This window comes from Rattus rattus, chromosome X, assembly GCF_011064425.1.
Source record: "Rattus rattus isolate New Zealand chromosome X, Rrattus_CSIRO_v1, whole genome shotgun sequence".
NCBI classification, from domain to species: Eukaryota; Metazoa; Chordata; class Mammalia; order Rodentia; family Muridae; genus Rattus; species Rattus rattus.
Genome location: NC_046172.1, coordinates 5057829 through 5202007, shown reverse-complemented (window position 1 = coordinate 5202007; position 144179 = coordinate 5057829). Strand labels below are relative to the sequence as shown.

At 38.1% G+C, this 144179-nt stretch overlaps 1 protein-coding gene across 1 annotated transcript; it reads left to right on the top strand.

Annotated features, from left to right (window-relative positions):
• The first annotated feature begins 34187 nt into the window (after positions 1-34187).
• Maob (monoamine oxidase B) lies at positions 34188-138888 on the top strand. The gene is given in 16 exon segments (XM_032890243.1): positions 34188-34349; positions 78683-78777; positions 80072-80209; position 80403; positions 107263-107366; positions 108370-108461; positions 111374-111515; positions 112637-112786; positions 113748-113907; positions 124064-124160; positions 125621-125674; positions 128810-128867; positions 131008-131105; positions 135798-135909; positions 136858-136920; positions 137964-138888. Coding segments are annotated over 16 exon segments (1563 nt in total). The 5' UTR covers positions 34188-34303; the 3' UTR covers positions 138117-138888.
• Positions 138889-144179: the final 5291 nt, after the last annotated feature.

Here is a 144179-nt window from a genome sequence, read left to right as displayed (position 1 = left end):
CTGTTGAAGGGCATCTGGGTTCTTTCCAGCTTCTGGCTATTATAAATAAAGCTGCGATGAACATAGTGGAGCACGTGTCTTTTTTATATGTTGGGGCATCTTTTGGGTATATGCCCAAGAGAGGTATAGCTGGGTCCTCAGGTAGTTCAATGTCCAATTTTCTGAGGAACCTCCAGACTGATTTCCAGAATGGTGTACATATACTCTTGTTGAGTGCTCGACTCCATTAGTTACATATATCCTCTACATTGCTTTTACTATCTCTTTCTTTCTCTCATTTTCTTTATTCAACTCACTAACATCATTCTCTCAACTTTATCTACTTTTCACTTTTTCTTTCACTTTTCAAGCTCTTTCTTCTCCCCTTTTAACTTTGTTATATCCTTGACTCCTGAAATTGTGGAAAAGTTATTATTAGACAATCACACATATGTCGAATTTAGAGAGTGATGGGCAAAATATAGTTAAGTTGACTTTCGGTCTGTGGAGACACATGAGAAAAATTCCATTTCTGACAAGTTTCTTTACTTTTGCTCCCTGAGTCCTCCATCATCAGCATCCTGCATATTCCGAAGCTTCATTGGATTGAATGTTGGAATAAATGAAGCTATGGTAGATGAGTCTAGAGAAATAGCAAAGTTCTTCCTATTGAGGTGTTTGAAATAAACTATTGAACTTAATACATCCTAAAGCTTAGCCTTTACGACAATAAATGGACAAAATATTTTAGGGGCATTACAAGGAAAGGAATATAAATGTTCAAGTATGATCTCCCAGCAATATTGTGATTAGAAAAATTAGGTAAAGGAGGAAATGGTCATAACTTTTAAGGATATATAGAGGTGACAATCACATGAAAATTAGAACAGTACACCTTTCAACCATAACAAGATGAAACTACCAACTTATCAGAATGGTTAGATTAAGAAAGAGCCATAACACAAATTCTGGGAAGAGATTAGATTTTGGGTCCAAGGTTGCCCTCTTGGGTAAATATCCCAAAGAAATGAAAATTGCTGTTGGTATAGTAACCTACACACTGCTGTTCACATCAGCTTCATTTGTCATAGCCAGAAGTGAAAGCTACCCGAATCATAGTATTGCATTTATGTGACTTTCTTAAAATAATAGAGCAGTGGTGTTTGGGAAGATTAATGTCTGTTATTTTTTAAGAATATGAGACAAAAATGTGAATGACTCTAAAGAGATCACAGGAAGAAGCTTTGTTGTGATGGAATTGTTGGATATGTGTACTCTGATAGTGGTTATAGGAATTTACACATGACAAAGTCTGTTACACATACAAATACTTCATTCGCATATACACAAAAATGTGTATAAGTTTGGAGAAATCTGGTTTGGAATATATGTAGCTCAGTAGCAGAGTTCTTACTTTCTATAAATGAAGACCTGGTGATCTAATCCCTTGCATAGCAGAACAAAGATACAAAATATAGACATCAGAGTAAATGCTATAAATTTCACCAAAGTGATGTAATATTATGTGTATATATAATATATATATACATGTGTATGCATATGTGTTTTCGTATATGTGTGAGATGTTGCATTTAGAACCTAGGGCCTTATGAATATGGGAAATGCTCTATTACTGATATACTTTTAACTTGATACTGTATTCTGTTTGTGCAAGATATCACTACTGGCCAAAACAAAAGATTTGCTTGTGAACTAAAGAAAAATACTTCCTGTAAAGATATAATTAACCTTAAAAAGTTATTTTAAAATGTATTATTTTAGATTACGTATATTGTAGAGGTATGCACCCATGATTTTAGGTTCTTCAGTGGTAAGAAACAAGTTCTCCCTGAAAATAGAGTTACAGGTGGTTGTGAATCACCAAAACCTGGGAACAAACTGGAACACAGGTCTTCTGAAAGAGCAGTACACACTCATCAGATGGGCCATCTCTCTAGGCACAAAGGGTTAAATTTGCCTCCTCATCCTCATCCTCCCCTTCTCCCTTCCCCTTCCTCCTATTCCTCCTCCTCACCTTCTTCCTCCTCCTTTTTCTCTTCTTCCTCTCCTCCACTTCTTCCCTTTAGAAAAACCAGAGTGTTACTGTATAGTACTGACTGGCTTGGAGCTTGTTATCTCGAGTAAGGTGTAGTTGCCTCCCCTTCTCTGTCTCCCAAATGTTGAAATTAAATGTGTGTACCACAAAAACAGGTTAAAACTTTTTAAATCTATAATATAGTGTCTTATTTAAGTATATGACAAAGCTGTCCAATGAAATCATGAGACATAATTTTAAGAATTCATATAATTCCTAGTATCCATATAAAAACATAAAAAGAAGTAGGTACAATTCATGATACATTTGACATATTGATGCACTCAAGTCATTGTTTTAATATATGATAAACATGAACTGTTTTCAGTAATAAATTCTATGATCTTTTTCCATAACAATTCTTCAAACTCTAGTTTGTATTTTATGCATATAGTATATCTTAGATATAGCTAGCTACATTTCAAGGGTTTAATAGCTACATGTAACTAGTGGTTAATATACATGACAAAGTAAATCTGAAGAATGATGAGAAATTGTTAACCAAATCTTAAAAATCAGGAGTCACAAAGCACAATGTAAATGTTCTGAGTGTATTTGGGAGAAAACAGTAACATAAGCAATATTTAACAAGTAAAATTTAAAATCGATGAATATATGTAACAAAATGGTAAACAGAGAATCAATATTTAGTACAAAATACTGCTACAACTGAACAAGCAGAGTGATCAAAGGGCATAAATAAATAATTGACTAAAAGGTCGAATATATATATTCACCTGAGAGTTAAAATACATATTAATGTAATTTCATTTGAAGGTTTCTATACTTCACAGCAATACTTTAAAGAGTCTTTGGAATTTGATACTGATGCTCACAGATGTCTTTTGTTTTGAGAGATTCAAACTAAATAAAGAAAGTATTATTCTCCTCTAGAAAGGATTTCAGGATCATGTAGTTCATAACTTCTGATCTTATTGCCAAAAAATATCAGAAATGGAATATATGAAATCCACTCCTTGTTTCATGCATACCCTCTCTTGCTTTGTCTCAGACAGACATCTGACCAATGTAGGAAATATTTGTTGTGGTGGTAGTCAGAATTAGATATTCTATGCTTGTTACCGAGACAAATGGGAGATAATGTGATGAAATTTGTCTAACATAATTTTCTGTTGCAATTACCTTGAAAACTCCAAATAAACAAGCTTTGTATTCCAATGAGAATTAAAATACTCTGCTTTTGCTTTTCTCACTGGAGTAACCAACCAATATCTGATTTGACTTAAGGCCAACGCCACAAGATAGAACCAATACCTGATATTGCTTGATACTGTTTGGGTGCCCAAGAACCAGAGACTATATAGACCAGAGATCCAAGGTAAAACCAAACATGACTGGTAGTTATAAAATGACTGATAAATGAATTCTAATGATATTTGTTCTACTCATGTATTAGTTTCCTCGGGCAGCATATAGGAACAAATAGAGAGACCCACAGCCAGACATCATGCAGAGAGAGAAGGTGGGGTTTGGGAGACCTTGGAACACAGAGATATAAATGGTATGTGTTCATCAAATACATCCCTTCAGGGTTCAGAGAATCCCATGGAAGAAAAGGGAGAAACAGTGTAATAGCCAGAGAAGATGAAAGAATCAAAAAAAAATAAGGCACTATAAATCAACATGAGCAAGTTCATAAGAACTAACAAAGTCACCGAGGAAAATTTCCTGAACAGAACAAAAATGACTTATACTCTAAGATCAAGATCGACAAATGGGACCTCATAAAACTACAAAGCTTCTGTAAGCCAAAGGACACTGTCATTAAGACAAAATGGCAACCAACAGATTGGGAAAATTTCTTTATCAATACTACATCTGATGAAGGGCTAATATCTAATATATACAAGGAAATCAAGATGTTAAACTCCAGAGAACCAAATAACCCTATTAAAAATGGGTACAGAGATAAACAAAGAATTCTCAGCTGAGGAATGTCAGATGTCTGAGAAGCACCTAAAGAAATGTTCAACATCCTTAGTCATCAGGGAAATGCAAATCAAAACAACCCTGAGATTTCACCTCACACCAGTGAGAATGACTAAGATCAAAAACTCAGGTGACAACAAATGCTGGTGAGGATGTGGAGAAAGAGGAACACTCCTTCATTGTTGGTGGGATTGCAAGCTGGTACAACCACTCTGGAAATCAATCTGGAGGTTCCTCAGAAAATTGGACATTGCACTACCTGAGGACCCAGCTATACCTCTCTTGGGCACATACCCAAAAGATGCCCCAACATATAGCAAAGACACATGCTCCACTATGTTCATAGCAGCCTTATTTATAATAGCCAGAAGCTGGAAAGAACCCAGATGCCCTTCAACAGAGGAATGAATAAAGAAAATGTGGTACATCTACACAATGGAATATTACTCAGCTGTCCAAAACAATGACTTTATGAAATTCATAGGCAAACGGATGGAACTGGAAAATATCACCCTGAATGAGGTAACCCAATCACAGAAAAACACACTCACTGTTAAGTGGATATTAGCCCCAAAGCTCAAATTACCCAAGATACAATCCACAGATCACATGAAGCTCAAGAAGGACCACCAAAATGCAGATGCTTCACTCCTTAAAAGGGGGAACAAAAATATTCATAGGAGGGAATATGGAGGAAAAGTTTGGAGCAGAGGCTGAAAGAACGGCCATTCAGAGCCTGTCCCACATGTGGTCACCAAAACGAGATAAGATTGATGAAGCTAAGAAGTACATGCTGACAGGAACCAGATATAGATGTCTCCTGAGAGACACAGCCAGAGCAAGACAAATAGGCAAATGCTAGCAGCCAAACATTGTTCTTTGAATGGGACCCCTGTTGGAGTAGTCGGAGAAAGGATTGAAAGAGCTGAAGGAGCTTGCAACCCCATAAGAAAAACAATGCCAACCAACCAGAGTTCCCAGGGTCTAAACCACCATTCAAAGAGTACACATGGACAGACCTATGTCTCCAGCTGCATATGTAGCAGAGAATGGTTTTGTTGGGCACGGATGGGAGTAGAAGCCCTTGTTCTTGCCAAGGCTGGAACCCCCAGTGTAGGGGAATGCCAGGGTGGGGAGGCAGGAAGGGGAGTGGTTTGGGAGGGAGCACACCCTATAGAAGAAGCGGGGGGAATTGATTAGGGAGCTTATGCACTGGAAACCAGGAAAGGGAATAACATTTGAAATGAAAATAAAAAATTATCCAATAAAAAATATTAAACTGGAAGGCTATAATACAAGCAGAGAAGACCTGGTGCAGATCTGTGTAGGCCTCAAACATGTGGCTTCAGTCTCTGGGAAGGTTTTTTTTTTTAATGTTTTCTTCTTTTTTATTGGATTTTTAAAAATTTATTTACATTTCAAATGTTACCCCTCTATCCCAGTTTCCAGTCCATAAACCCCCAACCCCATCCCCTCTCCCTTCTTCTATGTGGATGTTCCCCCACCTAACCATCCACCCCTTCCTGCCTCCTTGCCCTGACATTTCCCCTACACTGCAGGGTCCAGTCTTGGCAGACCAAGGGCTTCTCTTCCCATTGGTGCCCAATGAGGCCATCCTCTGCTACATATGCAGCTGGAGCCATGAGTTTAAATGATGGTTTCGTCCCTGGGAGCACTGGTTGGTTGGTATTGTTGTTCTTATGGGATTGTAAAACCCTTCAGCTCCTTCAATCCTTTAACTCCTCCAGTGAGGACCCTGTTCTCAGTTCAATTGTTGGCTGCGAGAGTCGACCTCTGTATTTGGCCCGCTCTGGCAGAGCCTCTCAGGAGACAGTTATATCAGGCTCCTATCAGTATGCACTTCTTGGGATCCCCAGTAGTGAATGGGTTTGGTGGCTGTATGTATATGGGCTGGATCCCCAGTTGGGGCAGGTTCTGAATGGCCATTCCTTCAGTCTCTGCTCCAAACTTTGTCTCCATATCTTCTCCTATGTTAATTGAGAGTTTTGCTGGCTATAATAGCCTGGGCTGGCATTTGTGTTCTCTTAGTGTCTGTGTGATATCTGCCTGGGGTTTTCTGGCTTTCATAGTCTCTGGTGAGAAGTCTGTTGTAATTCTGATAGGTCTGCCTTTATATGTTACTTGACCCTTTTCCCTTTCTGCTTTTAATAATCTTTCTTGTTTTGTGAGTTTGGTGTTTTGACTATTATATGACGGGAGGAGTTTCTTTTCTGTTCCCATCTGTTTGGAGTTCTGTAGGCTTCTTGTATGTTTATGGGCATCTCTTTCTTTAAGCTAGGAAGTTTTCTTCTATAATTTTGTTGAAGATACTTACTGAACCTTTAATTTGGGAGTCTTCGCCCTCTTCTATACCTATTATCCTTAGGTTTGATTTTCTCATTGTGTCCTGGATTTTCTGGATGTTTTGGGTTAGGTGTTTTTGTGTTTTACATTTTCTTTGACAGTTGTGTCAATGTTTTTTATGGTATCTTCTGCCCCTGAGATTCTCTCTCCCATCTCCTGTATTCTGTTGGCAATGTTTGCGTCTATGACACCTGTTCTCTTCCCTTGGTTTTTTATCTTCAGTGTTGTCTCCCTTTGTGCTTTCTTAATTGTTTCTATTTCCATTTTTAAATCCTGGATGGCTTTGTTCATTTCCTTTATCTGTTTGGTTGTGTTTTCCTGTAACTCTTTAAGGGATTTTTGTGTTTCCTCCTTAAGGGCTCCTACTTGTTTACCTGTGTTGTCCTGTATTTCTTTAAAGGGAGTTATTTTGTCCTTCTTAAAGTCCTTTATCATCATCATGAGATGTGATTTAAAATCCAAATCTTGCTTTTCCTGTGTGTTTGTATATCCAGTATTTGCTTTGGTGGAAAAACTGGGCTCTGGTGATGCCAAGTAGTCTTGGTTTCTGTTGCTTAGGTTCCTGTGCTTGCCTCTCACCATCAGATTGTCTCTGGTTTTAGCTTGTCTTGCTGTCTCTGACAAAGCCTTGACCCCTCCTGTAAGACTGTATTTCAGCACTCCTGTAGACCTGTTTTCTTTCAGCTGGATCTGGGTACAGTGAACTGTGGGACCAGGTCAGCTCCTGGAGCAGGCAGAAAGTGAAAGGGGCCTATCCCAGACTGTTCCTGCCTTTGTGTGCTCTGAGACCTCCATGCAGGTTGCTTGGAGCAAAAGAGTTTGTCTTATCTCTACTCTTAGGGGTGTAGGTGCTCCTAGTGACTGTCTTTCAGCTCTGGGAGCAGGCAGAAACCAGAAGAGTCCTGCCCCTGATTGCTCCTAGGTTCCTGTATCCAAAGGGCACAGAAGTCACTAATCAGGTTCCTTTTGGGCTAGGAATGTGAGCAGAAATTGCCATCTCCCCTGAGCTCTCAGGATTGTCCACACTTCTGAGTATCTGGCTCTTTCCCCAACGTGATTTAGGTACAGAGAACTGTGGGACTGGTTCAGCTCTGGGCATGGGCAAAAGCCACTATTTCAGTATTTTTAAGGTACTCCTGAATATGTGAACAAGTGGGTCTCTGATTCTTATGACTTCTCCTTGGGCTCTTTTCTTTCTGCTGGTTTGCCTTGTCCAACTTGTTCTTGAGATGTAATGGTTTTGTTTTATCTAGTTATATTCTATTTTGCTAATAAAAAGAACTTGCTTTTTCTCAGAATACTCGCAAAGCTCTATCATAGTCTATTTGTCATTCAGAGGTCCCAGATACCTAGGACCTGGACACTGCACAATTCTTGCCAACACAAGCACAGCTCTTGCCAAATGAGAGGTAGTATCATGAATAAACAGATCGTTTAAATAGTCAGAAACATACAGATCTATTTATACCAAAGCATACACAAGAAAGTGTGTGTAGAAGTTGGTCTTACTCTGCAAACTCAAGTGAGTAGAGAAATAAAATCAAGCCTTCAGGAAAACCAAGACTCTTTGAAGTGGTTATGAACTAGAAGTACTATGTCATTATTTTCTTATGAAAAATGAGAGAAAAATGTGAGCAATAATGACTCATGCATAATTTAGGTACAATTTTTCACGATGACGGAAATACATTGCTCTTTGAAGTTGACACTCATCATTTGAATTTCAGCAGTAGTAGCTTCATCTACCACTCAGATTGGTAAGGTGACAAGGCAGCCATGCCTGCGTGCATCAAGGCAGTATGAAGGAACTCTCCATGCCTTCTGCTTAATTTTGCTGTGAACCCAATACTCACCTACAAAAATTAATTTCTACAAAACCTCCCTCTCACTTATTAGACTTATTAGGTAGCTAATCAATGTGACCACATCTGCCTTGGTTCAGAGTCCTTCTGCCCCTCACCAAGAAGACAGAAATCTTCTACCCCCCATTCTCTGATAGGCAGTTTGCTAAGCTGCATACTTTTTATTTATTGGTGAGTCTTAAATAGCATTTACCCAACTTTCACAGTCTAGAATTCCCCAGATCCCACTGGATTCCTGTTTACCACAGTCAGTCTGAAATACAAATTCCTTCTCTACCTTAAAGTTACTTCATCTAATTACTGTCGAATACTTAAATTATTCTTCTGATTCTATATTTATTACTGTGCTTATTTTAAAATGATTTAAATGTTCTTTGATAAATGTGTACATATATCCAATAAGCTCTGATCACATTCACTCCTTGTTACCCTCCTCTACCCCTCCCTCTAATTCTGAACCCCCGTTTTCCAACAAGTCTCTTCTACTTTCATATGTTTTGTTTTGTAGTTTTGGTGAACTATTGAGTGTCACTAGGGTTGCTTCCATGAACATGAGTGTCAAGTTATTTACTGAAGCATGGCCAACTTACCAGTCATAATACTACTGAAGAGAATGGTTTCCCCACTGTCAATATGCATTTATACTAATATTACAATGATTCCCTGATGTTCAGGATACATTTTAAATATGTTACCGTCAATGTCTATGATTCAACATGACTGTTTCTCTTGTGCGTTGCCACCCATCACACTCCTCAGGCTTCTTTCCTATTGAAGCCATTGAGACATCCTGGATGTTGAATTGTGTTGAAACATTGTACCACTCTCATACAAGGCTATGTCTGCTGCAAATGCACTTTCTTCATGTAGCAAACACCTACATATTTAATAAAAAGAAGTTTTAACTGGAAAATCTTTTGAATTATGATACACATTTGGTCATTGGGAGTCCTGGGTTGGTTGTTGGCAGTCCTGGGGATTGAACCCAGAGTTTTGTGAATGCTAGGTAAGCAGTGTATGACTTAGTTATATATCAGCCCTTAATATTTTTTTTCTCAAGGAACCATCTTGCTGGTCATGGCAGTACATGTGTGTAATGTTAGCATTTGGGATGTGACCTTTGGGGTTCCTGCTTCAGCTTCTTGACTAGCTGGTATGACAGGAAAATAACAGATGCATGATACTATGCTCAGACCCAAGGACTTGATTTGTAGATAGCCGATACCATTTAAAACTAGATTAAGTGAGAAGTTTTAAAAAGTAAATGTAGAGAAAGAGTCTGAAATTAGGAACTATAATAACTACTGAGGCTTCTATAACTCCTGATAGCTCCTTGCTTCTTATTGTCTAATTCCCCTCTTTCCTTTTTGCCATTATTCTTCCTAGTTATTTTTATCACCATAAACATAAAATGCATGTAATTTTTATCACCATAAACATAAAATACATGTAATTCTAAACACTTATTTATCCAGGGATAAATGAGATAAAAACATTAAGCAGGTCAATGTAACTTTGTAAAACTTAAATGAAATGATGCTTGTAAAAAAAATCTATCACATTCATTGGTATACTGTAAAGGCTGGATATTCAATGATTAGGCAAATGTGTAATTGAGCACCAAGGCTCTGAATATATTCCAGTCAAGTCCAAAAACACTAGAGGAATTCCATATAGAATTAACCAAACCACAAAAGTCAATAGAGAAAGAAATTTCTATGAAATACCCCTTGAAGAAATTCTAAAACTGAATGAACCTAATTTGGATTTGGAAAAAATGTTCTCACTTTATAAAATGGAAGGAAGATGATTTGTGAAAAATCAAAGAAGAAAGTGCTTTCTGAAAATGGTCAACCAAACTCTAATGTATATAAACAGCTGTGGTCTGAGACGTGGCTAAAGACATCATAGGCACTGAGAGACACCAAAAACAGAGTAAGCTTTGTTTCTTTTCTTGGTAATCTTAATGACTCAGGAGCAAGGTGTTTCACAAGGCATTTCATTATATCTTTACAACAAAACTGTTAAATCGATAAAAAAAAATGTTCTTTGCTCTTTCTTATTATGGTCTGAAGTTTAGTTTACTTTTTAATGAAACAATTTAGTTTGCACATAAAGTAGGCTTAATTATGACATTTTCATGCATAAATACTGTATACTGCTCCTTAGACAAGGTTTACATTAAATTATAAACAAAATTTAATACTACTCTGCAATTTTACAGGTTATAAATATCATAATATGGATGGAGAGGTGGTTCAGCAGTTAAGAATACTGACTGCTCTTTCAAAGTGTCTGAGTTCAATTCCCAGCAACCACATGGTGGCTCACCCACCATCTGTAATGGGATCAATGCCCCTCTTCTGGTGTGGAACAGCTACAGTGTACTCACATAAATAAAATAAATCTTAAAAAAGAAAATTAAAAAATAAATATTATAATACTTCTGTCTACCCCTTTAAAATGAAAATATAGGCGTTGTAGTGGATCTCTGTGAATTCAAGTCCAGCTTGGTCTACATAGTAAGTTCCAGGCCATCCAGAACTACAAAGTGAAACCTGACCTATTAGAAAAAAAAAACAGAGGGCATTGTATACCTTTAAAATTGTGAGATAAGTATAATGTAAGATGATAACCCTGTGTTATTATAGGGCAATCAAATACTTTGTAGATTATAAGTAAGGATAACACACACTAAATAGCTGAGAAGGAGATTAAGTAAAATGGATATTGGAAACTAAGTGAGAATTGGCCAGTAAAGAACTCCAGACCTAAAACCCTTGATATATGATCCACTTTACTCTGGGTAAGAGTAATGACCCGTATGCTTGTGGTTTCTGAGATCCTAGAAAAATCCAACCAGGGCTGAACACAAACACAGCAAAGAGAATGCATATAAATTCCAATGCTTCGGAAGGAAGCCCTTTGAGGGGTAGAGTTCATGAAACACCAATGCCTGGTCCCAGGACAAAGTTCTTGAGATCTCACTGGACCTCTGCTATTGACAGTAATAAAACTGCCATAATTTGAGGTGAATAGCATGATCAGGACTGGCTGGCAAAACACTATCTTATTCACCTTATTTTTACTTTAAGGACGTGCAGTCATAAGGCCTATGGGGTTGTATGGAAATGAACAGGTAAAAATCAACCTCTCTTTATTTCCTGGTTGGGCAGGTCTGTATTAAAAGAGCATATTTATCCTTATCTTCTTAACATAGTAGAAACTAAAAAACAAATGGAATGTTTGCTTATTCAATTTTGGGGGGAGGCATAATTTAAAGGAAACATTCATATTTATGCAGGAAAAACTAAACTGTATAAAAGTGTTTATTTTAGTTTTCATCTGTAAATGAGTATATCTAGCCTCTAATTTAATATTTTTTCTTTTTTCCTTTCTTTCTTTTTTCTTTTTTCTTTTATGTTAGGGGTTCTTTTCATCCTTTTCATTGAAGGAACACTTTAACAGAATAAAGGCCTGAGATAAGATGAGAAAAAAAACAAGGATTTTCTTTTCAAGATCCTGAGAATTCTGTGGTAAACACTTGAATAGAGTTTCCACTGACTCTGGCATCTTTCCTGGGAGCTTTCTGTAAACAACTGCAAGGGTTCTGTGCTCCTCAGATCAAGGGACCTTTAGTCCTTGGTTACACATCAGTTCAACAGCACTGGGAAACTCAACCACTCCAGCTCTGAATTTTATTGTAAAGTAGCAGCTCTGAGCAAGCAAAGGGACTCGCTCACAAAGATGGATGTTAAGAAAATGAGTTCAGAAAATATCATCCTGAGTGAGGTAACCCAATCACAGAAAAACACATATGGTATGCACTCATTGATAAGTGGATATTAGCCCAAATGCTTGAATTACCCTAGATGCCTAGAACACATGAAACTCAAGAAGGATGATCAAAACGTGAATGCTTCACTCCTTCTTTAAAAGGGGAACAAGAATACCCTTGGCAGGGAAGAGAGAGGCAAAGATTAAAACAGAGACAGAAGGAACACCCATTCAGAGCCTGCCCCACATGTGGCCCATACATATACAGCCATCAATTAGACAAGATGGATGGAAGCAAAAGAAGGGCAGGCAGACAGGGCGGATGTAGATCTCTCCTGGGGAGACACAGCCAGAATACAGCAAATACAGGCATATGCCAGCAAACCACTGAACTGAGAATGGGACCCCCGTTGAAGGAATCAGAGAAAGAACTGGAAGAGCTTGAAGGGGCTCAAGACCCCATTTGTACAACAATGCCAAGCAACCAGAGCTTCCAGGGACTAAAGCCACTACCTAAAAGACTATACATGGACTGACCCTGGACTCTGACTCATAGGTAGCAATGAATATCTAGTAAGAGCACCAGTGGAAGGAAGCCCTGGGTCCTGCTAAAGACTGAACCCCCAGTGAACTAGATTGTTAGGGAGGGGCAGCAAATGGGGGAGGATGGGAGGAACACCATCAGAAGGGAGGAGGAGGGATTAAGGGATGTTTGCCTGGAAAACAGGAAAGGGAATAACACTCGAAATGTAAATAAGAAATACTCAAGTTAATAAAAAAAAAAAAAGAAAAGAAAATGAGTTCAGTTCTTGCTAGTCTGTTTAATGGCTTGCAATGGTGTTTTTCTCTCCAAAGCACTGACTATTGCACATTTTATCATTGTTTCCACAGCACTACAAGATTGAGCAATCCACCCCCCTCCTAAAATCACACAGCAAGCCTATCTTTACACCCAAAGGTCAAACTTCTCCGTTTTGAACTTTGATGCCTTGTGGAGAAGACAACCTGATTTCATAAAGCTCTTTACAACTGCCCTGTGCACTCAGTCATTGCCAGCACAGCAGGTAAGCCCAGTTCTTAGTCTTTTCACTTATTATCTGTGAAAAAAGAAAGGGTGTTGACAAATTTGCTCTTGGGTTGGTAGTTTTGTCACTTAACTGGCTACATATATAGTTGTCCTTCAGGGACCATGGCAAACTTCTTTGAAGATCTCTTTGAACATCCAAACCCCCCATGTTCAATCTCCTATGGTATTTCAATACCATAGTTAGATATACCCCCACAATATACATTAAATCTTTTCTAGATTCCTTATTGTATCCACTGAAAGGTAAACAATATACAAATGGTTGTTATATTGCCATTATGTGAGGAATAATGAAGAAAAAATCTGCATGTACTAGGTTCAGACACATTGTTTTCTCAAATATTTTTGGTCCACAGTTGATTGCATCCACAGATATGGGAGTTAGGACTAGGCAGAGGTAGGGCTGACTGTATACTCCTAGAGACCATAATTCAGGTCAGCTAATATTTACCAGACTTTGTACTGGAAATACAAAGGTCATTCTCATCAGGCTGTAGAGAAACATAGAGGTTAATGGTGCTCAATAGTGTCTCTAAAGATAATTTCACAGAATCATACCATACATAAAAACAGGGGTGATAAGCAGAGGGCATTCAGGCCAACATAGGACTTTCTGGGAGGCTTTATAAAGAGTGATACATTCTAGTAAAGAGGTTGTCATAAGCTCTTTTTATTTGCTATTCAAAACATACAGGACTAGTAATTTATAAAGAATATGTGGGCAGTAGACCAAGTCTAGAGGCTGGCAGGCCCCAGAGCATAGGTCAAACAGCTATTAAGCATCTGATGAGCGTCTCATTACTGCATTATAACATGGTCAAGGTACCACACAGTGAGACAAAACAAACATGTTGTGTTCCTTCTTCTTCTTATAAAGCATCCATTCTGATTATAGGAGTTCTACCTTGAAGAACTTATCTAATCCCAATAACCGCCCCCATTTGCAATCAACAGATGAATTTTGGGATCATGTTTGCAACATATGATTTTGGCCAAACACATGAAAACTATAGCCAGTGGTTAAGTGCAGAACGCATGCAAACCATAGGAGGTGGTTAGGTGCAGGGCATAGTGTAGACAAGTTTGAATGTCTGTGAACACAAGTCCTTGGTATTACATAAAACATACTTAACACACACACACACATACACACACACACACACACACACACACACACACGTACCCATTGCTTCCCTAAAATTAAAATATAATTGGAAATCTTGTCTTTTTTGCTACATCTGATAACCCTAATTATATTTTGGTATGTATATTCGTGTGTGTTTTTTCATCAAGTGGAAAGTCAATGTCCAGTCTCTTTCACAATCACACTCAACCATATTTTCTTTGAGACAGGGTATCTTATTGGACCTGGGGCTTACTGATTCAGCTAGACTGGCTATTTAGAAAGCCCTAGGTAGTCTTCTGTATCTACATCCTCACACTGTAATTACAAGTTCAGGTGTAAACGTATGAAAAAGCACTTCTTCCACTGAGCCATTTCTCTAGCACCATGGACAATTTTAATTCTAGATAAAGGACCTGTGCTTATTAAAAAAGCACATAAACAACCAGGTATGTGGCATCACAAAAGAGTCAGATATAAGGTAGAGAAGTAGCTTGGATCTCAGTAGGGAGAGAAGTGTTAATAGGTATGCTCTGCTAAGAGCTGTATAGTTGATTCTACCCAGCAAACTTGTAAGACTAGAAGGTTGGAAGAAAATTATTTACTTTGCAGATCCACAATGTGTGGACATTTGTAACAAGAGCCTATGTTTTCTGGATGCTTCTATGCCAATTGCTTCTGATTAGGTAATTCCTGGCTCTGATTTCTTTTTCTTGCAGCAACTACACAACAGTATATTTAAGAAACAATATTCTAGTAGTAGATGTTCTGCAAAACTCAATTAACCTTCTCCTGAGTGCATATCAAGTTCCCACCTTATGAATCTGTTACCCTCGTTCAGTCTGGCTACATACTCAGTGTCTCTGCTCTTTCCTGCAAGACCTGATCAAGATCATTCACTTCCATTTTATAGATTCTGCTGTATCTTGTCTTTTAAGATTTGAATATTGGACTGAAAGGGGTAAGTTAGTGATGGAGCACTTGCATAGCACACCATCATTTTCTAGAAAAAAATGAAAGTGGCAGAACAGAGAAAGAGACCTAGGATTCCTCCCTGAAACTGAAACACACTACTCTTGTTCTAGTTAGTGTGACTCTTGCTAGGCTGAACTGGCCTTGAACAACACCCATATGAGCTTTCTGATCCTCCTACATACTGTCGTTTAGAAATCTTTACCCCTTTTGAGAGATATGACAATCTACTTATGCTTCTTCATGTGTCTCCTAGTCTGAGAGGATTCCAACTGGGGATGAATTGTCCCAATGAGTAACTTGTTTGTCACACAAACATGAAAACTGGATTTGGATTCCTAGCATTCCTATAAAAATCCAGGCAAGGGAGACTTCACCTATAATCCCAGTATTTGGAGGCAGGAGAATGACTCTTGCTTGCTGGCTAGCCAGGTTAGCTGAATCAGTGAACTTTGAGTTCAGAGAGATACTCCGTCTCAAATGAAAACCACCAACTTTAGTGTGACCAAAGATGACATCTGACATGGGCCTCTGCCTCCCACATGCTCACAAGCATACCTGTACACATATGCAATACATTTCCATTGTCTGGGCTCCCCAATCCATAAGACAAAAGTTCATGGCCAGCATGCCAGGAAGCCCTCTCTGATTCGGCCCCCATCTCAATTCCCAGTCTCAAATTTCAAACATCCCTTGATGTTGCTTTATTGCTTAGCTTTGCTAGGGCACATACTTGTCAGCTTAGCCATGCCATAGCTTCTTCTTACAATGGACAGACATTCCTGAATGATGTGCTCTACTACCATTAAAGTGACTTAGTATTTTCTACAAACACACCCCTTAGCATTAATCTCCTCATGCTTTTACTCTACCACAGTGATTTCACCTCTTCTCCGTTAGAACACATGAATCATGTCTTACTCAAGGTTAGATTGTCAGGTGCTTGGATGCAGACCAGATCTCAGTTTCCCTTAACCGCATAATCATATATGTATAAATGAAGAGCTGAAAAAAATGAAGAACTGAATGAATAGCTGTGCAACACTAGCTTCTCTACTACATAAGGATTGATTTATACAATTTAAGGTAAGACCTCACTGCTTGGGTACATTCATGTGACCCAAGTTCAGACAGTGCTTATGCATGAGTTTAAATTCATGAATTTGAGAGTGTAACAAGTTCAGACTTCATTTTGGCAATGCAAGTGGTGACTGATAATGTTCAGTGGTGACACCCTAAGAGAAAGTTTCTTATGTGTGATTGTATTAATCTTGTTTTGATACAGGGTTTTGCCCTGTAACCAGGCTAGCCTCCATCCTGTGACAGATCTACTGCTTTATTCTCCAAATGCTGGGATTACAGGCATGAATCATCATGCCTGATTTTGATTGTGATATGTTTTAGTGCTATGAAATTGTATTTACTTCCTATCTATGTGTAGGGTCACACAAGCAGTTATGGCTATTACGTCAGGCTGGAAATAAGGCATCTACTTCATGCATAAGAATCAAATTGACAGAAGAGACCTTCCAGAGCTTTTTCCGTGCTCTGGCAGTGTTTGAGACAGTACATTCTTTATCAGCCAAGAGCCCTGCATTACATCATGCAGCAGAGTCCTCTCCTATTCCAAAGCAGACATGCAGCTTGAGCAAGACATCAGTCTTTATAATTTAAATGATAATGGTAATGTGCCTAGTGCTGTAACTTTGGTCCTTGTTTGCTCACTAGCCTGGAAGACTAAAGTCTTCTCCTGACTGTCAGACAACTCACATCTTTGCCATGTGATCTTGCAACAGAGAGAGGTGACATCATTCCTTCATCCCCTGAGTATTACATGCTCCACCAGTGACAGGAGGTGCTCACGATTGATGGTCTCACTTCATCTATAGGAGCGTCATTTTGACCTCAAAGGTGTTTTCAGATTATTAGTTCATGAGGAGAAAGCACGTTCAGAGATCTCAATGTTTTGTCTTGGTCTCTAGGTGACCTCTGGAATATAGCTGTCATTTTCAGCACTGGAAGCCTATTCCTGTAAAGTTGGTGTGAGAGTTAAGTGAGAAATGTCATGTGAAAATGTTCTGGAACTTTAATAAAATTGGGCCAATGTGGCACTTCAGATTTGTCCTAGGCTGGAGCTGAGCTAGTCCAGATCATGGGGAATTGAAGGAGAAACATTACAATAGCATGTGAGTCCAAATTAAGTGATTAGGTAGAGCAAGTCACAGCAGCCACTAAGTAAATTTGAGAGGACATTAATCACTTTGGAAAGCAAGAAGCTCTGAGTTCAGCTATACTGTCAATGGCATTTAGGCCCATAGCACATTAAAAGTTTACCTCCCTATCCTAGATGTCGTTGGCATATGGCCAGGATTTATAGCAGTGCCTGACAAAAAAATTACTAGATAAGCCACAGATGAATGGCCTCACATCTTCCTGGCCCATATCTCATCACTGAAGTGTCAACCAATAAGGTGATGGTTCTTTGCACTGCATCTCGACTTCCCATTCTCTGCTCCAGAGTCCCTGACACCTCTGCTTGGGACCCGAGGAAACTCTCTTGGCAGTCATGGATTGTCAGCTGGAAGAGTAGGAGAGTAAGCAAACATGTAGCCGTTGGAACCAGGAGTCAGTGGATGAGTGATTCTCTTTCTGCATCATGACTGGGTAATATGAGATGTGTGCCACACAGTTCCCCAAGAAGTCTCCAGTGATATTTAGCTCTCCCTCTATGATTTCCTGTTCCATCTCCACTACTGTTCCCTTGAAGCACTTTCTAAAATAAACCAGTTTCTATGAACACCCCCTTTCAAGGCTTTGCTTTCTCAGAGCAACCTAAGCTAACAACTTGCTATAATATATACAGAACTGAAGTAACACTTTGCCTTGATGTTTCCCAGCTTCATCCTTTCATTCTATCTATCCTCCACTTAACTCCCTGCCTTATTTCTACAGCGCTTCTTTAATACTCTCATATTCTGTACTAGCCTCCCTGTTTATGTTTTTCTTGTATGTTTGTATTTTCTCTTATGCACAATTTACACACATAGGCATGCACGCATACATGCACACACACACACACACACACACACACACACACACATGCACACACAGAGAAACATACACACGGTGGCCAATGCTCTCCTATTTAGCATTGCTTTTTTGTGCCATACACAATGGCAGACTTTTCAGACTTTTCCATTTTGCAGGCTGAGAGCATTTCCCTAGAAATAACAACTGTAATCAGTTGACTAATTTACAGTTGTCAAAGATCATCTACTTTTTCCACTGCTTTATAAAATAAAGGACAAATTAAGCCCTCCCTTTGCCCCCAACCACCAAAAAAGAGGCTATAATACCATCCCGGGGAATGGTTTCCAAATTAGGGCGATAGTGTTCTGAATCTTCATGGGCATGTGTTTGTTCTCATCCCAACACCTGGAGGGTTGGATTCCCCAGATGAAGCAAAGGGACTTTCCTGTGAGGACTGCATTCAAGTCCTGCTCCCTTTACTAGCAGGAATAGGGTTTGCATTTGTCTTATCCCATTTTTTCTAAGAGGACATAACATTTCTGAGATTACAAAGCTGAGAAAATAAATGGCCTTTTTAAAAAATTTATTACATCTAAATAGATACAAAGAAAGTGACTTTTAGAATGTCTGAAGGAAAATAAAGATGTCTGCATGGGTAACAACTGAAACTCTGGTAGCAGATACTTGAGGAACAAAGATGAGAAATAATCTGTAGTATCTTTGTATTTAACAGATTTAAAAAGCATAAGAATGACAAACAAGAGAACTAAGGCAAGGAAGAGAAACAGAATTAGATCATCATACAAACCATCAGGATGATTTCAAGTTAAAAGTATACCCCTTGTACAATTCCATGAAAATCAAAAAAAAAAAAAAAAGGCTAAAAGGTAGCATTTGGTTGGTGGACTGGTATGTCACTAATACCTTGCAAAAAAAGGTTCCCCTGTAGTATATTATTGCGTGTGCAGGTAATTCTAGCCCCTCACAGTGTTGCCTTAAGGATTGGAGCCCAGAGACCTGACATAGAGCCCTGCTTGGGTAGCTGTTTTTAAAAGCCTAGAGGCCTTTTCAACTGTTTTGTTAAATATGCTCATTCAAAGGAATGATACAACTTCCTTTTCTTGGAGCCAGAACTATGGAGGTGAAGCAATAACTCTGTCATTTATCAGCCAAATGGAATCAGAGAAACTTCCAGCACTAAATTCCAGTCTACCTGTGTGTTTGCACTGGGAGAAGTGGGGTAGAGAGTCTGGCCTTCAAGTAATCTGCTAAATAAGCAAAGGGTAGGATTTTTTTCCCTCTGGAATTTGGACTCTTCTCTAGGTCCCAATAGGTGTTTGTCACATTGTCTGTCACTATAAGTTAGAAATTCTCCCTCTGCTGTTAGTCATGGGTTATTTTTACTGCTTTGTGTAGATATAAATTTATCTGTTTGAAAATTATTTGTAGCTTGGGAACTCTGTGTTGATTATGTATGCTTTTAAATACCCTTTCAGGTTAACTTATTTTTCTATGAATTAGAACCCTATATTCTATTGTTTTATTACATAATTACATGAATGGGCTGCAATGTGATACTCTTTACTTGTGAATACAATATGTTTTGATCTAACCCAGCCTTTCTCATTTACCCTCCCCCATTTTTCTGTTCTTAAATTCCTGCCTTTTACTTAATCACTTAACATAAATTTTAGCTTTTAAAATCATGTATAAAGATATTATTTCTTTTTCTTTTTGCTTCCAAATCAAAACCCTTTGGATCTCAGGTTCTTCTGTTTTTACCACTGATTTGATTATACTTAATAAGGAACACAATGGGGGAAATATTTACCCTTTTTAACTGCTGACATTCTTCTTCTTCATCCCTGTCCTTCATTGCAACCTGATCTCTCTCTCTCTCTCTTTCTCTCTCTCTCTCTCTCTCTCTCTCTCTCCCTCTCTCTCCCCCTCTTTCTCTCTCTCTCTCTTTCTCAAAACACACACACACACACACACACACACACACACACACACACACACACACACACACACACACACACCACTGTTAACTAGCTTCCACATCCCTGAAAAACAGATGTTTCTTTGCTCATTACTTCAGGCTGGTGGACTGTGTCCAATGAGCACTTTTTCTCCCTGAGAACTTTTTCTTTCCTTCTTTCTTTTCTTTTTTCTTTTCTTTCTTTCTTTTCTTTCTTTCTTTCTTTCTTTCTTTCTTTCTTTCTTTCTTTCTTTCTTTCTTTCTTTCTTTTTTTTCAAAGTCTCACTAAGTTGCCCAAGCTGGTTTTGGACTCACTCTGTATTTCAGGAAGGCCTTCCACTTGCTGTCCTCTTGCCTCAGCTGCCCAAGGAGTTAGAATACAGTCGTGTACTATACACACATAAGCAAAGATTATGTAAGGTAATGAGGTTTCACATATGATAAAATATTAACCTCTTGGGATATGCAACTGGGTAGTATTTTGTTCATCGCCCTGAATGGAAAAACCCGTATCCATTGGAAGATGAAACATTCATCCTCCCTACCTTCTGGGCTTCTGTAAAACCTCATTTTGGTTTCTGTTTTCATAGATTCGCCTACTTTGGATATTATAATTATTATAGAAGCCATATGTTTTTGTATCTTTTTTATAGCTGGTTATTTTTACATAATATGATGTAAAAATATGATGTTTCTCATATTTTTTCTAGATTTTGTCCACAAGGGCAATATTTTATTGGGAGAAGTTTCAAGACTTGTTTTGGTAGTATGTGATGCCCTTGAAAATAAAAACTATATTTGATGATCACAGCACTATCCTGAGTAGAGAATTATGATATTTTACTGAAAATCATTTTTGATTGAACCTCATCATTTAGACATCTGAAAATTTCAACTTCCATTTGGAGCTTTAATTTTTTAATTTAAGCATTGCACAGTTTCACCTAATATTTGTTCAGTGATTCCCATAAAACAGAACATTCATATTTAGGCTGAGAGTATAGGTCAGTGGTAGAATGCTTCTTAGAATACATGGGATCCTGAGTTCAATCTCTAGTACTCGAAAAATATCTATCTGTCTGTCTGTCATCTACCTCTGTATCTATATGAAAATTTGGCTTATTTATGTTTTTAACTCTATAACTAATTTCACTCAAACTATTATAATGTATGTTTCTAATTTTTTAAGATTAATTAATTTATTTTATGTATGTGAGGGTATCAGATCCCATTACAGATGATTGTGAGCCACCATGTGGTTCCTGGGAATTGAACTCAGGACCTCTGGCAAAACAGTCAGTGCTCTTAACTTCTGAGCCATCTCTTCAACCACCAAGGGATAAATTTTATAAAAAATATTTAACTTTGTCATCGGAAAAATCAGTTGCTTGAAAAAGGAAATACACAGACTGTTTATTGCATGAAAATTATATTGCTTATCTTTACCAGGGGCATTAATTGTTCATAGTTTGTGAGTATTGGTAGAAAGTGGTTAAGTGTTTTTTTCTAGAGCTGAGGACTGAACCCAGGGCCTTGCACTTGCTAGGCAAGCGCTCTACCACCGAGCTAAATGCCTAGCCCGAAAGTGTTCTTTGGAATGGTGAGATGATGTCTTTAAGTAAAAGTCAAATAGTCAAACAATGTTTGGAAAGAATGACGCCAAACTTGCAAAATTTTCAGATGGCATTTGAGTCCTAGTATATAACATTCACCTGTTGAAGAGAATTGCATCTAGAAAGCGTCCTCAGATTTCAAAAGGTTTTTCTCTTTTTATCAAGGAGTAATTTTTCTTTGGCCTGCCGCTGTACATGAAGAAGTATCTATTGAAAGTAATCATACCTTCAATTATCTAGTAACTGTTTGCTTTTCATGGCTATGTGCACTTACTTCAATAAGCTTGACCCAGAACCACCGAAGTCTGGTCGTTTGAAATAAATGCATGTGATCATAATGCACCATTATTTTCTTTTTCATCATCTAGAATTCACCTTTGGCAACAATTTTATTCATCTCTGAGACTTTCCTCTTTTCAAATGTAGAGGCTTTATTTGGTCAAATTACCCCTTATTTGCCTGAGCCAGATAGGGAAAAATTATAGTAGAGACTCAGACATGTAATTGAACCTTTGCAGAATGCTTTCATCTAGATCAGTGATTCCAAACATGCGAAGATTTTGCTTCCAGTGGACATTTCTCAGTATTTAAGAACGTTTTGCTCATTGCAAATACAGAAGGGGCTTCTGCTAGCACCTAGTAATGTCTTACACCGTTGTATCACTAGAGCAAATTGCCACACATGGGCTGTTTACTTATTGTATTTCTTAATTATTTATTTTGACAGTCAGTCAGTGCTCCACCACTTAATTTTACTCCAAGTCCTAGTAAGTGGGTAATCTATAAAGAACAGAAGTCAATTTCTCACATTCTAGAGCTTGCAAAGTCAGGAAGTAAGCAAAGCACTGACAGTTCAATGTTTGCTAAGGACCTGTTTGCAGTATTGTCATTGGCAAGAGTGGTAAAAGCTGTGCTCTTGCTTAATGGAAAGGAATACACAAAAAAAGGATCTCAGTCTGGGAAATTTCTTTTTACAAGGCTCTAAGTTCATTCATATGCAGAAAGCCCTTATGACTCAATCATATCTTAATACTTCAATGTATTAAAGATTACATTGCAAGATGGATTTGACGGATGCCACACCAAAGGGTAGATGTCCAAGATACTGATAAATAGTCTATAATGTGATTAGATGTCCCATAAGAAAGAATTACCATGCCCAAATGACAGTTGTGCATAGGTTAAGAAATTCTAACCTACTTGTAGCAATTTATAATTTAAGTCTCAGTCTTTCTTAGCCCCAGATGGCAATGAATGACTTAAACTTTTCCCTTTAAGGCTTTTCAAGTCAGGTATGCTCTTGATATCAGTATTTTCATTTCAAAGGCCTAGTTCTAAGGCCTAGACTATGAACTCTTTTTTCTATCTCAGGAAATTAGCATCTGTATATTAGTTGGATGTTTCTCAAAATACTATTCTTTGGCTCTCTACTGTAACAACCTGAGTTCTTTTTCAGAGACCTCCAGTGAGTTACAGCTGAAATTCTTGACTGTAGTGTAGAAAAGAATCTCTGGATAAGTCAGTATGAAGCAGCATTGAAGTTTACTAAGAATAGATTACAACATGGATTTAAGCATAGATAGTATGGTAGAAGAACTGAAGAGAGTAGACACCCATGTGTCGACTTTCTAAGAGCTGAATTTAAGTGTCTTAACAAAATGCTATGTGCCATCTTGGTTGCCTCTGAAGCGACATCTCAAATAAATTTTGAGGACGTCAACTGAATCACAGGGTCATCTCTAGGTGCACCGGATAGGATTACAACTGATAAGATTAAAACCTCTGTCCACATAGATTGCACAAGGGAGTTAAGACTTGTTTTTGCTTTAGACAAAGTTTAGGGTCTTGTTTGTGAAATTCCCAGAAAACTGCATGTGTTTTGGATAAAAGAGCAAGGCCACTCTCAAAGGTCACAAGCCTCAGGCTTAAGCATTCTCTCACATTCTAACAGGCTTGTTTGAAATCTCTGTGAACGGAATCTCCTCTCTGTGTCAGCACTTCTCACAACAAACATTGGTAATGTGACTCAATTGGTGAGAGACTTTAACCCGAATTTGGAGTTAAAGGGTATTTTCTCCTTCATGTTTTTTTTTTTTAATTACTCCCATAATATCCTGCTTTGAGGTCACTGAAAGCTACAACAACTTCTCATAAAGAGATAAAAATGGACATTAAAATGTGAATCTTCACATCAGTTTTCTAAGAGTGTCACATTGACTTATTTAATTTGATTCAATTAGTTTCTTGAGAAAACCACATCTGTATTGAAGAATATGTAGACTGGTTGATTAGAACTTCATGGTTTGTGGAGACATGGAATGTAGCAGACCAAGAACCAAAATTATCTTGGGCTGTCTTTTGTCTCCTTAATAGTCATTTATCACCCACCTCTGTATCTGACCTAACATCTCACATACTGAATCCTGACTATCTTTTATTCTAGATTATATAGTATGAAATATAATCACTTTCACAGTAGATCATTTTACTCAGGGCAACCTGAGTCTTTGTTCCAAGGCCACAGCCACTCCCTTTGGCTCAGAACAAAGAATCTCTTATTCCCTTTGAAATTAGGGATGCCCTTTGCATCTTTTTGTTGTTGTTGTTAAAGTGCAAGACATAAGGTCACCTGTGTAGAATCTTCGGCTATGTCTGTACTTGTTAGTCTGAAGGACCTGCCATTTGTAAAGATTCCTCCTGTCCAGCTTCCTGCCCAATTAGTACATCTGTGCTTCTGTGTTCTTCACTTTCCCTGCAGAGCTTCATCTTCCCTCCATCCTGTGATGGTTCATGTTCAATGTCAACTTGGCAGGATCTGAGATCACCACAACACAAACATCCATTGCCATCCTGGGTGGAATTCTATAGTCCCTGAACATGCCTATGAGGGACTGCATTGATTAGGTTATGAGCAGGAGAAAGACTCACACTAAGACTGGGCACACCCACTGCCTCAGTTTGAGGAATAGAGTGTCTAGAGAGGAGCAAGGCAGCAGCATCTATGACTCTGTTATGTGCCTGTGGGCACAGTGCGAACAGCTGTTTCTAGGTTCTGCTACCAGGACTTCTGTGCCATAATGAATGGCCCCTTTCAACTAGGAGTCACAGTATAACCCCGTTCGTTTAAGGTGCTGGAATTGGGATACTTTTTCACAGCAGCAGTAAAGTAAATTATGTCAAAGACTTGCCACAATTTCTACCACACTAATTTATATTATTCATTCACTTGTATATTTGCTCAGCACATTTATAAACTACTAAACACTCCTACCCCAATAAAGACAGAGCTCTTTGTGTAGCACATTATCTATAGAATATATATATATATATATATTTATGTATTTATCATGGGAGCAGGGTGCATACATGCAGAGGTCAGAGTACAACCTGCAAGAATTAGTTTTCTTATTTCACCTTGTGGGTTCTGGTAATTGAACTGAGGGCAACAGGCTGCGTAGCAAAAACTTTTGTGTGCTGAACTATTTTACTAACTCTAGTAAAGGAATTCTGACTTTAGCTAACACTTCTTCTTGTCTGCATATTCTGTTATTTATTACTGTCAGTTTGAATTCTATGTGTTGATTTCTTCTATTAAACCATGACAAATATCTTTTCAGGCTAGAGTGACCAAATCAAACACAGAACATGAGGTTAAATTTGCATTTGAGATCAATGACAATCTGTTTTAATATAACATTGGACACATTCATACTGAAATTGTCATTTCTCATTTGAAATTCAAATTTAAGTGAATAGATTGTATTTTTAATAAATTTTATAACCATTTCTAAGACAAATATTTTAATATTTTCCCTATATCTTCAGGGACACATGACACAAAGTTGGCTGTGCAGTCATTATCGAAAAGAGGCATCAGTTGTCTTATTCCTTTGAGATAGTTGGAAATTGAAAATATTCTCCTTCAAAGACAGGGACAGTGAGTAATTGGTTCTAGTTCATGCTGACATTATAGCTAAATCAACTGTAAGTTGAAGGGAGGAACAGGCTTTCAGGGAATAGCATGACTTACATACTAACACGACAGAGGAAAAGAGAACACAGTTTCTATGAGGTTTTATTTTTTTAAAATTGTTGTTCCTAGAACATTCTTAGCTGTCAGGTAAATGTAAATCAAAACTACTTTGAAAATCCATTTTACACCTGTCTGAATACCTCAGGTCAATAACACAAGTGACAGCTCATTCGAGCAAGAGTGTAGAATAAGGGGAACACTCACCCATTGCTGGGGATCCAAACTAATACAGCCACTGTGGAAATGAGTGCGAGAGTTCCTCAGAAAGACAGAATCAATCAACCTCAACACCCACCTAGACCACTCTTGGACATATACCCAAAGGATACTTCATTCTTCCACATGAACACTTGCTCAACCATGTTCATTGCTTCTCTATTTATGATATCCAGAAATTAGAATATCCTTCAAAAAAGTCCCTTAAAAACAAACAAGAAACCCCTAGGTGTCCCTCAAAAATGGATAAAGAAAATGTGAAACATTTACATAAAAGAGTATAACTCAAATGTTAAAAATGACATCATAAAATTTTCAGGCAAATGGATGAAATTAGAAAAATCATCCTGATGGAGGTAACCCTATCTCATAAAAATGAATGTTATGTATTTGCTTATATGTGGATATTACCCTCTAAGTACATGATAACCAAGCTACAATTGAAAGACCCAGAGAGGTTAGATATAGAAGAAGGAATTAGTGGGAACACACATTTCCCAGGGAGGAGGAAGTAGAATAGACTTTAGAGGTGGATTGGAAGGGGGCATAAATGAAAGGATGAGGTGAGGAAAGGGAATGGAGATAGGGTTGAGGTAGGAAACAAAAGGAGAGACAGCTAGAATTGAGAATGATTTGAAGCATTGTATGCAAACCTATTGCCGTGGACATCTTCTAAAATACACAGAGGCAATCCTAAAGAAGTCTTGAAATAATGGGGAAGATGGGGTCCCAATTGGCCATCTCATGTCACCAAATAAAGTTTCTAGGATTGGGACAGTTACATGTCAGTTGAGTGATTGGATGGACAGACAGACAGACATCTGATATGTTTTGTTTGTTTGGTCTTGGTTTTTAAGAGACAGCATCTCTCTATGCAACCCAAGCTGATCAAAAACTATTTTCCTGCTTGTTTCTCAAGTGTTGGGGTCACAGGTGTGCCACACCATGCCTAGTTTAATGGGATGTCTGTTATATGGATATATTGAAGAACAAGTACCTTCTTTTAATTAACATGATAATTATCTCATTAACCTATCTCTTTTGTGATGAGAATGTTAACAATACAGTAGTTTAGCAATTTCCCCAGTGATATGCAGAAAACTATGGGTGAGACCTATTTATACACTCAGTATCTGATAGAGAGATGACAACCAAGATATGTAAGGAACTCATATATCTCAATAGGAAAACCAGACATAACCTGAATGTACATTTTTTTTCTAAAGAAAATATACAAGAGAGCAATAAACACATAAAAGTGTGTACAACATCACTAATTATCAGAGAACTGCACATCAAGGCTATTGATTTATATATTATTTATATATCGATTTACATGTCCGGCTTTTAATTAAAAGTGAATGAAATGAATATGTCAAAGTGATGTCAACACTTGTGTGTTGCTTGCAGCATTCTTTACAGTACCAGCTACAGACCAGCTATATGTCAGTCATACACGAACACACACACACACACACACACACACACACACACACACACACAAATCATTTGTGACCATGGGGATGAAACCATTGGACATTATGCTACATATATGGGAGAAACTGGACAAAGAAAAATATTGTATGTTCTCATTTATATATGGAACTTAAAAACAAGGACTATCTAGAAGCAGGAAATGGAATGGAAGTTGATAAGAATGAGGATTGCGGATGCAGGAAATGGTGGGAAAATAATATACTCTTAAAAGATAAATAGTTTTAAGGTAAATAATGTTAAGATAAATAAAATCTTAAGATGAATAACTTCTGGGAATCAAAGGCACAATACGGTGAGTTTCTGTTGTGATGAAACACAATGACCAAAAACAAGTTGGGAAGGAATATTTGACTTACACTCCTAATCTCAGTTTATTATTGAAGGAAGTCAGGACTGGAAATTAAACAGGACAGGACGGAACCTATAATCAGGAGTTGATGCATAGGTACATTGGTTGGAGAGGTGTGTGTGTGTGTGTTTGTGTGTGTGTGTGTGTGTGTGTGTGTGTGTGTGTGTGTGTGTGTGTGTGTGTAGATAAGAGACCTAGGCTGTCAAAGGATTATTATAAACTAGGTGGGGTTCTAGGTGGATAAACCTTTGGTTGTCTGCTCCATAAGTGCTCATCCAATGCTGTCTTCTGAACATAATGTGGCTGATGCACTCATGACCTCTGAGCAGCTATAATTCCCTATACAACATTAAGCCATTCAATATTCCAGCATGGATGGCAGAGGACCTTATAAACCCCTAGTTATAGATGACGAGTTATTGAAGTTGAGGTGACTACTGGTAGATATGGCAATGTTCTAATGGATTGCCCCACACTCATGCACAAAAGGAGGCCATTATGCTCTATTTGGACTCAAGTTTATAAAAACTAAAAAGATGTGAAGTTGGGAGAAGGATGTTTGAGGGAGTTCTGGGTGGAGATGAAGGACGGAATGGGGGAAGAATCTGATCAAAATACATTGTAAACATGTATGAACTCTCAAATAATAAACAAACAAACAGATTAAGTAAATAAGTATGTAAGTGGATAAATAAATAAATAAATAAATAAATAAATAACATGCTCATTCTCTGAGCTCCTAGATATGATTAATAATAGGCCTTTCTCTTCTGTGCTCCATACAGTTTTGCTGTGTCATCTGTTCTGATATTACACACTGTTTAGGACCCTATTTTTGATCTGTTGAAACATTTTATTCACAGTGTTAGTCACTGTAAAAAAGCAAACATTCACTTTGAACAATGATCAGCCGGCCCAAGCTACATGAGGTCTTGGTTCTCTTATTTTCTGTAACCTATCACATCCTCTGTTTTGCTGAAGCCTTGCTTGTAGCTTGGTGTCTCTGCCCAACTCCATACATTCTGAGATTGTCCTACAGTGCACATATCTTACCTGTGCTATGACAACGAGGTTGTAGGGAAAAGCTATCTTTGCACTTTTCAGATAGAAAAAGTCATTTCTTATTCATTCCCAACGTGTCTCACTAAGCCTGCTTAATGAGCTCACAAAGCTTTTGGGCAGTCACCCTGCTTGTTCCCTATGACACCACTTTCATGTAGTTCTTGACAAATCTTCTGGCCTTGTTAGGAGTCTTCCTTTTGGTAATGTGTTGTGTGTTTGCCTTCTGTTCCCTTTGCCTCTGTCTCTCAAATGCTAGGATTGTTGACATATGCCACCATGCCTAAAACTTCTTTGTCATTGTTAAATCAGCCTATGGACTTTTGATAAGGTCTAGATTCTTGAGCCCTTCTGATTCATGGACTCTGTGAATGCATAAACAGCCCTTGGATTCCAAAGAACACCCAGATTAGCATCCAAGATGAGGACAGATACTCCATTGCTTGCACTGCAGGTCTCACACTTTCGACTGAACATTATTAAAGGAAGCGCTGTCCTGGCTGCAAGGGCTGGCGCTTTTCATCATTTTACCCTCCAATACAAGTTTGAAAAAAAGAAGATTAACATAGTTGTTCAGGGAAAAACTGGTAAGCTCTAAATAATCCAATTTAAAATGAAATTTCTACCCCTTGTCAAGCTTCCAGCATTGAAAAAAGAAAGGCAAAATGTACTACTTAGATAGTATCTGGTGCACTGTGTTCTACACAGCCTGCCTCTTTATTGAAACCTCCTGTGGCATAAGAGACTCACTGAAATATCCCTTAATGAAAAGCTAGCCAGCAAGAAAGAAGTAATAACGACATTTTATCTCTTTGGCAGTCTTCTAATGAAAAGAAATGAAAGCAAACTGTGCTCATTTTAATTGATGAAAGAAACATGGATTTCATAAAGTTGAAAAGGCAAATAAATCCTGCTAGAGGCAAACAGCACCCCTCTGCATGACTTTTGTGAGAGGTGCCGAGCATTACGCAGATGGAACATAAATTAGCTTTCTGGTAATTATCCGATTTTTATATTTAGCTTTCCTAGGATTAGCATCATTTTTAATTTATGATGCCATATTCCTAATGATAGACACAATGTCTGATATCAAGTTGCTGCTCAATAAATTATTCTTTAATGGATGAATAAAAGATAACACGTCCTCTTTCAGCACTGATTTATTATCTAGCTGGGGACAGAAGACAGGAATACACACAGAAACAGAGGATGCTTCCTATCACTTCTGTTAAGTCACTCACTGCTATGTTATTAATGTTAGGCTGTTTGTGGATAGTTTTAAAGATGGTGAGGATGGGCTGTGTCCATTTCTTCCAATGCCCCAGCTTTTACCTTGCCTTCCAATTTAGAATTACTATGCACTTTGCTGGGTATGCTTGTCATTCTTCCTAGTTGAATAACTTTTATTCATCCCAACACACATGTCATTTCCTCCTGGAGGGCCTCCATGATTGTCTAGCTAGGTTATCTTTTCTTGATATGTGTCCTAGAATGACATTAGTGATCTCTCTTCTCAATTGTCTCTTCCTGATGAGATGTGAGCCCCACGAAGGTAAGGAAAAACTTTTATCTTATTTTTCTTCTCAAGTGCTCAGATTAGCAGGTATTCAATAAACACTAATATAATAATAGATTTATTATTTATATAGATTTAATTTATGATGCCATATTCCTAATGATAGACACAATTTATATATATATATATTAAATATATAATAGATACTCTATTCATATGATTTATATCATTATAACAAAATAAGTGAGGATGAGAAATTCAGAAAGGAAAAAAATATTGATTTTGTCTTACAATCCTGGAAGGCCAGGAACATGGAATTAGTATATAACTGGTTTCTGGTGGGGACCCCATATTCCTCCATGTGTAGCAGGAAGTATTTTTAAATAATACTTTACTCTATAAAACCATATTAATCTCTTGATAAGGAAGAGCTCCCATGGCCAGAGGTTTACATGTCAAACCATCTTTCAGTGCCATTACCTTGAAGAATTAAACCTCAACATATACTCTAGTAGGAAGAAACCATGCTTGAACCATGTCAGATACCTCCCATATGATTATCAAAAATGCTTCTAGAGGTTGTCAGGGTACTCTAGAGACTGAGCTTGTTCTAAAATTCATAAGGAAGCAGAAGCCTGCATTCATGCTCAAATAGTATATAGATATAGATATAGATATAGATATAGATATAGATATAGATATAGATATAGATATAGATATAGATATAGATATAGATATAGATATGGTATAGCATAGCATAGCATAGCATAGCATAGCATAGCATAGCATAGCATAGCATAGGGACCAGCAAGCAGCATGGCTACCATTGTTAGAAATGTATTTCCTCTGATTTTTTCCACAAGCCATGATGCTGTGTATGCTTGTTCAAGTTTAGGAAACACTATATTCATCCTGTCAATGAAACACAGGGAGAAGACACACTACAACAGTTATCTCATCTAGAAGGTTGAGGGCTCTAAATAAGTCTGGGTGACTGCCCATGTGGACTCAAATAGTAGCCTCGGAGACCCTTTAAAGGTCTCTGTCTCCCTGTTATCAAGGTATGACTTCTGATTCAATCCATCATAAACTATAAGGTTCAGCTTTGTTCAAAGGGAACCGTGAGTTTTCTCCAGATACCATAGGATTTCTCTGGTTTTTCTTTTGGCCTCGGCATCAGGTGGACATAGAGAAGATTCAGTCTGTCTTGGACTCAAAGCCTCATTATATATTCGAGCCTTTGGCTGAAGCACTCTTGGAACGAAGCAAAGGGGATTTCAGGCATATCTTATGAAGATCTCCAATTATCTCACCCCATCTGACATGTCATTCACTTTCAAGGCTGTAAAAGACCACTGATTCAGAAAGCTATGGACAGAGGTAAATCCAGAAGAGAGCAGTAAGGAACACGTCGATGCAGACTGGCTGCAGGATGACATAGATTGCCATTTTCGGGAGTCGTGTTGTAGGTAGAGGTTCAGGGTTTGTGTGTCTGGAAATTTTTAGAATCTAAGTATATTTTTTAGTTTTTTTTCTTTTCTGTAAAAAAAAAATGTACCCCCCCTTCCCCTGGCTCCTGAAGATGACTTTTTCTATCCTTATAAGAGTGGGAAACAATGGAAGAGAACAGTGTTTATTTTGACTCAGTGAAGACATACAGCCCATTGTGATGGAAAAATCACAGTGGTAGGGGATGGTCATATCCTGCATCTCAACTATAGTCAGGAAGCGGAAAGAGATGACGGCTGGTTCATGCTCATCTGCTTTCTCGTATTTCCCCTTTTATTCAATCTGGATATTAAGCCCATAAAACATTGCCACTCATATTTAGGGTGGATCTTCCAATTAAATATCTCAGGGAACACCTTCACAGATACACTTGAAGATGTGTTTCCTATATTATTCTAAATCCTGTCAAGTTGAAAATGGACCCATTAAGAAAGAGACTTTTTCTGCCTCCAGTGACCCTAAACAACAGATGTGTTCATCTCTTTGCCTAGTCTAAGAGCAACAGGATCACAAACTACCTTAAAGACAATTGAGTTTAGGGAGTGAAAGGAGAGATAGAGGTTTGCCTTTGGTTCTTTTCAACTTGAGAGTTCTTTAGGGACAGCTTCTTTGATGGAGGCAGTTCCAATATCTTGAACAGAAGCCAATCACCCAAAAAGTTACCCACTTCTTGCTTTTATTTCTCAAAAGTGGCTTTTCCCCTTTTTTCTCTTTTGTTCTTTCTTTCTTTCTTTCTTTCTTTCTTTCTTTCTCTCCTTCCTTCTTCCTATCTTTACTGATTAGAAGAAATATGTCCCTATTTTGCCTGGGTCATCTCAGCTTAAGCATTTATAACCTTCTTGAATGAGTATTGCATTTGCAAAGGCCACAGTCCCCAGATACTCATCCCAAGGTAACACACCATGCGCAGTGGGGAGCCCTGAATCCCACTCACCTATCCAAGGCTTCTTTACCACCATTACTAGCATTCTGAGTACCAGCTTCCATGACTTATATCACAGATGCATGGGATTGGTCAGTAAGAAGTTGTTGATAACATTTCCTTTGTGGTTTGGGGAAAGTGGCAGGCAAGGGCTCTACTACTGAGCTACCCACCCCCCCACCCTTCCCTGGCTCCTAAAGATGACTTTTCTATCCTTATAAGAGTGGGAAAACTTGAATATCTTTATGCTAATTACCTCATCATAATGTTAGAGCAGCCTTTTGCGGTTAATTAAACAGTGACATAGTGTGTGTGTGTGTGTGTGTGTGTGTGTGTGAGAGAGAGAGAGAGAGAGAGAGAGAGAGAGAGAGAGAGAGAGAGAGAGAGAGAGAGCAGGTGATTGAGATGGGGATGAGTAAGTCCTGTTTGGTCGATCAAGGTAAGCCTTGGACTCTTCCTTGTTTTTATTGTTATTAATGTAAGATTTATATTGATCACACATAGCCATGGGTATGATGTGATTTTATATTTTGTATTTTTATGTATGTATGGGTGTTTTCGTCTGCATGAATGAATACAATATACATGCCTGGTACCCACTGGAAGCCAGAGAGAGTGTGGCATCCCCTGGGACTGGGATTACAGAAGAATCTATAGTGTATGATATGATGTGGTTTTAAAAACATATATATATATATGTTTTGCCTTTATGTGTGAATGTAACTTGCATGCCTGATGCCCACAAAAGGCCAGAAGAGGGCGTAAGTTCCCCTAGGATTGGAATTAGATTGTGAATGTTGGGTATTGACCACAGGTCCTGTTTCAGCCATCTCTTGAGCCCTTGAGGTGACATTTTAATACACATTTTTTTTTCTTTCTACCACATTGCTTAATACTTTGTCTGCTTTCCTCTTGTGTCAACTGGGTCGTTGTGAAATTGAGCAGGAATCTTGCACAATACATTTAACACAGTGCCTGGCACTTAAAAGGCTCTTAATCTTTGGTCCCCTACTCTGATAGGAAGAGCTTTCAGCTCCTCAGCTGCAGAGTGATCACGAAACAGATTGGAAAATAATTTGTAAAGGGCAACAGGGTCTTGACCCCTGGGGGCAAACTTTAAGGTTCCAGATCACCCTCTCAGCTGGGGTGTCCGCCCTCCTCGTGCCTGGGCTGTCGGGCTGGGGGCGGGGGCGCGAGGGTTGAGCGCTCCACCCGGCTTGCGCGCTTGCGGGCGTGCAGGCGGGGCTCAGAGTCCAAGCGGCCCGCCAGCTTAAAGACGCGCTAGTGTGAGGGGACAGTGAGCAGTGCGGTCGCAGGCAGAGGTACAGACGCAGTGGAAGCAGAGGAGAGAGCCTGAAACCTGGAGAGCACCATGAGCAACAAATGCGATGTGATCGTGGTGGGGGGCGGCATCTCAGGTCAGTTGCCTCTGTGAGCTAGCTAGAGCTATCTCGGTTCTCAGAAATGTGGCTGGCTCAAGAAAGGACAGCAAGGCAAAGTGGGGCGGGGTGCTGACCCGAGAATCCAGACTGTAGGTGTACCCAAGGCTGTCTCTTTGGGTCAGAACTGAACTACTGTGTAGCTGTGTTCTTCTTGGGGAAAGGATTTAGTGAATCCCTGGGCCACGAGTGGGAGAATGGAAGCATGTTGAGGGTTTGGAGTTAGACTTCGGACTTTTCCTTCAAGAACACTGCTAGGCTTGCTGGAATTTTTCAGCTAAGGGGAAATTGGAGACAATCTCTGGGGTTGGGGGACTTGCAAAGGTCAATAATTGGTTCCAGGATGACCTAGACACTGTACTCACTCAAAACAGGCAAGCAACAGGTTATTATCTTGGCACTGAGCAAGTGGCCTTGAACAAGAAAAGGTGAGATTGTGACCAATCAATTGCCCAGGATCATAGGGACTTCGGGAATTCCTTGTGGTCCCTCGATGGCTGTGGATCCGATGGAGCCAACATGTTGTGCCTTCTTGGTGAATGCTTCCTCTAGCCTCACTTCACCATGCCATTTCTCCTTGAGAATCCTAGGGTGACTGAACTGCCACTAGATTCTCAAGTCCATATAGGGACAAAGTCTGCCTATCCATAGAGAAACTATGGACATAGCAAGGGCAAGAAGCACAGAAGCCAGAAGTGGGAAATGGGGAACCCGTGTGAGAAATGGGACTCTAAAGATGGCCAGGCAGACTCCATGGCATAGGGTTGGTGAGAATAAGCAATGTTCTCAGCATAGCCAGCCTAACTGAGACACTTAGACTCTAAGGGAGTTCTATTATTGGAACAGTAATGAAGGTGCTGTCAAAATCTATAATTGTTTAGAGACTTGCCTTCACTTTATCTTGATTGGCCATATGGAGCAAGGGCCCTCCTTTCTTCTTATCATGAGCACAGGACAGAGTGTTTGAACTCTCCAGGAACTAGAGACCACAAACAAGCATTGTGTGGGTGCTGATCTTGGTTTGTGTTTTCATGTTTGCCCTCCTCACCTTTGGGCCAGATTTTGGGCTAAGACCTCTGTCTCACCAGCCATGCTGAGCTTATCCACAGCAGCCAAGCAGCCCAGTACTGCAGATGCATTGATGGGTGAGCACAGGGTCCTAAAATGGCAAGGCTGGACACAAATTCAGTTTTCATGGCAATCATTTTGGCATCTTCTCTCCAAGAGAAGCTTGGACTTAAAAATATCCCCACCTAGGAGCCATATCCTAGAAATATTTCTGCTCCAGACACTGCCTTGATCAACACTCTATCCTGTGGGAAACTGAACCTTCCCTTCTAGGCCACTAACCAAAGTCCTTCATTTTCTTAAAGTGCCTTCATGGGTTTTCTACTTCTTCCCCATTACTTTGGTTTTTCTCATTTATGCTTCAAACCTTCAACTATATGCTTATATTTTTAGTGCAGGGAATAGAACTCAGAGATCCACCAACACCAGGCACGGCTTCTGCCGCTGAGCTATATCCCAAGTCTCTTTCTTTTAAACCATCGAACTCCACTGAAATTATTCTATTGTTAATCCTGAATAGGATATATATATATATATATATATATATATATATATATATATATATATATAAAAGATTTAACCTGGCTTTATAAAGCAGGATGAAATTCTGCATTAACTGATCAAAACAAGAGGATGAGGAAGAGACTGCCCTTTGTCCAGAATTTTGTATGGTATTGTCATTGTTCTAATGAAAGCAAGGGGTTCAAGGCTGAGACTTATTCAATTGCAATATCTGCTACCTGTAGAAAACGCCAGCTAATCCCAGTCAGTTTACACGATCATTGTGGAGGAGAGCTGAAAAACTGTGAGTTCTAATTTTGAAAAGTCTAAAATGTGGCACCCAGGGCAATGAAGGTGTCAAAATGAAGGAGCATTGTATAAGGTTGTACACATTCAGATTCCCAGTAATGGAAAGAATGAAGCAGGAACATTGGAGGACTGAAAGTTCAAGCTGAGCCTCCTATAATATGACCCTGTTTTAAACAATAAGAAAAGACCTATCTATCTATCTATCTATCTATCTATCTATCTATCTATCTATCTATCTATCATATATCTAATAAAGGACTTGAGATATCTAAAGGACAATGTAAGGGGACATGATTTCTTATGGTCTGTTTTCCAGTATAGTAAATATAGATAGGAAAATGCACTGTATATTAAGACAAGAACTAAAAAGAATTATTAATATTTTCATCACAAAAATAACAAATGTTTGAGCAGATAGAAATGCTATTCTCATTTAAATATTCTGTACATACGTATATCAAAACATCATATACTACCCTAGAAATAATGTACGTCTGCTGTGCTAGAAATGAAACACAGGCCTCTGGCATTTCAGTTAAGTGTTCTACCAATGAACTACACCCCTAGTTCTATATCATTTTTATTAGCCAATTAAAAATACCGGGAAGATAGCTCAGTCAGTAAAGCATTTGCTGCATAAGCATGAGAATTGAGGTTGATTCCTAGAACCTATGTAAAAACACAGCTGAAAAGGATGCAAGAGCTTGAAGACAGGAAGTAGGTTATCCACTGCAGGAGACAAGCAGTTGCCATCCTGAACAAATGGCAGCTGCAGATGCATGCACTGGCTCTGAAGGGGCCCATCAGCAGTCAGATATGGATGGAGGAGAGGCTCCAGGGCCTAACAGCCTGGACTATTTGTTATTGATAGATTCAGAGAGAGGGGTAAAACCATTAGCTTCAGCAGAGTTCTCCCTGCTGACCACACCAGGCTTCAATAGGAAGTTCAAAACCATTGGTTATGAATATGGCCCAGGTTAAAACAAATCCAACACAAAGGAAAACCAAAAGCATAAAAGGGACTGGTGTCAGTGATGTGGGACTGATAGAGATAAGAGGAGATAAGAGATGATGGTTAGAGAATTATACATGTACACACACACACACACACACACACACACAAATATAAGTCAAAATTTATCAATTTAAAAAAACAGTAGGTGCAGTTGGAGAGATGACCCTTGCAGAAGACCTGGGTTCTATTCCCAATACCTGTATAGCAAATCAAAACAGTCTATTACTTTGGTTTTAAGGAATCTAACAACTTCTGGACTCTGTCAGCTTCAGGTATACATACATGCAGGCAACTGCCCATATACATGAAGTAAAAAATAAATCTTAAGCATATATCAAAATCTAAACAAAACAGCTGAGTATGATGGCACAAACTCATAAACCCAGGCCAACAAGAAACACTGTCTTCAAAAAATAGACAGTACCTAAATGTTAAACAAACACACACACACACACACACACACACACACACACACTTGCACAACAACACACACAGATTATGCACACCATACATACACAGGTATACACACATACATACACTTGCACACTCAAGGGAGATTGTGTGTGTGAAAGCAAGGATCTATTTTATTTAATGAGCATTTTCTCCCATCCCCATATTGACACAAAGAAAATTAAACATGAACACAGGGCTGTTGATCCTAGAGCCCTCATAAGTATACACAAAAGGCAGAGTCATGAACAATTAAAATAATGACCCATGGCAGATGCTTTAGTAGCACACAAAAAAAATTCTAGGGACGGTGATTGTAGAAAACATTAGAATCTGAGAAAATATGTGAACACTTCCCAAACAGGAGTGGATCATGCTCTAAAGAATAACTTGATATAATCAGACACAGGAAAGGACATTGTAGTATGTTCAGAAAATAGTGAGAATTTCAGAAGGGGAAGGATTACAAGAGCCAAAGAACCAGGAGATCTGCTATAAGGTTGTGTTTCCCGGAAATGACAGGGAAGATTCCTCCATGATTCCTCACCAATATTGCTGCTTAAGCAAGATGGGCAAGTACAACACCAATTGATAGGCTAATTGAGAAGAATGATCTCATGGGTCCCCACTCCTTGACAAAAAACTGCAAGCAGCAAAGGACTGGGAGCAGGAGGGAAGAGCCTCCAAATATGTTATCTAACACACTTTTGGCCAGCCCTAAAAGTCATGTACATTGAGTAAGGTTAAACAAACTGAGTGACTATGCTTATATATTTAATGCATTTGAATGTATACATGTGTGTGTTATATGTATATATAAAATGAAGTCAATAAGGCATGAATTTGAAAGGAATCAAGAAGGGGAATGGGAGGAGTTGAAGAGAGGAAAAGAAGGGGGATATGTTAGAAGGCACAGATGGTGACCAGAACGTCCAATCCCAGGCTGCCCTGTGGCTCAAATATCTAGACTTAAATTATACATATGTAGACATTCTCTATTGTAAACTTCTTATTCAATTTATGATTTGAACTTATAATTGAACTTTTTGTGAAATTTTGTAAAAACAAAAAATTATACTTGAAAAAAATGTGATGTATTCCCCTAATAAAGGTACAGAAACTAGGAAAAAAAAACTTAAAAATGAAAACCTCTTAAAAAGAATTTTAGTGTGAAGAATGGGGAAAACGTTTGACAGAAACAAAACTTAAAAGGTCAGGTGGGATCTTGGCATTGTGGCTCAAGCCTATGATTCCAGCATTTGGAAAGCTGCAGCAGGCAGAAAGACTATGAGGGAAATCTGGTTACACAACAAAAAAACAATTTTTTTTTAATTTCTAAGTTCATTTTTGGGGTTTTTGAGACCTAGAATTCAGCCTGTAAACTAGGTCGGCCTTGAACTCAGAGATCAACCTTTGTTTCTTGTCACTAGAGATAAATTGCAGAGAGACTTTTATAATTTTTAATTTTTAATTCATAAAAGATATGCATGAGATGAGTGGGAATATGGAGAAAGTGCTGGCATGAGAAGGAACTGAAAAGTCGGACAGCTGGAATGAGAAGTTCTGGGAAGACACTCTGGAACAGAAATCTAACAGCTGGAAACTGGGACAAAAAAAATGGTGCCACAGATGTGCATGGTAGAGGACGTAAAGTCACTGTCATAGAAGAAATGGCCTGAGCCAAGTGGGGAGTATATGATTTTAGACTCAGGAAATGATTTAAAAAATGGCTTGTATTTCATAGTTTCCAAATTCCACTCTGTTTTTTAAACTTTGTCAATGATTAAACTCAAGGCAATCTGATAATTCCCTGATAAGTTAGCTGTCAGCAAATTTTAATCACTCCCTTTAGCATAAACACAGAGACACACTGAGGGTATAGCTAGTTAATATATAACTTTCTTTTTGATGCTTAAACAACATTTCCATGCGACTGAGGAATAGCTCATTAGAAATGTGTCTGCTTATAAGTGATTCCCTACCACAGAAGGAGCAGATTGTTTACCCCCTGAAAATTGGCAGGGCAAACTGAATCTCCCACTTGGAGCTGGCTGGCAGAACAGTAGCCCATTGCCTGTGTCCCAAGTTTCAGTTTTAATGTTTGAGTTGCTGCCACCATGGAAACTGTCTTGCAACTCTGGAGTGGATCCCACTCAATCACCAAAATAAAAGCTAAGAAAGGCCAACTCAAAACAGAAAAGAGAAAGGTTTTGTGAGGCTTGGGAAAGGAGAGACAGGAGGTACTTGCTTGAGATCCTTGCAGGAGCACAAGTAGCCTTCAAATCTTGTTAGTGAGTGATCAATCAGTCTGGTTAGGAAAGTGAGCTGGCCACCTGCTGGTGATCTTTGGATACAGTGTCCTCCACAGTCATAAGGGATAATAAGTTCAGGGGCACTGTGACTAGAGGTGCCTTTGGGATTAATGGCCAAGCCACTCCTTTTTCTGTGATGAAGAAAATAAATTGGGGGAAATTCTCTATAAATTAAAATGTTAAAAGGTATTAGTGATTTGATAATGTGCTGAAAATTTGTACATCCCAGTCAAGGAGAAACAGAAAGGCCATTGTAGTATCCAGTAAGCATAGTGAGCCACCACGTAAAGAGCAGGTGAGCCCTATATCTTGCACTCGCCTAAATGATGTTGTATGACCAATTCATCTCTTCAGCATTTCTCTTTTCACTAGAAAAGAAGATGTACTGATTGGTAAAAATGAACAAAAATTAAAAATTAAATTAAAAATGATTCAAAACATGTACTAGGAAATCAATTCTCAGTGAGTGGTGAAGGAAAAGATTGTCTCTGTGAAAAATAAAGCAGAAGAAAGACTATTTCTGAAAAGCAGCTGGAAGTACAAAGGGGTAATTAGGGGAAAGGAAAGGAACCAGGGGGATGTGGGAGGAAAGTCAGAGAAGGTAATGGGGGATGGAATCAAGGTATGTTTTTTTTCTCCATCTTTATTAAGTTGGGTATTTCTTATTTACATTTCAATTGTTATTACCTTTCCCAATTTCCAGCCAAACATCCCCTAACCCTCCCCTCCCCTTCCTTATGGTATTCCTCCCCACCTCCCCATTGCCGCCCCTACCCCCAACAATCACGTTCACTGGGGGTTCCAGTCTTATGCAGGACCAGGGCTTCCCCTTCCACTGGTGCTCTTACTAGGATATTCATTGCTACCTATGAGGTCAGAGTCCAGGGTCAGTCCATATATAGTCTTTAGGTAGTGGCTTAGTCCCTGGAAGCTCTGGTTGCTTGGCATTGTTGTACATATGGGGTCTGAGCCCCTTCAAGCTCTTTTCAGTCCTTTCTCTGATTATGTTGTGTGCAAATGCCACAATGAAGCACATTGCTTTTCCAGTTAATCCTGTGAGTCACGATGTCTCTTTTGCCAACCCTTTAGAGGCTTAGAACAGGACTTGTGATTTGCTTAACTTTACTATCAGGAACATAGAGCCAGCTGAGGCTTCCTTTTTCTATTTTCATTTTCTAAAATCCACTGAACTCCATCTGAGGGAAGGCAGCCAGGAAGAACTGCAGGGAAGAAAGGAAGGTGGACAGTGATGGAATTCTGTTTCAGCTCAAACATTTTAAAAAACAGTTTGAACATGTAATTATTCCAAGATAGAGCCCCTATCTTTGTACTATAAAAATTAAGTTTGCATGCAATACAAATAGTCATGTTTCAATGTTTTTCTTATACATATATTTTAAATTTTGATTGTAATTTTAATCCTAAACTGTATGTTGTGCTATATGTAGTCTATAATGATCAAATCAAGATGGTTAATATTTTATCACCTTATTCAAAAAATTTAATTCACACTTGATAATTGAACACATTTATAGGAGATAGTATGATTTTCAATAGCAATAGATAATATGTTCTAATCAAATTAGGGTAATTTGTGTTCCCACTTTCTTACCATTGCTCTTTTGAAGCAATGGTAAGAAAGTGGGAACACAAAGCTAGATCCTCTCTTCAAAAACCATATAAATGGATTATAAAATAGCTTAATGAGTAAGGCCCTGTACCCAAGTTATCTGACATAAACCAGATGAATCTTTGTTTTTTAAGTTAACTAAAATATAGCACATGCACATAGTTAAGATAGCTTCACACATCCCCATGCCTATACACTCTAACACAATGTATGATAAAACCAGAGTGATTAGCATTTCTTTCTTTTGAAAATATGTGTTGCTTTGTGTTGCATTCTTTTGTTATTCTACTAGCACTATGCAATATATTTTTGTGGTAGTGGATGTAGCTCAGTAATAAAATGATTTCCCAGAATGCAAAAGGCCCTGAGAACTGCAATTCAAATAGTTTTTAAATTTACTGTATTCTGGAGTCCACTGATAATGCTATAGAACATTATAACTTATGTTACATATGATTGTTTTCTGACTGTGTGACCATAACTCCTGCCCTCCCCATCCCCTAGTGATCACTATTTTGCTCTCTTCTTTCAGATTAACAGTTTTGGATTCCAAATATGAACGAAGTCATGCACTACATTTCTTTCTGTACCTGGCTTATTTCTATTGACATAATGTCCTCCAATTTAAACCCTGAAAGCAGAAGCAGGCACTTTTAAATGCAATAACTACTTAATTTTTAACAGCCAATAAGTTTCTGAAAGTGACACACATAGGAGGTTGTGACAGAATAAGGGGTTTACATTCAAGCAGCAAAAAGGACCTGCCCAATTCCAGTTTTGTCCTGCCACAGCCCATCCCTCAGCCTCCCATCAAAGAAGCTGGAGGAAGTCACTGGATGCCTAATCTGGAGAAATCTGTGAATCTCTAGATCTGTGCTTCGACATCACCCCAGCCAGGCTCTTGTTCTAACTCTGATGTGGTTCTCATTGTGACCCCTCCACTCCTTTCTTCCTTACACTAAAAGACAAATGCATTAACAAGAGACAGTATTATCAGTCAATGCTACTGTTTTATTACATAAAGGGAGATCATGTATTGAACATTGTCTACATGCTTGACTTTTCATGGCAGCGTCCTTAGGGTTCTAATAACAATGCCCTTATACCTAGGGTATTTTGGCAGGAGAAGCTTGTTAGTGAACAATGTATGCAGAATCACATCACTACAGACACAGTTTCTGAGGCTTTGCCCATTCTCAAAAGTTATCAGAGTCAGCTTCAGGCACAACTGAGCCTTTGATAATGGCTGCAATATCCTCACCATCTGGCTGGGCAATAAGATCTGATCTCCCTGCTCTACAGGGGCAGCAGCAGTGGCTAGCACTGTGGACAGCCTGGTCCTGTCCAATAAGCTTGGGTCCTTTTGGTAAAATAGCCTTTTCCTGCATTCATTTTCTCATCTGGCACCTGGAGATAATAATAATAATATCTATATTATCTATTACATAAAGTGGTCGAGAAGAATAAAACAAAAATATATGTTAGGTGCTTGGAAAAGGATTTTACATCTGTGAAGTGCCCAATAGATGTTGGCTATTCTTATAGGAAGGTTACAAAGTGACCACTTACCCAGTAGCAGACTGAGAAATTGGCTTGAAGAATTAGCTTGCATCTACTTGTGCACGTGAGCTCATGTACACACATGCACACACACACACACACACACACACACACACACACGACTGTTATCATAAAGGGGAAGTTCTGTAAGTTCTGCTTATTTTGCTCACAGATACAGATGATTTATGAAGTCAGTGATTGACTTTAAAGAAAAAGCATAAACTCACTTTAAAGATATATCTGAGAGAAAAATGTGTCAGATACTATGAACTCAAAACATATTGTTGTATAAAGATTTATAATTCACTTGGTGCCTTCAGCTGTTAATGTTTGCATTGGCTCCTGCTATTCTGTTTAGTATCCTTTTTTTCCATTGTAGTTCTTCTGCTCCTTGGGAACATAGCATTACCAGAGAAGCAAATTTCAGTCTTTTAACCTTTGTCCAGTGGAGGCATTTTTGCTACAACAGTAATTTTGTTAAACACTGGTTCTCATTCTGATGGCCAGGCTGTCCTTAAACTCTAGATCCTCAGGCCTCGTCTTCCTAGACACTGAAATTACAGGTGTAGCCATCATGCCCAGCTGGGCAGTGACAACAATGAACTACGCTCTGGTATCATTCACTCACATGGCTACAAGGCCACGAGTTCTCAGATTTTCATAGGACAATTGCCTTAAGCGATGTACAGATAAAATTTGTTTTAAATGCCACGGCATATAATTGAGGAACTCAATTGTTCTAGTAATTTCTACATGTTTTTAAAAAATAACACACACAAGTGGCCTCTGGCTCTGATTTCTCTGCTGAACTTGAAGAAATTACTTTAGTTTCTAGATTATTTCTCCAAATGGAGGCTTCCAGTAGCACTGATACAGTAAACTCTGTCAAACATCATTTCATTGATGGTAGTATTTTTTCCACATATCAATGACAGCAAATGGTGTATTATCTCCAAAATTTAGCAAATTCACATTTATTCCTTATATATCAATTAATATTCAAACATAATATTTAAACACACACACGCATACATATATATTGATATGCCTTAAATTGTCTTCAGCTTAAACAGTATATAAAATTGGTGATATTAAATCATTACAGGCGACAAGAGAAAAATATAATATTTGGTATTAGTTAGGACCCAAAGCAAATGGAAAGTATACAGTGCATATGACCCTGTGTAAGAATCACCCATAACTTCACTTTCAGCTCTAGGCTTCATAGCCATGATACTTATAATCTTGATCGTATCCCAGATCTGTCTTCATTACTGCATCTTACCCACTATATTTTATTTGTATTATCTGTTTAGGGCTGTGATGGTAGTTCAGTTAGCAGAGTGCCTTTCTATCAGGCACAATGCCCCTTGCCTCGTTCTATCTGCAGTATTGCATAAACCAAGCACGGTGATTCATACCTTGTGTTCTCAGTGCTCAGAACATGGAAACATAAGGATATTTCATAAGGGAATGAGTGCAGAATAAGCCCACTGCTTTGTGTGCTACCTTAAAATGTCAGAGAAAACTACATATGCATTTATCCAATTTGACGGTGGAATTAACTTCTTAGAAAAAAATGTCCAAAGTCACCCTCAGGTACACAATAAATTTCAGGTCAGCCATGGGTACATGAGCCCTCAAAAGTCAAATGATCAGATTAAGGATATGTGAATCTTCATCTGATCCCAAACGAGCCAAAATCAGGGACATGTTATGATGTTCCTATCTCTAGTCTTCCATAGCCCCAGAAATATAATTAAACCAATAAAATTCCTAGGCTCTGAGGTAAGGTTAAAAACCTGTTGAAGATTGGAGCTATCCATGTACCTCCCAAAGGAAGAGGGCTAACCTAAATGTGTAAGCCCAACAGTTAGAGGAGCCTGAGCTTGTCAACAAATCACAACTGTTCTGATGTACAATGTGTATAAGCCAGTGCTTGTTTCAGCATCTTTCTCTGTAAATGGGAGCAGGTCCATAAGTAAATACTGACTTTGCTGTTTTTACAAGTCATTGAGTAATGATTCCCTGAAAGGTGTTTGAAAACAAGAAGGATTAAATATCTTGCTAGATCCAAAATGTATGAGAGTCTCTACTTGTACTTATGTACTGTGGACCCCAAAGAACTGGTGGCTTCATTCTGCAACATGCTTTGGAGTTTTGTTCTGGTTATACATTTCCATTTTTAGGGTTTTGTTTACTTGTATGCATGTGCATCATGCATGTACCTGGTGTCCATAGATCCCAGAAGTGGATGTTGGATTCATGAGAACTGGAGTTACTGATAGTTGTGAACTGCCATGTGGGTGCTGGGAATTGGATCCTAGACCTCTGCAAGAGCTAGAGATGCTCTTAACTGATGAATCATCTCTCCAGCCCAGAATTTCCATCTTTCCAAGAATTCATTAGGCTAAGGTATCTACATAAAACTGACTGATGCTACAAGAGCATAAAAGGTAAAGGGGCAAAAATCTTTTTTTGAGTTTGAATAACCAGGGGATAAACTTCCTTTGACCTTATTCTTTTCAGGGACTGGCTTTAGAAAAATCATTGATTTCTGAGTATGAAAGCATCTTGACATTGTTCTATTAGATGAAACCACCTCTTTTACTACTTGTTTCATTTTGTGTTGTGTTAGGAATGGAACCCAAGTCCTTATGCTTACTAAACATGTGTTCCATTGCTAAACTACATCTCAAGTCCAAGAACATCCGATTTTATTTCTATAAATGCTTTATTTTTATAAAATTTTTTATTCATTTTTTTATAATTTTTATTTTTCACTTTTATTTGCTTCCTAGGAGTAGTGTATGTAATATATGGGTGGTTCAGTGACATGGCATAGGTGTGTAGGTCATGAGACAATGTTGTGGAGTGGTTCTTTCCATCAAATGTTAAATGGGTGCCACTATTTAAGTATTAATCACCCTGACACATGCAGTGTTAACTGCATCTGAAGTATGTCTAATGTTTAAGCCCTTGCTCTTGTGTCAATTTTTTTCTCACATCATTATTTCATTCTGGCTTGCTCAGAAGCCGCATTTTCCAGAATTGCACAATAGTGAAGGTGTTTTGACAGGTCTTAGTTTTATTTGCTCCTAGTCCCAACCATCCTCTTTTAATTCATCTGTCCAACATTTTAAAAATTCTTACAAGTTAAATGTGTAGAGTCGTGGCCTCATCATTTGAATGTGAAGTTATGTTTCTTTCTTTTAGGCTATCAGTCATGTTTCTATCTTACGTTGCATTTTGGTTTTGTTTTTTTTTTAATTATATCACATGTATATTGGTTAAGCCCAGTTTTCTACATTATAGCAATAAACAGTTGAGAAGATTAATTGTCACCTAACAGGAGGATGAAATGAAAAATCAATATCCAATTTAATTAATAACCAAAATACCCTCGGGGGGTCTGGTTGATGGATATTGCTGTTCTTCAAACCCCTTCAGCTCCTGCAGTCCTTTCTCTAACTCCTCCATTGGGGATCCCATTCTCAGTTCAATGGTTGATTGCAAGCATCCACCTCTATATTTGTCAGGCTCTGGCAGAGCCTCTCAGGAGACAGCTACATCAGGCTCCTGGCAGCATGCACTTCTTGGCATCAGCAATAGTGCCTGGATTGTGTGACTATATATTGGCTGGATCCACATGAGGGGCAGTTTCTGAATGCCTTTCATTCCATCTCTGCTCAATTCTTTATCTCCACATTTCCTCCTATAACTATTTTTGTTCCCCATTTTTAAGAAGGACTGAAACATCCACACTTTGGTCATCTTTCTTCTTGAGCTTTATGTGGTCTGTGGATTGCATCTTGGGTAATTCGAGCTTTTTGGCTAATAGCCACTTATCAGTGAGTGCATACCAGGTGTGTTTTTCTGTGACTGGGTTACCTCACTCAGGATGATATTTTCTAGTTCCGTCCATTTGCCATCTTTGTGACGTATGCTTTAACAATAATTTTTAGAGAGCTGTAAGTATTTTTAATAACAGAAACAACAGAGATAATATATTTTTGTTGAAAAATCTATAAATTTACAGGAAATGACAAGAAGGAAATGAAAATCATGTATAATTGAACCTCATAAAAGCTACCTGCTCTTACTCTTTCAATCATTATGTTCTTCATGGAAGCTACATATTATATAGTCATTACTATTTATTTTAAAATTAATAGCATGTTATGAAGGCTTATATATATATACATCCTTTTAATTATTTATTTATGTTTATTGAATGTTCATACAATAAAATATTCTGATTGTAGTTTCCCCCTTTATTCCTAGATCTTCCCCACCTCCCCCTTCACCAAACTCCATGTCTTCTTTTCCTCTTTAATCAAACCAGGCAAATAAAAAGAGCAAGTAAACCACTACAGCACAAATGAAACAAAACAAACAAAACAAAATGCACAAGAAGACACACACACACACACACACACACACACACACACACACACACACACACAAGTAGAGTAAGATTTAAAAAACTCCCATAAAAAACAGTAAGAAAAAAAAACATCTCCAAAAATACCATGAAATTTTGTGTTGGCCATCTACTACTGGGCATTGTAACTATTCGAGATAACTTACGTACTGGGTTTGAGATGGGAGCCCCTAATCCCACGCTCAGTGCTGGGACCCCATCTGACCCCAGTGCTCCAGCAGACTTGTCTCCCTCTTTTACTTAATCTATCACAAGGCTACGTTATTTACACTAGCTCTTTTATATCCTATATGTTCTTCCTTTGTTTGATATTTTCATATATTTGTTTGGTTTTGTTGATACAGGACATTACAATACAGTTTAGAGTTACCTGGTACTCACTTAGCCTATGTTGAACTTGAGGTCATTCAGTGCAAAGTGATCTCAAATTTGAGGTTTTCCTGCTCTCCCATCCCTGTATTCTGGGATCACATATGATCTTGATAACTTTATAAGATTAATTCATACTATTGTGTTACAACTTATTTAATGCTTCATCTATTGAATATTGTTTTTTGTTCTTTTTTAGTCAGTTATTATACATATATATTGTTTTGCACAATCATATTTCTTTAGGAAACTCTTAGAAATAATTTTGTTTTTTCAAATTTCAGTGAATTTTTCTGTGCAGTCAACACCTCATGTCTACAATGCTTAACTAGAAATAAATATTTTCATAACTATTTAAAATGTTGGATACTATTTATCCCGTTCTTCTAGAAGTCTGCCATCATTAATTAACTGATATGTTTTGGTATAGAAAAGAAAATAGCCTTGTAATCAACCATTTCTGTGACCAATTATTTTGACTCCTCTAGATAAAATAGAAATGTGGCTTCATCCACAGCCTATTGTAACAGCTGATCAAATAGCTATTTCATGGCCCACATTTTAATTTCCTCTCCAGTTTGCATTCAAATCCTATGATATATTTTAGTGTACTTAGGAGAGCTATGAGATAAGCTGATTGAGAATGGCTCTTTTATTCTATGCTGCTCAGTCACAAACAAACAGCCCTTGTTAAGCACCACTGATAAGCTCACATAAAGGTGTGCATTAAAATGCATTGTTCCCATTTCATCCAATGTGTTTTCCTATTGGTGCTGTTTCTGTGGCAAAGAAAAGTAAGTTGGCTCGTTTCTTCATTGTTTGGTTACTTTGTTTATTCAACAAACCTCTATTGAGTGCACTATTTAGTAAAAACTGGACTAATGTAAGGGGATATGGATGGGCAATACATTTAATGTATATATTAAGCAGAAAAAGGTAAAGACACAGGTGAAGTCCCTGAAGGATAGTGTGTTCAGAGACATGTACATGAAGTTAAAAGACACACTGGGGGTGTGGACAGCAGCTTTACTTCAAGGGTCTGGAGGAAAACTTGTCTGTATTTTCTGAAGAGATCATCACCAAATTCAAATATTTCCCTCTCAAATAAACCTTTAAGTGTCTGAAATGTAAATCTAAACTTGAATATACTTGAAACATTGAAATTTTAGTATATTCTTTGACTTTAAAATGACAGTGTAAAGGACGCTGTAGCATACTGTTGAAGATCCAGACAACGTGGACTGAGAATTCCCACTGTTGAAAATTTCTCTAGTAATTGCCTGTGGGTGGAGGAAATGGACTCATGCACGAGTGTTGCCCTTCCCTGAAGCCACCCTATAACAAGTGTAGTGGCATAGAGGCCTGGAATCTTGTCTCAATCCAGGGGACTCTAAAATGCCATCTCAAATTCATAGCTACTTTCTGATTTCCCTGTTGTGACTGTGTCTCAGTTGAATTCCTCCCTCAGCAAAATGCCTCCCTTCTTTTTGCAGATGTTGACTCTTGACAAGGCTTTACATACAAACTTCTCTCTGAGGCGTCTTCCATGGTCTAGATCTAGAACAGATAATGTTTGAGCAGAGTTCTTAATCTATATGTCAGGAGATATTCTTATCACCTGGCTGATTCAGTCAGTTTGAAGGTACAGGCCATCGAAGGATGAAATCTATGCTATCATACGTTAAAGAAGCTAAGGCTCAAGGTTCTTGCATAGATCTATTTTTCAAAGGATGACCTCTCTTTGGTCCTATAGAATTCCCAGAACAAGATAAAATATGGAGGCTGGTCCGTATTCCAGCTCAAATGCATTTTGGAGAATCTGCTTGTCTTAGCATTTTTTTAAAAAGATTTATTTATTTAATGTATATCAGTACAGTGTAGCTGTCTTCAGAGACACCAGAAGAGGGCATCAGATCCCATTACAGATGGCTGTGAGCCTCCATGTGGTTGCTGAGAATTGAACTCAGGACCTCTGGAAGAGCAGCCAGAGCTTTTAACCTCTGAGCCATCTCTCCAGCTCCTCTCAGCACTTTTTGTGGTCTGGTTTAAAGTAGAGAATCAGTGCCTTTGACATGGAGATAGTACAAATATGGATTTCTTCACTTATTAGAGAAATCTATGGTAGTGCAGTTAAGGAAGAAATAATGAAACATGCAACTATAATTTGTGAAGACTGGATATATGATGCCAAGGTCTGTTCATGTGTCATGGACCATATTATTGGACCTAACGGATTCTTGCTTCCTGGAAAATAGCACTGTTGGTGCGTATCTCTATTTCTTCCCTTTATCCTACCATCATTTTCATGTAGCATCCCATAAGTCTTCCAATAGGAACTGAAGATACTGACTATAAAATGGGCGGTAGAACGAGAAGGAAGAAAATGAGGCTGTAAGAGAGGTTGTCAAGTTTAGGTGGCAGGATTGAAAAATTGGATGTTTGTCTTCGAGGAATTTGAGCAAGTGAACTAGAAGAATGGAAAATTGTGCCTGACACAGTAGGGTTACTGCATGTAACCTTTTGATTTTATCCTTTTGAAAATGATTGTAACAATGGCAGGCAGAGTGTGGGTGGTGCTTGGGATTGAGCCAGGCACCTCATATATGTTCTACAACTGTGCTAACCCTCAGCCCTATATTGTAACATTTTGAGTGAACATGCACGGTGACTGAGACACAGACCACTGCTTGATTTAACAAATAATTTGTGAGCCAGGAGAACAGTATCCTAAAATAATAATAGTAATAATAATAATAATAATACAATAATAAGAAATATTAGTTTTACATCTGGGCAAGGGAAACAACCACCCAGGGATGTTCAGGAATCTCTGTTAGATGCAGAAATACAGCAATCATCATCTTTGGTTTTAGAATTTTCTAAGTAGAGGTTTAAGTTTAAGTTGACCACAGTCAATAGGAAGAATAACTCTTCTGTTGGTGACACTGTGTAAGTGATGAACAGTAAAATGGAGAGGGGACCCAAAGTAAGGTACTCAGGACTTTGAAGTCCTAGGTGACAAGGACTTTACCTCCTAGCTCATTATCTTTAAGATGGTTAGAGAAAAAAAACCATAATTACAGTTCACCATTATTTAAAGTCCATTGGAAAGAGCACTTTTGTTCAATTCTCAACAAATTGTATGCATGCATGTGTACACATACTTCTAAGAGACATATATAGACAGAAAAGAGGAGAGGGACAGGTGAGAGGAAGAGGCAGGGAGGGGGGTAGGGGGAGACAGAGGGACTTAGGCCTCACTAAATGCAAACATCCTGGAGCTAGATGATTAACATTATGTTGTCTAGCACTTTGAAGATTCTGCTCTCAGATTGAAAAAAAAATTCAGACATTGTTGTTTATGGAGGTATCTATAAAAGGAAATTGCAGATTACTTTTTGATCTTGTGGCTCAGGCTATTCTATTTATTCTCCATCCAACACTTGGGTAGCAGTATGCTGTTCTATTTGCCATTGTTGTTTCATTTAGAAAACATTAGCTGAATGCCATCTTCATGATAGATGTTAGGGAGAAACGACCAGGAAACAGTTCATCTTAATAACCTCTCTGTGTGTCTCTCCCTGTCTCTCTGTCTCTGTCTCTCTCTGTCTCTCTGTCTCTCTCAAACACACACACACACACACACAGACACACACACACACAGACACACACATCCAGTGAAATTCTTTTTTGTACATGCACTAAAGTATTCTTTTCAAGTAGGAGAACCTGCTAAAGAGCCTGGATAAAGTCTGGAGGCTGAAAATCACTTTGTTTGAGAATCTAAGATCTCTCTCCTTTGCTTGCTTAATTTTTTTAACTCACCATAGTCTGGTATTGCTAGCCTTAAACTAGGATAAACAGATTATCACAAAAGTGGCTTTTTGTGTTATCAGAAAGTGGCTGCACACAAGAGCAGTCAGCATCTGATGGAGAGATCATGTGGTCTTAATGGATGCCTGTGTTCTGTTTTTCTCCACTCATTCTCCAATTTCATGGAGAATATGTTCAAAGGGAAAATGAGCTTGGTGCATCTCAGTGAGCCTGCCAGCCTGCTATATTGACCTTCCATTAGACATGTTTGTGAAATGAGGGAAAGCACAAAACTGTTGTGATGCTAGGCAGGTAAGCCAGGCAACAGCATTTTGTCTCCACTCAAAGAATTCACTTGGACCTTTTGCTTTCCTAATTTCTTGGTCTTGTTTTCTGAGGAAAAAATAATGAAAGGCTGCCAAAACTGTTAAAACCCTTCATTATTTTCTGCTATTGTGTTCTTCGGAGGATATATTTCAGCTACATATATCTTTTAAATCTGGCTTCCTTCCCTAAACACAAATTCCTTTGAAAGAGGCTTGAAGTCTTAAGATTTTTTGAGATTAAATTTTAAAAAGTCTTTAAATGAAAAGAACTGGTGAATTTTAAGTTTCCACTGAATAGATCTGTGCTTTAAGATGTTTCAGAATCTTTTTATAGAAAAATGAAAAAAGTATTTACTCTTAGACTTTAAACCAGTCTTTACACTAATGTACTTTAATACATAAAATTATAGCACTTTCCCCAAACATTTTTTAAAACAAGGCAGATAAAAACCTTAATGGCATTGACAAATAATACTTGCAGGTAATTTTTAAAGTGAGAGTTTATTTAAACTTGCTGTCAAAAATAATCACAGCTTCATGTGAAGAGTAAGCCAAATGCATGTGCAGAATGTAATGACAATGGTGTCTGCATGGCATTTATAAGGAACCTTAGTCACATATTATATTTGTGTACATAAGAAAAGCAATACTAATTTTATTCCTGAATTATACATTTTGCTAGATAGTGAGTTTTTTTATAGTTTATAAATGAATCGTAAAATGTAAGAAAGACAAAGGGTGAAAACACAGATTGGGAATTACCTCACAAAATTGTCCAGCTGAATATTGGTTTCTTTATCTTTGGTGTCTAAGGCCTATGGCCCGTTGCAGTACAGGGTTGTGTCCAGTGGACTGTATAAACTGCTATTTAGCTAATGATATTTTCTAAACCAGTTCCCACAGTTAAAAATAGAATGAACAGCTTAATTGTATATATACTCACTGGGCACTGAAAAAAATCATGTCTTGTCATCTCCCCACAAAATAGCAGTTTCCTGCTTCCTTTTGTAAGTCCTACATACCCCTTTCATCTGCGTTGCCAACTAGCTTTCTCCTTTTGCTCATTCCGACTTGCTTTACTGCTAGAATTTCCTGCTTGGGCATCAGGAATCAACTTCAGGCCAGTTTTCAAGCCAAGAGCCTTGCTTTTTAGCTAATATCCTAGGGCTTCCAAAGGTCTCATAGCAAAGCTCCTGTTTGTGTGCACAGAAGTAGAGATTATAGCTCTGTATATGTAATATTTGCCTATTGAATTTCTCTGCCCTCTGCAAACTCTCATAGACAATACTCAAAGCAGGCCACAGATGGGCCCAATACCCACAAGGGCAGTTGTCAATTTATGGTTGACATGACTGGATGTATAATCCACACAGTGCACTAGACTACAGATATAGCATACTAGTAGAGGACTTGCCTAGCACACATGAGCCTCAAGGTCCCATCGCTAGCACCAAAACATCTAAATCAAGTGTATCAACTCTCACACAGAATAACTCAGGCTTATTTAACTCTACCTCCTGACTGCCCACAGTAACAACAAGCCACTCCCTCATTTATTGCCTATCTTCCTTTGTTTCTGCTTTCCAGACTCCTATCAGATCTTCTGAAGGCCACCTTCCAAATTCATCAGCTCTTCCAAATTCCTTGCTTTGGAGTTTGTTTTGGTACCAACTCAGACAATTATTCTAGCTCTGCATTTGTCGTCTATAAATTCTAAAGAGCTGTGATTTCTAGTTTCACAGCATACTTTAGACCTATCAGCTTTCTTCGTCCCTCCTGCCCCCTCTCTCTCCATGTTTTTTTACTTTTCTTTCTTTTTTCTTGGTGGGGGGGGGGTCTAGGGTTTTCTACCTATCACCTTGTTCCCAAGTATCTGCTCATTTACGGGCTATCAAAGTATGTAGTAGAGCGGCTTCACATTGGTATAAATCACGACCATCCATCTCCAGAAGTCTTTCATCTTTTCAAGCAGAAAGTCTACCTATTAAACACAAAACTCCTATTATTTCCAGCCAAACAGCCCACGTACAACCATTATTCTACTTTTTATATCTATGAATCTGGCTATACTATAGGTTCTCATTATGAGTGAAATTATGCAGTACCTGTCTCTTAGTGTCTTTTTTTTTTCCTTCAAAGCTCATCCAACTAATCCATTCTTACACTGAATAAGAACAATTGGTTTTTCATAGTAAAATAGACAAACAAAAACATTTCAAGTTATAGAACCTGCTTCTTGTCAGAAGAGAAGCAAATGAAATCATTCAAAGATCAAAGCTAATTACTTTACCTGTTGGCCCTTCCCCATTCCTGAGGCAGCTGAGAAGCCCACATTAGCAGTGTTGCCTGCAGCCTCCACACCTTTTCTATTCCTTGCCTCTGGAGTTATGCTGTCCACCTCAAGTCTTGAATAATACAGTTGTTCTCCTGTGTACAATCCTTTCCTACCTTTTTTCCCATTCAGCTCAAACCCAGATACCTTTTGATCATCCTTCTGAATTTAAAGTGCACTTTGGGAATCTTTTTATCTGACAGTACTGTGAAAATTATATTCTGTTCCCAACTTCCTATGACACCTTGTTATATATTATTTTTTGTCTTTCCTACTGTAATTTTCAGTAGGAAGGATAGTGGGATGCCTGGTGCATAGCAGGTTCCCAGTATCAATTGGCTCATTGAATATTTTATTTCTTGTGTGCTGGTCATGTAACCAAGAGTCTGTGCATGTTAGACAATCAATGAACTAGATCATGAGGTTTTTTGAATTTTTAGATATAAAAATGTAGAACTTTGGTCTTTGAATTACATTTGAAATTTTTATATGCTGTCTTTCATTACTGAGCTGTTTAATATATTATAGCTATCAAAGATTAAACGTGTCCTTTAGGTTACAGTTGTTTTGCAACCACGTTAGGGGCTAAGAAGATTATATTAATTTATTTTTAATTGATTAATTAATTAATTTTTACACTCCGGATTTTATTCCCTTCCCGGTCCACCCACTCCCCGACTATTCCATATCACATATCCCCTGCCCCCGCCAGTCTCCACAATGTTGTCCCCACCCCACCAGATCTCTAAACTCCCTGGGGCAGACAGTCTCTTGAGGGTTACGTGCATTTCTTTGACTGAACCCAGACCTAGGAGTCCTCTGTTGTATATGTGTTGTATGCCTCATCTCAGCTGGTGTAGGCTGCCTGGTTGATGATCCAGTGTCTGAGAGATCTCAAGGGTCCAGGTTAATTGAGACTGCTGGTCCTCCCACAGGGTCCCCCTCCTCTTCAGCTTCCTCCAGTGTTTCTCTAATTCAACCAGAGGGGTTAGCAGCTTCTGTTCATTGGTTGGATGCACATATCTGCATCTGACTCTTTCAAATGCTTGTTGAGTCTTTTGGAGGGCAATCGCGATAAGCCCCTTTTTGTGAATGCTCCGTAGCCTTAGTGATGGTCTCAGGCCTTGGGGCCTCCCCTTGAGCTGGATCCCACTTTGGGCCTGTCGCTGGACCTTTTTTACCTCAGGCTCTTCTCCATTTCCATCTCTGCATTTCTTTCAGACAGGAACAATTATAGATCATAGCTTTGACTGTGGAATAGCAACTTTATTCTTCATCTGATACACATCTTTCTGCTGGAGGGGGTTAATCGTTTTCCCCACTGTAGGAAATTTCAGCTAGGATCCTCCCGACTTGGTCCTGAGAGTCTTCACTTCTAGGTGGTCTCTGGGAGCGTCCCTCCCAACCTCCCTACCTCCCCAGATTGCCCTGTTTCATTCCTGCTGGACCTCAGGGACTTCAGTCCCTTTTTCCCCCACCCAATACCAGATCTCGTTCCCCTTCCCCCACATGCATCCTTTCTCTCCCCCATCCCTCCCTCCTTCTCCCTCCCTTGCAGTTGCTTTCTCCTCCCAAGTGGGACCAGGCGTCACTTGAGCCCTTCAGCTTGTTGACCTTTTTGAGTTCTGTGGACTGTATTTTGGGTATTCTGTACTTTTTGGGCTAATATCTACTTATTAGTGAGAACATACCATGCATGTCCTTTTGGGTCTGAGTTTCCGCATTCAGGATGATATTTTCTAGTCCCATCCACTTGCCTGCAAAATTCAGGATGTTCTTGTTCTTAATAGCTGAGTAGTGTTCCATTGCACAAATGAACCACATTTGTTTTGTAGCCACTCTTCTGTTGTGGGACATCTGGGTTGTTTCCAGCTTCTGGCTATCACAAATAAAGCCAGCATGAACATAGTGGAACATGTGCCCCTGTGGCATGGTGGGGCATCTTTTGGGTATATTCCCAAGAGTCGTATTTCTGGATCTTTAGGTAGGTCTATTTCTAATTTTCTGAGGAACCTCCAAATTGATTTCCAGAGTGGTTGTACCAGTTTGCAATCCCACATGTATTGTCACCTGAGGTTTTGTTCTTAGCCTTTCTGACTGCTTTAAGGTGGAATCTCAGGATTGTTTTGATTTGCATTTCTCTGATCACTAAGGACTTTTCTTTACGTGCTTCTCAGCCATTCAAGATTCCTCTGTTGTGAATTCTCAGTTTAGTTCTATGACCCATTTTTTGATTGGGTTGTTTGTTTGTTTACTTGTTTTGGTGGTTAGCATCTTGCATTCTTAAATCTCAGAAAATGAAACGATCTCCCATATTCATGAATTGGAAGAATTAACATAGTAAAAATGGCCATCTTACCAAAGGCAATGCTACAGATTCAATGCAATCCCCATCAAATCCCAAGCAATTCTTCGAAGACATTTAAAAGAACAATTCTCTTTTCTTTCTTTCTTTCTTTTTTCGGGAGCTGAGAACAGACCCAGGGCCTTAGCATGTAACTAGGCAAGTGCTCTACCACTGAAAATCCAAACCCCAACACGGAAAGAGCAAATTCTCAAATTCATCTGGAAAGGCAAAAAAACAGGAATTAGAGAAACAAATTTCTTAACTGAAAATAAAAGAATGGCTGGGAGAATCGCTAAATCCCTCAGCCCTCAAGCTCCATGCAGGTAAAATAGTGATAAAAACTTCCTGATTGTTACAGCAGAGACAGATACAGGTTGATCCATTGGGAATAGAATTAAAGACCCAGAACAAAATGAACATTTAAGCACATGATCTTTTGGGACAAAGAATACAAAAATATATAATGGATAAAAAGTATTTTTCAATGAAATAGTGCTAATCAAAAATGATCTGTATGCAGAAAAAAAAAAAATAGACCCATATTTGTCTGGCATGCACAAAGCTCAATTCCAAGTGGATCAGGGGCTTCAACATAAAATGAATACTTTTAATCTAATAGAGAAAGTGAGAAAGAGCCTTAAACTCATTGGCAGAGGCAGAAATTTCAAACAGAACTCCAATGGCTCAAGCTCTGGGATCAAGAATTGACAATGGGACCTCATAGACACTGGAGAAAGCTTCTGTAAGCAGCAAAGGACATAGTCAATAAAAGATAAATAGCATCCTACAGATTGGAAAAAAAATCTTTACTAACCCACATTCAATAGAGGGCTAATATCTAAAATATATGAAGATTATTTATAAGTAAGCAAATATACTATTTCCTTGAATTCTTTTTGGCCCAGTTTAGAATGTGGACTTTCAAATTGTTCTCGGCATTTGATGACAGCTATGGCTTCAATTTTGCCATAATACAAGACACAACCTTTATTTTGTATTTCTCAAAGTTTTAACCAGGATCTAAGAAATTGAGGCTTTCAGCAACTCTGACGAGAACCATGTCTTGGTTAGTAGAAGATGTCCATGTGCTGTGTGATTTCATGAAGGATGATGCTGGTTTTTGTTGAGGCTACCTGGAAATTAGGGCATCATTTACTGCGTTCACTACCAAATCTGAAATTCACTGTTGGGATGAATCTGGCCCAAAAGTTATCTGTCAGGGAAGAAATATAAAATATGTAATTAAAAAGATGATATATTAGAAAATATGATACAAAGTAAATAGAATAACTCAACATTTACATGAAAACTAATTTAAAATGTTCACATTTGCAAGCATATTTAAGTGTATGCCTAGAAAGGTACAGAATACATATATTTGTATAAAATAAATATTATATTTTTGTAAATATTTTATTTTACATTATGTGAGTGTTTTTTTTTTGGTTGTATATATGATCTTGGTGTCCCTTGTAGACTAGAGAGGACAATAGATCTTCAGAACTACGATTAAAATGTGGATTAATGCTGTTGGATTGTGGAGTGGAAGATAGGAACTAAACCATGCTCTCTGAAGGAAATAGAACTTACACTTTCTTTACTGTAACCATTTCCCTGCTCCTATATTACATGTATGTTGTAAACATACAGTAAACTCTTTTTCAAATACAGCTTTCATGAAGGTGTGAGACATTTACTGTGAAAGACCCCTGAGCCTAGAGTTTCAGATAATTATGCCAAGTTCAATCCCAGAACTGGTGAACAATACATTATATTCTTTGATTTAGAAGACATAATAAAAACAGTGCTATTAGATTCCAAAGTTTACAGTATAATCTAAAAGAGACACATTGGTAGTATCAATCAAAAAGCAATTAAGGGGAATGACTTCCTGGCCTTGAAAAACTAATATGCATCTCTTTCTCCATTCCCTCACTGAAATACATTTCATAGGATACCAAGTAGTAGAATGTATTGTAATTAAAATTGATATACAGTTGATCTCTGGGGAAGAATTACTTTCAGTGTACTTGCTTCCTTTTGCCTGAAAACATGAAAGGTTACTATAAAGGATGGTAGAATGTGAGGTAGAAATTTATAATTTTACAATTATGTGTCTCTAAATGAATAGTTTAGATTTCTAAAACCTATAAATTTCTGAGTTAATTAGTTATGTACAGAATCCTGCTTAAATTCTAGTAAATAAAATTGTTCACATGGTATCAAACAGATGAATGAAGACTAGAAGAAAATATACCCAAATGTTTGCTTTGGCTCAGTGTGTGTGTGTGTGTGTACACGTGTGTGCATTCACACACACGTCACATGCTTAGATTTATTTTAGACTCAGTTTTCTATTTTTCCAGAAACTAAAACTAAGCATATTCTACATTATGATAATCTTTTAAGCATAGTAAAAATGGACATCAGAAGCTTGCCCATGGCTTAATAACCTAATAAGTTATAGATCACTAGAATTATTTCACAGTGTGTGTTTCTATTGTAAGTGACACAACACTAAAGATATGTAAGAATAATTACTTTTTCTATATTTGGCAGTCTTTTCTTAAATATTGAATCATAAAGTAATTATGTCTGGCTTAAAATACAGGGAGTTTAAGGCTTTTGACACATCCTGCCAAATTGCTTTTCTAAGTGCTTTCCCAGTTACTCTTCTGGCTTGTTTTGTTTCACTCTGGGGAGCTTTTAATATTATCTTTATAAAATATCGTTCTCAAAATGAGAATGAAAGTGATACTCACAAATGAAGACGTGAAATTGGTTGTTTTTCATTTATAATTACTACAAAACTCAAACATTTTTCTTGGGGTCTATAAATAATTCAATTGGTTTTCTAGGGAGAATGAGTTTTTATTTTTATTCCCTCTGACTTGAATGCAATTGGATAAGGGTTAGAATCCATCCTTCATTTTGAATAAAAACTGGCCCACTTACCTTTCTGTATGGACAGGTAACTCATATTCAAATTTTAGGTCCAAGCCTCTGAGGTTTCCCTAACTCTTTTGCCAGAGCTCACTCCCTTTTCACTGGAACACACAGGCTTGTAGCTTCTGACCACCGCTGGTGTATTGGTTTTCCAGCTTACCCAGGTGTATGAACAATAGCCATAAAATGAGCCTGTTACTGTAAATTAAAAATTTAATCTATAAGTAGGGTTGTGATTTTTTTTTGTGTAGTGTATGTATAATTTATGTCACAAATTTTACTACTTTCATAATATTTTGAGGGAAATGCCGTTGTCTTAAAAGTCCCCTCTAGGGCTAGAGATAGGAGTCAGTAGTTACCTAGCATGTATGAAGCCCTGAGTCCTGTCCCTAACGCTGCGTATGAAGCCCTGAGTCCTGTCCCTAACGCTGCAGAAAGAAAAAGGACAAAACAAAACCTGACCTTACTAAGCTGATTTCCAAATTGCTTCCTAAAATAGCTGCCAATCCAACAAATGTGAAAATTGGTATTTATTGGTTTTGCATTCTATTGACGGCAAAGAAGCTGGCGAATCATGGGATGCAATTGGATATAGTAAGACAAGGAGCCAAGAACATACACAGGAATGAACCCTCACAAAGATACACAGATTATCCAGAAATAAAGTCTCCTAGAGTAAAACAGAAACCCAGAGAGACAAGAGGAAAAGGAAAAAATAACACCACAGCATCATGTCTGAATTTTAGGGTCTCTTTCCCACTAAACACCTTTAAATGCAATTGGGATTTGTTTGTTTGTTTGTTTTGTTTTGTTTTGTTTTTGTTGTTTTTGCAATTCTGGGCATGGGTGGCTATGCCACCATTTTCAGTTGGCAAAAGACTTATTTCTTTATCTAGGAAGGATTTGTCAAAGATTGAAGCCTCCTGAGATTTAAATTACATCTCCCTTCAACAAGGTAGAAGGAGGCTGACTTCCCATTAGACATGGCTTCACACTTCAACTCACAATGGTAACTGATATGACATTTTACAACTGTGCTCAGAGCTTTGTTTTTAACTACTCTAAATGCAAATGCATGCAGAAATTTGTTCCTTGAACATTCAAAGGCTCTTCTCGTCCTACAACTGTTGGCAATAATTGTTCCAATCTGATGTAACACACTCACCCTTGATATCACGTGTTGGCAGTTGAAGACACATCTTACCTCTAAAGGGAGGCTCATCCTCTGACTTTGTTCCAGAACCTCACTCTGTTTTGTCTTTCATGGATTACTTATCCCTGGGAGGAATTTGCAGGTAGGCATTTATTTAGTTTTGTGGTTTTTAACTAAGCAAGTAACTAATTAATTAATCAATCAGCTTTTGTGTGAATATGCAGCATTTGTACATGTTCATGGGGGTTGTGCATGTGTGTGGGTGTGCATGCATGCATATGTGCATGTGTTTGGAACTGAGAGGTTGATGCTCAGGGTGTTTCTTATTCTCCATTTAATTAGTTTTAGGGGTGGTTTTTTCCTTTTTACTTATTTTTGGGTGTTGTTTTTGTAAATGGTCATGTATCTATGTTTCTATGAAGGCATCTATGCATGGGGGAGGTTGGCTCCAGTTCCAGGGACTTTGATATCTCAACTGGCCTCTGTGGGTATTGTGCCCACATGACACACACAGACACACATGGAAACACACATTTTAAAGTTAAATCTTTTAAAACAATATTTCATTAATTCTTTGAAGGACGTTGTATCATATTCATCCCCACTTCTTCCCTAATTCCTCTCAGAGCCAATCCCACCTCCTACCACCACCACCCCAAGTGCAATATCAAATATTTTTCTTTGAGAGGGTCTGTGGATAATAGCCTTGGCAGTCCTGGAACTCACTCTGGAGACCAAGCTGGTCTCTAACTCACACAGATCTGCCTGCCTCTGCCTCCTGAGTGCTTGGGTTAAAGACATGTACCAAAATGCCTATCCTGTTTAAAGTTTAAAACAAACCTTAAAAAGATATATTTTTTAATCTTTGGAGATGACTCGGTGATTAAAGTACTTGCTGCACAAACTTGAGGACTTGAGTTTGAATAGCCTGAGATCATGTAAAGTAGAACATGATAGGTTGCATATGTAATCCTGGCACTCCTCTGCAAGAGGGGAGCCAGAGACAGGGCAATTCCCAGATTCTTGCAGGCCAGCTCACTGTATTATGCAACAGTAAACAATAAAGCCATACTATCTTAAATAAGGTGGAGGAAAGCACCAACTGTGTTATTCCTGACCTCCTACATGCCACCTTGGCAGCATCACCTGCACACCTAAACACACACACACACACACATGCACACACACACACACACACACACACACACACACACACACACACATATATATATATGTATATATATATATATATATATACCGCACACACCATATATATAGGCACATCATATGCACATAAAAAGTTAACAAAAAGACATTTGGAGAGAAAAATTGGGGGCTGAAATTTTTTTCAAGACATTTGTGATGTTGCATAATGTCATACTAATATTAATACAAGTTTTGTGAGTTGTAAGGTTTGGAGTAGAAATGTATTCTGATGGATCTAATTAGAGGAAGTCCTTTTGCAAAATAAACCACTCTGCATCTTTCCCAACTCAACTAATTGACTGTCCAATCCATGACATGTCCTATCTGATTGTTTCTCTAGGTAAAGACAAAGATAGTTTGAGACTTAGGTATTATGTTTAGTGCAGACTATTGTATTGGCAAGGATTTGGGACCACCTCTCAGAATGACATCTAAATTTTCTATGTGCACCTAGGTTTATTTTGAATTTTGGCTAAGCAGATGTTTTAACATGAATAGGAAGCTGGACTCCGGCTCCAGACACCCCTGCAGTAATTTACCTAGACTGTCATAGACACCTTTCCCTAGATTTTTGCAGAAGTGTTCATTTTTGTCCTTCTTCTGATACTGGTCCTGACAACTGAGAGTCAGAATTAACGTTTTTTTATTAAGCATACTGGTCTCAACAAAAGAAAACGTCAAACCTAATGAAAGCCTAAGTAATGCCTTCTGTATTCCACTTGAGGCCTTGTCTTCACAAACACTTGCAGCTTGTATTGGCTTTCTGTTATACCTTTTATCAAACTACCAGTTAGATAGGTTTCGACCTATCTCCAGTCCAGTGGTGTGAAATAATAAGAAATACCTTTTTTCCAAGAGTCATCTTAGTGAAAAGTTTAATATTTTAGATCTTTCCAAAAGAGTCCCATGGATTTACGATATGTACTGTTTCAGCAAGCCTTCCTTTGAGCTCAATCTCCTCTTCTTGTAAAGGGTGAAAAGTACTCACCACTGGAGAAACATGGTGATCCAGAGACTTGGCTAGCTGCTGAGTGCAAACTTAGGACTTGCAGAGGGGACAGATGAGCTGTGTTTGGGAAGTGAGGTGAAAACACAGAACAGAGTAGGGTATGAAGAGAACCCCAGGGAGGTGGTTCATTATCACCAGTTTGGAGTAGGTAGTAAAGAAGGTGAAAGAAAGGGCAGGAAGCAAAGGTCAATGACATAGCATGCACTTGCCTACCAAGCCTGAAAACATAGCTTTCACTGACGCACTGCAAAGAAACCAAGAGGTGAAAGAAGTTGACAGGGACTAGGTACAATGGGCTAAGAGTTACCAGGGAAGACTCAATGATGATGCCTAGGTTTTAGGTTTGACCTCCTGGGCAGATAACTGAGTCTGTAAGAAGAGAGGAAAATCAGAGAATAATGGATGTGATTTGATTCTTCACCACTTTCATGGTACTGAATAGTCCTTAACTTGTAAATCTCACCTAAAGGAGATATATTTTGAATGGCTATACAAGGATCTGTGTGAGATGACTGGAAAAATATCATCTTTGAGGCCATGTCATGTAGGGAGCTGATTAGCATTAGAAGGACCTAGGGGAAGTCATTTCCTCTGGTGTAGCCACATCTCTAATGACATGAAGTGCAGATGACAACATAGAACAAAACTGCCAAAGCAGCACCCAGAAGGCAAAGGCTCTCATGTGTTGGGGCTGCCTTATCCAATGCTGAGTACTCATTTAACCAGAGCACTCTTGTGGAGGACACAGCTTCTTCATCTTGCCACAGCCCATCTTCCTGACTGTTGTTTCACTCCCACAACATTCGTATGTTACCTGCTCTGCCCAGTTCCTCCTGGGGTCTGTGTGGTTTCCAAACCCTGACTTGGAAAGCAAATTGAAGTAAGAGATCTTGCTACAACTTTCGATTCTATGACTTGGAGGCCAGGGCTAAAGTTTGCTCACGCTACTTAGGAGATTAGAGAACTGATACAGAAGTAGCTGGCAAAGCATTGTGATTGGGGAAGGAAACAATTCTTTGCACCAGGCAACTATGTTTCCTTTCTCAAGAAGGTCGAGGCCAGAATGAGGCAGGTAATCACTTCTGAGAAGTATCTTTAGACTGCCAGCCTTGCTTAACTCTGATTTTATAACAAGATAGCTCATAATGGGGAATGTTGAGGGACATGGTCAGGCTTTCTATCCAGTGCTGACAGTTAATGTTGGCAACAGAAAAGGCCCTGTAACCACTGATCTGAGGCACAAGCTCTTGAGCATGTATATTGCTCATAGCTGTAGTGTGTGCATACATTTTTGCATACATGCATGTGCATATGTATATACTAGTGTGCTAGACACTAAGCATGAGTCTGTGTACTCTACATAATTCTAGATCTAGACACTGTGGTATTTTCTTTTGTGTTTTTCTGAGATAGGGTCTATCTCTGTAGCTGAGGCTCTTTGCAACTCAGTAGGTAGCCCAGGTCAGCCTCACATTCACAGTCTGTCTGCCTGCTTTCGCCCTGTCAGTTGCTAACATTATAATCATGCATCACCATACATTTTGACAATCCTGTGTTCTATATGAGACAACTTAGATTGTTTTTTAAAGGAGAAGGTCAGTGAAATGGTTGAGCAGGTAAAGGTGCATCCTGCCAAATCCGAAGACAAGACTCTGATTACTAGAAAACCACACGATGGAAGATGAGAACTGATTCCTGGTAGTTGCATACGCATTAAAAATGTAAAAAAAAAATTCTCATCAAACAAAGAAGAAGCTGAGCCAGTGGGGTGTCTCAGTGAATAGAGGCACTTGCAACTGCACATAACTACCTGAGTTCAATCCCAGGGACCCAGGTGGTAAAGGTGAGATTCTTCTTTGACTTTCACACATGTGCTGCAGTAGCCCATGCCCACAAATTATACTAAATAAACAGATGAATGGAAAACATATTTTAAAAGAACAAACTGCTTTGTGTGTGATTACTAGAGCCAGTGTTTTAATGTGAGAATGGATTCTTCTACTTCTTTTGATTTCTGTCTGAAAGTGATTGTTAAGTTCTTCAAAGGTCAGCCTTGTTCATGGCTGTTCTGTAATGGCCTATTTTCAGTCAAGTTCAAACTCTGGAGACACTTTCATTCCTCAGGGATCCAAAGTATTGGAGCTGGTATGATGGAGCTTCTTGGGTCTAGGTTTGTCAATGCTTTGCTAAGGGTACAAAGAGAGATGAGGCTCTGACACTAGAGTGTGGTTGGTTTTCTTTTTTATTTTGTTCTGTTTTTGTTTTTAGGTGAGTTGAACACTTACATAAATGCTTTTGAGCATTATATAACTTGAGAGCTGTAGACCCCAGGCACTCTAAAATGCTGTAAAATTTGTATCAAATGTAGAATGTGTATGTGTATAACCTTGGCCACAACTCATTTCAAAATGTCTACCTTAAGAAAGGTATAGTCCTCTCCTAGGTGCTAGCCGAGTCTTTTACCCTTATTACTATGTACTGACCTGTTTTGTGTTGAAAGGTACAAACTTTTATTGAAAATGCTGATCCTTCAGCTTTGTCACTATGAGTAAGCTGGTAATTTATGTGACGCTGGCACTGTTTAGGCCAATGCTTCATTCTCCAAGTCATTCACACCTTCTGAAAGAGAATTTTTGCTAGGAACTCTCCCTGTTTATCATTCCCTAATACCCCAACAGTCCTAGAAACAGAGGAAATGCCAGCCTAGTGTGGCTAATCATGTCATTTATCTATGTGATATCCTCAAATAAGTACTATTATCACTGAAATTAACTTAATATACATGATAAGACTGCTTCCAAATAAAGAGTACATTTTTGTGGTTCTAAGGAACTGAGAGGTGGGGAGGTACATGGTACCTCAGTGTGCAATAGTGTATACCCAAATTTACTCATCTGAGGAGCTCGTGGCTCCTTGGGGGTGAGAAAGAGCTTTCCTTTTCCTGAAGATTCCAGAGAGGCCTTTGCTCAGGATTTCCAGTCTCTAGCTCTGTTTTCTGTGGCCTGCCTTTGTTGCATGCAAGGCTCAGAGAGAAGAAAGCAGAACCCTTGTGCGTTCATTAGAAGGCACTGTATTTCTCAGTCCTGTGTTACTGTTTCTCACTTTTTATTGATTCAGTTGTACTAACTGTACTTCCAGCTCCAAACATAAACCTGCATTACATTAGGATCAGATCACACATTAAGACATGTGTGCACTGGGCTGGGGGATTTAGCTCAGTGGTAGAGCGCTTACCTAGGCATAAAAGGCCCTGGGTTCGGGTCAAAAAGAAAAAAAAAAAAAAAAAAAAAAAAAAAAAAAAAAAAAAGACATGTGTGCTTGGGCAATTTCATTCCTGGGCTCCTAAAATCAGGCTCAGAAGTCCTCTCTTCATCACCAGTGCCCAAGTGACTGTTGGAGAGAAAGAAAGTAAGTTTTATTTGATCTAGAAGGAGATTGTTTAATTTCTTAATTACCATCTTCTATTTCTTTGGGGATGTATTAAATGTCTGTATGCGGATCAGGTTAAGGGCTATGGTACAAATAGCAGCATTTCCCCAGAAGTCTATGGTAGTCAATTTATTCTAGACCAGAGATGGTGAACTCCTTATGACAGCATTGTTTTCTCTTGAGGTTGGAACATTTTGGGTTTAGATCAATTTTATGGTCTTGGAAGAAGATTGTGAAAATAAACAGGATCGCAGGAATGCAAAGTCTAAGAAGGGGATAAAGAAGAGGAATAAAGAAACATGGAGTCACTTATGGCAACAGTGAGAACATTACAGTATATTTGTGATGGCCAACCACAACTGTTATCTTGACTGCATTTAGAATTACCTAGGAGACAGGATGTGTCTATATGAATATTTCCAAAGAAAATTGACTGAGAGGAGAAAGAACCACTCTGAATGCTATGGGTAATAAAGACTGACTGAAAGAGTGAAACAATGAAACTAATAGAGCACAGCCAGTCCCCTTCTCTGTACTCTAGGCAGTCATAAAGTGAACAGCTCTCTTCTGCCACATGCTCTGCTCAAGAACACAGGCCAAACTAACAGTGGCAGGCCTCTCTGAAAGTAATAATCAAAGCAAATCTTTTTCTTGCTTAAGTTATTTTTGTTGAGTATTTTCATCAATATGACACAAAATTCTCTTTGACATGGTCTCAGGCAGTGACAGCATTACTAAGTGATGTAATCTTAGGGGTCCACCATCATATTACTTGGTCCATAATTAACAGAAACAGTATTATGTACCACATAAGCATACCTGATAGTTACCCTGCACTTGTGTTTGTCCTGTTAAGTTTGTCACTTTCTAGAGGCAAGACTCGGTTTAGACACAAACTCCTACACAGTACATAGAAGAAGGATAAAGGTGTGAATAGTCTTTAGATTTTTCGACAGAAGGAAGGAAGGAAGGAAGGAAGAAAGGAAGGAAGGAAGGGCTATTTTGTTACTGTGGTACTAGTCATGGATCCCAGGGCCTCCCAAATCCTCAGCAAGTGCTGTCTCACTGAGATACACCACCAAGCAAGGAAGAACATGTTTGTCTTAGCAGGAAAGTTTTTGACAAACCTCTTACCAATATTAACCACAAGATCTAACTGTACCAATTACTTTAGGTATGTTTTGCAGACTACATAACAAGAATTTCTGCTCTTATAAAAATTACTTATATCCTGTGTTCTCCAATATTATAAAGAAATGTTGTATAAAAAAGTATCTAAATAATGAATATAATTCCTGGTGAAGTTGTATGTGATACATTAATTTGAGTCTCTGACAAGTACAGCTGAATAGAGGCAATTGAAGTATTTCCACAGAGTTTTCTTACGACAAAAAACTTTTAAAGAATTATATAGCAAATGTTCATATGCCTAATGAACTACATTCTGCAATGAATGTTTTTGCTACATTTGCATTATGCATTATATTTATTCTTATTTCTCCATTTCTATGTTTATCTATCACCCCCTCTTGTCTGTAGATGCATTTCAAAATAAATCACACACAGATATATTTCACCCCCAGTTATTTTAACATATTGAACAAATTTGTTGAAACCATCCACTTCCTGTCCTCCAGGAGCACACATATTACATGTTAAATTCACATCTGTGGATATCACCCAAATTTCAGGTTTTACAGAGAAGATGCTCTGGGGTCATCAAAATATTACCTGTATAAGGAAATAATCTTGTGTGATCACCATGCTGCCACTACTTAATTTAATCACCGACTAGAAGGAGCCTAATCTAATCACATTGCCCTGTAAAACATCAAAGATGCTACAGAAAGTAGGTACTTACTACAGTTATGCAGCCAGAAAGCAGCTCTGCCAAGAGTTTTGCTGCAGAAGAGCAGAATGCCTTCATTTTTAGGGAGTCCTCTTAGGCTTTATTCACAGTCACAGGAAAGCAACTCCCAGATTCCTCAAAGTAGAGGGAGAGCCCTAGGACCCAAGTGTAAGTTTTGTTTCTTTTGTTAACTCCTTCTGTCACACCCAGACTTCTTTTCCCTGCCAAAACTTCTGTTTATTTCCTACAATTCTTTTTTTTTAACTGTGCTTTGCATATAAATTTTCTTTTTTTTTATTTATTTATTTATTTTTTTATTAACTTGAGTATTTCTTATATACATTTCGAGTGTTATTCCCTTTCCCGGTTTCCAGGCAAACATCCCCTTCCCTCCCCCCTTCCTTATGGGTGTTCCCCTCCCCACCCTCCCCCCATTGCCGCCCTCCCCCCGACAGTCTAGTTCACTGGGGGGTTCAGTCTTAGCAGGACCCAGGGCTTCCCCTTCCACTGGTGCTCTTACTAGGATATTCATTGCTACCTATGAGATGGATACAGAAAATGTGGGCCTATATCATACAATTCTTAAAATCCCATCGTCTGATGTCCAGTGAAGGAGAATTAGAAGACCCCCTGACCCTCTTCAAAGATATTTGTGGCGATCACAGTTCTCCGCACTATATTCTGCCTTAAAGTGCTTACATTTCTAAAAATTGTGTTGGTAATCCATAGAAGGACTAGTATTGTGGCCACAAAGCTCTTATCCTTGGGTCATCATCAAAGAAACTTCTTTTATGCTTAAAAACAATGTGAAGAAAAAATAAACAAACAAACAAACAAAAACAAATCAGTGTGAATGTTGGGGATGCAGCCTAGCATGCAGAAAACTTTGGGTCCTATCCTCAACACCACTATTCTTATCACCACAATAATAAATAAAGCAAAGGGACAGTTCTCACTCTTTAAAAAGTGATATTGGGTCTCGCATGCCTCAAACTCAAGATCCTACTGCCTTAGTATCTTGAGTGTTGGGATTCTATTTGCCACCACTGTTAGAACAAAACAACAAACAAACAAACAAACAACAAAAGCACTACAACTGTTTTCCAAAGAGTATATTTATTCGCATACATCTTTTATCTAATTCTGAAGAAGATTTGAAGAAGGTGAATTAAATTCTATCAACCAGTTTTAAAGATAAATAATTCACACATTGTTGAGAAAGAGAATCTGTTATACCTGGATGAGCTTCCTTTATGTTTGGCAGCTAGTGCTGAGGTAAAGCAGTAACACGTTTTGCCTAGTACGATTGTGATGCACAAAAGATACTCAGCTGCTTTCAAACAACAAAGGGTAAACATAAATGCTTCCTTATGAAGCACGACTCATTATGCTGACTGACATTTTCTAAAAATGCCACCATTTGCATATCAAATGTGATGAAGAAGCCATTTTTATGGTTTCAGGTATATTCTGAAAGGCCTTCAAAGACAATCATGTTCAAGTACCTGGAAGTGGCTGCATCTGGAAATACGTTTCTATGGCAACTTATGGAAGCTTGATATCTTTTATTCCTTTCAAAAGTATAGACCATCCATGGTCTAAAGCTTTGATGAAGGTCTCCTTTCTCATACAACCATTGCTGTTTGTTTTTAGGTTGTGTGTTTTGATTGTCTTAGAGAAAAGGAAGCCAGGGTTAGTACCCCTTTAAGAAGATTTGGGATCTGTCTTTTATCTGGGGAGGGGGTTATGCTATAGAGAAGATGCGAATAACATAATTCTAAACTTTGTTTCCCAATGGAAAATGTATGTGGTCTATGTTGTTTCAATTTTGCCCCAAATTTTGATGGGTATTTTGCCAGGGAAGAGTCATTGTGAATAAAAGATGAAGAACAGTATGGTCAAAGTTCTTCTCATGGTGCAGTAGTGGACCTGACCTTGAGTACTTCTTGCTCCAAATATATTTGGATTCTCTTTCAGGAGCATGTCTCAGGACTTTAGATACTGGCAGACTTCAGATGATATATTTATCAAGATAGTCTTTCCAAGAAAGTTAATAAAGTAAGCATTCTGATTTTAAATAAAATTCTGCCTACTTCACAAATGTGTTTTGACAGCAAAAACTTTTGTTATGGGAAGGACTGTGGCTAGAGCATGAAGGACCTAGAAATACCAGTATTTCAGACCCAGCTCTGTCTTCTCCCTTTGCTAGGTGTGTAACTCTCAGCAAGCCTCTACTTTGCTATTTGAGAAATAGACACAATAATACTGACCTCAAATTTTTTTGAAGATTGAGTATCTGGGAGTGTTGGAAACTGAAGTTCTGTACAAATATGAGGTGGTTATTATTATGAATTGGCTGTCTCTTGGTCTTTTGCAAAAGGCCAGGGGAATCTTACCATACTTGATGTGACTAAATGAAATTAGCTTCAGTATATATCTAAATATTTTAGTTTCTTAGACCATATTAAAATGCTCACTGCTGTAAGCATACAAAAAGAACAGAATTATACCTATTTACTTCTTTTATGAAAAGCCATTTCTATTAGGACTTATCTTTGTTTAAGGATATCAAATACTTCCATTCAACAAACACACTTAAACACCAACTGTATCCTGTCACAGGAAGAAAGAAAGCATAGACAATTAACATCTTATCATTCAGGAAATGAGCTTTCTGAACTCAATGGGTACCCTGGTGACACAGGGAAAGGGACATGCCACCCAACCCCTACCCTGTCAATCAAGCCATATTCATCTCTGAATGTGGACTTCGTTCACTTCATAGAAGAACACGTTTTAGAATTTTCCAGCCAGGAACATGTACTTTTTAGTAATGTACAAAAAGGCAAGGAATGAGCTGACCTGCTACTTAGACAGGCAATGTTAAAGGGAGAGTTTCACTGTGTCTCACTGTTAAATAGTGGATCACCTTCAGGCTTCACTTCGAACCTCTCGAGAGACAGCTAGATCAGGCTCCTGTCAGCATGCACTTTTTGGCTTAATCAATATTGTCTAGTTTTGGTGGCTGTGTATGTATGTATATATATATATATATATATATATATATTAGTGTGTGTGTGTGTGTGTGTGTGTGTGTGTGTGTGTGTGTGTGTGTGTGTGTGTGTGTGTGTATAAGCTGCATCCCAGGTGGGGCAGGCTCTGAATGGCCATTCCTTCAGTCTCTGCTCCAAAATTTGTCTCCATATCCCCTCCTATGAGTATTTTTGTTTCTCCTTCTAAGGACGAATGAAGCATCCACACTTTGGTCATCCTTCTTGAGTTTCATGTGGTCTGTGGACTCTACCTTGGGTAATCCAAGCTTTTGGGCTAATAGCCACTTATCAATGAGTGCATACCATGTATGTTTTTCTGTGATTGGGTTACCTCACTCAGGATGATATTTTCCAGTTCCAACCATTTGCCTATGAATTTCATAAAGGCATTGTTTTTGATAGCTGAGTAATATTCCATTGTGTAGATGTACCACATTTTGTGTATCCATTCTTCTGTTGAAGGGCATCTGGGTCCTTCCCAGCTTCTGGATATTATTTTATTTATTTTTTTCTCCATCTTTTTTTAACAATCAAAATGAAGGCAATTTATTTTCAAATTGCTGGCAAAACATTGATAGAGGATACTGTTTTTGAGAATGGAAACATTCAATAGTCTCTCGCATTTCGCCTTTCAAACTAAATTTAAGTGACTTCTTTCTGAAAATTCTATGGGTCAAACTTTCTACTTAACAAAGCCCTCATGAAGGATATCATTGTTTTTTACAAATAGTAACTTTTGGCAGTCTCTCACACATCACCGGGTCCACTTACAAACAGACTTAACTAAGTGCCTCTCAGAATGTCTCATTGGAAAAGGACCATACAAGATAATAAAAATTTGGAAGACTAATTAAATATATAAAATCCTAGAAGTGGCTTGACATGACAGTGATGTTGACAGAGTTTAAATACAAAGAAAGGAGGACTCAGTTACTCTATGACAGAAGAGACCATGAATTACAAGCAAACAGAGCTGGTTGGGAAATAATAGTAAGTAGCAAATGCTGAGGTGGGCCAGAATTCCAACATGGATTTCTAGGGCACATGGTACCGTCTCTGCTGAGGGATGATCTGTCCACAAAAGTAAGGCACCTACCTTCCACCACTACAGAGCTTTTAACAAATCAATTGCATAATTAGGTTTGCTTTTAGAATGATAAGTGCACCAGCTGTGTGGAGAATGGATTGAGGAATATGAAATTCAAGACTGTGATTCAGGAGTGTTGCCTTTCAAATTAAATTTAAGAGACCTCTTTCTGCAAATACTATGGGTCAAACTTTCTGCTTAACATAGCTGTCATGGTCATAGTGCTTCTTTAGAAGCAGAATAGAATTCAAACATATTTTGAAAATTAACTTTTTTATTATTCTGTTAGATTTTCATAGTTGGAGAAAGAAAAACTGCTCAAGGCTGGTGTGGATTTACATTTCTTGAGTGACTGTTTTGATCATTCTAACCCAATGTTTTTCCTAACTACATTGTGAAATACAATGTCACTAAACCTTTTGTAAGGAAAAATTATATAATAATCACTTTCTCTGCCTTTGTTTTCCATATCCTGTTGCAGAAAGGTTATGCAGTGTTTTTAAGTTTCTAATTTCTTCTCTTTATTCTTGGTCTTTTTTTCATCTTTATTAAATTGGGTATTTCTTATTCACATTTCGACTTTTATTCCCTTTCCTGGTTTCTGGGCCAACATCTCCCTAACACATCCCCTCCTCTTCTCTATGGGTGTTCCCCTCCCCATCCTCCCCCCATTACCACCCCCCCCCAACAATCACGTTCACTGGGGGTTCAGTCTTGGCAGGACCAAGGGCTTCCCCTTCCACTGGTGCCCTAACTAGGCTATTCATTGTTACCTATGAGGTTGGAGCTCAGGGTCACTCCGAGTATAGTCTTTGGGTACTGGCTTAGTCCCTGGAAGCTCTGGTTGGTTGGCATTGTTGTTCTTATGGGGTCTCAAGCCCCTTCAAGCTCTTCCAGTCCTTTCTCTGATTCCTTCAACAGGGGTCCTGTTCTCAGTTCAGTGGTTTGCTGCTTGCATTCACCACTGTACTTGATGTGCTTTGACTGTGTCTCCCAAGGGACATCTACATCCAGTTCCTGTCAGTCTGTACTTCTTTGCTTCATCCATCTTATCTAGTTTGGTGGCTGTATATATATAGGCCACATGTGGGGCAGGCTCTGAATGGATGTTCCTTCTGCCTCTGTTCTAAACTTTGCCTCCCTATTCCTTCCCAAGGGTATTATTGTTCCCCTTTTAAAGAAGGAGAGAAGCATTCATGTTTTGATCATCCTTCTTGAGTCTCATATGTTCTATGCATCTAGGGTAATTCGAGCATTTGGGCTAATATCCACTATCAATGAGTGCATACCATGTGTGTTTTTCTGGGATTGGGTTACTTCACTCAGGATGATATTCTCCAGTTCCATCCACTTGCCTATGAATTTCATAAAGTCATTGTTTTTGACAGCAGAGTACTATTCCATTGTGTAGATGTACCACATTTTCTGTATCCATTCCTCTGTTGAAGGGCATCTGGGTTCTTTCCAGCTTCTGGCTATTATAAATAAGGCTACTACAAACATAGTGGAGCATTTGTCTTTGTTATATGTTGGGGCATCTTTTGGGTATATGCCCAAGAGAGGTATAGCTGGGTCCTCAGGTAGTTCAATGTCCAATTTTCTGAGGAACCTCCAGACTGATTTCCAGAATGGTTGTACCAGTCTGCAATTCCACCAACAATGGAGGAGTGTTCCTCTTTCTACACATCCTAGCCAGCATTTGCTGTCACCTGAGTTTTTGATCTTAGCCATTCTGACTGGCTTGAGGTGGACTCTCTGGGTTGGTTTGATTTTCATTTCCCTGATGAATAAAGATGTTGAACATTTAGGTACTTCTCAGACATTCGATATTCCTCAGTTGAGAATTCTTTGTTAAGCTCTGTATCCCATTTTTAATAGGGTTATTTGGCTCTCGGGAGTCTTCATTCTTGAGTTCTTTGTGTATATTGGATATTTACCCTCTATCAGATTTAGGATTGGTAAAGATCTATTTCTAATCTGTTGGTTGCCGTTTTGATCTAATAACAGTGTCCTTTGCCTTACAGAAGCTTTGTAGTTTTATGAGGTCCCATTTATTGAATCTTTATCTTAGAACATAAGCCACCAGTGTTTTATTTAGGAATTTTTCCCCAGTTTCCATGTGTTCGAGGCTTTTCCCCACTTTTTCTTCTATTAGTTTGAGTGTATCTGGTTTTATATGGAGGTCCTTGTTCAACTTGGACTTAAGCATTGTACAGGGTGATAAGAATGAGTCAATTTGCATTCTTCTACATGCTGACCTGCAGTTGATCCAACACCATTTGTTGAAAATGCTTTTTTCGACTGGATGCTTTTTAGCTCCTTTGTCAAAGATCAAGTGACCATAGGTGTGTGGGTTCATTTCTGGGTCTTCATCATGACATGTGATTTTAAATCCAAATCTTGCTTTCCCAGTGTGTTTGGATATCCAGTATTTGCTATGGTGGGAGAACTGGGCACTGATGATGCCAAGTAGTCTTGGTTTCTGTTGCTTAGGTTCCTGTGCTTGCCTCTTGACATCAGGTTGTCTCTGGTGTTAGCTTGTCTTTGTGTCTCTTTGAGGGGATTGACACCCTCCTGTAGGCCTGCATGTCAGCACTCCTGTAGACCTTTTTTCTTTTAGCTGGATCTGGGAACAGGAAGCTGCTCCTGGTTTTGTGTGACCTGAAGTTGAATCACTTGAAGCAGATGAGTTGGTCTTACTCAGGTGTGTTGGTGCTTCTGAAGACTGGCTTTCGGCTCTTTGCGCAGGCAGAAACTGGAAGTGTTCTGCTGCTGACTGCTGCTAGGTTCCTGTATCCAGAGGGTACTAGGCAAGTTCTTTTTGGGTCAGGAATGTGAGCAGAAGGGGAGGTCTCCCCTGAGCTCTCAAGACTGTCAGCACCTCTGAGAGTACAGCTCTCTCTGCCACAGGATATTTGAATCCTTTTCAACAGTCAATTATCTGTTAAAAGTAAAACTTTCTGAATGATTCTTAATTTTTAGATGTAGAGCAGAATGTTTTAAGATAGTTTGTAAGAATGTGGTTTATCACTAGTTTAAAATATTTTTTTCATTTTTTTCTTTTTTGGACCAAGAATGTTGGCTAAGGGGTGAGGGTTTGGGTTCACCTCTGATTCTTCCATTTACTAATCATGTAACCTATCTGACTGCTGAAAATTAGGATAAAAGTATTTCTTAGCCTTGTTGAGGACCAAGTGGACTTTGTGGGGAGTGTTGTTCATGAAACTCAGTAAGTGCTCCCTAGTTTATGGTAGTAACTGGAAATATAGATCCCTTAAAAGTACTGTCACATTGTGTTTATAAGCTGCTTCAGGTTTTGTCAGAGCCAATCATATTTTCTAGTGGTTTTAGAGTCTATACTGTTCATAATTCATGAAAACATTTACAGTAGGATTTATTGAACATAGACATTCCCAGCCTTCTTAGAGAATGTATAGTATCTCATATTTTGTTTCCATGGAAAAATATGATAAAGGTTCCAAACCCAACATGGAAAGGAACACATGAAAAATAATGCATTTTTGAGCCAGAAGGCTCTAGAGAGTTAGCTTTTGCTTACTCTGATTACTCAACTCCCTGTGCCTTTATCATAGCATCCTGACACCCCAACTGCTAAATTTTCTAGTTCTCTCCTCCGAAAATTCAATGATGCCCTACGCCATCCACATTTGTGCCAGCTAAATCAATTTTTGTATTTTTAATTTTCTCTTTTTTGTTAGTTGATGCACCCTGACCCCTGCCAGCACCTTGAATATAAGTTTAAAAAATTGCAAAGGATTTCCCAAAACATACTTATATGATCCTTAAGAACATTTTGGGTCATTTTGTATTCATAATTATAATGCAATACAGGCAGAAAGGACTGTTTAGGCTTTTTGTTAGACACTATTGGGTAGCTGTATTCATGAAAAGAGAGTACCCTTTGTGGAATCTCATATGTGAGTTTCCATGAGTAATGCTGTATTTCCTCCCCAATTCTTTTGTTTAAGCCCTAGCATGCTCCTGTGCTTTATGTGAACTTGCTGATAACAGCTGTTACTATGGTTGCATGTTATTTTATTTGTTGGACTGATGCTTGATAAGAAAAGGGTCATCGAACTGTCTGCAAGTCTAAATTTGAGTAGAAAATAGTTTTGTTTTTTTTTTTTTTTGTAGTTGTGGGGGTTAAACTGGAAAACTGGAGTTAAAACTCCATTACAACCTTGTGTTTCTAAAACTGGGTCATGGAATGCTTCTTGCTATAGGTGTGGCCACTTGTACTGAGGACTTTAGTACCTTACTCTGCCACCAAATGGAAACCGTGACTCTGCCTCTGGAGACAGGGATGGAGAGATACATTAAGCCAAACAATGACAATTTAAGTTAGCCTCTCTGGGAAAGGGGTTTTCTTTTTGAAAAGTGTTGCCAGATGGGGACTGAAGCCCTGGGTCATTATGCTTTTACATTCAGATTCATGGTTTATGTCTAATGAGTTCTTACTAACACGTAAGTTTCAAGTATGTCTTCAAAACATGTTCGTACCAATGTACTGAAAAATATCATTTAACATGCAATGAGAGAGGTCATCAGAGATGAAGATGACTGTGAATCAAACACTGATGCTGGAGTGGAGCTGGCTTTTTCATTTACTGTCAATGTGGCCTGTTTGTGCCTTTGTTTCCTCAGGCATAAAAATAAGGCTATCAAAGAACCTTAGCTCACTACATTGTAGGAATAAGCTTAGTGAATCAATGTACTATAAAAAATTATTTTTTTCTTTTTTTCATACTGTTTAAATGGAACTTAGTGTTTCACATGAGCCAGGAAAGTGCTCTACCATTAAACTATATTGTCAGCATAAATTAATACAAGGAAATAACTGTAGTTTAAATCGAGTGACCATTGGGTGTGTTGCAGTAGTGGAGCCTAACATCACATAGTCATTATTTTTGGTAAACAATAAAGGAGCTGTTTTGTGTACAATGGGGCACAGTAGCATTTTGACATTTCTTTGATTTTATTTGGTCCTATGTAGCAACCAAGTAAATTGAATTTACCATAAGACTAAATATTTCTCTTCAATTCAAAATACCAATTTTCCATCAGAGGCAGTTCTTACTAGATTATGTGAGTGGTTTTATTCATATTTTTATATTTGCCAATGCTATGGATAGAAACCCTGGGTATCCCACATACTTAGCAAGTGGCATCCCTCTGAATTACAGCCACAGCCCAAGAGAGGTTTAAAGATGCAGGGTTTTGTTTGTTTTCTAGTGAGTAACAGAATGGTACTGGGTCCAGATGGGAGGATGGGCGGGGAAGAACTGGGAGGAGGAGCGTAAATAGAAACCATAATCAAGATATATTATGTGAGAAAAAAATCTATTTTCAATAGAAGAAAAAAAAACCTTCTTTTCAAAAGTGACATCACTTAAAAAGAGTGCCGAGCTTTAAGAGCTAAAATACTAGACCATGTCTAGGATGTGTTAGTACAAATGATTGTAAACGGGTAGTCAATAAATAATTTTGACTAGCTGAATAATTAAAGTACATGGATGGAGACATTTCATCCTTCCGTTACCAGGCATATCTGAAATGAAAATGTACAAATGGTCTGGTTTTATGACCTCAGGTTTGAATTTTTTGTTAACTCTCAAAAGTTCAGTTTTCCCAGGTGTTCTTGCAGGTGTTGAAGGCTAGCTCTCTTCCACATTGCTTCTTCTTTTCATAGTTAGTCATACAATGGAGTGTGGGGCTGGCATGGAACCTTTTGGGTTCCAGCACATGGATGGTCTTGATTGTGGTCTTGTGTTTAGATTAGGTTGTCTGGCCTATACTTTAGTTGTTAAAATATGGATACTATTGGTATAATGACATGGAATGTTCATTTAGATGAGGTATTCACTGTTCGTGAAATTTACTTTATTCTTTCTGGAAGAGTCACTTGGTTTCCTAGATGGAAACCTAGATGGTTCTAGGACTCTGCAGAGAATTCTTACATACTTCTTAGTTGTATTATAATAAACCTCATGTGAAAGTGACTTTGCTTGTTAACTGGTGGTATAAGGAGCATTCTGCAATCCTTTAACAGAATTGATCACAGTGTCTTCTTGTATTTCCCCCAGGTATGGCAGCAGCCAAACTTTTGCATGACTGTGGCCTCAGTGTGGTGGTTCTGGAAGCACGAGACCGTGTGGGAGGCAGGACTTACACAATTAGGGTAAGATACTAAGGATGCAGATGAGAAACATGGATCAAAAACTGAGTTGTGTATTAAGACTTTTGTATTTCCTGAAATCTCCATTACCTATCTTCTAAGACAGGGAACATGGCTCTAGAATGTTCCTTATAGTTCCTCTCCTCCTCTTCCTCCCCCTCCTTTTCCTCCCCTCCTCCTCCTCCTTTTCCTCTCCCTCCTCCTCCATAATCATCATCACCACCATCATCACCATCATCACCACCACCATCATCATCATTATTTATGAGTGCTAAGGTGTTTCATCCAGGGACTTGCACATAGTAAACACACAGCACTTCTATTCCAAGCTTCTTTTTTAATCTCTATTCAACTCTTTCATTCCTTCTGTTTCAGTCTTTTTTCTTCATAATTAGCATTGTGAACCTAGAAATGTGAAGGTAGAAAAGGAAGAAGTAAATTGTGTTGTAGTAACAGCAAGAAATTTAATAAAAGTCTGGACTTTTCAACCCCAAGTTTGAGTCTTCTCTAGCACAAACACAATCATTTCACCCATGCAAAGTAAATTTGGGGGTTAGAGGGGGAGTCTCTATTTATTTATTTATTTATTTATTTATTTATCTATTTATTTTTAAACATCAAATCATAATTGTATTACCCTTATGGAGTAAAGTGTGATACATGTAAAATGTGGGTGATTAAATCAAGTTAATTGTTATCTCAGTCACTTGGCATCTTTGGGTCAACATACTTGAAATATATTATGTTTATTTTATAATATACAATGCATTATTATCAACCAAGGATATCATAGTATGTATCAAAGCTCCAAATTTACTCCTCTCATCTTGTTGACTTGTACACTTTCATCAGTAGTTCCCCATTTCCTCTGTCCCTAACACCCACACCCATAAGACCTCCAGTGCCACTGTTATATTCTTTACTTTCATGAGTTTAACTCATTTTAGATTCCACATTTGAGACTGTATAGGACTTGCCTGTCTATATTTTATTTATTTCACTTAGCATAATGTCCTGCAGGTGCATCTATGTTGTGCTAAATGATATTATTCTATTATGTGTATCTATAGTATTTTTATTTGTTCGTACAGAATAACATCAATAGGATGACTTCTACTGGGGAGGGCTAGATAGTAGGCAAGTAAATCACCACAAACAAGTAGGGCTATTTTTGGTGTAATTGAGAAACAAGTACCTAGATTTGCTGGGTGTAGTCAGAGATGTGTTCTTTTATAAGAATGGTCTCTAAAGTGTCTTTTACAAACAGTCATCTTTATTTTTTCCCATGGTAAAACAGAATAAAAATGTTAAATATGTGGACCTTGGAGGATCTTATGTTGGGCCGACCCAGAATCGTATCTTACGATTGGCCAAAGAGCTAGGATTGGAGACCTATAAAGTGAATGAAGTTGAGCGGCTGATCCACTTTGTAAAGGTAAGGTGGATATAACTCCAGCAATATTTTGATATTTTTATCATTGCATCTTACATGTCACTTAACGTTATTGTTCTTCTCTGGAAATTGGTATACAAGTGGCCCAATAATCAAATTTGTCCCTTTCATGGAATTGCCATTGACCTGCCTCCCTCTATGATTTATCTGCATGTACTCTGTCTCTGCTTCTTAGGGTCATTTGTGTCCTCTGGTTCCTCCTCCACACCTACTCTTATTCACATATCATGGCCTATGAGTCTTTTCTTCTTTTTTCTCTATACCAACCATGGTTAACTCTTATCTCTTCATCGTAATTTCTCTTGGTCAATCTGACATCTATGTGTAGCTCACATTGCTAAGGGCTTGAGGAATGGATGATGTTTGAAAAGCAGAAATTCTAGCAGCTTTAAACCAAATAGCTGAAACCCCATTAATCCCCACAGAGGAAAGCACAAATGAGGAGGGTTCACACTGACCACACCTCTCTGTGGCTTCCAGTTCTCCCACTGTAAGTCTTCAGGTGTCTTAGCTCCCTATTTCCGTGCTTTCCCAGAATTGATCTGTGATAAGCAAAGAGTTTTCTATTCTAGGCCTCCCTCACTGTGAAATTCCACAGAAGAACTAATAGGAGATTTTATCCGTGGACTTTGTGTGTGTGTGTGTGTGTGTGTGTGTGTGTGTGTGTGTGTGTGTGTGTGTGTGTGTGTGGCTTTTGTTTGTTTGAGGCAGGCTCTAATAATGTAGCCCAGCCTTACCATGGATTCAGGATCTTCTCTTTCTATCTCCAGAATGTGCTGAGATTAGAGTTGTGAGCTACACATGCTCTGGTAGAGGTTTAGTTCTATCATTCTCTTTTCTTCAATTGCTCCCAGAGATAGACAGAAGCAATGCAAACTTATTGCCCAGGGTAAAAAAAAGTCACTTCCTAAGAAAATGGAAGAAAGAGGAACTGAGAGAGTGGCTTGGGAATATAGCACATGCTAAGCCTGTTTGAGGTCCTAGGTGTACAAGCACATCCTAAGCATGTTTGCAAGCACATGCTAAGCATGTATGAGGCTTTAGGTTTGGTCCCCAGCCCACCCAAAACTAAACCAAAACAACAAAAAGAAGAAACTACTAACAGTTTTAATTTATATAACAGTATAATGCCTTTATATTTGTCTGATTCTATTAAGAAGCACACATAACAGACCATATATTGGGACTCATTGAGTAATATAGAAATGAAACAGGTACTTGATTTGGCATAATGTAATATGAAATGACTGACCTTCCAATTTTGTTTAATAAGCCTTTCTCTTTGTTTCTATGTGAAAAAGACTCACATGAATTGGGAATGAAAATACAGCATGGTGATGGTGTGATTTGCTTAACAAAGGCAATCCCTAGTAAACTTCCTTTGTTGGGCTCTTTGCTTTTTAAATATGTTGTCAAACTGACCTTTTTAAAAAATGTCTTCCTTATTTTGCCTGTGTGATTTGCAGAAACTGAATCATTGTGGCACCAAGATCGCTTGGATTTCTCCAGACAGCAAAAGAGATACTCAGTGTTTACACTTGCTGTTGTTCTCTCTTTGCACAGTGCAGGGGCTCAGTCACTTTAAAGCCATGTCTAGGAGGTTTTGTTTCATTCTGGTCATCTTACAACTGTATTGAATCCCTTGCCTGAGAGAGAATTCTTCTAGTTATCAACTGTGGACATGATATTGCCCTTAAATCATTTTTCACTGTAGAGACCGAATGTGCTTCTTTCTTAGACTATCCTATTAATCTGTGTTCAACCAAGAAAATAGGAATAATGATGCAGTGTCCTGGACTTACTAAAGGGCAAAAAAATTACATATGCCAATAGTGCTCTTTATGAAGTTTAAAGTAAATGTTATTGTTTTGTAATTATTACAAAAGTAAAGCATGCGAGCTGTGAAAATGTAATTTGAAAGTGTGAGTACAGAAAAAGTAGCATTGAGAATGAAACGCTCCATTATCTTTTCTTGAAAATAAAATCACACTCTCCAGGAGTCTATTGCTTCCTAGATTTTTATAGTCCAGGATTGCTGTTGTCTGACCTCTGCTGGAGGAAATGGGAAACATCTGTGAATTTTAAAATGTTGCATGCATATGCATAAGCATATATGTTTGGTATACTAGCTTAATCTCCAATTAATTCTCACTAGTGAAAGAAACCGAGCCATTAATGACACTGAAGTTAGGCATTGCAGACAAGGTGCCACACTGATCTCTTAGTGCTCACAGTCACTGAGGACCTACATGATGACGAAACAAATAAGTAGTGAGCCTCCAACTAAAACTTCTTCCTTATTTTGCACCTTCCATGTCCTTGGCCACGTGACATTTTTTGTATTTTTAACTTGCAAAAATATCTCAGATTGCCATGTCTGTTTCTGAGATTATTGGTGGTGCTAATTCTACTTCTATATGCCTAAGAGGAGGTGTTTTTTCTCAAAAGAGGATGAGTCCCACAATTGGGAATTCTCTAGTACTTATAGGATAAATGATCAACTGGTGGATGGCTTTTTTTCCTCTTTATTTTAGTGGTTTCTTTTAATTCTCTCATACATTACACACTGACCTCAGTTTCCCCTCCTTCCTCTCCTTCCAGTCTGTTCTCCCATCTTTCCTTTCCCCCAGATCCAACCCTTCTCCATTTCCCTTCAGAAAAGGGAAGACCTTCTAGGGATATTAACAAAGCATGACATATCAAGTTACAATAAGACTAGGCACATGCCTTCGTATTAAGACTAGGCAAGAAAACCCAGTAGGAGGGAAGGGGTCCCAAAAGCAGTCAAAAGAATCAGAGTCAGCCTATGGTTCTCTTCTTGCTTTCTCCCTCACCACTGATGTGATGAGCATGCCTATGTACTATCTAGATATATTCTATCTAAACTGTATGCACCCATTGAATGGCATTCTTTTAGAGTTTCTATAGATTTGTTTTATGTTGTTAAAATGTGATTTAGCCAAAAATGGCTTTGTGTTAAAAGAAGCAATACCAATGTTACTGAGATTATCAGTGGGAAAAATGATCATTTAAGTTCAAATTTATATAATTTACAAGGTGTTTTAAGTACAGTATGTCATAATGAAAACCATTATTTGTATAATTAATACATGCTACAAAATTAACTAAGTTATTGATGTAGCCATTATTCTTAGGCAATTATTGTTAAGAATCTGACAGTCTGATACTTTCTTATGGTTTCATTTAGAAGATAGCTGTCTAGATGGCTTGAAAATGGCTGTTTCCCTTTTAAAAATCACAATTAAAAAGAAAAATATAATAGAACCCTTTTTAGGGAGACCTGCTCTATTTGGGGCTTCTGCCTCATTTTCTATCACTGTGTATGTGTTTTCCTATGCACAGAGAGGTGATTGTTTTGCTGTTTGGTTGTTGCTCTTTTGAATTCCTACTTTGAATATTTTGGAGACAGTTTTGAGGCTATCAGTAAATAAAATTTCTCTGTTTCAGAAGTTTTCAGGTGTCTGAGGATTGAGGTATCCATGAAACCATCTTGGTACTGAAAGCTGATATAACAAGTGATTGTTTGATGTGAAGATGTAATGTGACTTAGTATTAAAAGTAAACTTTCATACTAGAACTTGTTTCTAGGCTTCCGTTAAGGAGAGAAACTGGGCAAAAAGGTACATTGGGCTTGACTTGCTTGTCTATGGACAGAAGCAAAGTTCCCTGTCAAAGTCCTTTTTTGTGTTGTGACAGCCAGCTTCAGTGCTACTGAACTGCATGACAAAGGAGACCTCTCACTATTGGATTATGTGTTTGTTTCTGTTATAACTGTGGTTACCTAAACAATCCTGGGGTAAGAGAGAGAACTTGGCACAACTCCTCATTCTTGCCTACAACTCCAAAATCCACTTGAAAACATGGTGCATGAAAATAATGTAGTCAGAGAGGGCACAGTGTAGATCTCCCTCCTTCGTTCACTTTCAGTGAAAGTCCTCAACTGTCTCTTGGTATTGGTAGAGTAGGAATATTAAGAAATAAAATATTCAAATGATACTTGCATTTAACAAATGGCAATTGTCCTGCTGAATATAGGACCTGTTGTATATAGCATCACCCTGGAATCAGTAGGCTGGAAATGTCTTGTATCCAATCCTTTGATTTTCCACTCTCCACAATTTTATACACACGAATATTAAGCCAAGGAAGCCTTGATCAAGTTCCAAAGCGCACATGCTTTCTCCCCCTAAGAGAAGGTCCCAGGGACAAGTTATATGAACTCTTTATTTCACCCAGGAACAGGTTTTTTGAATGAACCTTATACATGCCAAGTCAAATCTATTGGCCCTGGTACTATGTGCTGTTTGAGGTGGGCTTAATGAACAATCCTTCTCCTTCTATTCCAACCTGGTTCCATTTCACAGCTTTTTCATGGGTGACAAGTTTGACTTACCATCATGGAAGAATTCTTTCCTAAGGAAAATGTGGAGAATAGTAATTTCCTCTGCCGCAAGTGGAATCCATTTGTCTAGTGATCATTCTGAAGCGTTTTCTTTTATTATGGAAAGTAAAATGCTGTGTTCAGTAGACAACACAGGCTGCTCTTAAGCACATAACAATTTGCTGATAATTATGCCTTAGGTAGAGGAATTAGAGCACTGTTGTGGGATATATGATAAATTCCTTCTACTCTTGTAAGGTTCCCATTTAGAACTTAATATAAAATTAGATCAGTAAACATATGCTTTATGTACACAAATCCATGCATAAACTTAACATTGACTAGAGTTGTAGAGAACACAGAATCATTATTATATTATTCTTGAGATGTAATGTAGGTAATTCAAAGAAATTGGGGATGATATGATGATTCCTACGAGAAATGGAGGTGGGACTTAGATCTTGTGTAGAGGTTTATGTATTTGTACCAAGTAATTGTGGATTATGGACTAATGAATCAAAGCACAGTTCTAGAGATGGTAGATAATACGGGGTTTTGGCAGCCTGTGGTACAAAGAAGTGACAGGAAGTCCAAGGTGGCCTCAAGTGTGTTACTATTCTTTGTCAAACACTTTACATTGGCATTCTATGGAAAGGTTTAAAAATAGGTTCCCAGGGTGTTTGCTATATGACCTGTCTCTGTCATTTAACTTCTGATGCTACCTTTTGAGGATATAAAGTTTAAAGAGACTGGTTGGAACGCGCCAAAATTTATTTTATTTTATTTTATTATTTTATTTTGCAGGATGGGGAAAGGGCTTTGTGCTATTTCTTTCTGACCCCTGGCACTCACTTTCCTTCCTACCAAACCTGTGTTCTCATCCACTGGGAAAAATCATGCTTAATGTCCACCTTTTCAGTTATTCTGGATGCCAAAGGAGAAAGGTAATCAGTAGTCTTATCTAGCTGTAAAGCCTATGAACCACAACTATGACCGGAATGGCAAGATATCCCCCAAAGATGCAATAGTGGCATTTATATTCCTGAAGGTAACTAACAGGTGTTTACTTGGACTTAAGGCCTGCTCAGTAGGGATCTAATGACTGATACTGTAAACCTAGCGCAGTACTCATGGCTGCTGACACTGTGGACCTTAGAGGAGAACCTACTATCACCATTTTCATAAACCAGTAGAATTTATAAGTGCATTATTGTATCACAAGTAAATGTAGCTCTCACCTCTCATCAAAGGAGCTTCTTTTTGCAATGCATGGAAACTGTTATAGGAAACCACAGCTTTCTGTAATCAAAATGCAAAGATCAAATGGCTGGGGATGTCCAGCTCCAACTGATGCATCTACAAAAGAATCCTTATACTTGCAGCTCAGGGAACATCATCAAAGAGGGTATGGGAAGATTTTAAGATTCAGAGGACCAGAATGTTTCCTTTGAGATGGTATCTTCTAAGTCTGATAGAGAAGCTGTATCATGAAATCTCAACAGTATGGTTGCCTAAATAAAACTTGAAAAATGACAGTACCAGTTGACATGCTAATGTGGGTGCAGGAAATCTCACAACTAGATGAAAGAACAGCAGGCAATCAATGGCTTCTGAGAAAGGGAGAAGCAGTCTTCTTCAGTGACAACCCCTTGATAGGTTATCCAATCTCAGCAGTCAGCCTTGATCTGCTCCCATACTAAATGCAACAGTTTGTAGTTATAAATTTATTTATAATAATTAAAGAGTAAAAGGGTATGAAGTTGTGGATTTGGAAGAAGGAGAGTGATGGAAATAATATTCACAAAGTACTTGAATATTAAATTCTTAAGTAATAAGTTTTTTTAAATATTTAAATATTTATTTATTTATTATATGTGAAAGTACTGTAGGTGTCTTCAGACACACCAGAAGATGGCATTGGATCCCATTACAGATGGTTGTGAGCCACCATGTGGTTGCTGGGATTTGAACTCAGGACCTCTGGAAGAGCAGTCAGTACTCCTAACCGCTGAGCCATCTCTCTAGCCCAAGTAATAAGTTTTTAAAAAACTCTCCTTTCCTTAAAACTTCCCACAAGAAGAACATTAAGTCATAATCTTTTAAACTTGATGATGATGGAATTTTAAGTTTCCTAAAAATGGCTGTTTGATCTTTAAAGCTGTAACACTGCTAAGAACAAACACATTGCCATTTAAATTGATCTCTAACAGTACCTTCAGAGGTTTTTGTGACAACTTCAAACATTGCAAGAACTTGATCTGTTTCCAAGTTAGCCTAGCAACACTTTTCTTCTTTATCCCTTTTTGCTAGTTTATTTTGTTTTGTTTTGAGAGAACATCTTACTATGAACCCTAGACTAACATCCAAGTTAGCATCTTCCTGCCTTAACCACGAGAGGTGCTGGGATTACATGCATGGGCCACTGTATCTACCTCCCATTAACAGCTCTCCCACGGTTCTGCCTCTTTCTCTAGTCTTCAGCCCAGTGACCCCTGGTTCTAGTTGCTTGGTCATTTTTCCCTAACAGTGTTCCAGTTCAAATACAATTTGTGATTCAAAGTTGGTTCCAGGAACAGTTAACCTTTGGTGAGATTAGTGTTAAACACATTAAATTAACTTAAATATGAAGAAAGAGAGGAACTGACTAGTGTAAGCCAGACTATAATTGGTATAAAAAGCCTTTCTATTGCTAACAATTGTGCAATCAGAATTGCACAAAATCAGAATGCAAGAAAATCCAAAGAACATCTCCTTCCAGCTTTCACAGGATGTTATCCAAGCACAATAACATCCTAATGCTGAACATGTACTGCCTAAAAGCAGTCACAGAAGTCTCTTAGAGAATTTCATGATCTTTTGACTTAATACCACAGACTCCTTCTAGAGAGTACAAACTGTGTATTGAAGTTTATCACTTCCTTTCATTCAGTTCAGTTTTTGTCTCTTCCATTAAATTCAAAGGTGTGGATGTCATTCCCGATTACAAAAGGCACTCAGTTCTCAGATTATTTCTCTGTGCATTCCTGCCTTCTTCCTTTCTTCACTTCTTGGTCTCATTTTCCCCTTTAATTGTCTATTTGTGTATCTATCTGCAACAATCATCTATTCATCTCTCTACCCATCTTCCTATCATGTAGATTCATACAGTGGCCTGTAATGCCATACACTGAAATGTATGATGTTTTTCAGACACAGTCTTTGTCATGTGAGAGGATATGTTGCTTTCTTTTTATGTCACTCATTTTTTCCACCAAGACCTCCTGTCATGTTTATTTTTAAAAATGTGATTAGATACAGGCCTTAGTGAGTTCATGATTTGTGAAAAGAACCTGGGCCACTCTTTCCAGCAGAGCTTTGTACCCCTCAGGTGTCTAGGGCAGCAGTCTCCTGGGTTACATAGCCATTAACAAGAAGCAGGCTACTTTTAACCAGACTTATTGTTTACAGTCTCTAGATTCCAAAGCAGCCACTCTAAAGAAAAATATCAAAGGCTCTTATCTTGGTATTACTAGGAAACAGAACTTCCCAGTCTCCTCTCTCTGTCTCTGTGTCTGTCTGTCTGTGTATACTCATTTTCTCTCTGTTGGTTTCTCTCTCTGTCCATCTTTCTGTTTCTCTCTGTCTGTCTCTGGTTCTGTCTCTCTGTCTCTCTGTCTCTCTGTCTCTGTCTCTGTCTCTGTCTCTGTCTCTCTCTCTCTCTCTGTCTCTCTCTCTCTCTCTCTCTCTCTCTCTCTCTCTCTCTCTCTCTCTGTGTTCTCTAACCCCTTGACATTGTCAGTATCATTAATTATTACAAATGAACTTCCATGTCACCTTGTCATGTTATTTGTGCTTTTGTGCCTTTCTACCTCCATCCAAAAAGATCTAATGCTATCAGGTTTTAAAAAGAGTACAGTTTAAGAGAAAACACTGAGTAGCATTGTTACCAGCAAAGCTACTGAGTACCATGAAGATTTTATGATCATCTTAATAGGAAGGATAATTGGTTTGGTTTTCTCTGGAAAATGCACTTTTCTCTTTAAAGTGTTTATTTTTAAATGTGTGTATGTGTTTGTGTGCACATGTGTGCATATGTGAGTTCAGGAACCCACAGAATCCAGAAGAGGACATTCAAGCCTCTGGAATTATCAGTGGTTGTCAGCTACTTATTGAATGTGTTGGGAGCTAAACTCCTCTGCAACAGCAATATGTGATGTTAACCTCTGAGCCATCCCTCCAGCTTGTAAAACATACTTTTCTAATTCTTGGCCTCTGGTATGACACCAGGTAGGATCAAGATGTTCAAATCCTTTTTACAAGTAAACCAAGCCAGTAAATTCATCCTAAAAAATATTTTTACAAGCTCCTTGGACACCGACTGGGAGTTGATGCATTAAATCCAGTCTTCCTTCCTCAGCTTCCTGATTTATGAATAGGCTAGGAGATTAGCATTTGGCTGCAGCTAAAGTCACATGCCCAGCCTAAACTGATCATAGCAAAGAAACAAATGTCCTTTCCTGGTTGTGTTAACTTCTAAATTTTCTTCCACTTTGCTTTGATTTCTTTAGACTAGTATAGAATATGGATTATGATTAGTTGAGAATTTTTCCTTAAGTTACCAAGGGAAGTCACTGCTGATATTCATATGGAGCTAAGCTCAGAGCACAGAAATACATTCATTTTAATTTCTTCTTGTCATATATATATACATATATAAATAAATATATATAATGAGTTGTAGATATACATATATATGTATATGTTATATATATATTGAGAAAACTCCTTATAATAGCTCAAAAATGTCTTGTCTAGTCAAAATAAAATCTGTTCATATAAATCATTTAAAGTTTCCTAGTTGTCTTAATAACAGGTCAAAAGAAAAGCTGAAGTAGATTTTAATTACATATCTTAAATAGGGCGGCTTCTCTTCTAGAGAAAATGGGTTCAAATCTCAATCATGGTGGCCCATAACTGTCTGAACTATTTCTTGGGGGTCTGAATCACTCTTCTGCCTTCTGTGGACACAGGAAAGCATGTGGTGTAAAGACATAAATGAAAGCAAAACACCAGTTCACATGCAATTTTAAAATCTTTTTGAGATACAATTACATGTCCTTTCCTTCCTTTTCTTTTCTCCAAACTCTCCCACATGCCCCTCCTCACTCTCCTTCAAATTCATGAACTCTTTTTCACTAATTGTTATTTCATGAAGTATTAAAAATATAATACATCTTATTGCATCACTATCTGTAAAAATATATCAGTTTATAGTCTTAACCTTTTAATGTAGTCAAAATAGAGTATCAACAATGGTATATTCTGCATACTTTTATGTAACAACCTTTGTAAAAACTGACATTTAGTTGTATTTATTTGTTTATATTAATCATTCCATTCATTTACATCTCAAATGATATCCCACTTCCTGGTTTCCTCTCCACATATCCCCAATCCCACAACCTCCCTCTCCTCCCTCCCCTTCGCTTGTGTGAGTATGAACCCCCACCCACCCATCCTCTCCCGCCCTACTCCTCTGGCATCCCCCTATGCTGGGGCATCAAATCTCCACAGAACCAGGGGCCTCCCCTCCCGTTGATGTCAGACAAGGCCATCCTCTGCTACATATGTAGCATGAATCCCTCCCTGTACACTCCTTGGTTGGTGGTCTAGTCCCTGGAAGCACTGGGTGCTCCGGCCAGCTGATGACTTGAATTAATCACACATGATATGCTCATCATCTGGCTAGTGGTTACCAGATTAGAAAGCAGTTGCCTCAAGGGTTAGTGTAGTCCATGTGTTTTTTGAAAATATTGCTAATCCATCTTTAAAAATTTAAAGCATCACTATAATTCTATTCCTCACAATAGTACACTGCAGATTAACTTCACTTATGCTGCAGATGCAGACATCTGCCATCACAAAAACCTTGGAAGTAAATATAAAAGAAATTGCTTGTATGCCTGTGGCTTACTAAGGACAGCTTCGACTTAAAGAAATTTGTCCTGTGTGCAAAAGCTTGGTGATGGTATGTCCCTATGACTTGGTGCATGTGAGCAGGTTGAAACTTAAGGAGGGTGAAATAATGAGGAAGACATCCGTAAATGAAGGTTTTGAATATTTCCCCAAACCTCAGAGGACTCAAGAAATTGAAGAGAAAATTTTATGGAGAGCATTCATAGCTTTCACATGGGGTCACTATTTTAATGTATGTGATAGTGTGTGCCTGACTGTGACTAACTCAAGAGAAAACAGAGTAGGACCAAAATGCTGTCTGTGGTGATTGTCTTCAATACGACCTTAAGAGAGGCTAATAAGTAAAGAGTACAGAAGGTGGGGGCCCTTGTCACCCATTTCTTGCTTCAGTATGTGTGCTGTGTGAACAATTGTGAAAATGCTGTGGAGGAGCATAGATCTCTGTACTACTGACCTTTACTGTTTCCTCCTTTTCAAGTTGGCAAATGTTAAGGGCAGATGCTCAAGACACCTTCTTACCATGTACAAACTAGGAAAAAAACCCCACAATGCCTAACTACCTATAACATAGGCTACTGCATAAAAGCAAGTGTATACTTAACAGTCGTTGAAGCTTCTGTTCAGAATTGACCATAATAAATGAAGTGACTGACATATTTGAGATCCTGCTATTTGCAATTCATTATTCTAAGCATTGTATGTGCCTTAAATATTTAAAGGTACCATGGTTAGCATCAACTATCCTATCAAATGAGGGTGTTGAAACATAGGCATTTATATGCCCTAGTGCAGATCTCCGAAGCTTAGGTAAGTCATAGAAAAGGATTCAACAAGGATATTATAGAGCTTAGGGTGCCTGTTCACTAAGGCTTCATGAGTCAAGAGATGGTGGGACCTTTCAGGGATTAGGCCTAGTAGGAGATTTATCCCTGAGTTATAGGAAAGCTACGCTTTGAAGAGTTTAAAGTAGTTCTCGAGAAACTTGTCTCAGTCCTTTGAGTACTGGTTGCTCTAAGAGAGCAAGACTGGGGCCAGAGAAATTGTTCAATTTGTAATGCCTAGCCTGACAACCTGATTTCTATTCCCAAGGAAAACATGGTGGAGGAGGGAGCCCATCTCTTCAAGTTGATCTCCACATACTTGACACTGGCATGAGCACATGCACACACACACACACACACACACACACACACACATACACACACGCAAACATACACACACACACAAAGAGAGACAGAGAGACAGAGAGAGAGAGAGAGAATAATAATAATAATAAGAGAGAGAGAGAGAGAGAGAGAGAGAGAGAGAGAGAAATAATGAACCCAAACTGGCTACCCCTACACTTTTTGCCTTCCTTTCTCTCCCTGTGATTTCTCCCTCCTTACATGCACTCTTACTTGGTGCCCTGGTCATTTCAGAGGTCATGAGAGGTGGCACAGAAGAGCTGAAAAAATGTTCCTACAGTATTCTTGACTATTCAAAACTGTAAGATAAATTAACCTTTTTTCTTCATAAAATACCTCTGAGGTGTTTTGTAATAGCAACAGAAAACACACATACACAATATTAAGCACATAACATCACATTCCATACCCAACCAGGGAACTTTCAAAGTATTAAAGCTACTAATTCCAGTGAGAGTTCTGACTCTCTGTGTCACATGAGACAAACATAGGATATACATGTATCTTAAGTGGGATATACTGTATTATGTTCATGTTTCTATTACAAAGTATAAACATATAGTTGGAGGTTGGAGGAGGCACTGTTTTGCATACATCATTCTTCAACAGCAGGGAGATGATAAAACTATATACTTAAGAGTTATTTGGCTGTTAAAGAATGCATCTCTGATATGAGTGACATTGATCTTTGAATTAGAAAGGATGTGAGTCCATCTAAACACAACAGGTTACTTTTAAGCTGCCTCTTCCTTCTGAGGTCAGAATAACTATGCTGCTTCTATTTTGAGGATCTCATCTTTTTCCCTGACTAGTTCCAGGTTTTTTTTTTCTCAGGGTCCTGTTGACATCTTGTCTATGTATCCAGGACAGAGCTAAAGTTTCTTGACTATATCATTCTGAAAGTTATTAGTTGAGTGAATAAAATTTGATCTTTATCATAGCCTAAAAGCGCCAAAATGTTAGTCCCCTATCAACTTCCTGACTAGGCTCTATTCCAGCCATTCTTGCTATTATGTTTTAAACAGGATTTTGCAGTGTTGTGAAGGCTGATTACAAACTCATAATTCTTTTGCTTTGATCTAGAGGGTGAGGTTGCAGGCATTTGTTTTTCGAGACTGAGTTTCTCTATACAGTCCTGGAACTCTTCATGCAAACCTCAAACCCATAGATCTGCACCTGCCTCTGCTTCCTGAAGGCTTGTATTAAAGACATGCACCACCACACCCAGCTCAAGATTAATATTTATTTTAATTATGTGCATGCATGTGTGTGCATGAGTATGCATATGTGCATATGAGTACAGGTGCTTGTGGAAGCCAGACAAGACTGTTGGATGCTCTCTTAGTTAGGATCTCATATCTGTGAAGTAAGACCACGACCAAGGAAACTGTTACTTAATTGGGGCTAGCTTACAATTTCAGACGTTTAGTCTGTTATCATAATGGTGGGCAGGATGGCTGCATCCAGAAAGATGTTCTGGAGAAGGAGATGAGAGACTACTTTGTTGGTGCTGAAAAACAACCCTTGTTCCCATAAGAGATCAATATGTGCTTTTAATTGCTGATCTAAATTCCTGGCTGCAATTTACTCATTTTTAACACAGAGCTTTACTAAATAGCCCAGGATGACATTTAATTTGATATGTAGCTTCTAGTGGTCCCATATTTATAATATCTCGCCTCATCTTACCAAGCGTTGAGATTAAATGTGTATGCCACCACACCCAGCTTCACTTTGCTCTTTTATATGCTAAGTTTATTCCTGTCTCCTGGATTTTGCACTTTGAAACTGAATAAAGGTGGCTGGCCAGTCTTGCTCCCAATGGACAAAGAGATGGGGGGTCCCAAGTCCCATTCCCTTTGAATCTAGAAGGATTCTACTACTGCTTTGACCAGAAGGACTTGATAATAGTGATTCTGTTCCAATTTGGGCACAGCCTTAGGAAAATGACATGTTTCACCTCTCTAGAATATTCACTCTTAGAGCCCTGAGTTACATAGATCATGGGAAACATCCAAATAGTCTGACATTGCCAAGCTAGAGAGGCTACATATGGACCCCAATTACCTATTCCAGTTGAATCAGCCTTTCAGTATTTTGTATCATAGTATTAGCATCAGAATTAAGATTATCTTGTATGTCCAAGCTGAGCCCAGATTTCAAGAGTCTAGCCATACCACTATTTGACAAAGCTTCACAAGCAACAACCACAAGCTGTGCCCAGTAAACTCACACAGAAACTGTGGGTCATAATTAAATTGAGCTTTCTGAGCCAGTTAGTTGTGGGGCTATTTCTCTATGCAGCAATGGATTACCTAAACATACTTACATACTTTCATACTTCCTCCACTTGAAAGGCATTCTAGTCATCCTAAGAGTATCCCAGCTGGTAGTTTTGTATCCTCAAGTCATCACGTATGTGAGTACATAATATATGTATACATATACATGTGTACATATAAACATATACGTATATGCATTTATGTGTGTGTATATAAAATAAATAAATAAATAAATAAATAAATAAATAAATAAATAAATAAATACCCCACAGCTTCAGGTGCTGAAGAGTTGAAGGCTTGGCTCTCAGTTGATGATGCTATTTTTTTCAGGTAGTGAAAAACTTAGGAATTGGAGTCTAGCTGAAGGAAGTAATTCTCTAGAGGTGTACCCTAGAAAGATAAACTTTGTCCCCAGATCACCATTCACACCGGGTACACATTTCTGCTTCCCGGACAACATAGAATGAACAGTTTTCTTCTGCAACTATGCTCCACCTTACCACAGGCCCAGAAGCAGTGGAGTCAGTCAATCATGGACTAAAAATTCCGAAACTGTGAGCCAAATCATCTTTTCACCTTAAACAGTTTCTTGTACTTTTCACAGTACAAAAGGTGACTAACATGTTGGTTTTGCTTTATTGTTTTGCCATTAGATGACATTTCTTAAAACTTGAAGCAGGATCCTGGAGAATTGTCTCAGCTATTAATAAATATCACTTACTTCTCTTACAGAGGACCTAGATTCTCTCAATTCAAAACTACTCATGTTGCTGGTTTCACGGGATATATCGCCCTCTTCTGGCTTCTTTGGGTACTGCATATATGTGGAGCACATACACATAAATGAAAGTAGATAAAATTAAATACAAAAAGCTTGAACTTATATTATATACATATTTGTGTTTCACCTTCTCTCTCCTGACACAAGTTCCAGTATGTAAGATTCAAATAAATAAATAATGTATCTAATAGTATATATTATAATATATTTTATTAGATCTATATTCATGTATAACATAAATATCACATTGTTTTGTTAAATATAATATGCTTAATATTTAATATAATAAATTAATGTGTTGCATATTATATTATAAATGTTTTTATATAATATATAGTTATTTTCATACTTGTGGGTATCTATTCACTTATATTTTTCTCCTTTCTTTTTTGAAAAATATTAATTTATGTGTGTGGATGTGTGCATCTGTGGGTGCACATAAATCAATAAGCAGGTGGAGATAAGAGGGAGTTTCTGAAGTCAGTTCTTTTTATCTGTCAGTTCTCTCTAGAAATCAAACAGATTTAATAAGCAAGCCCCCTTACCAACTGAACAATCTAACCACCCCTTACATTTTGTTTGCTATAACATTTATTCCATTATTTTTCAGAATATCATATAGGAGTGGTGTTTTATTCATATAATTTCCACATGCACTCTCCTCCAACTCTTCCCATATCCCCATCCCCTGACTCCTCACGAACTCTTCTTTAATTATTGTTCTTATATGTGTTACATGTGTGGACATACACAAGTGTATTCATAAATAGAACCTGTGGATTCCATTTAGTGTTCTATCCATGTATCTATGTTTAGCTCTGATTACTTGGAATTAGGTAAGTTATCAGAGGTCTTATCCATGGAGAGACTGATTTTCTCTCTTTTAGCAGTCATCAACTGTACCTGTTCATTGAGGAATGAGGCTTTCTGAGGTTTTGTCCATATGTTTCGAGATGTCAACTGATACTGTCATTATGTGCATTGTGTTTAGGTGGCACGTGCATCAGAACAAAATTCTTAATAGGCTTTAAGAAATTGCTTCTTGCACAAATAATAGAAAAAAATGTCTCTCTGTCTTTCTGTCTGTGAATCTGTTCCTTTCAGAGCACGATTAGGCACATCTCTTTGGTGAAAACTACAACATTCAAGTCACAGAAAAAAATTTTGTCCATCTACTATGAGGTCAAAAAACTAGGAAGGTTCTTCAGCTTAACATTTGTACACAGTTGCTATTCAAATCTCACAAGTAGATGCTGCTATCTTGTATGTTTTAGTTACAAATAAATTGCAAATACACAGGCAACAAAGCGTATCAAACTTCCCTGTCCTCGTGGAACTTTCATGCTAACTGAGACAGGCATGCAGTTAACTAATAAAAAGCATGAAAATTTATTAGATGGCACTAAAAATTGTGATGTGATTGGTGATATGTCTAGCATGTTTAAGATTCTACATTCTAATTCCAGCCCTTCTGAAAGAAAAATGTTATAAATAATAAAAATGGTATAAATTACATTCTTAATGTAAATGTACCCAATACTCACATGCTTAACCGAAGATTTTTTTAAATTGCCTCTTAGTTTGATAACTCTTAAGTTTAATAAGCCTTTGAATTGATTTTTCAAGTGTATTTTTGAGTTAAAATTCAGTTATGCCTCAAGTTGCTGAATTATGCAAAAGACTTTGGCCTTCATATTTGGTATTTTCCCATGGCAAGAATTAATTTCTAATGAGGATTTGAATTTTTCAACCAAGTCTTATAAATGCCCAGAAACATATATAAAATAGTGTATCAAAAAACTGTAATGAGCAAGTGTGTGTGTATGTGTGCGCATACACATATGTGGATTATATATTAATTATAAGGCAACAGATACTGGAGAATGTGGGGAGGTGTGAGAGGAATGTGCTACTAAGTAGGGAAATCAGAGAAGACTCACTCACCAAGTTGTTAGCATTTCAAACAAACCTCAAGAAGGTGGCAAGAGAACAAAAAGTGGTTGTTAGGAGAAAAATGTTCCAGCCAGAGGAGATGAATGACAATATTGAAGCCTGGAGTCTGGCATGTGACAAATCTATGTGAGCAATAAAAGGCCTGTGTCCCCAAAGAAAAGAAGTCAAGAGAAAGTAGGGAGAGAAACAATTGTTTGCTTCTAAGACCACTCTCAAGCAAAACAAGACAGAGGAAAATGAAAAGCCAGCTGTCATCTGCTGATGTCAAACTTCTCATCTTTGACAAAGCATAATTGTTTCTTATGAGCTTGCACAGGTTCTCACATTTTGATATGAGGTCGCAGTCATGAGAGTTGGATAATGGAGAGCCCAGTCAGTTGGTGTGAAAGCATTAATCGTTTGAATAAGGGATTTGAACATGTAAGGATGGCAGCACCCATGAGAGTTCTAGAACTAATCCCCCATAGTTATTCATGATAAATACAAACACCAACTGACCTGGTAGTGACTATTCCTTTGAAACAGTGGTGTTTTAAAAGCATGAATGTCAATCAAAAATGCTCCTTTAGTAATTTTTAATATTCTTGAAAATAATTTTCATATAAGAAGATATGTCTGAGATATCTTTTTATTTTGCTCCAGAGTTTCCCTCCATGAGACATAGCATAATTTCCAAGTTTTTTGCATAATTTCTCTGCATGACTTTTAATCGGGACCTGTCCCGTTCCTTTCTTCTTGTCTCAACAAGTGAATTTCTTAAGTCAACACAATTTCCAGACTAGCAATTTATGGTCATAGCAGCAAATATCCTGCAAGAGCCAAGCAGACATTTCTTTCTTTTACAGATGCGTCCTTTGACATGTAGATATTATTTTCAGTCATTAAGCTTCCTAGGGGATCTTCTGACTCAGGTGAATTTTGGTTTGTGCTTGTAAAAGAAAAACTACATTTCTCCTAAACAAGTTATGGATTGGAAACATTGTACCAATATTAATTTTAATTAAAGACAGATTTTAGAGATCACTGAATAATTCAGTATAGAAGAAAATATATGCTGTACTTAGATATATACAATTGTATGAAAATTTTCTCATAGGATCTTTCTAAAGAGTAAAGATATATAACTGTGGTATCACAGAACTCTTAGACTTCCCAGATTTTAGTAGATTCATTATAGACCCTGAAAATGTAATTTAATTCTTCTTATAAGGTTCAACTCCAAGTGTATACAGAAAGATTAGTTTACATCATGAAAATCAAATAGGACAATATATCAAATGATTGTAAATATCAGGTATTTTCTTCATTATTTTATCTCATGTCATAGATAAGCCCACTAGGAAGTATTTCTGGTTGATAATGTACTCTTTGAATACACATTTTCCACTTTAAGATCATCACATAGTCTCACACTTTAAAATGGTAGTCTGGTAACTCAAAATCCTGCTGGAAGAAAACTCATTTTTCTATCTGTCCCCACTTCTTCCTTTTTTTCTTTATTGTACTAGACTTTTACCAATCTTCTCATTACTCTATATATTTCAGGGACATCAAAAACATTCAGAAAATGTCTTTCAAGGACACCTGTCACCCTGTACTTGCAAACACAGTTAGGCCACAGCTAGGTTATGAAATGGGAGCATTTGTTCTCCTCTAGCTGAGCTGTGCTGAAAGAATGGAGATGAGAGTTTGGGACTAAATTTTACAGAAAGCTTGCTACTTAATGCTACCGAGTGAGCACTTACCCTTCTGAAGAGGACTTGGTGAGCATGTGGTCATAGCAGTAATCAACAGCATGGTTAGCAGTGGTGTAAAGTTGGGAATCTCTGAATGATCTGCTTCCAAATCATAGGGAGGTTCAATTGATAGAATTTTTCTAGAGAGTCAGGAAGGCTCAAGATGTGTATAGACAGGGAATTTGTAGGATGTGTTACGTAACCTATGTCCCGCCAAGTATTTTGCATCTATTAACTCATTAATCCAACTCCAGCTCTGGAGAAATGTGTGATAAATTACATGTTACAAAATCATCTGTAAAATATAAGTGAGATTCCTAGAAAGTATCAGATATGTAACTTATTTAAGGTTGCAGAAGAAGAGTTAATATTTCTTGAACCAATGGGCTTATACTCTAAATGGCAGTTGAGAAGAAAAGTGATGTTGATGCTGGTCAATACTTACACATTTGTTATGTATATTCCACTGTGCTAAGAGATGTGCTATTGTGTTAATTGTCCTCAGTAACAAAATAATACAGATTCTAAAGGCATCTACATCATGCAGAGATTCAGAAAGCTTGATCAAGCATGCTAAATTTACAGTTACTTGCTGGGATGCTGACCTGTCACAAGCTGTGCTCTGACATTGGATGGAATGTATGCATAAGTCAAAACAGGTTATTAGTTTCCAAATATTGTAAAGTTAGTGATAAAACTGAGGGTTTTGCACTTGCAAGACAAGGGATCTTCCACGGAGCCCCACAGCCCAAACCCCTAAATGAATCTTTTTCAAATAGCTTCTGCTGTTTGATTCTAATAAAATAAAGATTTGTGGTGATTATGGGAAAGCTAAATCTCCTTTTGATGCTAATGCTTTTGTTTGAATATTTTCCTTTTCTACTGCCTTAAAATAATATATGTATCAGAAAATTTTGCCATATACCCACAAATTTAAACCATAAGACGTGTGTATGAGTCTGCAAGTTTATGACTCTAATAACAGCTTTTTAAGTATGTGTTTTATTGTGTTTTTTCACCTGTGGGAAACCACATTAGGTTTATTAATTAAATTAGAATATAAGCAGTTTGAAAATTCCTTCTACATAAGTTATTTATAAGAGATACTTTATAAAATCTTTTACTGATACTAAAACTTACCTTTTCTTTAAATATTGCACTTAAGTGAATGTAGATAGTCGGGTATGTTAACAAATGCTTGAGGGCCAGCAAGGTGGCTTATTGGGTAAAGATGCTTGCTACCAAGACTGAGGAACCAAATTCTATTCTCGCAACTCGCATGAGAGAAAATTGACTCCCAAAGGTTGTCTTCTGTCCTCTACATGGGCACTGACACACACACACACACACACACACACACACACACACACACACCTCACTAAAACAAAAGTGTATGAAAGAAATTATTTTAATTTTGAAGTTTATTTATGCTTCAATAGAATTTTTAGATTATGTAGATTTTAATTCCAAGATTCTTTCTCTAAATGATTAAAAGTGCTTATTGGTCATTATCACTTTTTAAAATTGTGTGCCTATGTGTGTGTTTGCATGTGGGTATGTGCATGTGACTAAAAATGCCTGCAGATGCCAGAGGAACCTGGCGCCTGATACCCTGCAGCTAGAGTCACACACACTTTCTGTGAGCTGCCTGCAGTGGTTCTGGGAACAACACCCAGGTCCTGAAGAGCCGTCAGGGTTCTTAATCCATTTCTCCAGCCACTGAAGACACATTTGAAAGATGATGCAAATGCATGCCTTTAAACACATTTTCAGTGGGGCCATTGTCCCAGAAAGGGGTGAGAACCGATGAACTTCAGTGTCACCTTGCCTTGTTATTTGTGCTTTTATGCTTTTATTCCTCCATCTAAAAAGATGTAATACTATTAGGTTTTTAAAAGAATACAGTTTAAGAGAAAACATTGAGTAACATTGTCACCAGAAAAGACACTGAGGTACCCTGAAGATTTTATGGTCATCTGAATAGGAAGTATGATTGGTTTGGTTTTCTGTGAAATGCACTCTTTTCATTAAAGCATTTACTTTTAAGTGTGTGTGTGTGTGTGTGTGTGTGTGTGTGTGTGTGTGTGTGTGTGTGTGGTTTTTCAAGGCAAGGTTTTTGATATTGTAATTGTGTGGCCTTTTATTTGAACAAAGATTTCACCTATACAGTCCAACACTGCTAATTATCTGTCTGTATTTTGAAAAGCACATTATCCAGGGCTAGAACACTCATGTTGCTTAATATATTAGGGGTATTTTAAAAATTACATGGTCTAAGCAAAGGGATAGTATTTATTGAAATATTTTAGATACCTATACCATTTCATCAAACAAAGTCTTACGTGTGTGCAAACGGAAAGAGTGAAAAGTCAGCACAGAGAGGTGGTTTGTAGCTGTGAACATTATTCTGCATTGGAAACAGCATCTTGGCATTTGCAGTCTGTCCTAGTGGTTTGCTATGTGATAGGGTTTAAAGTGGCAGATTCAAGCATCAAAAGGATTCAGGGTCTCCTTGGGAACACAGTCATATTCTTTGAAGTCAACAATCTAATTTGGGAGACTTCTTCCTGTGGAATTCAGACTTGCCTTTATCAGCAGGTGCATTCAAAACAGATATGGGAGGAAAAGAAGACAAATGATAAGTTATTTTGAGTTACAATGTTCAGCCATCCACATTAAACATTTACTCTTTCAGGGGAAATTAAATTTGGGAGTTGGTGGTGAAGGTCATAGCCAAGAACTCCCACATGCTAGGCAAGTACTTTTCCTCTGAGGCATACTCCCAGCCCTGAGAAATTAACTGCGTTCACAAAGCAATCATGCTGCTGCCTTAGATGCTAAACAATTCCTCTTCTTCAGAATTACTGCTCAACCAATCATTCATCTTCCACCCACCCATCCCTGTGCTTCAATGTTTGCCAATCATCAATTGAATCTATTGTACTCTTGTGGGAGCACTATTCAAAAATACAGATTATTGGTTCATTTCCTTAAGTGACTGTAGACAGAAAAGAGGTACTACAATTTCCAGACTCCAAATGGTTATTGTGCACAACAAGATAAGTTTTAGATGCTTCTTCATGAAACTGAATCTTATGATCTGGAAAGTTGTCTACACTTCCCACTGGACATTAGAAGGTAAAGAATGTTGGCTGAAAGATGCCATGAATATGCCCCACTAAGATCAGACAAGATGCCTGATGAAGCACAAAGGCAGCCACTTTTTTTCAACAACCACCTTCTTCTGAACACCTTGAAAATCATGTTCAGGATTTAGGATTTGTTCCCGAGAGTACGGGAACCTTTCTGTTGGAGAAGAAAGGAGAGAGTAGGACTAGCTCCTTTTCGTGCCTTGCTATTATTCTATCCATTTTTCTATCTCAGGATACCTGCTATGAGGCTATGTCTGAATAGAAGACTCTTCCTCACTATGGTCATATAATTCCCCATTTCAACACTCACATGTTAACTCCTCAGTAACATCTTCTGTGACTACCTTATTTAAAGTCACACCCAACTCCAAACTGCTAGCACTTCCTGTTTATCCTCCCTACTTTCTTTGTCTGCTTAGCATTGTTCCCTCTCCAATCAACTACATGCTTTTCTTATTGTACTTTTGCTTCATCTATTTTGTTTACACCTACTAAAATATACACTTGTCAAAAGAGAGATTTCCATCTTCTGTATATCCAGTTGCCTAGAATACTGCCAAGTACATGGGAAGTGCTTGTTGAATGAATAAAGAAGTTGTTGTGACAACCATTTGAAAATGAACTGGACTGAACTTTGGCTGGAAAAGGAAAACAGCTGCAAAAATGATCTGGCCAGTCTTTCAACTGATCATTAGCTCCTGCCTGGCTTGTAAGTGATCACTGGAATCAATGCTTACTGGAATCAATGCATCCCAAGACCTTCTGTAAATCAGCTGAGATGTTGCTCATAGAGCCAGCACCTGAACTCTATTACTATTGTAGAAGTTTGTTGTATTTCAGCCATGCTTCAGGGAAATTCACTGACACAGAAAAAGAAAAACTCAAAAATTATAGGTTAAATTCTGATCCTACCACATGGAAATCATACAACCACGAACACTTTATCAAGGCCATCCTTGGAACTGATCTCCAAATGGAACATTGTATTCACATGCTCCCTGCCCCGTCGTGAAGATTAAACTACACAATTTAATCAGAACTATTAGCATGTTGTGCTAAATAATTAAGAGGTTGGTGAATTCCTGATCAGAGGCATTAGCCTTTGAATATGTGAATTAAAATCTTGCTGTCACTTAGTTATAAGAAATTCAGCCAATACATTTTTCATCTATCTGACTCAGTTTCTCTATTTCAAAAGGGCAGTCTTTTGCCTGTGATATGGAGTCATTATGTACACAAAACTTGGGTAAAGTACAACCAAGAGGCCAGTGCAGAGGAAGCTCTGCGGTAGCTATTGCCATAGTTATTACATAGTTATTTCTACAAGGCCTGACCTGCTTTTTACAACTCAATTTTTCCCATCTCTCCCTAAATGAACAATATCAGGCCTTTCATAAGCTGGGATGATGTTGGCAGATTTCAAAACCACATCTGGCCCCTGTGCTGATGCTCTCAAAAGAGAATCTAAATGCCATGTTGAATGTATATAAATATGAATGAGAGCCACAAAGCCAGCATGCCATAGAGGAAGAAAAATGTTTCTCTAAGTACAACTTGCAGGTCTCCTTTACTCTGTGAGAAAGATTAAATTTCTCTTAACATAAAACTAAAGATCAAAAGTAAAGAAATATTGGTTCTGCAAATGCATATGATCTAAGTAAAACCTAATTCATATGTATAAAAGTGGCCATACTGTACAAAGACAAATAAGTGACAAAGGCTCCCCTGGCCAGGAAGGTAAGGTTCCCTTGTATATTGGAAGTGAGATACTAAGAGAAAAAAGGTCATCCTTCAGGAACTTGATCTAAGGAGAATGAGGCCACCTATTTCTGCTGGCAGTGACTGTCAGCATCAAGCATCAAGAACAAGAAGGCCATAGGAAGCTCATATAAAGGTGAGGCCTTCACTTTCAGTACAAAGGTAAGAGGAAAAAAAGGACTTGGGGCTTTTTGACATTCACCAAGGAAAAGCCTGTTTTGTAATTAAGTTCCAGAAGACTGGCTCAGATGGTTTTAGCCTGGCAAATCTTTTTACAGGCTCCAAAAATAAAATACATCAAGATCCAATTGTTTCTTGTTTTCATCAAGTTTACCATAAAAATTGAATTTATGTCTTCATGCCAGAAATCCAGACCTTCAGAATTTACCCAATATTCTCAAACTATATTGTATGAGAAAAATTGATAAAATGTTTTTAAATGAAAAGATATGGGTGAATGGCATTTATTTACACTTTTTGCATAGCCTGTTTACACCCAGCTCCATAGACAGTGGCTGGATGTTCATATCTACATTAACACTTAATGCATTGAAACATGGTGTTTGGAATGAAATATATAAAGAAACTTTTCCCTCACGTAGATGTATGGTTGGAAAATGGAGACCCCCCCCCAATTCTACTGCATCCATTTTAGGAACCCAGAGGGGATCCTTCAACCCTAGTTGACAATGGTTGGTCTTCATACATCATGAGATATCATCTAATTCTCAAGAAAAGTATGATTGAAAAGATTCAATAAATGATACAGAATGTGTTTAAAATATAAAATTGGCTGAAAACAGGCAAAAGAGTAATTGCTTGAATGTCTATACTTCAACCACCAAATAAATGTATGTATGTATGTATGTATGTATGTATGTATGAATAAATAAAAACAAACAAACAAACAAACAAACTGTTCTACCACAGAGGTATACTCTTGTGTTCATAAATTTCTTTGTCATCTAGAATTTTTACAATGGCATACTGTGGTGTGTGTGTGTTTGTGTGTGTGTGTGTGTGTGTGTGTGTGTGTGTGTGCGCGCGTGTGTGTGTAAGAGAGAGAGAGAGAAAAAGAGAGAGAGAGAGAGAGAGAGAGAGAATATGTGTGTTTTAGGTGTGTGATATTTAAATCAAAGATAGCTAATACTCTTTTCTATTCAGCCCTGTCTTCCTTCTCACAATTCCCCACCTTCCCTGAAGTATGCTTGAAAGATCTTCGAGTTTTTTATGAACTCCTACCACCTATTTCCCCATAAGTCCATTTCACTGTTCTCTCTGGGGAACCGGGAGGACAATGTAACTTTCTCTCAAACCTCAAATGTCCTCTTCCCTCTGGTGTCATAGCGCCCTATGTCATGCTTACTTTGGGACACTTATTTAACTTTGATCATGGTGCTTTTGATATTAGTCATATATATATATATATATATGCGCTAATGATTATTTCCTGACAATTGACAGAGTGTTCCCATCCTCTATTCTCAAGTACACATGTACATTGGCATTCATGAGAACACATATGTACATACATACATACTGTTGACCTATATAGCTACTATAAATTAAATCAAAATCTAGTAGTTTTAATGTGCGACTTGTAATATTCCAAAGTAGTCATTTAAACTTATCTATGTGTTATTTTCTTAACCTATGATAGAAAGAAAGATTACTGTGCTGCATCACGGGGCTATTGTGAGGACAAAACAAAAATGCTATTTGGAATTAGACTTTATAACTAGGCACTTCATGGGCTGGGGGCTTATTATGATGTCCTTTCATGATTTCTTCAGAACTGGTTGCCTTGGATAGAGTTCAAAAGAGTAACAATTGTAGGACTGTTTATACCATAGCCAAAGCTAAAGTCCAAACCTCTTGCAGGGCCTTTGGTTGTGTGATTTTATAAACTTCCATTTCCTCCCTCTCCTACTTATTCCCTGAAGCTTAAAGCTTTGTGACTTTTTAATTGGTCTAACAATAGCTCTTTCCTGTGTTTACTGGAAACTTTCCCTCATCTAATAAAAGCATACTTGCTTTTATGAATCTAGCAAAGCTAAATCATTATCTGTTTAGATGTAAGTCACTGAGGACTATGAGTAAATTCATGCATAAGAAAGTCACGTGTACTCTTCAAACTCTAGTGTTCTTGGTATATTGTTTGGTCACCAATTTGCTTGTACAGATTGTTATTTCTCTTTATAATTCTGAATAAAACCCCTTTATAAGAATATGTTTAGATTAGGATCACTTTGGCACTTGGTCTCTGCCACTATTACCTTGCAGAAGTCTTGTGGTTTGGGGAGCCCCATACCTTATCTTGAGTTATATTTCACCTGAGCCTCTGAGTTGCAGTTTAGCAAGCAGAGTCCTGTAATGGACCTGCAAGCACCCCTCCATTCACTGCCACATGCCACATTCTGTGCAAAGGTGTTGTTCTTGGACAAAGGAGGGAAGTGTTGCAGAGAAGCACCCATCTTGCAAGGCTTCCTGTTTAGAAGATGAATGTAGGAGGAGTAGGCTACTGCCATTGGGTGACCTCTGAGCTGCAGGTCATGGTTTGTCAGTTAACTCTACTCTGGCCTAAAACCTGTCTTTCCTCCTTTTTCCAGGTCAAGCTAAAGAGTTAAACTTGAGGGCGGGTCTCCTTTTCTGAAATAATTATCTCGTGCTCCCTGTAACTTAAGAAAAAAGAATTAGAACTTGGAAAAGAGGGAATTCTACTAACCGTACTGCTCTGAATTTGAATCATGTCTCTTTTCCAAGTGTCTAGCCTACTCTGTAGGCTTTGGCCATGACAATACCCTCCTCTCATTAAGCTACCCTCTCTTTCTTTATCTGACTCATTCTTCTTGAGAACTCAGTCTTTCTGACTCTTGTGGCCTATGGAGAAAAAAATAGACCAAGGTGGTCACAAGAATTAGCATAAAATCTCTTCTCATTTTGCTTCTCAGTTGCCCTGACTATAAAAGCAATACAAGACAAATCTTTGCTGAATGACTCATAGTTACTGGGAAGCTTATTCTGATTCACTTGAAAGATGTTGCCATATTGCACAGCCTAACATCTGACCAAGGTTTTTAAATAGACCTAAAAATAGGTTTGATATATGTATCTTTTAACTGCCCTCAGCAAGTTAGGACTCCCAAGTGTGAACTGTACGTTGCCTTATTGTTAATATTTTATGGGGCTGTATTCCTAATTCTTTATGTCAATAAGTTTCTCTTTCTGGTGAGGAGACCTAGCTAGTATCAGAATGCTTTTGAGAGAAACCTGGAGTTTTTCATTTGTCCTCTTTAATTTCCATGACTTCAGAAAACTCCTGTGTATATCTAGACTTCTGACTCCTTGGAAGAGCTTGGCTGGTCTTGTTTTGTGGCTCTTCCTTCACATAACTACACGTGTGGTTTCTTGCTCCTTCTAACTTGTGATTATAATTGTGATTTTTAATTCTCTGTCTATCCAATGGCTTCTGATTCTAAGATGTTCACAAGTATTGTTGACTACAGAGATACCTTTGCTTATTCTGTTCTGTACTGGATTTAGATTTTATATGATAAGGACCCCAATTTTAGAGACAACCTCTTTACTCTGCTTAACTTGTCACCAAACTTACTTGAATGAAAGAATATTTTAATGTAGATGTCTATGCCAAAACAGTTGAACAGGAGTCTATGGATACAGTTGCCAGAAGACTTGAGTGTGTGTTACATATCAGACAGTCACGTGTCAGTAGCTAATATGATTTTGCTCTTTACAAATTGCCAACTTTTCAGATCTAACAAGATTTACTCTGTGATAAATGTTTTCTTTTAAATATATTTTTTTCTCATAGGGAAAATCATTGCCTTCAGGGGGCCCATTCCACCAGTGTGGAATCCAATCACTTACCTAGATTATAACAACCTCTGGAGAACAATGGATGAGATGGGCTAAGAGGTAACACTTCCTAAAGCTGTTTGACTACATATGTAGTTTTCATTAATTCTAAGAAGAAAAAAGTGCAATGTATCAGTAATCCCACATGCATAGTATAGTGTCCAGCACATCTTATCAATGAATATCAGTGAAATGAATGAGTGAATTCATGTCTAACTTCTAAAAGAATGAGGGACTGTATCTAAATGGCAGATTGTTATTTATATACACTTGATAAGCAAGTAGAGAAGTATGAAGCCAATAGCCTTCCTGGGATAATTTTTCTAATTTAAAAAACTCCGGGGTTGGGGATTTAGCTCAGGGGTAGGGCGCTTGCCTAGGAAGCAAAAGGCCCTGGGTTCGGTCCCCAGCTCTGAAAAAAAAAAAACAAAAAAAAAAAAAAAAACTCCACGACACAGAAGTTTCTTTCTCTAGCACACCCAAATGTGCAGCCCACAAGTCAATAAATACATGGAAAGTTTAACTGAAATCTCTTCTGATTTTGAGACGATTAGCAACAGCTCTTTGATACTAATTAAAGAATTGAATTTATGAGTGACTATTGTTATGTTATCAATTTAATTTCCCTTACCTGTGGGTTCACTTTCTATGGTTGTTTTTATCTATGACCAATTGCATTTGAAAAATATTAAATAGAATATTCTAGAAGCAGATGCCATATTCATATAACTTATTACAATACATTGTTACAAATATTGTTTTATCTTTGTTAATATATTGCTGTGTTCAATGTAGCAAATAAATTTTATTGTAGATATATTCATATAAGAAAAATATATTTATTATGAAGGAACATTATTATAAACTGAGTGCTACAGGTCTGAGTGGGAACATTGAGGCACACAGGCATTGAGGTTTATGCTATTTGAGAAACTATTAGGGGTACTTAGAAAAATTAAATTTTAAACTTTTTCTTCTTTGAGTTAGAGATTTACTATTGTTCAAATAATTCACTGAATGGAAAATTGTCTTCTTCTTTCTTCTTTAATTTATCTAAATGTAGATTCCCAGTGATGCTCCATGGAAGGCACCACTTGCTGAAGAGTGGGACTACATGACAGTGAAAGAGTTGCTAGATAAGATCTGCTGGACCAAGTAAGCTCTTTCATTGGTCAAAAATATTTATTGTAACAATGCTTGGGGTCTCTTTACATATGCCATTCAACAGGCGTGAGGCAAGGAAGTATCTGCTTCATGTCTAAACCCATACCACTGGCTATATGAATAGTTGAAAGATACTGAAATTAAGTATTCCCCTAAAGATAGATCTATTTTATTCCATTGGTATAGTTTTGCACCACAACAATGCCATTTTCCTCATAACGTCCTGAGAATGATCTAGAATAAGCCATCTTTTTTTATTTAGAATGTTTTAAAGGTCAGTGGTTTAACAGTCTCACTTACCAGCTTGTTGATGTAGGACTAGTTTTGTATTCCTCAACTGGTGGTACAGATAACATAGGCATTTGAAACATCATTTGTGATACAGTGCAAATCTTCATTGTTTTAAACAATGACTTCTAGGTAATTCTACTTATAGAAGAAATGAGTGAGCAGGCCTACTTGTCCCAATTAGTGAAAAACCTGTAGTGTTGAAATTAAGCATTTGCAGCAGTGAGAGTAGAAAGGATTACAGGGCTTTAAGTTCAAGCCAACTTCAGGCACATGAGTAATAGAACTGGGCACCAAGTGAAAGAGTACTGTCCTGTAATGCTGAATCACATTTCTTAAAAACCTATTTGACTCTGACGTTGGTTTCACATTCTGGATGTTAAGGAAAGAAGTGATAGCATTGACCACTTAAAGTAAAAAAAAAAAAAAGGTTTTAGACAAATCTGAATCAACAGATGTGCCTGAATAACAAGACAGACTTTTTCATCTTATAATTCATTTAAAGACAGTAGAAATGGGGGACGAAGGGCAGAGAGAGAGAGAGAGAGAGAGAGAGAGAGAGAGAGAGGAGAGAGAGAGAGCGCCAAAGGATGGGGTAGAGGTTTTAATATCATGTTGTGGAGGAATATATTGTAGTTTAAAAATTAATATTAAACACATAGCAAAACAGCCTTCTATAGATTAGAAACAGTGATATATACAATCCTCCCTCTGAAAATCATATTATTTATTTATAATTTGATTTATAATGGACATTCACTGCCAAATATTTCCTTAAAAATGAATGGTACAATATAAGTATCTATTACTGTTCTGTTGTACATTTTGAATACCTCAAGGCTTTTTATTATTATTATATATGTTGCATATTATATAACATGACTTTTAATGCACTCCATTCTGAAATGATCATTTGAGCCATGCATTAAACCATTTAAGAACACATATCTATGCAATTAAAAACTTGATATGAGAACATGGTTTATAATAGAATTTATTTTGCTTGTAATAGAATTTTGGTTTTTTATATTTTTTTTTAGATTTCCAATCTACATTTGTTCTAGATCTTCTGTGATGGAAAGCTTTTAATAAATTCAGTTTGATCTTCTGTCCCCAAAGAGCTTTTAGGCACCTTCAAAATGGGACCAGTTTTGTTTCTTTGAGATCATGGAGACCTGTGATTTACTGCCACAGCCCTTGACCTCAGCCTCCAGTTAGTGAATACCTTCATTGTCAACTCACAAAAAAGAATGATGAGATATTTATGTAAACAAGAATCGGAGCATTTTGTAATTATTCCTAAGCAAGATATGCATGAGATCATTTGTTGACTTTAAAGAAAACAACACCCAGAAAAACTAACCTATTCTGATTCAAAGTAAATCACAAGGATTCAAAGACTAATGCTGATCATTCCTCTAGTTGTAATTTATAAAATGTTGTTTGGAAGCACAAAATGTATTTTTAAATGTGATCATAGATATTCAGTTGCCTTTTAGAAAAACTATATCTACAAAAAGGCACATCAAATGAAATTTATATTGCCTTTTGGGTGAAAGAAATATGGAAAATATTCATTGCATCTTTTTTATCTTAAGAATTTCCAAAACACATCTAATGTGTATGTATTTTTATATAGAAATTTAGTATATCGTATATCCTGTTAAAAGTCAAGAAGGCAAAAATTACGACATCTAATTATACCCTTAAATGCTGTAAAGCCCATTTCTTTTCTTACTGAAGCTCCAAGAGTAAATCAAAAAAGGATTAGAAATGTACCTGCCTGACACAGAGAAATAGTTGCCCTCCTTCAATTAATCATCATTAGTCTTTCTACAGAAAGAATATTTTTCACATGAGAGACACAGACTACATTCAAATATATTTTATTTTATAATTTGTGATTTCTCATCTTATTATTAGCTATTACTAATTTCTCATTGTGCCTTAATTACAAAATCAAAGGATTCTATATTGCTCAAAAGTAAACCCAAAACTTCAGACATAATGGGCAAGCTGCATCTCTAGATCATAAATTAAATGTTATCATAGGTTTTTAAATAAAATGCAATAGATAGATGGTTGGAGAGATGGCTGAGTAGTTAAGAGTGGTTACTACATTTGTAAATGATGTGGGTTCAGTTCACAGCACCTACAACAGGTTGCACATGACCATCTTTAACTCCATCTCCAGGAGATCCAGGTCCAGCAGCCTTTCTGGCAGCTGTCAGAGCCTGGGCATATGTAGTGCTCAGGACTTCTGGGAGGAGAAAGATAGAGATAGAAATCCAAGTTGATTTCAAAAGTCTTGACTTTAACAACTTAGTGTGTGCTGATGCCTTTTACCCAGATAAATACTGAGGGAAGACAAGCAGGTGTGTAGGAACAACTGATAACAGAATATGGCCAACATCATTCTGAATAAGGTGCTTTGTTTAAATAGGCATAAATACCATATTTCCTAAATCCATGCCCTCATGTTTTATGATATTGAGTTCCAGAAGTTTTCTATATTTTGTTAAATGTAGCCATGGAAACATATGACTTGACTACTCTAGAATCTTAAGAAAACTGTTCTGCATTTGCTAATCGAATTCTTGTTTCTTCCTGAGCAGCTCTACAAAGCAGATTGCCACGCTCTTTGTGAACCTATGTGTAACTGCGGAGACCCATGAGGTTTCTGCACTGTGGTTCCTGTGGTATGTGAAGCAGTGTGGGGGTACAACCAGAATCATATCAACAACCAATGGAGGACAGGTACCCACTCTCCCGACACACAACCACTACTACAGAAATCGCTGTTATTCTGCAATCATGAGATGATGGTGCATGAGACAGACTTGTGGTTTGTCATACTTTACTGTGGTCTCTTCAAGCAGCTTTCAAAAGGGGCTATATGTTGTCAGGTATCCAGTGACCAACATAATTTTAAGACTAGTCTCCTCAGAAAGTTCAAACAAGAAAGATAGAAATGCACTTGAAATTCTAAAGAATACCCCATGCTTTAGGCTGTAACTCAGTGATAGAACACTTCCTTCGTACAAAACAGGCTCTAGATCCATCCCCAGCATTAAGAAGAAGGAGGGCTGAGAGATGGCTCAGTGGTTAAGAGCCCTGACTGCTCTTCCAGAGGTCCTGAGTTCAATTCCCAGCAACCACATGGTGGCTCACAACCATCTGTAATGGGATCCGATGCCCTCTTCTGGTGTGTCTGAAGACAGTGACAGTGTACTCACTCTACAGTGTACTTACATACGTAAAATAAATAAAAATCTTTAAAAAAAAGAAAGGAGAAATAAAGAAAAAAGAAAAGAATGGAGTGAAGAATGTTTGGAAAAAAATATATGAGAATTTATTCTCTCTTTTATTTACTGCATGTTCTTTGAGCATTTTTAACCCATGCACCCCCATTAGACTATAAACTAGACTGAAGTTTTTAATCTCCTTGGTAATCATGTTCCTTTCCTTCCTCTCCTCTTTACTTATCATCCTCCCCCATCCACCCCCAGCCACTTCTTTGTGAACCTATTTGAAATAGTCTTTAAAAAGCCAATAGGGAAACAATGAGCTATTCAGCAGGTAAAAGAGCCAAAGGATGTAGAAAGTGCCCAAAACAACATGGTGACCAGGCAAAATGCAGATAAGGATAATTCTGAGAATGTCCAGCTCAGAAGCCTGTAATTAGAGACAAATTCAAATAGTGATAATAATGTAAGTAAAAATATACCCAATAGCAAGTTATAGGACATTATTATCAACAATAAATTGAAATCTTACAAATTTTAGAGGAAGGATAGCCAGGAAAAATTATCCCCTTAGCTGTTTATGTCAATTTCTATATTTCCCATCCATCTTGAGTCCCATTTTCTTCTTTCCAGGAGAGGAAATTTATTGGTGGATCTGGTCAAGTGAGTGAGCGGATAAAGGATATCCTTGGGGACAGAGTGAAGTTGGAGAGGCCCGTGATCCACATTGACCAGACAGGAGAAAATGTTGTTGTGAAAACCCTAAACCATGAAATATATGAGGTAAGCAAGACTTTCGAAGTCAGGGAAAGAGATCAGAGGCCCATGTGTAAGGAAGATTATATGAGGCCAAGGATAGCACAGACTTCATAGAATCTGTTTGCCAGAGCTAGCTACATTGATCTAAAAGAAAAAAACGAAGCAAAACTATTTGAGAGGAGAGAGAATTGAAAAGGTTCTCTCACTTGATGTGCCAGGATGGCGGAGGGATACCCAGGGGAGCCCCGCCCTCCCAGAAAAGTGGAGTGGGATGGAGGAGGGATTATGGTGTGATGGGAGACCTGGAGGAGGATATAAAGTGAATGCATAAATAAATTAATGGGAAAGCAAAAAAAGAGAATGTACTCTCTTTAATAGGCCCTTGGGTAATTATAAAACCAAAATTAATGCTTAATAAACATCAATCATGGCTTATGGCCCAGGCATTACTCTGAGAGTTGGGAATTTTCTAACTTTATATTTTCAATTTAGTAAAATATTACAGCTCTAATCCACTATATAGTTAGAATATAAAATGGTTCCACTAGTGAAAAGTAGTGAGAAGAAATTAAGCAGGGAAGGAGAAGGCATCCCGTAAGGTGTACTGGGCAGATGGACCACAGCCCTCTAAATAAGCTTGTAGCAAAGGCCTTATTGAGATTGGTGAGCCAGATGAAGGAGACGAGTGACTCTGTGGTCTAAATTGGGAGCATGTCTGGATTGACCAAGGAATATAAGGTAGCCAAAAATGGCAAACAAAAGAGATGCTGAGATAAAGCATAAGAAGAAGTTGGACGGAGACATAACAGGGAAGGCATAGGAGGTTTCAAACTAGGGAGCAGTAATGGATGCTTTGTCTTTTAACTGGGTCCTTCTGGCTTCACTGTTAAGCTATAGAAGGGAGCAAGGATAGAAAAAGAGAGAGGGTTGAGAAAAACTTTTACTGCAGGCCAATGGTGGCTAATGACATTTACTTTTCTTTCAGGCTAAATATGTGATTAGTGCCATCCCACCTGTTTTGGGCATGAAGATTCACCATAGTCCTCCTCTGCCCATTCTAAGAAACCAGCTGATTACTCGCGTGCCTTTGGGTTCAGTTATTAAGTGCATGGTTTATTATAAAGAACCCTTCTGGAGGAAAAAGGGTAAGTTCATTCTTGACATAAAGACTTACTAGAGAAGGTCCACGAAACTTCGTATCAGGATATGTATTTGGATAAATATGTATTAGAATCTGCACAGAAAATTTATGATCCTCTGGTCTCTTTCTTCTGAGTGCTAACATGATGGGTGTGTGACAATACCTCTGACTATTACAGGTTCTAAGTATAATTCTTGCAAATAAAATGTATTGGCACAAACACATTATTATTCCCTGAAATCTGACCCATTCTTCAAATAACTTGATATAAAGTTTATTTAATCCTTTCCCAAACCCCAGGAGAACATGCGATTTCATTTTGTAATATATTTTTCAAACACATGGATTCAGGAGGACATGGATTAATGAATATGAATGTAGACCAATGGTTGAATGCTTGCACAGCACGAACAAGATTCTGTTTTATCCCCAGCTACACACACACACACACACACACACACACACACACACACACACCACATACCACATACACATACACACACACACACAGTGGCAATTATGAAAATTTTCAGGTCACTTTTTACTAGTGTCAATATCCTATTTAATTAAATAAGATTCATTTCTTCATCCACATGCCCTTATGTTACTTCACCAGTGCATAGGGATGCTCACAAAAGCTTACAACATTGCTTGAAATACTCCTGATGTATTCTGTCCAATACTCATTCCATTAGCGATATGTGGATACGAAACACCTGAGATGTAGCTGATAACAGTGAGTTAACAATTACTTTAATACATACCCAAACACATATACGCATACATACATACATACATACATACATACATACATACATACATACATACATACATACAGCTAGTATCTGCTGCCTTGGACAACATGAAACATATACAATCATTTCTGTTTTTATTTCCTCTGATCATGTCTACTTAACTACCAAGTGAAGCCCAGGAAAGGGTAGCAATCCTTAAGGCTGTGGGAAAAGGGCAGAGTGGAATAGAATGAGGAGAAAGACTGTAGATGTAAGATTTAATATTCCTGTAGACAATTGGGCTAGCTAACATTACAGTTTGGTGTGAGGACAGTGTTTCCTGTATCCAGTCAGCTCTCTGTATCCATGGATTCTGCACCTGCATACCCAGCCAGGTACAGAGACAAAGGAAGAATATTTGGAAAAGAATTATACCTGTCCTGAAGACTTTTTTTCTTATTTCCTAAACCATTCAGTATAAGATCAGTTTATTCAACATCTATATCCTATTAGGTACTTTTAGTAATCTCAAAATGATTTATCATATATAAGAAAATATGTTTACAATATGTGAGGGACTTGTACACCCAAGGATTTTGGTTCCCCTAGGGATTTGTGGAGCAAATCCTTCTAGATGCTGAAGAACAAACAACTGTTAACCTTTCTCTACCACACTTCAGTCTCTTAACTTCCCACCTTCCAAGGAATCCTGCTTAATGCTCTTACTGAAGTGGTACATCCAGTTAGCAAGTACTCTACATTGAAAACACTCACATTGAAATGTTCTTTTCTTTTGCTCTTAGTATCCAATGGCAGCAGCATAATGGAACCAAGCATCTTCCTCCTGAAACTCAGGGCATGAATTTTAGGTGGCTGCCTAGAGGAAAGTAGATAAATCATTTAGGACGAGGAATATACACTGCTTTTGGTTTGTTTTTTTTTTCTTTTATGTGATTATTAGCTTTTTATTTAATTTTCTCATGCACTATATTTTCATCATTCTCTTTCACCTCATCTAACTCCTATGAATGCTCCCCACCTCCCTACCAAGTTTTTGTTGTTACAAATCAAGAGCTTCTTGAGATAGTTTCTCAGTTTCAAATATGAGCCTGCAATTTCCATGCAATTTCTGATAAAAGTGTAAGTCAAATTCTGGGATCAACAGATGGGAGACCTTTGTGAGCATTCCTTCCTTCTTGCACTCCTGCTAGCTAATACTGTCTTAAGAATTACTTTTGGGGCTGAAAAGATGTCCCCATTGGTTAATGCACTAGCTCCTTTTCCAGAGGACCTGAGTTCAATTCCCAGCAACCACATGGTGGCTCAAAACCATCTATAATGAGTTATGGTGCCCTCTTCTGGCATACAGGTGTACTGCACTAGGACACCATTAGAAAAAGAAAAAAGACACAGAAGTTACTTTCTGGACCAGTGAGATGGTGTTGGATTCCTGGGACATATATGGTGGGAAGAGAATCAACTCCCATAAGCTGTTCTCTAATCCACACATCAAAGCATGACACATGATTACACACACACACACACACACACACACACACACACACACATACACACACACACAAATAAAAAATAATCTCAATAGTTAAAAAGTTATTTTTCAATAAGGAGGAATTATCCCATTTATCCATGGTTCATATTTTTACTATTAATCAAGATCAAGGTTTAATGTTAAACCATGTTATAAATTTTCTGTTTATCACTTCCTCTTTAATTTTTTCTATATATTATATAAATATTTTTCTTCTGCAAAGAAATTCTCAAATATATACACAGTGCTGTTTGATGGTGTTTAGAATTGAACCCAGGCTTCACAGAACTTCATGCCAGGTCCCAAATGGGGCCTTTCTATTCCCATTATCTTAAGCCCTGGGCTCCAACTAGTTTTGGCATTTATATAAGTAAATGATTAAATATAAGCTATAATAATATTTTATTCCTAATTACACACAAATACTCGAAAAAGACATATACCATGATAATTGTAAAATATGCAAAGTAGATTTTTTGAAAAGCTGAAATTAAATCCTAAACCCACTTTTGACTTTAGAAAGCATAGGTATATATTACCTACTCCTTTGCTATATGGTTCTGGTCATTATAGCTTTATAATATGTTTTGATATTTGGAGAGACACTATTTCCTTATTTTCCCTTTATTCTCTTCTTAGTAAATTTCAATTGCTCTTCTGTTTGAATGCTATGATCGTTTGATTGAAACTTTTTTCTATATCCTTACACACACACACACACACACACACACACACGCACACACGCACGCACACACACACACACACACACACACACACACACACACACTGTTTAATCTAATTCCAATTCTTCCTCCATCTCACCACCTATATCTGAAGTATTTTTTCCATTTCTCCCCTGATTTCTCACCAAGGATGTTAGTACTTTGGGAGGAATTTATGTAGCATCCTGAATGGCTGTATTGTTTCCAAGAATAGCTCCTTTTGGTTGGTTGGTTCTGCTTTTACCTTCAGTTTTCTTCTTAAAGGAACTTGTTAAATTGTGGGAGTGTCCTTGTGTATACATTTAAAAGAATGATGCGCCACAAAGTTATTGGGACACTGTGTCCCAATACTTCATGTATGTGTACCACATACATGACAGAAAAAGGCATTAAATCCTCTGGGATGGCAATTGCAGATGGTTGTGTGCCACCATTGTGGGTGCCAGGAACTGAACCTGGGTCCTATGCAAGAACAAGTGCTCTGAACTGGATAGTTTTATGTCAATTTGATACAAACTGAAGTCATCTGACAAGAAGGGAACCTGAAGAAAATGCTTCCATAACATTGTGCTGTAGGCAAGCCAATAGGTCATTTTCTTAATCAGAAATTGATGGAGGAGGACCTAGCCCATTGTGGGTGTTGGGATGTCTAGGCTGGTGATCCAGGGTTCTGTAAGAAAGCAGGCTGAGGAAGCCAGGGGGAACAAGCCAGTAAGCAGCATTTCTTCACTGCCTTTACATCAAACAGCTCCTGTCTCCAGGATCCTGCCCTGTTTGAGTTCCTGTCCTGACTAACTTTAATGATGAACAGTAATGTGGAAGTTTAAGCTGAATGAACCCTTTCCTCCCTAAGTTGCTTTCATCATGGTATTTTTCCACAGCAATAGAAATCCTAAGACATGCTCTTATCACTGGACCATCTCCTGCTTCCCACTACTAGATTTAAAATCACAGATTAACTACAACACAACAATAGCGAAGCTAGCCACTTCTATTCCTATCCTGCTGCACATGGATAGCTCTATAGCTGAGCTCTAATTTGAATGGGGTTTGCCATTTTTGCACACCAAGGCATGTGACATGCCTTACTGTTTTTCTTTCCATTCCTCTGATTTCAACCAGACGGATTTCATACATTACTTGGTTTCCTCTTCTGTGTTGGTTACTACTATTTTGCTAATCTATGAGTTATCTAGATCTTTCCCCTTGACTTACCAAACACTTGTAATTTCTGAATGTTGATTCTGGGCAATTATGTGCAGTATGGATCTCACCTCCCAACCGGTGGATTTTCTGACTTTTTAAAATAAGGGCTCTTGGTTACAACTATTCCACTACATTGCCTTTGCATTTTGTTTAATTTTGCTTATTTGAAAGTATTTTTTCTTTTATTGGTTATTTTTTTATTTACATTTCAAATGTTATTCCCTTTGCCGGTTTCCCAGACATAAACCCCCTATCCCATTCCCCTCCCCTTCTATAAGGGTGTTCCCCTCCCCATCCATCCCCTATCCCATCCCCCCAACATTCCCCTACACTGGAGATGCAACTTTGTCAGGACCTAGGGCTTCTCCTTCCATTGGTGCTCAATAAGGCTGTCCTCTGCTACATATGCAGCTGGAGCCATTGGTCAGTCCATGTACAGTCTTTAATGTAATGGTTTAGTCCCTAGGAGCTCTAGTTGTTGTTCTTATAGGGTTGCAAGCCCCTTCAGCTCTTTTAATCCTTTCTCTAATTCCTCCAAAGAGGATCCCATTCTCAGTTCAATGGTTTGCTGCTAGCATTCACCTCCGTATTTGACGTGCTCTGGCTGTGCCTCTCGGGATACATCTATCCTGTCAGCTCCTGTCAGCATGCACTTCTTAGCTTCATCAATCTTATCTAGTTTTCATGACTGTATATATATATATATATATATATATATATATATATATGCCGCATGTAGGGCAGGCTCTGAATGACCATTCCTTCAATCTCTGCTCCAAACTTTGCCTTCATATCCCCTCCTATGCATATTTTCCCCCTTTTAAGAAGGAGTGAAGCATCTGCACTTTAGTCATCCTTCTTCTTGAGCTTTCTATGGTCTGTGGATTGTATTTTGGGTGATTCGAGCTTCTGGGCTAATATTCACTTATTAGTGAGTGCATACCATGTATGTTTTTCTGTGATTGGGTTACCTTACTCAGGATGATGTTTTTTTAGTTCAATCCATTTGCCTATGAATTTCCTGAAGTCATTGTTTTTGATAGCTGAGTAGTACTCCACTGTGTAGATATACCACATTTTCTGTATCCATTCCTCTGTTGAAGGGCATCTGCGTTCTTTCCAGCTTTTGGATATTATAAATAAGGCTGCTATGAACATAGTGGAGCATGTGTCTTTGTTTTATGTTGGAGCATCTTTTGGGTATATGCCCAGGAGAGATATAACTGGGTCCTCGGGTAGTGCAATGTCCAATTTTCTGAGGAACCTCCAGACTGATATTCAGAGTGGTTGTACCAGTTTGCAATCCCACCAACATGGAGGAGTGTTCCTCTTTCTTCACATCCTTGCCAGCATCTGTTGTCATCTGAGTTTTTGATCTTAGCCATTCTGACAGGTGTGAGGTGGAATCTCAGGGTTGGATTTGCATTTCCTTGATAACTAAGGATGTTGATCATTTCTTTAGGTGCTTCTCAGCCATTCGAAATTCCTCAGTTGAGAATTCTTCGTTTAGCACTGTACCACATTTTTAATAAGGTTATTTGGCTGTCTGGTGTCTAACTTCTTGAGTTCTTCGTATATTTTGGATATTAGCCCTCTATCAAATATAGGATTGGTAAAGATCTTTTCCCAATCTCTTGGTTCCTTTGTCCTAATGACAGTGTCCTTTTTGGCTTACAGAAGCTTTTGCAGTTTTATGAGGTCTCGCTTTTATCCTTTTTTTTTTTTTTTTATTAACTTGAATATTTTTATATACATTTGAGTATTATTCCTTTCCGGTTTTCCCGGCAAACATCCCCTCCCCCTCCCCCTTCCTTATGGTGTTCCCCCTCCTCCCCCTCCCCCATTGCCAGCCTCCCTGCAACAGTCTAGTTCACTGGGGTTCAAAATAGTGACCCAGGGCTTCCCTTCCACTGGTGCTCTTACTAGATATTCATTGCTACCTATGAGGTCAGAGTCCAGGGTCAGTCCATGTATAGTCTTTAGGTAGTGGCTTAGTCCCTGGAAGCTCTGGTTGCTTGGCATTGTTGTACATATAGGGGTCTCGAGCCCCTTCAAGCTCTTCCAGTTCTTTCTCTGATTCCTTCAACGGGGGTCCTGTTTCTGTTCAGTGGTTTGCTGCTGGCATTCGCCTGTATTTGCTGTATTCTGGCTGTGTCTCTCAGGAGCGATCTACACTCCTGCGGTCTTCTTTTGCTTCATCCATCTTGTCTAATTGGGTGGCTGTATATATATGGGGCCACATGTGGGGCAGGCTCTGAATGGATGTCCTTCAGTCTCTGTTTTAATCTTTTGCCTCTCTCTTCCCTGCCAAGGGTATTCTTGTTCCTTTTAAAGAAGGAGTGAAGTATTACATTTTGATCATCCGCCTTGAGTTTCATTTGTTCTAGGATATCTAGGGTAATTCAGGCATTTGGGCTAATAGCCACTTATCAATGAGTGCATACCATGTATGTCTTTCTGTGATTGGTTAGCTCACCAGGATGATATTTTCCAGTTCCAACCATTTGCCTACAAATTTCATAAACTCATTGTTTTTGATAGCTGAGTAATATTCCATTGTGTAGATATACCACATTTTCTGTATCCATTCCTCTGTTGAAGGGCATCTGGGTTCTTTCCAGCTTCTGGCTATTATAAATAAGGCTGCGATGAACATAGTGGAGCATGTGTCTTTTTTATATGTTGGGGCATCTTTTGGGTATATGCCCAAGAGAGGGATAGCTGGATCCTCAGGCAGTTTAATGTCCAATTTTCTGAGGAACCTCCAGACTGATTTCCAGAATGGTTGTACCAGTCTGCAATCCCACCAACAATGGAGGAGTGTTCCTCTTTCTCCACATCCTCGCCAGCATTTGCTGTCACCTGAGTTTTGATCTTAGCCATTCTCACTGGTGTGAGGTGAAATCTCAGGGTTTTTTTGATTTGCATTTCCCTGATGACTAAAGATGTTGAACATTTCTTTAGGTGTTTCTCAGCCATTCGGCATTCCTCAGCTGTGAATTCTTTGTTTAGCTCTGAACCCCATTTTTTAATAGGGTTATTTGTCTCCCTGCAGTCTAACTTCTTGAGTTCTTTGTATATTTTGGATATAAGGCTTCTATCTGTTGTAGGATTGGTAAAGATCTTTTCCCAATCTGTTGGTTGCCGTTTTGTCCTAACCACAGTGTCCTTTGCCTTAAAGAAGCTTTGCAGTTTTATGAGATCCCATTTGTCCATTCTTGATCTTAGAGCATAAGCCATTGGTGTTTTGTTCAAGAAATTTTTCCAGTGCCCATGTGTTCCAGATGCTTCCCTAGTTTTTCTTCTATTAGTTTGAGTGTGTCTGGTTTGATGTGGAGGTCCTTGATCCACTTGGACTTAAGCTTGTACAGGGTGATAAGCATGGATCGATCTGCATTCTTCTACATGTTGACCTCCAGTTGAACCAGCACCATTTGCTGAAAATGCTATCTTTTTTTCCATTGATGGTTTGGGCTCCTTTGTCAAAAATCTAGTGACCATAGGTGTGTGGGTTCATTTCTGGGTCTTCAATTCTATTCCATTGGTCTATCTGTCTGTCTCTGTACCAATACCATGCAGTTTTTATCACTATTGCTCTGTAATACTGCTTGAGTTCAGGGATAGTGATTCCCCCTGAAGTCCTTTTATTGTTGAGGATAGTTTTAGCTATCCTGGGTTTTTTGTTATTCCAGATGAATTTGCAAATTGTTCTGTCTAACTCTTTGAAGAATTGGATTGGTATTTTGATGGGGATTGCATTGAATCTGTAGATCGCTTTTGGTAAAATGGCATTTTTACTATATTAATCCTGCCAATCCATGAGCATGGGAGATCTTTCCATCTTCTGAGGTCTTCTTCAATTTCTTTCTTCAGAGTCTTGAAGTTCTTGTTGTACAAATCTTTTACTTGCTTGGTTAAAGTCACACCGAGGTACTTTATATTATTTGGGTCTATTATGAAGGGTGTCATTTCCTAATTTCTTTCTCGGCTTGTTTCTCTTTGTGTAGAGGAAGGCTACTGATTTATTTGAGTTAATTTTATACCCAGCCACTTTGTTGAAGTTGTTTATCAGCTTTAGTAGTTCCTCTGGTGGAACTTTGGGATCACTTAAATATACTATCATATCATCTGCAATAGTGATATTTTGACTTCTTCTTTTTTCCGATCTGTATCCCTTGACCTCCTCTTTTTGTTGTCTGATTGCTCTGGCTAGAACTTCAAGAACTATATTGAATAAGTAGGAGAGAGGGCAGCCTTGTCTAGTCCCTGATTTTAGTGGGATTGCTTCAAGTTTTCTCCATTTAGTTTAATGTTAGCCCCTAGTTTGCTGTATATGGCTTTTACTATGTTTAGGTATGGTCCTTGAATTCCTATTCTTTCCAGGACTTTTATCATGAAGGGGTGTTGAATTTTGTCCATGGCTTTCTCAGCATCTAATGAAATGATCATGTGGTTTTTATCTTTCAGTTTGTTTATATAGTGGATTACATTGATGGGTTTTTTGTTATTTGAAATGAATTTGCAAATTTCTCTTTCTAAGTCTATGAAGAATTGAGTTGGAATTTTGATGGGGATTGCACTGAATCTGTAGATTACTTTTGGTAAAATGGTCATTTTTGCTATGTTAATCCTGCCAATCCATGTGCATGAGAGATCTATCCATCTTATGAGGTTTTCTTCAATTTCTTCAGACATTTGAAGTTCTTGTCATACAGGTCTTTCACTTGCTTAGTTACAGTCAAATGAAAGGATTTTAAATTATTTGTGACTATTGTGAAGGGTGTCATTTCCCCAATTTCTTTCTCAGCCTGTTTACCTTTTGAGTAGAGGAAGGCTACTGATTTGATTGAGTTAATTTTATATCCAGCCACTTTACTGAAACTGTTTATCAGGCTTAGTAGTTCTCTGGTGGCACTTTTGTGGTCACTTAAGTATACTATCATATCATCTGTAAATAGTGATATTTTGACTTCTTCCTATCCAACTTGCATCCCTTTGACCTCCTTTTGTTGTCTGATTTCTCTGGCTAGGGCTTCCAGTACTCTATATTCAATAAGTTGAGAATAAGTGGGCAGCATTGTCTACTCCCTGATTTTAGTGGGATTGATTCAAATTTCTCTCCAATTAGTTTGATGTTGGCTACTGGTTTGCTGTATATTGATTTTACTATGTTTAGTTATGGGACTTGAATTCCTGATCTTTCCAGGACTTTTATCATGAAGGGGTATTGAATTTTGTAAAATGCTTTCTCAGCATCTAATGAAATGATCATGTGGGGTTTTTTTTCCTTTGAGTTTGTTTATATAGTGGTTTATGTTGATGGATTTCCGTATATTAAATGATCCCTGCATCCCTAGGATGAAGTCTACTTGATCATGATGGCTGATGGTTTTGATGTGTTCTTAGATTCGGTTCATGAGAATTTTATTGAGCATTTTAGTGTCAATATTCATAAAGGAAATTGGTCTGAAGTTCTCTTTCTTTGTAGGGTCTTTGTGTGGTTTAGGTATAAGCATAATTGTGGCCTCATAGAAGGTATTGGGTAGTGTTCCTTCTGTTTCTGTTTTGTGGAATAGATTGGACAGATTGGTATTAGGTCTTCTATGAAACCCATCTGGTCCTGGACTTTTTTTGTAGTGGGGAGATATTTAATAACTTCTTCTATTTCTTTAGGAGTTATGGGACTGTTTTGATGGTTTATGTCTAGAAAATTGTCCATTTCCTCCGGATTTTCCAGTTTTGTTAAATATAGGCTTTTTCTTTTTTTCATAGAACCACGGTTACCTAGCCTGTCCTTGACAACCATTCAGTTTGCTTTCATCCACCTAAATTAGATTGGTTTATGTTTGGCCTCCAAATTTCTCAAATTGAAAACTGTTTTTCCTTGCAATTGCTGTGGGCAAAATGATTAGGCAATGAACATGTTCATGTACTTCCCTGTTTTCTAAGATTTCTGTGGAACCATGGTTATTGAAGGAGAGGAAGCTCCAATTGCGTACACATTGGATGATACCAAGCCAGATGGCAGCTGTGCTGCTATAATGGGGTAAGGCACAATTATAGTTTATAGCTGTATTTGCTACTGGCAAGATAATACGATACTATTGATTACGGAATACAAAGCTTTTACAAAACAATTTTTTCTTGATAGTACTATTCTGTAAATCCAACGATAGGAGTATTCTTTATTTATTTATATTTTTTTTTTGGAGCTGAGAACCGAACCCAGGGCCTTGTGCTTACTAGGCAAGCACTCTACCACTGAGCTAAATCCCCAACCTTATTCGGAGTATTCTTATTGTTTCTTTTAAATAATAAATATGTATATGTCAAATACAAATATCATTTAATTTTGTTATATTCATTTTTTAGTTCATATCAGTGTATCAGTAGATATGTTTTAGATATATCCTTACGTGATAGACTGATACAAAGAGGAGTATTTTACTAAGATTTCTTATGGAAAGTGTGTGGGCCTCCATGTTGTTTACTATGTTTTCTGTTGTTTTAGATAAGTTCTTAAAACTGGATAACATAAAGAGATGATGTTCATTGTACCTCACAGTTCTGAAAATCTAAGAGCATAAAATCAATATTTACAAGGCTTCTGATGAGGGTCTTGTGCTGCTTGAAAACACAGCAGAGAGGAAGCAAGGACACAGGCAGAGAAGCCAAACTTGTTATTTAAAATAACCCACTCTCCCAAAGAGCCATCCACTGTCATGGAAACCGTATTAATCCTTTCAATTCCCCATGATTCAAAATACTCTGAAAGGCCCTACTACTTCTTAACCCTATTATACTGTGAATGGAACTTCAATATGAGTTTTGTTGAGCAGAACTGTATCTAAATCACAGTAAACATTATGCGAGTGGGTTATTGAGATTTCTTTTCTGAATCCCACTACAAAAAAGTGGAGGCCAGCCCTAGGCACAACTTGCCCCAAGACAGTTGAAGAGTGTTTAGGGACCACGATTTGAGGCAAAGATGTATTTGCCTTGAGGAGGAAGACTTGAGATGACCTACAGAAAGCCAAGGCGAGAACAGCAAGGGCAGAGCAAATGGCGAAGCAGGAAGCAACTGCAGGGCTAGAAATGAGACGGCATCTCAAAGGTTGTGTGTTACAGGGTCATCATGTGGAGACAGAACCTAAAGGCAAAAAGAAGAATTGATGACCAGACACAGCCTTTAACTGAGCATTTGAGACTTAGTCTCTAGGTCCACTAAGCCTGCTGGAGGGCAGGTAGAGCTTTCATCATACCAACCTAGAAGAAATCATGGCCAGTAATTTACTTTTACTCCCCTGATCCCCCAAAGCCAGAAAGTGCTCCTCAGTGTCAAGAATGGGTCATTGAAACAGAGAATGAAATGGATCATTGAAACTGTGAACACTAAGTCAGTATATAAGTGTTCCCTTGCATTGTACACAGGGCATGTGTAACCATAGAAATGCAGTGAAGGAGAAAGTATTAAACGCCTCTCTGTTTCTTGGTTGTATATTTTAGATTTATCCTTGCTCACAAAGCTAGAAAACTGGTACGCCTTACTAAAGAAGAAAGGTAACAAAATCTTCTTTCCTTCTTTCTTCTTTCCCTTTTCTTTTTTTCTCTCCCTCCTTCTCTCCCTTCCCCATCCCTGTTTCTTCCTTTTATCACTCCCTGCTCTTTTAGTTGATAAGCAGATAGTTTTCTAGAACAAAATACACTCTCAAAAGGGAATGTAGGCTACTCAAGTCATCTCTTTCTTTCCTCTGCCTTTTCTCTCTCAGCCCATTCTTTTCTTCTTTTTACATTATTTGCTTGTCATTCAATATTTATTGACTTTTTCAGCATACAGAGTACTTTGTAATATGTATATTGCTAGGGTGATGTATCTGTTATGTTAATGATAAAGGTCTTATATGTCACAATGCTTATTACTTAAGAACAAAATATTCAAATTAATACTTACCGAATTATACACAAGGCATTATGCTAAGAACTATGAACATTATGAAAATTTATGTAAGGCAAGAGTTTACCTGTGGAGGAGATTATTAAGTAGACAAATGGCTAGGTTAGGCAGCATTACATAAATGATGCATAGCAATTCCAGATCATAGGTACAGAGATGAATTTCTCTGGAGGCTATCTCTCTTAGCAATTTGTATCCACCACTGCCAAATATGTATGCCTGTACCACAACTGATAACATATTTAATGACTCAAAGCCCAAATGACTTTACAGTGAATTATTTCAGTCTGCATAGCATGTTCCTCATAACCCATGCCACCTCGCTGCATGGCCAGAGCTGTGGAGGTCTGACTGGGCCATAGATTTCAAACTGTCCCCACTGGAATATAAGATCCACGAAGGTTAGAAAGTGTGACTCACTCATTGCTGAATCTTCAATGTTCTGAACACATCTTTTTCCAAGTTGTCTTTTTAATCTTGTTCATAGATTAGTACATCATATACCTTAACAACTACGTCTTTCATGTGGTCAGGATTATTTATTCTAATAGTTTAATAAACAATCTGTCATACACAGAAATAATCCTATTTGAATATATTATTTTTGATTTATCTTTTGTTTAGATTTTATTTTTAATCACATGTGACATGTGTGCATATGCAAATGTGTATGACATGTGTGTATGTGTGTGTACTGCACATGTGCACATGTGTGTGAGATAGAGAAAAAGAAAGAGAGACAGAGAGAGTGCATGCACTTTTGGAGGCCAGAAATGTTGCAGACCCTTAGAGCTAAAGTTACAGCAGCTATGAACTGTCCAATGATGATGCTAGGAACCAAAAGTGGGTCCTCCAAAGAACTGAGAGACACACTCTTAACTGCTGATCCATTTCTCCAGTCCTCCAAGATATGTATTTTTAATTATCCATTCTTCTACTGCTTTTGGGTGATTATAATGAGAGTGGAATAGGATGAGTTGCTGCCTCTTCAGGCTGTTTTCTGACTCATTGTGTAGCCAAGACTTGCCTTTAACTCACAATCTTCCTGCCTCCATCTCCAAAGTACTGAAATTACAGGCATGCATCACCTTGTCCATCTCTGGATTCATCTACTATCTGAAAATCTTTTCTTTTCCTGAAGTATATTTTGATGTAAGAGGTAGTGCCATGGAGAGCGGAGGTACTCATGAAGACATACTTCTAACCAAAGACCTATTGATGGCTTCTAGAGGAGGGTTTATCAGTCTTCTTTAAGGATGTAGACTCTGGTAAATTGACTATGGTCTGGGGTATGACTCCATACCCATGAATATATAGATAGTCAAAAATTGATTTGGTGAATTCTGTTTGAAAAAGAGGGGATAGGTAGTGAATATGGAAAGAGTTAAGGAGAGGGTTTGGGGAATGAAAATGATCAAAATATATTGAATACATGGATGAAATTCTCATATAATTAGTAGAAATATATTTTTCACAAAGAAGTGAGGGTTCAGCTTTATTTCTTTCCTGGGCAGCCATATTTTTTAATTATCAGTCTCTTCTTCAAGAACTTAAAATGCCCACCTTCCTGAATTCTAACCCTCATTACATACTTCATTCTATTTCTGGAACTAACTGTATATCTTCTCTCTGCCACCATTCCTCTGTTCATGCCATGCTATTACAGAGAAAGAGAGAGGCAGAAGACAGTGGACACTTGTATTATTTTGCTTATAGAAAGAGTTCCTAGGTGGAAAACAGTATTACACTTTAGAAGGATATTTATTTTTATGCATATGGGTGTCTTGCCTGAATGTACCACATGTGTGCCATGCTTGATGCCCTGCTGATGCCAGAAGTGTGTATTGGATGCCCTGCTGTGAACTGCCACGTGGATGCTGAGAATCGAAGTTGGGTCCTCTGTTAAAGTGCCAGTTCTCTTAACCCCTGAAAAACACTCCTGTCTACAAAAACACTACTTTTAAAATGAGTTGCTCAAGCTATAAATCATGTTTAAGATCCCCTTGTGTATTCCTAATCTATAAAGGCCAATATTGAAACAGCTATGCTCATTTATAGAAATATAAATATACCAGTGGCTAGATTTATGTTAGTTGACAAATTAGTTGATTTGTCTCAAGTGACTAATTATAGCAGTTGGCTTACTTCCAATTCTCCCACTAGACTTAAGAGCAACTATTTACTGAGCACTTATTTATTGCAAACCATCATTGAGCTATGAACTTTATATTGGCAGTTTTTAAATTTGAGAAACCCTTGGAAAGCTTGGGAAATGCAATTACTGTTACCTTCTTTTCTGCGTCAAGAGTCAGAAGCAGAGCCTGAGACTGTCTTTTCTAAGTTGATATGCCCAGTGATTCATTTTACTTTCTTTCTTAAAGATTTAGCAACAGTCTCGCTACATTCTTGTTTGTGAGCTCATGGTTTTCAGGTATTAGAGATAGAACAAGTTCTTGATTTTCAGAAATTAGAATGAAGCTGGTTATGGTCACTCTTGGTTGTAATCATGTCTCATGAGAGGCCAAGGCAGGAAGATTGAGAATGCCAGGCAAGCCTAGGTTACATAGAAGTACAGCATCTCAAGCAAAAGAAAACTAATTTGTTAACCTGAAAGATCAAAGTGGAAGCAATGGTACCCAGAGACTTTTTCTTAAGGGAATAGGTGCCTCCCCCATTTTCTTCCCCTTACTTCTTTAAGCTTCACTTCTATCTTTAAAACATCTTCTTTCCCTGTTGTACAGACTGAGGAAGCTCTGTGAGCTATACGCCAAAGTTCTGAACTCTCAAGAAGCTCTGCAGGTAAGGCTGTTTCCCAGCCTTCGCCCAGTGGGCAGAGGCCTGCTTTGTCCCGAAAGGTTGCTCAGGGATGGGTTTGTGCCAGGAGGACCCTATATCTCATCTTCCCCCAATATACTCCCCAAAGGGTCTGTATATGTATGGTTGGTGCATAAATGGTTCTAGAAAGTGTTTCACTCTGCTGCAGGTAGTACTTCTTTTGTCTCTAAATTCAGAACTGTCCTTGGATAAAGCTCACAGGTGCCAGTTGGTAATTAACATTCTCAAGCACTATATGAAGGGGTTGAATAGAAAACATCACTTAAGGAGGAAAATGGTTGTTTTTAAATTTCCCCCGAAAGGATAAGTTTTCATTTGCCAAAGTCTCTTCTAAGGATATTGATAATTCATTTCTGATGATGAAATGGTATGGCTTCTGTCCTCATGTGCTTTTTGTACAAAGAAAGTCACTTGCTTCACTGGCACATTTGTGTTTGCTATGCAAGTGGCATAAATTCCTTGGAGGAATGTCAGTCCTCAGATGTCAGAACACAGTATGGTGATAGTGATAAATAAAAGTCCCAGGGCCATTCCCTACTGAGTCAGGGCCTCACATTTTGTAAATAGAATGCCGGTGCAAAGTCAGCTATATGATTATAATTTTTAACAAAACATTTTTAAAGTCTAGTTTTAAATTTTTTGCTATATCAATGTTTTTTTTCTTTTCAAAGGGATGGTTAGTGATAAACTTTCTGTTTAGGATATTCATTGTTGGTTCCTCTCACCCCTGGATAGAACTGAACATAGAGTGCTGATATGCTAGTCATGCGTTCTATCATGGAGCTGTGAGTCTGGCCTCTTTCTATAAGGAGTTCAAATTTTGTAAAACTCTCAGCTAAAATACAGCCTGTTGATCGCCAAAACATATTTCCAGACCAATGGTCGTTTTACAAGTTCCACCATCCCTCCATACTGAGAGCGTCTTATGAAAACCATTCCACCTTCAGCAAACCTCAACCTTATCAAAACATGAAACTTACTGTCATTTATCTTTTTCATAGATACATACTTTTTTTCATGGACTGAATCTTCTCATAAACTATAACATTTTAAAACTTTCCTCAAAACCAATAGACATTAACAGTTTCTGATAGATAAAAAGAAAGTGAAAATGGAAACATAATTACTGTTTATGTCCAGAAATAGTGGTACATGTTCATAATCTCAGTAGTTGCAAGGTGGAAACATCAGAGGAGGATAAAGACTCTCAGGCCATTATGCTACTTGACAAGACTTTGTTTCAACCCCCAGAGCTCCCAGGGACTGCGCCACCATCCCAAGAATTCACAGGGATTGAACTATGGCTCCATCCACATATATAGCAGAGGATGGCCTTTTGTGGCATCAATGTGGGGAGAGGCCCTTCCTGTCAAAGCTCAATGCCCCAGTGTAGGGAAAGTCAGGGCAGGGAGGTGGGAGGGAGTGGGTGGGTGGGTGAGAGAGCACCCTCATAGAAGCAGGAGGGGGATGGGAGGATAGTGGGTTTCTGGAAGGGAAACCAGGAAAGAGGAAAACATTTAAAATACAAATTTAAAAAATCCAATAAAAGAAAAAAAGAAGCAAAAAAAAATAATAAAAGGAAAAAGAAAAGATTTTGTCTCAAAAAACTATTAAGACATGCATGTGCCAAATGAAAAAACTTTCTAAGGTCTGAACTTATCCAAGTTTATTAGTGAAAGCATTTACCTACCCAAGACCTGTCTTCAGCAGCAAAAGACTAATGTGGCCCTATTTCAGTACAGTCAGCACTGTGTATGTAGAGATTCTGCAAAATATTTGGGGAAAAAAATCACACATGCACTGAAGAGTCAGTGTGACAAATATTTGCATGGCATTTATATTGCATTATGTAACATAAATCATAGAGGTAATTTAAAGCATACAAGAGAATATCCACCGGCTACAGGCAAACACTATACCACTTTCTACAAGGGCTTCAGTAGCTATAGGAATCAGGGAAGCCTGGCAGCACTGCCATGCAAATTCTGACAGGCAGCTGCAATTGGTTCTCTGTAATGAAATGTACTTGCATGTGCTCCATATACAATAGACAAAATGCCTTCTTCTGTCTCTTTCTCAATTCTTTCTCCCTCTGCCTTAACAGCCAGTCCATTATGAAGAGAAGAACTGGTGTGAGGAGCAGTACTCCGGGGGCTGCTACACAACCTACTTCCCTCCTGGCATCTTGACCCAGTATGGAAGGTACTACCTAATCTCTGCATTAACTCATCCAGGGCTGGCACACTCAAACAAGGCGTGTTTGATAAATAAGTGTGCTGAGCTGTGACTGAAAGCCCCTGCAATTGAAACCAACCTCCAAATAGGTTGTCATGTTTCTCCCTGTTTTTTTTTTTCCTTTCCTGACAATACCAGAAAGTATCTCCAGAATTTCCTTTGAAGCTCATGAGTCTTACAAAGGAAGTCATGGTGCTGCACCATTGTGTTGTTTCCACTCTTCATTCCTCTAGAGAAGCAAACTCAGTCAACATAACTGAAGAAAGTTGACATATAAGGAGCACTTTAGATAGTCAGAGATTTGTTCAGACTGCCAATAGACTGTCCTAATACTGAGTCTAGAACTCAGGAAACTTCCTCAAGAGCACCTCTGAGTCAGTGTGGGCATGGCTCTCTAAACTCAAAATCAATTCTAAACTAGGCAAGAGAGAGATCGGGTCCCTTCTTTAATCCTACCAATCATGTTATTCATTGTGGTTGGATTTTACTCTGCTTAGTACATGGATGAGAAATACAAGAAAACGTGATCATAGCCTGAGTTATTCTTTAGCAACTTTTTTCTTTTTCTTACACATGTTATGACTCACTCCTTCAGACTTTATGGGATTTTTAGCACTCAAAGATAGCATTATGCATCCAAGTATGAGTCACTGGTGCTGAGTTCAATGTGTCTGATGACAATAACAAGGCATGACTTAATGACCATTAGCAGGGCTGTGCTAGCAACACTAAACTAAAATGGGAAAGATAACAAAAGGGTGTTGAGAGTGCAGCACAGATTGTTACTGGGATGAAGGTTTTCCATTAAAACCAGTGGAAGAAGGGTTCAAACCTGCCTATCAAAAGATGATTAAAGACTCTGTGTGCTATGTCCTTATCTACCTACAGATATGCGATATGCTTCTGAGTGAATAATAGGTTACTTGTCAGATAGTGACCTAATGAGCTGCGTGTGGATGAAGTCACTAGTAATTGTTTCACTGAGTGAATTTTGGATAAGTGCCAACCATTTGATGACCACTTCTAAAAAATGTCAATATCAAGGTTATAGCTCCTTGCTGAGGAGTTGATAATGTTGGAGGCAATGGTGGGAAGCAGAGGAAGGATAAAACATAAGAAATTAAGTACTAAGGTGTGAGGGCTAGTGCTTTAGTTAAGGGGCATTACAATATTTTGAGGATGCATGGAAAGGATGCTTCCCCTTACCTAGTGAAATGCGCATTGGCTTCATATCAGGCACTGGGAAACAGAGAAGCTTCACTGGGAATGCATTCTAGGTAGGATGTTATGGAAACAGCCATGGCTTAGAATCCTGCAAGTTCTTATAAGGTCTTGGGCAAAGCTAAGTGTGACAGGAATGGCAAGGATGAACGAATGAAAAGAAGATAGAGAGAGGTGGCTCAACAGTTATGAGCACTTTTTCAGAGGACCTGAGTTTAGTTGCCAGTACCTGCATCAGGCATCTCACAACACCTGTAACTCCAGCTCCACGGGATCTCCTGACTTCTGTGGGCACCTGTACTCACATACACTTAATTAAAAAATTTTAATTGAAAAAAATGTCAAGGATTGAACAAAAAGATCTGTAAGACCCTTCGTGCCATATGACATATTAAACTTTGTATTTTAACTGGTATATCAGTTTAGGTTTGAGTTTTGTTTTAAATTCAAAAATCAGGGTCATTTGATATCTGACCAGTGAGTACTGAGCTCCTTGTTCAGTTCCATAGAACAACAGGAAAATGATTGGGGCAAGGAACACAAAGAACCCTTAATTTATCAGTGTGTGAACTAAATGTGAGATGCAAGAACAATCCAACCACAAAAGGTGATATGATAACGACTTTCACCTTTGTCCTTCGTCATGGATGGGTGTCAGGTTTCATGTCATAATGTAGGAAACTAAGGTACAGAATGACTTAATGACAGAACTTCCAGGCCAAGCATCCTATATCACAGGATTTCCCTGACTCCACATGGCCAGGACATGTGGGAACTGCAATGAGTTTTGTCATGAGGGCCCTTGATGTATACAAGTGTAGACTACTTCTAGAGAGAAGACTGAGGACAAAGCAAACAGACCAACTTTAGTAAAGAACAGAATACATGTTTCTTAAGAAATGTCTGCTGTGGTTAGCATAGATTAAATTGACCACAATTAGGCAGTAAACCACAGAATTTATGAGGCAGTATGTTGTGGTCTCCTGTGTAAGTCTCTCCCCTCCATCCTTACTGCATACACTAACTGCTCACTTACCTTCTCATCTCCACTGAACAGAAACTCCCTCACTTTAATCCTTGCTTGTTACATTTTTATATACAATTGTTAGCATGGTTAGTTCCCTATGTCTTAGTCTTCCAATCTTTAACTAGGTTTTGGCCACTGTACCCTCCCCAACCAGCAACTGGCAGTTCCTTCTGTTGTAAAAAGTGAGCATATGCTGAAATCCTTCGTCGTTTAACAAGCATGAAGAGGGTAAATTCACCTTCTGTTTCTGGAAACACTTTTTGAATGCTCTCTGACTCCCAATAATTACGGCTGATTCCATGTATTATAATAAATTCACAAATACTCTATATTACCTTGCCTTTTCTATGGCTATGATAAATTCAGGTAAAAGAAAACATAATGATTCAAGTAAAACCATTAAGTTTTCTTATAATAAGCCCAGCAATATACAAAATTATAAGGGTTTCCTTTTTCCAGAGGGACCAAATACTTGACAAAAATGATTTGTTTTCCCCCTTCAGGATTTAGAGATTATCAATCTATAATAGTGTGGATAGTGTATTAGAACAGATGATCACATCATTAAAGGCAGGATGCAGAGCAGAACAGTAATAAGAAGGGGCCAGGGTGATATATAACCCCCAAAGACATACTCTTGGTGACATATTTTCTCTAACAGACCCACTTCCCACCTTGTAATAGTCTGTTCTCATTGTCAATCCATCAATAGAGAACTCATGATTCCCTGGAAATGTATATAGACATGCTGGGATTGTTCTGAATGCTGGATATTCCTTATCTAATCATGGCAGCCTGAGATGGGATGAAAATGGCTCTGGATAGTACTTCTTTTATAATGTCTTTATAAGCATGATGGTGAACTGCCTTTATAGGCTAAGTACCTGAGAACCTTGTTTCATTTGCTTAGCATGGGATCATTCTGGAAAATGGTGATGGTAATATATCAGGTAACACAGAAGATAAAAATAGAGATGTTGACATCTGCTGGACACATTTCAAATGCTGGCTCTGCTGTTTTCTCGCACCATGACTCTTGCTGAGTCACTGCACATTTCTCTGAGCCTGTTATATATGAGATGTTAGCTAGTAGCACTGTTGTGGAGTTCTTGAAAAGATTAGAAAGAAAATGAAATGTAATGCAGAGATGACATGTAGCAAGATGAGCAAGACTAAGTTAGAGTTCTTAGATCACTTGGCTTCAAATACTACTTCTGTTACTTGTGTGTAGACTAGAGAAAACCACTTCATCTTTGTGGTTGGTTAGGTCCTAGGAGGCAGACGCTGAAGCAATCAGTAGACAGAATAGATATCAGACTGATTATTAGCATCATGGGAGGGAGAAGAAGGAAGGAAGAATGGCAAAGCCAGGCAACAACCCAGTTCTAATAAAAGTGCCAACTGACCCCATGACACACTTTGAAAGTAGAATTGTCTTTCCAAGTGGTCTCATGTTGGAGCTTGGAGCTTGCATCATTAAAAGCTTATTTATACTAGTCAGTCACTAAATGTAGTTGGTGTTAGAAGCAGGCATGAGGTAGTTTTCTCCAGTGGAACTAGTCACCATCAGAGAATGCCAGCATCAGAGTATCATCTTCTGGAAGAACTCCTACCAACAAACAAGGCCTTCATTCTTGGTGGTGCATGTCAGTGTCTACCACAATCAACCTCTACATTCACCTCTAGGAAGTGTAGATAATAGGATTGGGGTTAGAGTAAGGAGTAATGAACTTTAAAGAGCTGGTACCCAACAAATTTTAACTTAGAGATTGATGCAATAGTTCTGAACCCCGGTGAATTTTGGTCAATGAAGTCCTAAGACTCATTTATTTCTTTAGTGCCAATGTGAGTAATCTTCAAATCATTAGACCATCCATTTAAAAGACAGATAAGGGTTAGGGATGTGGTCCAGTAGTGGAGCACAGGCATAGCATACATAAAGCCTTGAGTTCCATCCTATATCATACAAAGCCAAAAGAAATAATTACAGAAACATACAAGGAGGGCAAAGCATCACAAGAAGAAACTGTCAGGTTCAATGGTAAGATAACTAAGAAGGAAACCAGAAGCATGTATCACCTTCCTCATATAAAGGGATCCAGATATGACTGGGATTATTCATTCCCTTTTTATAGAGATGAGTCAAATATGTATTTTGCCCCTATTAATTCCAGCTCCTTTTTGTGTTAGCTCTTGGTAGAGGGGTGCGTGCATGTACTTCAGCTTTTCTTCCATTATTCCCATAACAGAGATAACACAAAAGCTGGAGAAACCTGAGGAGCATTATCCTACATTGTCAGTGTCCTCCTAGATGTTTTGAACCTGAAGAAGCCAACTGGCCTTGGTTTTCATGTGAGAACTCATCTTTGGTTTTGTGCAATGCCATTTACTCTTCTGCTTTTTGTTCTCAGGGTTCTACGCCAGCCAGTGGGAAAGATTTTCTTTGCAGGCACCGAGACAGCTTCACATTGGAGTGGCTACATGGAGGGGGCTGTGGAGGCTGGAGAGAGAGCTGCCAGAGAGGTAGGGCTCAGGATCACAGGCATAGGTGGAGGAGGACACACAACTCTTGATAAACAGCTCAAAGATGAGATCTTGGCAGCAACTCCCCACCACTATACATACCATATTCCTAATATAAAGACCCAGAAAACACCATTATAATAGCAGTTTTAGGTAAAGGGAACACCTTAAACAAAACAATGAAAATATCTAAATTTTACCTGAAGTGTGTGTGTGGGGGGGAGTCAGAACTCAAGTGTACTTAAAAGATGATGAGGCTGGAAAGATGGTTCAGCAGTTAAAAGCATTTCTCACTCCTTGATAGGACCTGAGTCCTGTAGGAGGCTCACAACTGCCTGTCACTTTACTTTCAGGGAACACAATACCATCTTCCACACTTACAAATACAACTGATCTTTAAAAAAGAAAACCAGGATCTGGAAAGTGGCTCAACAGACTTGCTGCTCTTGCTGAGCTTTGGTTCCTAGCACTCAGTTTTGGGTGTCTGGTACCCTCTTTTGGTTTCCAAAGCTTCATTCAAGTATCTAGTGCACTTACATACAAACTCAGGCAAGCACACATACACATACTTTTTAAAAATTTTTATTAAAAAATAAAAAATGATGACATAGGTTTGATATTATAGTCAAAAATAGTTCTATTACATTCAACATTCACTTTTATTGTCTTTTTGTTATTGTTGGCAAGTCTTCTAATATCATTCCTATTAAGTTATGCTCAGATGTACTAAGGTCTATGATGAAATTAATAGTTGAGATCTTTTGTCCCATAAATAAAAGATATTGGGGGGAGACTTTTTAAAAGTCAAAGTTGAATACTCTGCCCTTTACTTGACACTGTTGATGGATATCCCAAGGAATATTTACTAAGTTCTATTTTTTTTAAAGAATTAAAGAAAAGTAGTATCTGTTTTGCTATTTGTAATAGCAAAGTAATCTTTCATTTCAGATTCTTCATGCCATTGGGAAGATTCCAGAGGATGAAATTTGGCAGCCAGAACCAGAATCTGTGGTAAGCTATATTTCACAGATTTACATGCCCTTACACTAAGAATGATTGCTCCCAAGAACACACTTGTATATATCCACATACATTTTCCTAATGATTCAGTGCATAGGTGTCTATGTAAATCACATGACTTAGGACTCACAGATTCAGGTGAACTTTGATACATTTTTATTGCTACATCTCTTGCAGATTTATAGGAAAATAGGATGTTTGATGGTAAGGAAATATTTCCCAGAGAGCTCTAGATATATTTTTAAAGAATAAGTGGGAGATGAGGCATAGCTCAATGGCAGAATGCTTGCTTAGCATGTGGAATATACTGAGTTTGATATCTAACACCACAAGAAGCAAGGAAAAGAAAGAGAGGAGAATAAAAACACCCCCAAAATAAAAACTCAATCAATGTCTACTGAATGATCTTCCATAATGATTCTCAACAAGAGGCAGGAGAAGAGGTTTTATTATCTTCAATCCAGGGTAAAGGGATGGAACAAAATGGAGCACATTTAAACTCATTTCCACCACATTTTTTTGCAGTAAAACTAGACAATTTTTCTGCCTCATCAGAAGTATGTATAAAAGATAGAATAATAGAGACTGGGAATCTAAAAGGTCAGTTACTCCTCCATCCTTTAAAACTTGAAGCCATAGAGGGTAGCCCTGACACTCCGAAATGACTGCCCTAGTGCATTTGCTAGAAATAGGATGGTGGGCTGTGGGGGGATGGGTAATCCCTTTGAACAAATCTCTATGACGGACATGGGTCATTATGGTCCGAGAATGGCAGTGCCTTTAGATGGTAAGACAGATAGTAACCCCCCAAATACAATTCTGACAGAGGATATGCTGGGAAAAAATATGGAATGTCAAACCATCTCAGCCTAGATGTTGCAGAAAAGACTAGCAATTTGACATAAAGGGCCACATGATGGAGAGGGTGTGATCACAGAGGTTGGGATAAGTGGGTTACTCCATAAAAATCTGGAAGAAATGGTTTGGAATAACATGCATAACCCTCTTCTAACACAAATGTTCTTTGAACTCAGGATGTCCCGGCAAGACCCATTACCAACACCTTCCTGGAGAGACACTTGCCTTCTGTACCAGGTCTACTAAAGCTGCTTGGATTGACCACCATCTTGTCAGCAACAGCTCTTGGTTTTCTGGCCCACAAAAAGGGTCTGTTTGTACGTTTCTAAAGATGGGCTTTAGGACCATATCCACAGGTTTCTCATTCAGTGTGTCACGAAAGCTTTTGGAAGGAGTTGGGATAAAAATTTGACAAAGATGCAAAGATTATGGAGTGAGAAAGCACAGTAACTTGTTCTCCATTTTGGCTATCTGTTAGCATCGCTGTGGTCCACTCATTTTCAACTTTCCTGCACTCTGAATATTGAGAACAGATACACAGGCTCTCTCACAACCTACCTGCCCTATGCACACAGTTGTTTTTCAAAACCCTATGCCTTTGTGCTTGTCTTTCTTCTGGTGTGTTAGGTCCTCACCTATATCAAGTTCTTCACCATTGTACCTAGAATCCTGTCTTGTTAGAACCGGAAGGCATTAGACACTGTAGCTCATTGTCTACTTTAGAGTTAAATAAACCAAATGCAACAGAGGTGAAATCTAACCACACAAGGCCTACACAAAGCTACTGGTATTTGGGTGACTGGAACACAAGCTGATGCTTTTCTCACCTCCCAAGGTTCATTCCCCTGTGATCCTCCTCCACCTTATGTCATAGTCATTCACAGATCATTGTTCTTGTGGATTTACTCTGTATTAACTGGTATTGTGTTACTCAGTAGATTCTTCTAGGCTCGCTGTTTTGTGTAGTGTTGCCAGCTGATTCTAATTTTTCTTGAGAGTGGGAGTCTTGTCTTTGTCATTTCTTTTTTGCATCTTCCAGTATGCTTCCACTCATAGATTAAGATATGCTTAAAAAATTAAAAATAAAGCTGTTTGACCATATGTTTGTTGTCTTTTCTTTATGGACGATTACTTTCAAGGCTTTGACTAACCAAACCAAGAGTCATTATATGACTGTGATGTGAAAGCAATTAATGAGAACTTTCTCAAAGCCTAGATATTATGTGCATTTTGATGCTGGGATCACATGTATGAGCACTTGATAAGTGACTTAAAATTATTAGGTAAGGATGCTGTAAGACATCCTTGCTTTTTTCTCGAGCCAAAATCTGTCAAAATAATAGACACTAACATGTAAGACCTATAACCTATTAAAGCAATTATAATACTTAAATTGACCTTTGATATTTCTTATCAGTGTGGTGCTCTTTACTAGGTAAACCCATTAATTGCAAACTATAAGGTCACAGTCCATTAAGGCCTATCTGAACTACTTTTAAAATGAGGTCATTATTTTTTTTTATTATTATTATTAACTTGAGTATTTCTTATATACATTTCGAGTGTTATTCCCTTTCCCGGTTTCCGGGCAAACATCCCCCTCCCCCCTCCCCTTCCTTATGGGTGTTCCCCTCCCAACCCTCCCCCCCTTGCTTCCCTCTCCCCAACAGTCTAGTTCACTGGGGGTTCATTCTTAGCAGGACCCAGGGCTTCCCCTTCCACTGGTGCTCTTACTAGGATATTCATTGCTACCTATGAGGTCAGAGTCCAGGGTCAGTCCATGTATAGTCTTTGGGTAGTGGCTTAGTCCCTGGAAGCTCTGTTTGGTTGGCATTGCTGTACATATGGGGTCTCGAGCTCCTTCAAGCTCTTCCAGTTCTTTCTCTGATTCCTTCAACGGGGGTCCTGTTCTCAGTTCAGTGATTTCCTGCTGGCATACGCCTCTGTATTTGCTGTATTCTGGCTGTGTCTCTCAGGAGCGATATGCATTCACTTTTTGATCATCCGTCTTGAGTTTCATTTGTTCTAGGCATCTAGGGTAATTCAAGCATTTGGGCTAATCGCCACTTATCAATGAGTGCATACCATGTATGTCTTTCTGTGATTGGGTTAGCTCACTCAGGATGGTATTTTCCAGTTCCAACCATTTGCCCTCACGAATTTCATAAAGTCATTGTTTTTTGATAGCTGAGTAATATTCCATTGTGTAGATGTACCACATTTTCTGTATCCATTCCTCTGTTGAAGGGCATCTGGGTTCTTTCAGCTTCTGGCTATTATAAATAAGGCTACGATGAACATAGTGGACACGTGTCTTTTTTATATGTTGGGGCATCTTTTGGGTATATGCCCAGGAGAGGTATAGCTGGATCCTCAGGCAGTTCAATGTCCAATTTTCTGAGGAACCTCCAGACTGATTTCCCAGAATGGTTGTAGCAGTCTGCAACCCCACCAACAATGGAGGAGTGTTCCCCTTTCTCCACATCCTCGCCAGCATTTGCTGTCACCTGAGTTTTTGATCTTAGCCATTCTCACTGGTGTGAGGTGAAATCTCAGGGTTGTTTTGATTTGCATTTCCCTTATGACTAACGATGTTGAACATTTCTTTAGGTGTTTCTCGGCCATTCGGTATTCCTCAGCTGTGAATTCTTTGTTTAGCTCTGAACCCCATTTTTTAATAGGGTTATTTGTCTCCCTGCGGTCTAACTTCTTGAGTTCTTTGTATATTTTGGATATAAGCCCTCTATCTGTTGTAGGATTGGTAAAGATCTTTTCCCAATCTGTTGGTTGTCGTTTGTCCTAACCACAGTGTCCTTTGCCTTACAGAAGCTTTGCAGTTTTTGAGATCCCATTTGTGGATTCTTGATCTTAAAGCATAAGCCATTGGTGTTTTGTTCAGGAAATTTTTTCCAGTGCCCATGTGTTCCAAATGCTTCCCTAGTTTATCTTCTATTAGTTTGAGTGTATCTGGTTTGATGTGGAGTCCTTTATCCACTTGGACTTAAGCTTTGTACAGGGTGATAAGCATGGATCGATCTGCATTCTTCTACATGTTGACCTCCAGTTGAACCAGCACCATTTGCTGAAAATGCTATCTTTTTTTCCATTGGATGGTTTTGGCTCCTTTGTCAAAATCAAGTGCCCATAGGTGTGTGGGTTCATTTCTGGGTCTTCAATTCTGTTCCATTGGTCTATCTGTCTGTCTCTGTACCAATACCATGCAGTTTTTATCATTATTGCTCTATAATACTGCTTGAGTTCTGGGATAGTGATTCCCCTGAAGTCCTTTTTTTATTGTTGAGGATAGTTTTAGCTATCCTGGGTTTTTGTTATTCAGATGAATTTGCAAATTGTTCTGTCTAACTCTTTGAAGAATTGGATTGGTATTTTGATGGGGATTGCATTGAATCTGTAGATACCAGCTTTTTGGTAGAATGGCCATTTTTACTATATTAATCCTGCCAATCCATGAGCATGGGAGATCTTTCCATCTTCTGAGATCTTCTTCAATTTCTTTCTTCAGAGTCTTGAAGTTCTTATTGTACAGATCTTTCCCTTGCTTGGTTAAAGTCACACCGAGGTACTTTATATTATTTGGGTCTATTATGAAGGGTGTCATTTCCCTAATTTCTTTCTCGGCCTGTTTCTCTTTTGTGTAGAGGAAGGCTACTGATTTATTTGAGTTAATTTTATACCCAGCCACTTTGCTGAAGTTGTCTATCAGCTTTAGTAGTTCTCTGGTGGAACTTTTGGGATCACTTAAATATACTATCATATCATCTGCAAATAGTGATATTTTGACTTCTTCTTTTCCGATCTGTATCCCCTTGACCTCCTTTTGTTGTCTGATTGCTCTGGCTAGAACTTCAAGAACTATATTGAATAAGTAGGGAGAGAGTGGGCAGCCTTGTCTAGTCCCTGATTTTAGTGGGATTGCTTCAAGTTTCTCTCCATTTAGTTTAATGTTAGCAACTGGTTTGCTGTATATGGCTTTTACTATGTTTAGGTATGGGCCTTGAATTCCTATTCTTTCCAGGACTTTTATCATGAAGGGGTGTTGAATTTTGTCAAATGCTTTCTCAGCATCTAATGAAATGATCATGTGGTTTTGTTCTTTCAGTTTGTTTATATAATGGATCACGTTGATGGTTTTCCGTATATTAAACCATCCCTGCATGCCTGGGATGAAGCCTACTTGATCATGGTGGATGATTGTTTTTGATGTGCTCTTGGATTAGGTTTGCCAGAATTTTTATTGAGTATTTTTGCATCGATATTCATAAGGGAAATTGGTCTGAAGTTCTCTTTCTTTGTTGGGTCTTTGTGTGGTTTAGGTATAAGAGTAATTGTGGCTTCATAGAAGGAATTGGTAGTGCTCCATCTGTTTCAATTTTGTGGAATAGTTTGGATAATATTGGTATGAGGTCTTCTATGAAGGTCTGATAGAATTCTGCACTAAACCCGTCTGGACCTGGGCTCTTTTTGGTTGGGAGACCTTTAATGACTTCTTCTATTTCCTTAGGAGTTATGGGGTTGTTTAACTGGTTTATCTGTTCCTGATTTAACTTCTGGTACCTGGTATCTGTCTAGGAAATTGTCCATTTCCTGCAGATTTTCAGTTTTTGTTGAATATAGGCTTTTTATAGTAAGATCTGATGATTTTTTGAATTTCCTCTGAATCTGTAGTTATGTCTCCTTTTCATTTCTGATTTTGTTAATTTGGACACACTCTCTGTGTCCTCTCGTTAATCTGGCTAAGGGTTTATCTATCTTGTTGATTTTCTCAAAAAGAACCAACTTTTGGTTCTGTTGATTCTTTCTATGGTCCTTTTTTGTTTCTACTTGGTTGATTTCAGCTCTGAGTTTGATTATTTCCTGCCTTCTACTCCTCCTGGGTGTATTTGCTTCTTTTTGTTCTAGAGCTTTTAGGTGTGCTGTCAAGCTGCTGACATATGCTCTTTCCTGTTTCTTTCTGCAGGCACTCAGCGCTATGAGTTTTCCTCTTGCACAGCTTTCATTGTGTCCCATAAGTTTGGGTATGTTGTACCTTCATTTTCATTAAATTCTAAAAAGTTTTTTATTTCTTTCTTTATTTCTTCCTTGACTAGGTTATCATTGAGTAGAGCATTGTTCAATTTCCACGTATATGTGGGCATTCTTCCCTTATTGTTATTGAAGACCAGCTTTAGGCCGTGGTGGTCTGATAGCACACATGGTATTATTTCTATCTTTCTGTACCTGTTGAGGCCCGTTTTTTGACCAATTATATGGTCAATTTTGGAGAAAGTACCATGAGGAGCTGAGAAGAAGGTATATCCTTTTGTGTTAGGATAGAATGTTCTATAAATATCAGTTAAGTCCATTTGGCTCATGACTTCTCTTAGTCTGTCTACGTCTCTGTTTAATTTCTGTTTCCATGATCTGTCCATTGATGAGAGTGGGGTGTTGAAATCTCCTACTATTATTGTGTGAGGTGTAATGTGTGTTTTGAGCTTTAGTAAGGTTTCTTTTACGTATGTAGGTGCCCTTGTATTTGGGGCATAGATATTTAGGATTGAGAGTTCATCTTGGTGGATTTTTCCTTTGATGAATATGAAGTGTCCTTCCTTATCTTTTTTGATGACTTTTTAGATTTGAAAATTGATTTTTATCTGATATTAGAATGGCTACTCAGCTTGCTTCTTCTGACCATTTGCTTGGAAAGTTGTTTTCCAGCCTTTCACTCTGAGGTAGTGTCTGTCTTTGTCTCTGAGGTGTGTTTCCTGTAGGCAGCAGAATGCAGGGTCCTCGTTGTATCAGTTTGTTAATCTATGTCTTTTTATTGGGAGTTGAGGCCATTGATGTTGAGAGATATTAAGGAATAGTGATTATTGCTTCCGGTTGTATTCATATTTGGATGTGAGGTTATTGTGCTTTTCTTCTCTTTGTTTTGTTGCCAAGACGATTAGTTTCTTGCTTCTTCTAGGGTATAGCTTGCCTCCTTATGTTGGGCTTTACCATTTATTATCCTTTGTAGTGCTGGATTTGTAGAAAGATATTGTGTAAATTTGGTTTTGTCATGGAATATCTTGGTTTCTCCATCTATGTTGATTGAGAGTTTTGCAGGATACAGTAACCTGGGCTGGCATTTGTGTTCTCTTAGGGTCTGTATGACATCAGTCCAGGATCTTCTGGCCTTCATAGTTTCTGGCGAAAAGTCTGGTGTGATTCTGATAGGTCTGCCTTTATATGTTACTTGACCTTTTTCCCTTACTGCTTTTAATATTCTTTCTTTATTTTGTGTGTTTGGTGTTTTGACTATTATGTGACGGGAGGTGTTTCTTTTCTGGTCCAATCTATTTGGAGTTCTGTAGGCTTCTTGTATGCCTATGGGTATTTCTTTTTTTAGGTTA